Below are 144,179 nucleotides of genomic sequence, written 5' to 3' on the forward strand. Positions count from 1 at the left end.
GGAGCGTTCGTGCTTTCGCCCGCATCAGATAGCTGTCGTCGCCGATGCTAGGGGCTCCCCGACACCTCCCCTAACACTAGCAGCGCAGTTGAGATCTCGATGGTTGCTTGTGCGACTCGGTTCGTCAGCCAGATGGAGCAAAAACGCGCGCAATTTTCTCGCGCGGGAAAGCTCCCCTCAGGTCTGAATTGAGCGGGTAGATACCCAGCCGATGCTCGCAACGATGCCGCTTGCGCTGAGCTGTCACCTCTTCCGCCGTTCCGATGCATCGCCCCAAATGACTCTTTTTCGCGAGCACGCATGCCCTCGGAACGCACGCAGGAGTGCATATCACATATAGGCATGACCGCAGACACAAGGAGTGAAGCATGGTTGGTTCTAATGTCGTACGCACGTTCACTTACGCATGTGAGTGAAGTGGCATTTGTATTTCGGGTCAGCGTCTGCGTGAAAGTAACATTTATGCTTATGCAACTGCCTACATATTTGCATCTTTGCCGCATTATTTGATAACTGGAATGAACACTCAGTGAAGTGCTGACTCAGAATTTGAACAAGAGACTTTAAAGAATAATCTGATTTGGAAAAGTATTGTTCTAGACAGTTTAGTTTACTGGGGCGTAAGAACATTACTGAAAAACCTCTGCTCAAGTCTACTTCGTTCTCACCCATATAGGTACGTCCAACAAACCGTAGTTTAGTACTGACTGAGAATACCAGCATCGCCAGCACTTTCATGAGAGAGGCAGCATTGGCTCGTGTGCGGAAATAGTTTTATTATGATATGTAATTATAGGGTATTACATTCAAACAAACCTACAAAATGCCCAATTTGCCAAATTCCATTCCTTTTCTGTACATTCTACGCCAGCGACGATGCCCATAGGTTCCCCACATTCCTGAGCCGTCGCAGAAGAAAAAGGCATGAGAGAGAAGGAAAGCCAGGGAGGATAACCAGAAAGTATTGGTTTGCTATGCTGCACTAGGAGAAAGCGAAGGAGGATATAGTTAGGCTGGAGAATAGAGAGTTGAGTAAAAAATGAAGGGTGGTTAGGAAGCATCTCCAGATCCCTCCAATATGAAAGTGAGAAACCAGTTTGTACAAAATTCTCCCTCATTTTTCAATTAAAGATGAAAATGACTTTTGCGTATTATACGCCAAGCAGCCAAGTGGATAGAAAGCGGGCGCAAAGTGAGCTTGTCACATTTAACTGCAGAATAAGCACTGAATGAATGCTCAGAATTAGTTGTCCATCATACTCTGCGTGCAGCAAACTCATAGCCTCACGCAAGCGCAATGCTGTCGAGGAACGGAGCAGTGCCTGACAGGATTTCGGAGCCGATAATTGCTGCAATCACCGTCGGGGTACCTTCGGCTTCTTCACCGGCTCATCATCAAGACGAACTGTTTATCTAGACTGTAGCGTGATCTAGTGGTTCTTTGAAGGACGTACATCAGCACTGGCCACTGTCAGGCACCCGGTGTAATTTAAAACGGCGGCGCAAAACATTTAAAGACAATGCCACCTGAATAAACCCGGATGATATGTGCTTCAGCTGCATCTTTGAGTCTTTGTGAGTTACCGTCGGCGGTTCTTTCTCTAGATAACGAATATCTCATTAATCGTCTAATGCTGTACATAGCGCATATATCCCACCATCTGCCAGTGAAATTCACTGTATTCCCATTCGGCTGCTGTGCTAGACAGCGGCACACACGTGCATGTATGAATTTTGCTAGAGAGCTCGTTCCCTGTTACACTGCACGCGCTCTGAAGCTATTTCAACGATAAAAGTAACGCAGCTATACACGTGTGCCTAATGAGTTTTCTAGCAGAATATATGACTCGCCTTCACAGAATTAAGGGTGATTGTTAACGTCTGTCTCAATGGAAGACACGACAAAAAAAGAAAACACAACTTGCTTGTGACGCCTGTCGGTGCAAGAAGAGTAATAAGTGTGGGTCATTATGGAAGGCAATCCGGACGAAAGACTCAGACATAAGTCGGCCGCAGGCGGAATGCACAGAGAGAAGCAGCATATTTCCCTTTCAAACCAGCGGGGAAGGCTGAGCTTTACGTGTACATACGAGTCTGGTAACACAATTGGAGGCTGGAGTAATCGTACAAAGACGTTGGATTTTCTCTCCCATAAGACTCGGAAAATTGTCACGCTGGTTTACGCTACAGTTCCTTTAATTCTTTATTTGTACTTGATTTCAAAGATTATTGCGAGAGGAAAGAAAGCAACAGCTCTCAATTAGAAATAATCCTCAAGGGGTCAGCACCCTTCAGTCTAATGACTTGCGCTTTTTTTTTTTGCGACTCCTCGCTTATCTGGGTACGTATTCTCGAGCAAATACCGCTAGTTGGAATAAGGAAAGTCTTGTTATGCTTGTAACGCGAAAAAAAGTGCTTAATGTGACCAAAAGCAGGGGCTTAAAAGAGAAGTGTTCTCCCGAGCATGCGTCTTAATGCCGACGGAGCGTTGACCCTATCGCCAGGCAGCGCTCTATGCAGCGTGCCTGCCCGCATTTAGAAAGTCGAATGGCGGATTCGCGTCCTTTCCCATTTCCCTTTTTCTGAACATGTCTCTTGCACATATATCGCTCTTTTTCATGTTGATCCTTAGATTACGGGTGCATAGTGTATGGTTCAGCAAGACTGTCATTCCTGAAAAAAAAAAAACAAAAAACATTACAGGGTTTCAACTAGGGTTGAACCGTGTTAGACGTGCAAAATCACGATTTGACTTGGTATTCCAAACTATGAGGCGAAACTTTCAGCATCTCGCCAGTGTCCACCGGACAGTTGATTATTCCCTTTATTCCGAAGTGTCCGTGGCTCGAGTACACCAATCAACGTATATGCATACACAAATGGCATGCGGGGGAAGCCTGCGTACTGCCACATTATTTAGCGGAGACAAATCGGGAAGCATCGGCGGATACTTGTAGAAGTTGCTCACGCTATACAGGGGTACCTACTATTTACATAGGGAAGCTTCATACGCTCTGCACACCTTCACGTTGGCTACGTCTATCTCGGAGAAAGCAGCAATGTCGGATTCATGACTTCGCTTACCGTTTCTAAATGTTTGAGATGCCACAGTCTATATTGTGCACAAACTCTCGCTGAAACTTGGCGGCAGCAGACGCGGCAGCGGCCATCTGCATTCCATAGTTTACCTGGCGTTCAGTTCCGCGGTGCGGCGTTGGCGGCACTGTTCACGTAGTAACATTGTCCGACCCATTTTCGATTTCGCTTTTCTTCAAGGCGAACGGCTCGCTGATCCGGTGCCCCGCTTCCGTCGCTTGTTCGCAAGTTCTTCATTGAGTTTAGCGACGTCCTCGGGATCTGTAGACTCACGTTGACGCCGTCTTCTTTCTCGCTGCACATCATTGCGGCGTAGTCGGCGCAACTCCTTCTCCGATAGGTTAGACGAAGCCGGCTCGCTTTTCAACAGGGTGTACTTTGCTGGGTCGTCGGCACGTCTGGCGACGATGTCAGACTCAAGTTAAGCTGTTGTCTATTTTCTTCGCTCTGCAGGTGGAGGATGATGAAAACTTATTTGTAAAATGCACAACGCGAGAGCGGCCAAGCTTCACACAGGCTCAATCAGCCCGTTAGAACTCGACAAGTTGTGCTTTGGTACTAAAATTAGATCCACTACATAACTCCGGCCTGCGCCTCGCTCGCGGCGCATGCAGAACATCTTTCATAGTCAGCCTCTGTGTAGAAACAAATGAAGCCCCGTTAGAAAGTGTGGCCTCTAAGACCTCTATCGAAACAGATACAGTACCCAGTTGTAACGAATTGTCGTTCTAGAATAATAATCTACAACAAACCTAAAGCTACTAGGCCACAGCTGTTGCGATTTATAGACTTTCAAAAACCCCGTGTACTAGACATTATTTGGCTTTGCCCACAGACGTGACGAACTATCTCCATGGTACAAATTTTCCTGCGACCTGAGCCCGCACTCTTACACAGTTCTGAAGAAAAACAGGCTCCATAACAAGGTATCATTCTAGAACTCCTTGCACTGGAGTAAAAACATGGCGGCTGCAAGGACGTTTATGCTAATAGTTCAAAAAAAAGGCTGTTTATGTCCGGAGCGCAGTGGTACAAGCAAACTGGAGGAAACAATAAGACTTCGACGGTGTGCATCCATCTGCACTGCTGAATATTAAACCGTCTCTGCAGTAAATGTAGTAAATGAGAACATCACAAAGAGTTAATGAGAACATCGCCAGCAGTATTATTTACACAGGCTCCCTCAGCATACTCACAGTTCTTCACTCTAGAATGCAGTCGCACTGCTACATGGGGCCATCAGAGAAGATATACCAGCCACAGATTGAAGACATAACGAAAATTCTTCTGGGTCCCGGGTTATGTCACAATTTAAGCCAACGAGGGAGCAGACGTGTACGCTGTTCGAGCTCACGTCAGGCAGATCAAAAAAGTAAATAGGCCTCTTAAAAACCGCATAACACTCGTGCATTATGAACGTAAGGAAAAATGGCAGTCTGCGTGAAAGAACGAAATTAACAAACTACACTTGGTAAAGCCCGTGTTAGAAGAATTGAAGCCATGCGCACAGCATGAACTTTTCAAGGAAGTCATTTCTCTTGCTGGATTCTACCTTCAAAGCTCGTAGAGGTAGGTTAGCGCTCAACCGCTCGGACCGATGCTTGATAACATGCCCGCCGTAATGCGCGTAAACTTTTGAGGTAGGCAGTACGAGGAAGACGGGCCATGTGTAAGAAATAATAGTAAAACTCATCAACGCTATAGCTTTCAGGTTATCAACATTCTTAACGAAGCGTCAATTTTTTGACAGGTATCTAGGTTTCGAGGATGCATTATTTTGGTACATTGTTCCTATATCAGCTCTAGGACAACAAGTTTACCAACAACCTTCGTGTATTCAGAGCTGATTCGTTGATGAGCTTGTCGCAGAAAACTATCTAACGTAAACAACATTAGTCACAGGGTCCTTATGGGAAAGTATTTAGATTTTTCTTATTGGTTTTAGGTATGAGTTATGAAGAGAACGCTGCAGTTGAAAATGTCATGTTCGCTTTGAGCAATCACGGTTATTTCTTCTCCTGGAGGTTCTTTAAATTTGAAAAAAAGGCAGGTATGCACTTTAGGATATTTTCAAGAGATGATGAAACACGAAAATTTCGACTTTGAATTACTTAAATCACTTTAGGCACTTTTCTCACCTCGAAACATTCCCGCAAACCATTTTCTTCCCACAGGAATATTCTAGGAAGGAACAAAATGCTTACATTAATCCAGAAGCTATCTTTAAGCGCTAATTGACTGAAAACTTGGTGGCTAACAATATAGAAATATTTTGTTAACTTCGAGTGCAGCTGTCTAAATTGTAATTAAATTGAAAGAGCAGTAGTTCGCTTTTTTGCCATTCCAGCTTCATCTCAGTCACTGGCAGAGATTTTCTATACGAGAATACTATTCACATCAAACCTGATATTAAAAATAGGTTCTGTGGCCGTCACAAGGTCTTTATCGCGGCGTAGGTAACTTTTGTGAAAAATCTTGCATAGCGCACGCTACAAACTTATTTTATGGCTGGAATGAGCTATACTTGGAAGAGCCCTTATAGCATAACCTTTTCAATATGCTTCCTTCGCTTCTATTGGACGTTGTCGTTTTCAGAGGCTTCTAATAAGCACCGCAGGGGTGGTGTCAAATTATGTTTTGCGTTATGTCATGGAGTGTATGAAGAGCACTTCTTTTATCAATGGTTGTTGACAAGCACACAGAAAATTACTTCAGCCTACGCGTGCTCCCATTCTGCAACAAACTCAAGTTACCCTCCTTTCATCAAAACCATCGCTTGTTGACACTGAAAGACAGGAGAGCCTCTGATGTTTACGAGTCAATAATGAACTACGCGCCCTACTCGATGCCCGTGGCTTGGAACAGTTGGTGGGGCTGGTGAGAGCGCTTGAGTTTGACGGTTCTGTGCGATAAGCTTCAAAGATTGTGTTCGTTAATTAACGGGAAAAATTCGGCGCGTGCTGCCACTCACAGCTGTGCTCTTCGCGAAAGGGGACCGTGCAGTATTTGCGCACTTTAAAGCTTTCTGAGCAGCGCGCTCCGGAGCGCTTCTGTTCTTTTGCACAGGCACTGTTTTAATTAGCTGCAAAAACGGTCTCGCTATCCCTGAGTATATAGCAGACTGGTGCAGAGTTGCTTTGAGCAAACTGCCTGGCGTTTTCTAGGATTTATGCTCGAAAAGAATGCTACGCGAATAACTGCCACATGTTGGGCTTCACTGTTGTGAAGTTCCAAAAGAATGTGCAGAAACGGAAAAGATTTTGTCATCGTGAGCGCTAAGAAAAAACATCATGAGCGTCTGCTTTGCCACAAACTTCGTACTTCATTAAACTGTTGTTCGTAAACAGCGCTAGCAACATTGCGCGAACACCGAACAACGCATTCTAAGGCTTACGGTTTAAATATGTGCAACTACTCGCCTTCTGCTACTTTCTAAATCGATATACTCAAAACGGCATATTCACTTGTAGCAAGAAATCTAATGCTGTAGAAAGAACTCATCCAGTACTGATGCATACTCACACTCTTTCCAACATGTACTTTGCTATCAGTATACCCATCTTTCTTGAGGGTAGGTAACTCACCTGTTAAGCAATTGTATAGATATCTTTTTCGAATTAAAGTGCAATGACCAGAAGAGGTAGCTCTCGCCATTTAATAAAAAAATGGTTTTAAGACCTCTTTCACAGTTAATCTTTCTTTAATAACAATTAGATTCAAAATACTCTAAAGTGACAAACGAATTTGAGCTCGTTTTATTTTAAATCTTAGCAATTTCCTTTTATTTGGCTGGATGGAGTCAGAAAAACGTATATGTGAATCTCCTGTGTCCTTATCTTTCTGTCTAGACTTGGGCCTATGCAACAGGATCAGAGAAATCGCGAGGAACACTCAGATTGCATTTTTTCTAACAGAAATTATACAGTTACATCTACACGAAAAAAAATGAAGGAGAAAAGCACAACAAACAATATTGATATATTTTCATGCTGCATACAGCCAAAATTGTACAATAGTTACGCACATAATGAGAAATGAAAAAAAAAGTCAAATGCGCATAAAATAACAATGATTTGTAATGGCGCCTCATACTAGTCACAACGGTAGAACCTTTTTAGTACGGCGTTAGAAATATGTCCTGATTTTAGTTTAATGGCAGCTTATTCGAAATTATGGCAGCTGCACAAATCATGGTTCTTTTACCATGCACGTTGTGAATAATTTTCCAATGTTTCGTTTTTCGCCTTCCCGAATTGTACATAAGCCAAATACAAATTTATCCAAGCCACGAACTAAGAAATTGCCGCATGCAGTTCCACTCTCTGCACTACACTGAAATTTATTTAATGCTTCCGCGAAAAGTACCCGTTGCTGATTGCTTGGTACCACTTCGCTACTGCTAGTTAACCGGGCCGTTTTGGGAGGTGAATGCTTCTCAAGGATATTTGAATTCGTAAATGCTAGCGGCTTATAAAAACTCAAAAGATATATCAGAACATGTGGGAGCGCTAGCGATGCCACTTTTCAATCCCATTTATTCCACAGTTTCTTTATCAAACGACCATTTCCCGCTAGTCCAAGTTCGCGCCTCAACAGTTCTCCACGAGAACCATGGGTTGTATCGGAATGCAACACAGAACAAAAATTAAGGCATAAAATACCTACGAGGCAGGCTAATGTCATCGCGCGATGTCTTTCTGTTTTATTTGAGTCCTTTCATTTTGTGTAAACACCTTTGCTAAGAAGAGCAGCACGAGGGGAGTGAATCAGACATCGAGGGGTGGAATTCTGAGGGAAAAAAGGAGTATTCTAAAAACCTTAATTCCGCAACGATGGCTCAGTGGTTATGACGCTCGGCTGCTGACCCGAAAGACGTGGGTTCGATGCCGGCCGCGGTGGTCGAATTTCGATGGAGCGAAATTCTAGAGACCCGTGTACTGGGCGATGTCAATGCACGTTAAAGGTCCCCAGGTGGTCGATATTTCCGGAGCCCTTAACTACGGCGTCGCTCATAGCCTGAGTCGCTTTGGGACGTTAAACCCCAGTAAACTTAAACCTTAAAACCTTAATGCTCATCGTAGGAGAGAAATGATAATAATAACTCCGAAGGTTTTGCAAGCAGAAAAGAGAGACGCGCAGATTCAAGCTGAATAAATACATAAAGAAAAGTGCTGCCAATCTCATACTTACTTTTTGCAGCATATATGGAGCTGGTTATATGAGTACTGCTAAAGCGCGGGCCACGTATAACATCAGCAACCATGCTTTCTGGGTCTTGAAAATCCGAATTTTGGGATTATGTCTGCCTTAAGGGCGCCCAGTAGCGAGACATTCATCGGAGAAAAGAAGACTGGAGCCGTCACGGATTATATTGAAGATGGATCTTTTTATTTGACGAGAAGCACACTTCGCTTACCCCACATACTTGGCGGGTATATTTTAAAATTTTGTGCTTTGTGGTATCGGCTGCAAGAACGACCTTTTAAAATGAATAACACAAAGATTTGAAAAGAGTACTATAATTCTAAGAAATTCATGACACCAAAAACAAAATTCGAATTTCAAAAGATGAAAGTGGCACAGAACTGCCATTTGAGGCACATATTGTTTTTTGAACAGATACGAGAACTTCATTTCAGTGATCTTGGAAACACCCGCTGGGCCCTCTTTGCGTTGGCACATATCCAAGAGCACCGTATTTGACCCAGGCGATCGACGACACCGCGCAAATTGAGCCATCGAAAATGATGTGACCTACTTCGGTTAGAAATTGAGAACAGGCACAAAACGAAAGAAGAAAACGTCATGACTGATTTGTTTTCAGCGCCAGGAACCTTATTGTCGCTGCTTGAATGGTGCCCTCCCTGAAGTTATGATATTTGTGTACGCATATACTTTTTTTTGGCCTCTCTGTTATTTTGTTTTTGAGGCTTCATACTCATCGCATTGACGTGAATTACACTTCGGCTGTCTACCGCAATGATCTGCGAAACAGCGTCATTCTTCTATTTCTGCTTATTTTTTTTTTACAAGCGGAGTGGATGAACGACTGACTATTCGTGGCAAAAAGCAGGGATCAATGAAGCTTTTTTTTTTTTTGCTCTGATTGATGATCGCTTTATATCTGAGTAAAAGTGAGCTCCGCTGTGTGTCTGGCGAATTGGGTTGCTCGAGGAAAGCAACCTGGGTCGCACAAGAACCATCGGTGGCAGAAGCGCTATGAGGACTCCCACCAATCTATGAATGCAAATTACAAAATAACCAATTCCCCATATACAGACATTAACACGTTATTGGTATTGCGTCATACCGTTAAGGCGGAGCTTAAGTTTCCCCTCCAGCTTTAGTGCGCCAAGACTAAGGTCACCCCTCACCGATTTCGCCTTTGTGTGAAGCGTGCTTGACTTTGAAAACCGAGCCTATAACCGAAACCAAAGCCGTTGTAAAACCAAAGTGCTATTCACCTAGTGCGCATTTGGCCTTATAGCGTTAAATTGTCCGCCATATTTTCTATTCGCTCATTACATTTCTTCAACTCTGCAGCACTTGCCTTAGCACAAACGAATGCCATGTGTTTGTAGATCACAGTTTCAGGTGTTGTTCAGTTCCACCCCAACGACTTTAACTGCTCTCTGATTTGATACGGAAGGGAGGGACACCGTAGCCAGCAGACTAATATGTTGTGCGGAGTGATTATTCTTCCGCAACTATTTTTTTTTTACCTGCGAAAGCTTCCCTTTATAGACACCGTGCTTCTGCCTGGATTCAGGGTCAAGCAGAAAGGCCGCCTATGAAACAAGTACGTTCCACCACTCGCTATTTTGCAGTGAAGAAACTGTGAACAAATAAGGCACTCTGCGGTCACAGTACGGGCCATTTACACCTTTGCTGTGCTTCATGCGCATGCACGTCGAAGGGGTAGTATGCCGTGACCTTTATTCAGGACGAAAGATGCTGTCGTATCCTGGAGACTACATTCACGTTGGAAGACGGGGAATTTTAAAGTGACACCTTAAGCCGCCACGGCTGCTCCGTGGTTATCGCGTTCGGCTGCTTGCCAGAAAGACGCGGTCTCTATCCCGGTCGCGGTGGTCGCATTTTAATGGAGGCGAAATGCTAGAGGTTTAGTACTGTGCGATTTCAGTGCATGTTAAAGAACCCCAGGTGGTTGAAATTTCCGGAGCCCTTCACTACGGCGTCCCTCATAGCATCAGTCCCTTTGAGACGTTAAAAGCTCGTTAATCATTAACCATAAAGTGACACCGCGCCTTCAACCGAAGAAAGTAATTCATGGCAGCAGCAGTGGCACGCACAGTCTACGCTCATCGTCGGCACTCTATCTAAACACGACTGCGAACGAGCTATACCATACCTATAGATCTTCCCGAACTGTGCCGACCACTGAAGAGTTGCCCATGAATGAGCGTAACTATTTGCGAATTATCTGGTCCCGTTTAGCTGAAGTGTGTAACAGAGTTCGCCCGGTCGATTGCAAGAAAGGTTCGCAATAATTTTTCTATTTGGGAATTTGGGTGTTCACGTTCGTATAAATACGGCACAAGATCTGAGTCGTCTTATGGTATCCGCTCAAAATGAAGCAATTAAAATCTGGTAGGATGAAGGAAAATAGGTGGCATTTCAGTGAGTTGTTTTCGTCATGAAGTCATCAGAGCCATTCTCGGATCTGTCTTTTTCGATAGCCGGAAGAGAACCAGGGCCACGAACACTGCTTCACATTTCTCTTCAAGGTAGTGAGCATGCCGCTGAGTATTTTGCTGTCAGTTGTCCTCGTCGTACGCTTTCCGTAACAACTTTATATATTTGCATCCTCGAATTCACTTTCCGTACTTGCCTCATCCCTCACAAAGAGGTAAAAGGTTGAGAATCTGGGCCGGAAAACCGCATTGCGCGGCTATGATGTAGTACTGCAGCCGTCGTTGTACACGTCGAGTGAATATTCCTGACGTTTTTTTTGTTTTTTAAACGTAGTCGGCGGAATGGCCGAGGAAGGAAAATAGAAGCGAGTGCTCATCAGGCGTAGATGCCTCAGCTGCTTTCGAAGGATGGATGCTTCCTCGAAAAAGATCAAATTAGCGTCCTTCATGGTGCGATAGTCAGAAGGCGGTAGAGCGAGTACTATTATTAGATAGACTCTGTCAGGGTATAAGTTGTTAAGTTTTCTATTTTTGCAAACAGGCTTTTGCTGTGGAGCGCTTTGAGGTAATGGTAACTTGATGAAAGAATTAATTTATTGGATCAATCTGTTTTCATTGCGCTATCTGAAAGAGCCGCAACCATTTTGATTGTTTAGACTTGTGGCAATGTTTACTGGAAGGTCTGGGAATTTTTCGCTTTTTTGACACGCTGTAGCCGAAAATAAATGCTATCAGATAGTATTGGTTGTAATGAAAATGGAGTAAAGAATGACTAGCCACTACGATATTAATTGGGTCAGATGGAGTATATTACGTTTTGTGGAAAAGATAAATGCGGCCGCAACACCCACGTGAAATTTCTGGCAGCGAAACTTCGGAAGCTGCGAGGTTTGCAGGCTGGGTTTGCAGAAGGAATAGCATGCGAGAGCAACACCAAAAGACATTGTTTACCTTAATTAGCTCGTGCGAAAGGTGAAGGCTCAGAACAAATTTTCTGGACAATGTTATATTGACTCATGGTTTTAACAGCTCTCCATGCTCCTTATTTACCGGGGCAACACTGAAAAAAACACCTGATAGCGCTGCTTTCTACACTGATAGGAAAAAATTAATTGATTTTGAATTTCAAATAATGGTGTTATTGCGTATTCTTTACTAGATGAACAACTGCCGTTAAAATTTTTGAGCAAAGCGAATTGCATCGGCTCCGACTGAAAGGTTGGCGGAAGCAGGAGAAAGCAGAGCGGGGAGGTGGCGAGACGAATGCTTTCTGATGTAATCATACTTGCTTTTTGGAATGCAGCCCTCGAGTCATTTGATGCTGATCTCGCCGACCATTGCTCGCGTAAACCCAACACGCAATTCTGAGCGCCGCCGCGGCAGTGCTCTGGAGTGCAGTGGCATTACGGGAAAACCATGGCTCGAGGTTCGGCGCTGAACTTTAAAAACTTTTTCTCGCTTAAAAACGCGAGGCTACAACAAAATACGCTGAACAAAATTACAATAAAACTAGCTATCAATCGGACTACATTTCATATTTTTATTAGGAGCGTCCCTGTAGAAAATTCATGGCCGAAAACGCCTCACAGCAGTTTTTTTAGTTCGACATTTTTTTCTGAAATATATTACGTTGTAATACAGTTTCAACCATTTAATGAGATAGTACATGCAATAAAGATCCGTCGAAATATACGATGTTTCTCACTAATCTCGCAAAGCAGTTTAAAGAAAGAAGTAAGAACAATGCTTCTTAAGGTAAACTAATGAATTAAATCAACGCAAAAACATTGTGCTCAAAAAACCTTGGTGTGCGATAAAAAAGTGCAAGGCATATGAATATCTATAAAAACTTTTCGTGTGAAAAATAAACTACTTTATTGTCTGCAAATTTTTTACTGAGTCCAACTCTTCCACTCGTCTGAGAAATTCAGAGGGCAGTCACATGACCAGAAAACTTTTCCCGAAAGTTATGAAGGGTAATTACATTGTGCGGTTCAGTAAAAAGACACAATTTTCATTGAATAGATCAGAGTGGTCGAGCGCAAAGCCTAGTTCGTTTCGCACGGAATAACCATATATTATTAACAAATGTAACAATGGTATAGAATGGTACCGAAAGGTTCGGTACATAACTGTATTGTTTGGTATGACATAGTATGGTATTACACGGCATGGGTTGGTACGGTATTGTCTGGTGTGGTACTGTAGGGTGTGGTATGCCAAGGTATGATATGGTAGGGTATGGTATGGTTTGGTACAGTACGGTATGCTATTGCTGGAAAGATATATACAAGAGACGGAAATAGATTAACCGCTTGGTCTGATATTTCCTTGCCCTGCGCTTTTGGTCTAATTGTGAATGCATTTTGCAAGGTTCTAAAGAAGTAAGTTGCAGCTCATCATTTTTCAATGTTTCGAAATAAACTTTTTACGATGTTTTGTAGCCTGCAGAGGGAATTTATTGATAACTCCTTCATTCCAGATAGCTTTGTATGTCGGGAACTTATACTTAATTGGCTCCTAAAAATTCGTTCAAAGCTCTAACATTCTCAAATGAATTGTATAAGTGACGCCTCGTTCTCTTTTTCTCGTAAGGTACGGCGTTAATCGCAAGGACGAGAATCCGACATTTAATATATAGTTGCACACAACATTGCTTCAAGAGCAGGATCTTCAATCCAGCTTTCTAGTGCATTAAAGGGAAATCAGGAGTTCAGTGTACTAAGCACTAATTGTATGACCGGCGCGGATCACAAAAAGAAAGAGAAAAGGGCAACTAACTGTTAGCGCCTCTTAGTAATGTCTGCGGAAAGCTTCTTCCGTAAGAGTCCAGGCGCACTTCTTTTCGTTGCGGAAGAGACACTGGCGTGACCTTTGCTTATCAGGGACAGTAGCACCCATGAGATGCCCGAAATGAATGGCGCAGAAGCTTTTCGGAAATCTTGCGGAAAGCCGCCGCCGAATAAAGCAAGCAAGTCACGACCTTGAGGATCGGCGAAGAGGATTCCTAATGCTCTGGCGCCCTCGGGGCCTGCTGCAATTTTGTGCCATTGTTTGTCAGTAGCCGGGTCCGCACTTTCGTGTTGTTCCACACTGCGGGAATAAATAGTATCGTATCCAAGGTGTCTTTCCTAAGCCTAGAACGGTATGTGTTTATTAAAGGATTTAAAGATATAGTACCTGTAATATTCACATGACATTTTTCTATTGAGGCCGCTAAAAAATCTAACTCAATCATGTAATTTGTTTATTACAATCATCCCGAAGAACTTCCTGCAATGCGTTCTGTGCGGATAAATGCTGCAGAGCATCGCTGCTTCCCTGACAGTAATGGCTTTCACTCCCTGTAATTGCGGGGTTTCGAGCAAGCACTGTGCTCTGGCAAACATACCTCTTCAATTTGTTCTGTATTCCTGACTGAAATGACATTTTTAACGTTATAGAAATTTATATAGTCAAAACAAACCTAAAACGCAAATAGTTAAGAGCATATTACTACTTACGCTGCCGGTAGTTCACTTCAGGCTGCTTTTGTCATGCCATGTAGAAATATAAAATTAACGATTGCTCATGAATAGAACTGGCCTATAAAATTTTATCGTATAAGGTGGTAGCAGCAACACCACATTTAAACTTTGATGCCCAAATTATAATAGACCTCAAAAAGAAACTGGGATGTTGGAAAAGTATCGCGGAAAGGCCGTTTCAGGATTTCTTATTGACCTTTGAATACGTGCAAAGCTTAAAGGCTTAAACAGTTTGATTCAGAGGGAACAAAGTGTCACTCTATTCGTGCTGGAATCAGGCACACGCTAACAGAAAGATTAACGCTGAAGCGTTGGTACAAAAACTACTGGCGCTAGCTGGTGGCTGTCGCACAAATTTTCTTCACTTATTGACCTATCTCGCGTAGTTTACAGACAAGTGCTTTCAGTGTAGTCGCTAAGCGATCTTTCTGTAGAACTAAGGAGGAGTGAACGTGGACACTTGCAATGCGAAGCACGTTTCTGGTTTGAACAGGAGGCCGACCGAAAGCTGATTTAGCAGTCGGCGCACGTTCAAAAGAGGTGCCCAGCTTACTGAGTAGGATATGCAAAACATACGCCTGCAAAGTGAAGAAAGCTTCAACTGTGCCAGATGTAGTTGCACTACTGCTGCAGGCGTCGATAGAAGTTGTATGAGAAACGAGAGAGAAAGAAGGGTTTCATAAAGCGTAGAGGACCGGACAATGATTGGAGTGGCTTCCATGAAAGTCATGATGGATTTCAACACGAAAGCTCTGGTTGGGTGTTCTTCGCGTTCTTTCTTTCTTTCTTTCTTTCTTTCTTTCTTTCTTTCTTTCTTTCTTTCTTTCTTTCTTTCTTTCTTTCTTTCTTTCTTTCTTTCTTTCTTTCTTTCTTTCTTTCTTTCTTTCTTTCTTTCTTTTTTCTTTCTTTCTTTCTTTCTTTCTTTCTTGCTTTCTCTCTCTCTTTCTTTCTTTCTTTCTTTCCTTCTTTCTTTCTTCCTTTCTTTCTTTCTTTCTTTCCTTCCTTCCTTCCTTCCTTCCTTCTTTCTTCCTTTCTTTCTTTCTCTCTTTCTTTCTCTCTTTCTTTCTTCCTTTCTTCCTTCCTTTCTTTCTTTCTTTCCTTCCATCTTTCTCTTTTTCTTTCTTCCCCTGTTTCTCTCTTTTTTTCTTTGATCCATGCTTAAAGTATTTGTCTTTATAAAGCATACAATGTCGAAAAGATACACAAGAACTCTCTGGGCCCTTAGCTAGAAGGCTAATGTGTCCAATACAGACTGTGCTCCCAGTATTGCAGTAGCCCGTGCCGTAATCTGTCGTGGGGTGTAGAGGCTAATAGGTAATGGATGTGGTGGGTGAGCGAGAAGGAATGAACTTCATTAATAAAAAAATAAATAGCTCTTTCACCCTGGAAGGCCTCCTAAAAGTCCAGGAGCCCTATGGACTCCGCCTTCCCAAGCAGCGGTGGTGATTGGCGCAATATTGGAAATGGATGGTTTTACTCTGCTCCTTTGTAGGTCCAGCTTTGGGGAATACATTTCCAATATTGAGCCGATTAAGGCATAATTATGCCTCGCCCTAGTGACCGGTCTTCGCTGGTTCATCAGGTCGGGTGTTTAGGCGTACAAAATAGCCGCGCGTCACGCGTGTGACCGTGCGTTACGTACTGTCACGTATTGATCCATCCCTCTTCATCCATAAAACACGGGCGTGCTTCGTGGCTGTGAGAGAGGTGAATAGAGATGAGGGGGGAGCTCGTGATTTCACCAGTGTCGTCTTAGTGTTCGGGCCAATCAGTGATTGTCATTCCGAACAATCAGCGTGCCGCGTTGTCATACATCATGTGATAAAACGTAAATAATGACACTACAAGAACAAAAAGTGGTCTTAAATAAATCTCAACAGCTGTTGCTATAAAACTAGATGCTATTGCTGCATTCGGCGCCCGTTTGCCGGGCGCTAGTCAATAGCCGCTTCAGTGGTCGTAACTAACTTTTCGCAATGATCACCAAGGTTTTGTAGAATACACTGAAATCCCAACGTACTCTATCTTTGTTGCTTAAGGGTAGTCTAAAACGGTGTTTATTTATCATTATACCTCAAACGTCATGCTGTAAACCAGACATTCATGCGTGTTTGGAATGCGCAAAGCCGTGTTTATGCTGTAAATAAATTGTTGTGAAGATCAATAGTAGCCTTTTCAGAACTTCTCGTAGAGCGAATTTCAGCGAAGGGATCTCTGAAAACAGAAAACTGTAAGCAAACAACAAATACAACCATGCCTAGTACGGTTTTCATTGTCGTTCGCAAAAGTCTGGCTCTACATTACAAAAAAAAAACCGTTTCTAAAGACGTCATCTCCTCCATAACGGTTTCTTTTAAACGTGTTTTATTCAACTGTCACCAACAGGACGTTGTAAGAAGGCGATGCCTAGCGAAACACGATTTTAGAAGCACGGCTGCATGAGTTGCGACATTGTGCATCCAACTGTGCCTGAAGCGACAGCATGATAATTTTATCAGCCATCTAAGGTTGCGCTGTCTTTCTTCCTGTCGCGAAGACGTCTGAGAAGAGCGCCGTGAAGAGAGACAAAACTAAAGAGAAGTGAGACGAAAAAGAGAGAGGGGCACCAAAAGATACTCTCCAACAATAACGCGTGCATTGATATGATGTTCCGCGGCGGAGAATATCGTGGCGTCCCATAAATAACTTAAGCGGAGAGAAAACATTGATCAAGTAAAAACAACCAAGTGTGCGTTGAAATCACTTCGTCGTTTCGGCGCGGCTCCATAACTCTCGATCGCTTCCACGCCGGCGATCTTCGGTACACTCCCCTCGACGGGCCCTGATCGCGCGCTGCCTTCATGCCAGCTGTGGCTACAGACCATCAGATTGTAATCTAAGATGGCTGGATGGTGGTATCTTCCTGGGGAAGGGAGGTCTTCCACTCTCGTCTCTTATGGTTCAGCGTGATCCGCAAGGCGCGTCTTTCTCGCAAGTAGTTGCGTGCACTGTTGTTGCTCTGTTTAGTTATTGCGAGTGCGTCCATTGCAATCGCTGCACGGGAACGACCCAGAGTCTTGAATCTCTCTCTTCTTTGGCTCTGCAGCTTTCAGTTTCCTATTGATCTATTTCTACTGCAAAATACACTTGCTAAAGCCAAGGTTTCTGCGATGTTTGCCACTCGTTAGCTACGATGGCGGTGCACAGTCGTCTCCGCCACTGGGGAGCTTCGTACTAAGGCAGATTCGTTCTGCGCAGGATGGAATGTGCCTCGGTTGCAGTGCAGTCTCCATGGTTCCGTAGGAATTCATCGGACCTAGCGGAGCGAAGTTGATCACTTCCCGGCATTAGGACTCTCGCGTGGCTTCCGCATTGTGAGGATCAGAGCGTAATGTGGCAGGTTTTCAGACTCAACCCTCGGTGTATTCTCGGTTTCTTGTGCTTGAATCAGTTATGTCTGAGCATGGCAGTTTTTGAAGTAGTTTTGACTCCTGTTTGGCTGCTGTAATTTCGACGGCTTAGAACAGGCAGTTAATGCGGAGACTTCAACGCAATAATTTCCCGCTCCCATGTGCCTCTGGAACGAAATGAAGCTTCAACGTAGGTCTCATACATTCTTCTTTCGCGGATGACTACTGCTTGTCACGTTCGAAGTGTATCTGCAAAGAATTGTATCAGCATATTTATGCAGGCACAACTCTTTCGAAAACACCTGGAACTCTCGAGCGCATATTACACGTTCGAGAACCAACTTTTTAAAGCACGCTTGAGGCCTTGAAAGGTAGCCTTGTCTGAAAGACCAGGGCCTTAAAAAGACGGTTTTTCCTCCTGTGTACAAGAACCAGTAGTCAATGACAGCACCGCAGGATATAGTTTTCCTATACCACTTCGTACTGCGTGACTGATACAGTTCAGATGACATGCAGAAGACCCGTACCTTTACTTTTAAGAGGCACTATTGGGTCGAATTTGCCGTCTCCTATTGACAGCGTGATGCATCGTGTTAAACTGAACGCCTTTGTTTTTTTTTTGTTCAGCGATGGAGAAAATGTCTATGGCGGTCAGTCTAGACATAATCTCAGGTGGTAAAAGTTATATATTTTTTGCTGTTATGGTTTTTCTTGTAGAACGCTCTGTGATAATGCAACCAGGCAGTGTGCGTCCTTTTAGATGCAGTTCATTTTTTTTTTTTGCCCCAGAAATCTCGAGCTTGCGCCATGATTGGTCCGAAGCTAGCAAAAGAGATCTAAAATTGGCTTGCTAAGATTTGCTCTTCATAGGTATCTACCGGAAGCACTGCAAGAGTAAGTGCGAGGGACTCGTCAGATAATCTGAAACCTCGAGCTCATAGTTGTACAACTTTCATCAAGAGTCACCTGGACAAAAGGTTCGCGTTCCAGCCATTTTCAAAGCATTTGCCGTGGTTACGAAAAAAGGTCTCATGAGTATCCAGAGATTTTATTTCTTTATTTATTTATGCATTTATTCAAACTTACCCCTTGGCTCATGCAGAGGCGTGTTACGAAATGGTACTTAAGAACTAATTCAGAACAAAACTTTTCAGTGAGAACTTACGCGTGCAGATGAAAATAATGGATCATCATTACACAGGATTACGGGGTAGAGGAAATACAGATTACGCAATATTATAAAAAATATGCGGCATGCAATTAGATTTTAGGGTAAGCAAGAAAAGTTTACAAGGCGTTATTGCAAGGTTCAAGTTATTTAGATGTAGTCACTACAGCAGCCATGATACCAATACCAACGAACGAACAATTACCAAGAACAATCTGTAAACAACAGTAAGCACAACTATCACGCGCATACAGGGACAATCCGTACCATCACTATGCGGGATTACAACGAGAAGAAAAATAAAAAGATTGTATTCAAATGTGCAGCAAAATGTTCCCGTAACCCCCTTTTGAATTCTTCAATGATTTTAGAAGCAAGTAAGGTTGCAGGTAGGTGGTTCCACGCCGATGTTGTCCTGGGGATGAAAGATGCCAAGCAAGCAGGAGTGCGGCAAAGTGGGATACCGACCTTGTGCGGATGATCAATGCTTAATGAAATGTAGATAGATGGGATGAACAGGGCTTTATATAGGTCTTTGTTAGTGTGGTAAATTTTAAAGAAAAACCCAGTCATGACACCTTCGGGAGATCTAAGGAGAACACTATTGCCCCACTTCTTCTTCATGACTCAAAAGTAAGCGCGAATTAAAGAAAACATAAAATGCAGATGGAATATAATGCTTTTAGTATCTGTTCTTTGTTCAAAAGATGAGCCGTTCTTTTCGCATATTCCAAAGGACATGCACATTCGAGAGAAATCGCATATGCCGAGGTGCCTATAAAATAAATAGTTTTCTTGGTAGTGGGAAATGCCTGATGGCCTTCCTCGTAAGCCACAAAAGAACGTGATGGCTCCGAGCACGTTCCAGGGCTAACTAGGTCCTCATAGAAAGGATAAAGATGTCTTAAAAGTGTAAAATAGTGCTGGTGCTCTAACCTGAGTTACGTTTTATGCCATGGATTAGAGTCCATCAGCCGTGGAAATGTCATTGTGTCGTTACTAATCCGAAGCACGCTTTTTGCGTTGAGTAATTCTTCAGTAATGCTCAATATATGGCATACATGTCAATCTTTGTTATTAGAAACTAGCAATTAGTGTTCGATTCTTATTATAAAATTTTCGCAATCTCACGTACCTACTCAAAAGCGAATCATGACGAATACGCCCATTTGGGTAAAAGTGTACATTCTACAAAATCAAGTTACACGTTATTCCCTATTAAAAGCCATCGACACCTGCTCACTCCAACATTCGTTGTCTTGCTGAATTTGCGGATAGGCTTTTTCTGCCGTTAATTGGTAGCATTTTATTTCCTACCACGGACACACTAGAGGCTATTTTATACGACAACGTCTAAGAGTTGCAATATTGCAAAAGCAGGAACAAAAGCCCTAACCACACATTCAAGCGGCGGAAAGAACGGCCGAAAAGAATTACGCCGCTTTGCTCTTTCTTGATTTATTGAACGACACTTGTATTGCAAGATCGGTTGCCAACATTTGTATCTCGTTTCCCCGCTGTCCGCTGCGTCGGCGAAAATACACCCCTCCCACAGCTGGGCAATATATTCCCGATATAGGTTTTCTTTTTTTTTTTTTCAGGTGCACAACCTTCGCCATATATCTTTCTTCCTTTCTGTGTTCTGTAGCTCACGGCGCTCAGGTCATTATTTATAGAAGATCAATAATTTCGCTGCAGTGGCCTTGGCGATGTTGCATTCAAGGTCACAGCGTTCTACGCCTTCGAACTGAAGAAAAAGTGAGAGGAATTCATTCCGCGCCTACACTTGTGCAAAAAGCCAATATTCAGAGAGTTTTGCTCTCTCGTCAGCTTATAACGAGCCAATGGGAGGATGTGAGGAAAGAGTGCGAATACGGTGAATTCTTCTGAATTTTTTTTTTCTGAGACCTTGCGTATATTTACAAGTTGTGTTTCTGGTACACCAAGCTTCCTACGCCAGGTAATGAAAACTGAAGACTGTGCATGCCAACAAAATCAGTGCCTGTACGAATGAATGCTATATTTGTTAGTGTTGTGTCAATGACTCTGAGAGGAAGGAAGAAAAAATATTGCTCCTTACGTCACCAGTTTCATGAAAAACGCGCAAATATCTGTCATTAGAGAGCTAACGGATTCGCGCTCTCAGCCGGTGCTGGATGGGAAAACTGCTTGCGATTGTTCTAACATACTGAGGTCCTCTGCCGGCTCGCAAAGAGGGTGCCTCACTTTCAGCCGCTTTCAATAGAATATTTTAGGAGCGAAGCAGCAGAAGCGACCATTCGTAAAAAAATGTTTCCACGGAATAAATCTGAATTAAGATTCAAGACGAACGTTCACAGAAAACGGTGAAATTTGCCTTGTTGCATATAGTTACTTTCTTTCTCTGTTGCTTACTTTATTATTACTTTACTTTACTTTATTATTTACTTTACTTTAGCTTACTTTATTATTTTCCCGATTTATTCTTCAGTTTCAGTATTTCGACTTGGTTTCATGGTTATTTTATTGGCCACATTTAGAAGTTTTGCTAAGATTACTCAGGGTTACGTTTTATTTAAGTATAATACTAAACGACCGCCACAGGCATGAGCTTGCTGGCTCATTCCTTGTCTGTTTCTGTGGGGATTTCAAGAGGTGGAATGAGCGTGCAGTGCACCGTCATGTTTTAATTGGGGAGCTGCTTTCCTGCTGTCGTCGAAACGAAAACTAGCCCGTGTTCTCTGTAGCGACGCATTGCGCGCCAGAAAGAGACTTATCTTTCTTGCAGCCAACGAGGGGAAATTTTTCTTTCCTAATGTAGGAAATGGAACAGGCATGTTTATAAAGCCGAATCCTGAGCACTTTTGCTAACCTTTATTTTATCGTTGCCGAACATTCATACGTTTAAAAAACACAAGCTTTATCACCTGAGTTACGAAAAGTTCCTGCGTCAAGAATAACGAAATCAAATCGTATAAAAGCTCAAGAAACAAGCAGAGAATCTCATCGCCACCGTATTCCCTACAACTGCCTTTCCGGAGAAGCAACAAAAAAAAAAACCTTGCCTACCCGCTTGTTTCCGCAAGGAGAACATGGCACGTGGACAGATTTTTACTGGCATTTGTACTTGCTACAACAAATGTCTAGAAGCAAAGGTTATTACTCAGAGAACTAGGAGAGACAAACCATCTTCCTCGCTGAAATTGCTCCCCCCTGGAGTTCGGTAATAATTTGGTTTGCTCGCTCTTTTATTCGCGCTCCCTTTTCCGTGTGGAATTGGCTTTACTGTCTCAACTGCGTTATTTTCTGCTGTTGGAGCGCTTCCCGCTTGCCTCTCTGATGTCAACCATGTTTACATGCTGTCCGGGATGGACGAATGTGTTTGCATTATTGTGGGGCATTTTAGAATCTTATAGCTCTGCGAAAAAAGCGTCAAAAAATAACCACGCTGCATTTTGGACGAATACGAGACGCTCACTTGTACGACAGACAAGAAGCAAAAAAGCGGACGTTTGCACATAACACGAGCTTAAATTGTGTAGAACGAGTTTCGTATTTTTCAGGCAGGAAAGCGGTGCAGCTCACTGTTGTTTCCGACGGGAAGTATTGCCCTTTGGAGGACATTTCGGCATAAGCTACTGAAACGCATGTATGTGTTATTGGGTGCGCTTTTATTTTTCGGCTTCCTGCACAGCGTTCTTTTAAGGATGAGGTAACATGATCTGGAGGTTGAAGAGAACAGATGGTTGAAATTTCATTGGATACCTCTTTATAGAAACAGCGGAAATGTAATCACGGCATGCAAAATACATTACCTGATATTGTTTTTTTACTCTGCATTCTCGGATTTTCCGCATGGGATGAAAGTTATGCTGGCTTACAGATTTTCATTGGTGCTTGGGAGCTCGCGTTCCCATTTCAAGGACTTGCATTTTCATCTTGTGTTGCGCCATTGCTTCCTTGGACGTTTTCACGAACACGATGCAGAATAAAATCACTCACAAAATTTCTGACAAGGTAGGGTTCCTATGAGATTTTTAAATTTAGTGTTTTGCTTCTGGACTAAAGGGTGCACTTAAAATGAGTTCTCCCTTTTCAAAAGAAGGACTTACAGATTATCTTACTCTGAACTCGTCGCAGTGTCATGCGCAAGGCTGTATCGTAGTTGTTAAACAAGCAGTGTAACTCGGAAGTCATAGGAACTAATTACACGGGCAAAGTTTTTTCTGGGAACGGCTTCAGTTTGGTAAATTCATTGTACGACAATAAAGCCAAGGAACTATAAATCTTACTGGTCTTGTTTAATGCGTGTCCTAAAAGGAAAGCTAGCATTATTTCCATGAACGGGAGTGCAGAATTATAAGTTTGCATTCTCGAACAGCGCTAAGCCTGCCTAAGCAGGCACACGGCAGTATAAATTCACAGTGAGAATCAAAGAATTACGTTGAAGGAATTGCTTCACAGCAGTTTTTTTTGTTTTTGTTTTGCCGACAACCCTGGCAGACTACACAGAGGCAACATGGTTTCACGATTTTTGCTTGTTTAAATGGAATACATTTTTTCGAATGATTGTCACAAGAGAGAGTAAGCTCGAAGGAAAGGTAGGAGAAAAACTGTTTCCATGACTGATTCAAGCTAACTATGAAAATGCACCTGCATTGCACTTTTTGATATTTTTTCTTAAATTTATCTCCAGATATATTGAGGTGCTTCAGCATATGAGCATATACTTAATTTTGGTGGTATAATGCTGTTTGTAGTTCTAATTTTTATTGATTGCTCCGTTCGTTCTGAAAAGAAGGCGAACATTAATATACTTACAACACGTGACCTTCCTGCAGGAAAGGCTTTTGCGATAAAGGGGGGGGGGGGGGGGGGCAGTGCTGCCCGTTTGGCGACGTAACCTAGAACCCAGTCCGCGATTCCCAGTGGGATCCTTCCGTGCGGCTGTAGACATTGGTTCCGTGACCGGGCGCTCGTTAGTCGGTGATCGATTAGGCTAGGAACCGTGGCACTGACCAACGAATGGAAATCGCACGTCAGCCGCATTAGGCGGAACACGCCCGTTTCCGCAAGGCCGCCCCTCACTAAACGGCCCGTCTTTCCGGCACGGAAGTGTTGAGGTCAGCCTCACCCGGGGGATCAATTTAGACGGACGAGGCTCACCTGTGCAAACGGCTATTGGCAATGGACAGGGCGCAGGGCGGCCGTCTCGGAGCCGCGCTCGCGGCCAAGCGTGGCTATAGCTGTGACCGGGTGGGAAACTAGAATCAGTGGCGTAAAAATACATTCGGCGCAAGCATTCTTTTCCTGAATCTTGTTTGAAGAACGAAGGGAAAGAGCTTAGCTCAAAGAAAGCGTCGAAATGAACAGGATTTTGTCAATGACGCAGAAATTAGCATTTGAAGTCGACGCTTTGAATTGTCACTGTTTTGACCTTTGCATATTTTAAATCTTGTTTTGTGTTTATAACTTCTTGGTGTGCGCAGTAGGTTGCTCACTTTGAAACATTAAGAGGCGCAGAGGAACGAGGACTACGCCTAAACAGGATTTTGAAACACGCTTTAAACGCATACTAATATGAGTCGCACAGCGATTTAACATAAGCTTTGAGTTCTTGTGTGTACATTTACCGGAATATGATGACTGTCGTTATTTTCGCCCACAAAGCTGTGAAATAGAACTTCTAACGTTTTCGAGTTTTGAGATATTGGCACTCCTTCAATGAGAAACACCTAACCATGGCTTAGAAACGTTACACGTTCCCATGCTTAGCTATAGTCTTGGCTCGCACCGCAGTACTTATTGCACCTGCGGCGTTGCAGCTATCTCTTCACAGTTCCTTCTTGAGGAGACACCAAAGGGTGGATTACTAACGGGGTCGGGTGTGACGTGCAAGCAAAGATAGATAGAAAGGCTTCAACGCAATCACCAGTGCTTTGCGCCTAGGTCGTGTCGGGATGGAGAGTAGCAAAGGGCCGGCGCGAAAGGACGAACACATGTAGCCAGTGATACCCCTGCTTCACACCGGAGTTGCTGTGGGAGACAAAGTGCATGAAAGGCTGCTGTAATAAAGAAAGAAGATGTACTACTCAAGGGTGTGTGCGCAAAAGAACAAAGTGCTAAAAGCGGTGAAGGATTTCTCTGAGAAAGTGCGCCTACGACCTTTCGGTCTCCTTTCTGCCTGCTGTGACGCTGGTACACATAGCGAAGCTTTTGCTTTCCTCAGCCATGACCTACGATGCGTGTGACAAGGATTTACTGGCCTTAGCTTCGTCGGCGCCCAGAAGACAAAAATGGTTCTTGCTTGGCAGGCTGCCTTTCGTCAGATTGCGGACGGCACCGGTGCTCTTGCTTCGTTTTGTTGTTTCTTTTGTATATGGTTTCATTTCGCAAGCTGCCTTCCGCGAGCCCGTAATGGATGAAAGCAGTTTTCTTTCTTGTTGTAACAGCGTCGAAGGGCGTAGGATAAAGACTGCCTTGCCACTACTTTCACCCTTCTTCTGACAATCCTCTCCGTCTTCTGAACACCTTCTCCTGGAGATCTTGTGCCTTAGAACTCTAGCACCGCAGCTTGCTTTTCTGTTGGCTGTATTTTTTTTTACTCACAATTTATAGATTTTTTTTATTGTTAATACCGAGTTTGCTGCCTGAAAATGTGCAAGTCTATCCAAAAGTGTACCGTCATCGATACATACTGCTGTTTAAAACGTCGTTCGGTACTTCGGTAGTGCAGTAGTGTAAGGCAGACAGTTAGGGTTTCATGCCCCAGCGGCCAGCGCCGACGAAGGAGAGAAAGAAGGAAGACGAAGCTGACCAAGCTCAGTTTTGCGTTCACGAACGCTGGACTACTGAGCTGCACCGTGCTAACAAAGATTGTGGCTGTCCACATTGTAAAGAGGAGAATCAAACAATAAATGTGGACGGCCACGATCTTTGTTAGCACGGTGCAGCTCAGTAGTCCAGCGGTCGTGAACGCAAAACTGAGCTTGGTCAGCTTCATCCTCCTTCTTCTTTCTCTCCTTCGTTGGCGCTGGCCGCTAAGGCATCAAACCTAAACTGTCCGTCTTACAAGACTAATAGCATCTATAAAATCATTCACTTGTGCTCTCCCTACAGTAAATACGCATTTGTGGGAATATTACTAGGAATATCCTGATTGTTTCGTAGGAATGTCACTTTGAAAGTTGTCTTGGTGCTCACCGGCACATTGTGGTAGCAGAGCCCATCGCTAAAATGGTGCTAATTGTACATTAAGTGAGCTGTCGAACACGGGGCGAAATTTTTTTCCATCTCTGCTTGTTATACTATGTTGCACATCATGCGCCTTTCGACTCTAGTGGTGGACGTATAAGTATCCATTTTCTTAAAATATCGCTTCTTCTCCGGTACATCGCTACGTCACCTTGAAAGTCAAGAAATATTTGAAAGAAGAACGTAGCGTTAAGACTGCACACATAAAAGGTGAGGAGAGGATGGGCTTTTTTTTGTGTGGTGTCTTGAGGAGATATTTTTCGTTCGAACGTTAGGAGTGACCAACTGGCCCCTCAGTATATTTTTTGAACGAGCAATCTTTGCCTGTCGTATCCCTTTCAGGCTACCATAAGTAGACGATGTGAGCCTGTTCAATACAACTGGATTCAGCATTACATTACGTTTTTCAGTCCGCTAGGACAAAGCTGCACCATACAGTTGAATAGCTAGCTGACTGCAAAAGTAGAGCTTCTTAAGCACGACGGCACTTCGTTGCTGTCGTCAGGGAGCTGCAAAGGAGCTCTGTTTATTAAATCTATAACCACGCATGTCTGCCATTGTTAACTGTCACGTGCGCGTGGAGTGTAGAATGTGGAACGCCTGCATGCGTATGCCATGCTTGTAATCCTAACGGATTATAGAAGCTTCGTCCTGCCCTGTTGCAGTTTACCCAAACTGACGGGGCATCAAAATAAACTCGCCGTGGTTCATGAGTCTTGTATGGAGCCTAAGTACCAGAGCTGCATTTGTTTTACTGGGATATTTCTCAAGCTACAGACACAAAACGCCCAATCGGTGTGCTTCTCTTCAGATCCCTTCAGGGTGTTTCCCTTCAGCAGATCAAGAACGTTTGCTATGAATGAAAGAAAATGACCAACTCGTCCAGATTGGGCAAATAGGTGGAGACTAAGGTTTCAAACCCCTGGAAAACGAATCATTAAGAGTATCATCTTCACGTGTCTGCAGTTATGACGTCATACTTATGTCCGTATGTATTTGCTTACTGTAACATTTTTATGTCCCCCACTTATTGCAACGCTCTTGTTTGCTTGCTTATTGCTACGTTATTAAGCCCCAGTCTATTCTGCGTTGTTTCTTTCACATGTTTTTTGATTACTAGCATTTAAGTGTGATTATGCTGGCTCATCGCTTCGTGTTGATTTGGCACTTTCAGTAATGTTAACAATTCTGATGTCTCCACTGTATCCTTTTTGTTGTGTATTGCGTTTTGGTGCGCTTTAAGTCATCAATGCTAATGAGCTCTTCCCATAGGTAGAATGGAGTAGCAGCCGCAGCCAACCTTTCAATATCCATGAGTGTAAAAAAAATAGTTTCAACAATTTGTGAGTTCAATATCTTCAAGTAGAGGAAGTTTTACATTGACCCGAAGAATGTCGTGAGCATATAGTAGAGGCGCTGGTTTTACAGAAGGCGTTGCACGAGCTATGGTATATTAATCTTTTTGCTTTTACATCTGGAATCTGGCGCGCTGTTGTTACAGGCAATGATGACAAGTTTCGCGTTAATAACAGGTCTGTCCAATAATCCATCTTCATGGGGTATGTACACACGTGCCACTGTTTGTGAAAGCTGGTCGACCGTAACTTGGTGTCGACGAGCAAACCTGTGAAGATGCGCTAATTAAACAGTGTTCGCAGCGCCAACTGCGGCTCCCGCCATATGGTGCATCAAAAATGCAGTGTGCTATGGTTATTATGACAACGTGGGCTTCTGGAAACGGGAATAAATTAGGAAACTATGCCGAACATAGCTGTCTATGGCGAGAAATAGCTGTTGCCTCGAGGTGAGACAGTGCAATATTTCTGCCGAGAAAATGCGGCTAACTCGTTGTTGTTGTTGAAGCTGAAACTTTCTCACAAAGCATTGCCGCTCTCAGACACTAGGAAAACAAAAATAACTGCTCATAACAGCACGCCCGTTTGCTAGTAGCTTTAACCGCTGCATTACAGCTACCGAAGGTTAAGAAAGTAATATAACTAACGTAACTTTACTTTGGCATGCGATATTGCCAGCCGAGAATTTAGCACAAAAGCTGCGTCAGTACGTGTCCTTTCTGAGCGTGTTACTATGCGAGCGTTGTTACATGGCAGGTCTGCTTGTCATGTAGCCGTCGAAGAACTATCCAAAGGCACCTAAGAGTATTTTGTTAGCAGTTGTGGAGCTTCTCTGCTGCAGGTTAGGCTGCAAGATCTGGAGGTTGTTTTTTAACTGTCTAGGGCAAATCTGAATGGCATAATACTAAGAAGCCTGAAACGCTATGGCTTCGTGTCATCACATGCTGTAGACAGAACATTAGAGGACACAAGACAATAACACCTACTGTGATGTATTCTGCTAAGCACAAAGCAGGCTGAGGCGGCCGCATCTGAATGGGGACAATACGAAGAAGACACGTGTTCTGTTCGTTGTGAAAGAGTGGTAGAGAATCCTGAATAGTCTAATTTAGTTGGGAGGAACCGGTTGGGAGAAATCTCAATATTGTGCCACGCGTAGCCCAGCGGCGTTTCTTCGATGTTAAATCCTATATACAATAAGACAATGGCAACTCACTTGCATATCCGTGACGAACAAAAGCGGGTAACCCAATATCACAGGGAAGTGAGGTTCCGTATTTGCTTCAGGTAAATATTCGAATGCATACCAGGGAAGGTAGATGTATAGTCATGTGTAGAGTGGTAGCGCTGCTTGCATAGAAGCCAGCACGTTCAAAACATGGCAGCTCGTGGTGCGGACCCAGCGCCATCTTCGAATGAAGCTTACCAGTAAACAATAATGTCGTAATTAAACAAAAATACAAAATGACGTCATAGCCACGTGATTTTTGAAGGGAGAAATGAAGAAATAAATCCTGGAATTTCTATAGGTTCAGCGCAACACACGAGGCAAAGCGGAACACAGAACACAAGACAAGCGCAGACTGCCGACGCTATAATCAGTAGTCCATGCCCTGTCTACTTCCATCGTCTTCGCCTATTGTGTCGCACTGATATTAAAAGCGTAACGAATATCGTGTAGACAATATGCGTTATTGACCCTTCCGAAATTCAAAGCAGTGTTGACACAGGCAAATTGGCTAGCGAAAGAGCTTAAGATCCGCGTTTATTCTCAAGAAGACGAGTGCATATGTGTTTATCTATATACTTAGAAGATTTTCATTTAAGCGATGTTTATTCTCTTGAAATGGATGTACGCTGCCGTCCTTCACACGCCGTGTGCTGAAATACAAGACGCACGCGTAACCCACATGCCGTTCATAATTCAGCGATGTTTGTTTTCGGGCAGTTTTCGGCGGAGAAAAGTTAGGCTGTAGTTGTTACACTTCACGGACCCCTCTCTGATGAAAGCATTGAACTGCTCACTTTGTCGGAAAAATGGAGCATGGAATAAGAGCCCGGTACAGCCCTGCCTGAAGCGATGTGTTGACAGCTGCCTCTGCTTGGGCATGGAGTTCGGGACAAATCCAAGGGACGCAAAGAATGAAACAATAAACGAAGGGTGTTTTGCTTAGCCGTAACGAAAAGTGCACTCTTTGTCAAAAATGTACAGCCCAAAGGGCTTGCTTCCAAGCCGTGTAGCGGGGCTCTTTAGCCCATTTGAAAGTCCTAAGCTTGGGAGGGTTGAGGACTTAAGTTCCTACTGAGATTAGGCTCCCTGAGTATGCAAGAGGAACCGCACCTCAGAGATCAGAAGCAAACCCCTTGGGCTGTATACTTTTGACAAAGACTGTAGCTATCGGCCGTGGCAATCAAGAAAGGTTCACATTTCCTGGACGTACTATGATTTCTCCGAGATGATTTGTCACTTTGACGGTAAACTTTATTTCTAACGAAGCTGCGTTGCACAACAAAATGAGTACATATGTATGACTAATATGTGTTCGGTTCATTTGTCTATCATGTGCGCTTTTTTTGTTCAGCTTGCATTCAGAAGATGTGATATTGGTATGCAGCCGTCGTGGATGGTCCACGTGGGAGTCATACTCTCGCAGAACCTTAGCTTGTTACAAGACTAGGAATGATAAAGAGCGGAGTATAGGGCAGAACCGAACTAGCACGCAAAGTGCTCTGCTTCTTTCCTTTTGGTTTTCTCAACCTTTTTGCGGTGTCTTATTCTGAAGGATGATGTCGCACTGCGGATGTTCAGGAAAGGGTAGAAGAAAATGAAAGCCTTGCGACTGCGATGAATGTGGTGATGAGACGAATTCTTGGCCCTGAAGTCAGCGGTCGCCAAGATTCTGAAGCCCGCGGCTTATGAATTCGACGGATGGTTTGGTTGGGGGCGCCGTCTTTGTTCGTGTGGTTGTCTGCACAGTACTTCATCATCAGGTTGAGTCATACCGCGTAATCTCCAGGTCGTCCAGTCTGGTGGTCGGGGTAGCGGAAGGGGCTGGGGTGGGCGGCAGGTCGTGTCGGGTCGTGTCGGGTCTAGTCGAGCTAGGGCTGAGACGGGCGGCGGAGTCCGGGTGCTCTTTGCCTATGATAAATGCGAGCGGAAGGCGTCGACACTCCAGGGAAAGAATGATATGGCTGCCAGCACCTCCACACAGGTGTTATGCGGTGGCCAGCGAAAGGCCAGGCCGACATGAGGACAGAATGAGATGGATTTTCTTAACCAGCGGGCTTAGCGAAAGTGTTCTGGCCCGCGTCACTGCCCCCTTCCTTGATATCGTCTTTGCAGTGATATTTTCACAGCAAAAAATGTTGCAAAGACACCTTTTTTCTTGCTATTGCGGCTTTGATCAAGCTTGTCTTAATTCAATAAAAGATTTTGTTCTTAGACCCAATACACTAGAGTGCTGTAGTGAAAACTTCCTCCATACCGCTTTTTGTAGCCCGTTTCTTTGTTTTTTCTTTTTTCCTGTTCTTCTTTTTTATCTAAATTGCCCGTAGGTTGACATATTTGCAATGTGCAATTATTGACTGAATACAAAACATATAGGTGTCATGTTTTGTGCACCTCTCTATGCTCCATTCATCTAAGAATATATTCTCTACAATACGTAAGGTTCATCACACCATCATTTTCAATCTTCACTCTCCTACAGTAAACGAAAACAACCAGGTGACGAGGCAAATAAATTAATAAGTTCCACGTTCTTGTTTCCTTAACCAGTATTTTTTAAATGTCTTACTAACCGTAGCAAGGCGTGAATTTTGGGGATAATTACCCATTAGGACCGGAATTGATTGCTTTTGTGGTACCACTTAAGGTATGCAGCGTCCCTTATTGCCCTTCACCATTGAAGAGGACGAAAAGAATGGTAAAAAAAAAACGCGCACATTTTCCCGTCTACTATGGCAACTGCGCTTTTAGAAAACACCACGGAAGGGAAGGCAGCCTGGGAGCAGAAAGCGAAAGACAGCTCTCGCAAGCCAGACTGTGGAGGATAGAGTGTCAAGTTTCAACGTGTCGCCGCACTCCACCCCGTGGGCTTGGAAAAGTGTTCCTACCTAGGCTAAAGCCACTTTACGCGTCCCCTGAAACGGCTTTCTGCAGCACATTGTGAAAATAGATTGCGCTAGCGATGCCACCCATAACCTCTCTTGCCGGGCGACGGGAGTAAGCTTTGAGAAAGTGTAATGGAGCGAGTTAACAGCGGGGTTAGTGGGGCAACTCAACGCGTCACCGCGGTTACGCTGTGCTTTAACTGCCCAACTCTGGGTCGGTGTTTTCCGAGCTATGAGTGTAGCTTAGAAAACACAGTAGTGGAATTCAACAGTTGAGAGCTTGAAGGACGTTAACATGGCGTGGGCAGTATACGCGAGGCTACAAATGCGAGATTTCACACAGCTCAGTGTTCAAACCTTCTGTGGTGCTTTAAATTTCAAAAAGTAAAGGAATTGACATTTCCGTACATCGAAACGAAAATAGATAGCAATATATTAAAAATGAAGTAACATAACATTTAGAACGTAAACGTCACTTCGCCCATCCCGCACTGAAAAAGTAAGCTGTTTTTGATTTTAGAGTGCAATGTCATGGCCTTCCTATAATTATGTATGGTCTGCAGACAGGCAGTTTTCTTTGAGCGATTTTCAACTGGTACCAAACTAACCCAAATACTTCTGCCGTCGCGGTGGCTCAGGGGTTATGGCGCTTGGCTGCTGACCTGAAAGACGCGGGTTCGATCCCGGTCGCGGCGGTTGAATTTCGATGGAGGAAAAATTCTAGAGGCCCGTGTACTGTGCGATGTCAGTGAACGTAAAAGAACCGCAGGTGGTCGAAATTTCCGGAGCCCTTCACTACAGCGTCCCTCATAACCTGAGTCGCTTTGGGACGTTAACCCAATGAACCAAACTAAACCAAACCAAATACTTCTGCGTTACATAACCTTGGAACCTGCTTCTACATTTTACTGAATTTCACCACGGCGTAAAAAAAACGAGATAAGTTCGATTTCTATATATCTGACCATAATGGCACTGGCATTTAAAAGCACTGCTTTTATATGTTTGCTTCTGATTCAAGCAAAGGATAAAAAAGTCTGCGCATTTTCTAAATGCACGTTACCTAGGGAACATTTACCACAACAATGTCGCTTTTTCGCCCTAACTACGCGCAGGTGGCTTATGCAGGGCACTTGCACAGCTATGTACAGCCGGCCAAATATTTAGCTGGCGTGCGCGACGGCCGATTTTTCTGTGCTCCTGCGCTTTGGGATGAAGCAACCTTGCGGAAAGCTCAGTATTAAGAACGGGCTTAGTGAGCCTGTGCTTAAATTTTATATTTTCGGAATTGCTTCGTCATAAGCAGCAGGAGCACAGAAAATGCGGCCGTCACGCACGCCAGCCAAAGATTTGGCAGGCTGTACGTTCTTTATAGCTTAGGAGCGTTTGCATGTCATGTTCCAACGCATGCCCTGCCCGCAGCCGATACGCTGCTATTAACTCTTCGTGTATCGATTGACAGTTGAGTCAGTACTGTATAAGTCTCCTTGGGGTGTAAACACAGAAAACCACTTTGCATGTATTACAGATAGCAGCATGCAGTGATGATCAGGTAATTAGAGGTCACTGATATTTAAGTGGTTTGTTCTTGCAACCTTTTTTTAATGTGTTTGTCGTGCTTTACTCTTATTCTGATAACAATCGATGCATGCTCCACAAGAGATTGGTTAAGCGCTGCTCTTTGATATTTAGCAGCAGTTTAGAAAGATGTGATTTCCCCCTCACTTTGAAAAGGAAAAATGATGGCTAAAATTTCATTTTTTCTTCATGCCTCTTAGTTTTTTTGGGCCCCCAAAAAAACTTGCACATTATACATGTACTCTTCTAAAGTGCATAGCCGAATAAGCCAATCTATAGACGCAGCTTTTGTTTGATTTGTTCATGGCACTGCTCTCCTATATTACAACAAAATGCTTTAGAAGGTGTCAACTGCGGGCGACAGAGCGCGTGTGGTGCTTCTGCGATCTGGGCACTCATATATAGGTAGACTTAAGCTGTACCATTGAACATTGGAAACCTCTGTGATAAAAAAAAAACAGCACACTATTGAAAGAAAGGCTCTTCTTTAGAAGCAACCAAACACAAACTTGAACAAGTGGCTTTTTTTGCAATTTTAAATTGCTAAAAACTTGTACGGGTTCATTTTTTTATTCCACGAATCTGCCACAACTGATAGGTTTCGAAATAGGCACGGGGAATAGAGGTGAATTTTAGGAGTACATGCCAATTTTGCTAAGAATGCCTCAATATTTGACAAAGTGCCAATTTTCCGCAGTCCACTTTTGATATTCACCTTTGCGGTTCTGCCGCAAGCCCGCCTTGCTGAGGAAATGTGTGCTAACAGGCACGAGCAAAAATTTCTGTACTACTAGGCACCTTGTAGCGATAGTTAGAAAGCTAGCTAACAGAATATAACCTGCTTCTTAAAACTATTCAAATGGTTTTCGATATCCGTCATCTTTAGTATTGGTCAAATGCTTAGGGGAATCCCCCAAGGTGGAGTAAATTTGTAATAAGGGAGTAATTACTCATTGGCATCCACCCAAGCGCAGCCATACGGCTACAAAGGAAAGCTATACAGCTTTCTCAGAAACTTCGTAGTTAAAGAAAATTCGTCCTGGTCCGGGGTTCGAACCCGGGACCACCGTTTCACCGGAGCAGTCACTCTACAAATTGAGCTAACCGGGACGGCAAGCTTTTGGTAGGGCGAGTATTGGTAAGCCGCTAAAGACGTCGTTATACAAAAAAAGCACTAGTTTTAAATGTTACTGAAAGTTCTCGCTGGTAGATTACGGTTCAGATGTCATAATTTCTAGCGAATCATGCGGTAGGCGAACAAATAAATTATGAAACAAATAATTGCTGTACGCGGCCTTCATTGGTTTTTGTCATTCTTATTTGCCATTAGACACTGTCCAGTGTCTCAGGGGCTGCGTCATTCTCTGTCTTATCGTTGTAGCAAAAAAAGGTAATGGACAACGCCAGTTCATCACCGGTTATGCGGTCAGGCAAAAGAACTGCGCAATCATCAGAGCTTCCCAGAAGAGCAGGCTTAATGTGCGGCAGTCATTAAGACTCTCGTCTAGTTCGTGTCTCAGAAGAGTCGCTTGGAACTTTCGCAAAAGAAATGCCAAACACTCCGAGTGAAACGCACTGTGGCAATGGAAGCAGCACTGCTACGACGGCCAGCCATGAGTCCTAATTACCCCGTCCCGTAGCTCGTCACTTTAGGGAATGCCGTCGCTTTCTTCCGAGGTCCTTGAGAGAAGCGCAGTTTCAACGACGTCGTTACCGCGGTAGCTTGGGACACTTTTACAGCGTCGTTCTGGAACGTCGTTCAGCCCGCTCTTCCTCTTTGGCGTTTGCGCAAGGCTCGCTATCGTCTCTTGCTATTCCAACCACCCATTGTTGACTTTGTAGTCGGTATTCCTTAAGCGGAATAAAGACCTTAAAGCATAATGGGCGTGGACGCCGTTATGCCTGTTGCCTGCTTTCTTGTAGGCAGTTCAACTTTGAATGGAGCACTTGTGCAGGTTTTGAGAGAACGAGTAATGCGATGGTGAATAATGGGGAAATCTAACTTCGCAAAGCATTTCCTTGAACCGCATGATGAGATAACGCAGTTTTCTCACGCTAAGCGGCATTGACGCCTCCTATTTTTCTTGGGTCATAAACTAAAGTGGCATTAATTGCAATAAGAAAAATGCTCTACAAGAGCGCATTGACACATAGTGGAGAAAATTTATATAAACCAGTCGTTTTTGTGCGCAAAAAGAAAGTAAAAAAATAAACTGGAGTTTTTATGCCATTTGTAAGATTGAGTGCTAAAAGCGGGGAAATTGACAGGGGATCAGAATATAAGTTAAAAAGTTCTGTTGGCTGGTGTGAATAAGTGTTTGTGCAATCGCACACGCGATGTTAAGGTCAGGTCAGAAAATATAGTAAGTACGCCGCTTCCATACGAACAAGAATGTTTGAAATGAATCTCAACATAACAATTATACTAATATCTTCAAACATGCCGCAGAGAAGGCTGAAACCAGAAGTGAATTTTGATTGCGTTCTAACCCTTTTCGCAAAGCATACCACATATGCGATTTAATTTACAAGATCATATTTAGGAATGATATGCACTTTTACTATTTGCAAAAACAAACAGAAGAGCCTGAAATATAAAGAGCCAAGTATTAAATAACAGTTTTCCGCAATTAAACGATTCTTTCAAATCCAAGGAAATAGACAAGAACTAAAACAAAAATGTATTAAAAATAGAATTGTAAGGAACGGGTATTACATCCAAGGGTAGCATGGGAAACGCGGGATAAAAACCTACACATGATTATTTAGGCATTCGGTCTAACCGAGAAACAGCAAAATAATTTCGAGTGAAGATAGGTTCAGCTCGCTTTCGCTTATTGAAGTAAATGTTTTAAGATCGGAGATCCCGGTGTGAGCATCTTCATTTTGGCTGTGTTGAAGTTAATTCAATAATTTTCGCTGAGTGGGACGCAATGCTTCTTTTCCTAAGTTTATTCGGGAATACAGTACTTTCGAATGAGCTTAAAACAGCTGGGAGCAAAATGGATACTAACCTAGTTACTTGGGCTGTGCATTAAAAGTCTATCTGAATGTTGCTAACTTCCTGCTGGTATATATTTGCCAAAGTGTATAAATGTGTATTCTGTTCATTTGGTAATTCAAACAGAGCAAACCACGGAGGCCCCTTCAGACTACTTATGTACTGCGAATGCGAAGGCACGCATGTTGGGAGTTCGGCTGGGGCGATGGCGTACTACGCTAACACAATGGCAGCTAAGTTGATCTGTTCACGCCGGCCGAATGGAAGGTGATGAAGACAAGGAGGCCCAACCCAACTCGAGAGACTGGCAGTTACTTTTCAAAGGCTAACAACAACAAGGACTGGCAGTTAAACGTGTGGAATAATGTGATGTGGTATTGGTGGGGGTGAAAACATTTATTACGAAGGGACAGGAGGTATGTTTGGATCAGCCCGTTAGAGACCGATCCTTATAAGCAGTAGGTGTAGGTCCCTAGTTTGGGACCCCAGTGGCGGTGGCCGCCGCCCAGGCGCGCCCGACCGTGCTACTCCAGAAGCTGATCTTTTCGCGCCGCTGGAATGGAAGTTGATGAAGACGACGGTCCCCCGTACTAAGCGCAAGAGGCTGTTGCTGTTAGCCTTTCAAAAGATGAAAGGCTAACAAATGGTTATGGCCCTGTAGGCCAAAATTTGGCCCACCCTCGAATTTGACCCTCTCAGATTTGGACCAAAATTTATACCCAGGCTAACTTTAACATGCTTAATACAACAATGACCTCCAAATTTCGCCTCTGCCACTCAGAAAACAGCAAACATATAGTAGTAGCAAGAATAACCAAGGATCGACCATTTGGTCTAACAGAGTTAAACCACTCTCATTTTTTAAATGTTAATCTCCAGTGAGGTCACTGCACTCTATTGGTATGTGTCTTGCAGGACTTTAATAATGTCAGCGTCTTCCACAGCGCAGTGCAAGTTGTACGCAAAAAGCTACGATTTTTGCAGCCGAAGCGAAGCCTTGTCGCAATGCTCGCAGAGCATGCGGGAAAGTTCTTGCACAGCTGCAGCTTGTGACCTTTCTTGTTGGAGTAGGGTGCCGAACGCACAACAGTGCGTTTTGCTGCATTTCTGAGATTTAAAATGTGTTCCAGCCCAAATATAATCCTATCGTTCACATCCACATGAGAATTCATAAGGATGTGAATGGGAATTAGTTGGGACGACCTAGTAGCTTTTTTTTTCTAGTCTTGTTCAAAATATACTCCAGCTTGTCAGACTTATCTCATGTCAGTGTTTTCATAGGTACTATTCAAGTGCTTTCAGCTAACAACATGTCCGCATCATAGGACTGAAGTAGTTTCTGGGCCGCTGCATGCATGACTAAAAAAAAACAACCTAAAGTGAAACTTACTGTTGTACGAGTTAGTTTGTTTCCATGTTTCAGCGCTCAGTTCTGTCCTCCTAGTTCTTGTTGTGTTCCAAGCCTTAAACGGCCTTAACAACCTGAAAACAGGTTCCTATATCCCAATAACGACGTGGACGGTGATGCTCAAAGGAAGAAATAATGCTCAACAAAATAGGTGTCTGTGATTTTATCCAGTGCACGATGCGGAAATACGAAGCGTAAAGGATCAGTTCACGCCTAGAGAAAGGATTAGTCCTTGCCGACAGAGTCTTTCATTGTTGAGACCAACTTCATGCTTATTACTTGTATACCCATACCATAACTACAGTGCACCCAGCGGCACGGTTCCACATGTGGCGGTGGTGGAGCATGAACAGTAGTCCTTTTGTGTACACTGGCCGTAATTATGGCGGGAGTCACGCGTGACGGAGTCACACAGCCCTGCGAGCTGGGCAGCGTCCCCAGATAGAGAAAAAAACTGCTAAATATTGGCATAAAAAAAAACGTGCTGCCGCACTAGCACCCATGTCCCGGCTAATTAGCTTTAATGGGTCGACGAAAGAAAGAGCGCTGCCACCTTCATCGGCTTACGCAGATGGTCAGCATAGGCGGGAGATATGGGCTAACTCGGGCGCGCAGGGAGTGAAAAGAAAACACAGAAATCAATGTGGCACGATCGGGCTTTTTTTAGGCCCGCCACGTTTTTTCCACTACCCCCAAAACGAATTGATACGGTCGAATGAGACTCCGTCTGGAATGACTGAGCGACAAATCAAAGGAATGCTTTTGATTTGCACACTTCATTTAAAAACCGCAATGCCGATCACTGGTTGAAATGTGTCTTCCGTTGTTCTTTGTATTTAGTTTCGTGGCCAAGATATATGAGTTTATGAAGCTATAAAGGTTCTGACAGCCGGGAATTGCCGGTCGAGCTTTTGTTTGGCTTTTACTTACCCGCAAAGACTAACGAAGCAGCTCCCTATCCTCCGTGAAGTGGTTCTCACAATTTCTTGTCAGCTGGCCAGCATCGTCGTATGAGATGCCTAAAAGGAAGCGTTCATTTACGAATTGAAGCGGTGATTTGCTTTCCGGCCACAGAACAAAGACTAAAGCACACAAAAAATAATGGGAGTGGGCTCACTCCAACTTGCTATGTTTGAAACATAAAAGGCGCGAATGGAATGAGGGCAAGAAGGAACGTAAAGCAACAGGACAGACGTTTCTTTTTCTGTTTCGAACATGGCTATGAACCAAATAGCCCAAAGTACTTCTAGCCCAACTTGCTAAGCTATGTTGTTTTGGCCCTCTTTGGTCAATTCGCGCGCCATCGAATCAGGTTGCACCACTTTGGTTCATTTACACTTTTTATTTCATTTTTTATAAGTTGGCGAACCTTCCCAGCGCACACCAGCAGTGTCTACTTTAACACTAGGTTTTCAATTCGCTTGCAAGCTGCTCTCGTAACCATGAAAACTGTCATCATTTTCTTTTTGCACCTCCTGTGCGCTCTGCGGTGCAGTCTGTACTGAAGCAGTGACATGCCACAATGGACCAGTGTTGCATTTTGTTCCTGTCATTGACGGTGGAGAGTCCCTGCGAATCAGTGAAAACAGGCACGATTGGTCCGAACACTAACCATCCAGTGCCAAGGAATTTAAAATGTTCCTGAATTGTAAGTGTTTGTAACTATGGTGTTGTGCCTATTGTAATTATGTTAAACGTTTTGGGCGCTTGGATTACACAAGCGGCATATGAAACTAAATGTTAATTTCGAGGATTGTACTTGAGTTCCATTTTTTCTTCGCAGATTCTCGTTGACCAGGTTTTAGTAAACTGTAATTGAAGCGTAGAGGTTACAAGCACTTCAAATTTACTGCAGAAGTATACGGACTCCAGCTAATTAAATGCGGCAAATAAAGTTTCAGCTCTTTGCTATTCGAGCTCTTAAACGGTCTTTTTCTAACGTTATAATTCGCACCATTTTGATGACCTGTATTTAATGCCCTTACGAAGAATTCTTTTCGCGCATTATAACACTGCTAGAGTGGAAAATAATCATCTTCATCTATTAGGAAAAAGAGGTATTGGCTTCCTGTAGCTTTTCTGCGATAACACACATAAAACGTGCATGGTCTGAGTGAAACTAGCTGCGAAGCGAGGTTTGTTTACTCACAGTGAATTTTCGTTCACAGGTGCTAAAAGATTGACTCAACTTGGCTATGGTTTCTCTTCTGACTGGAAACTTAACACCGTAATTGAAAACAAAAACGTGAGTGCCACAGAATGTTGTTGCTAGTGGTGCTGCCGTAATGCATTAAAAAAAAATTAGCTCTCCGGATATTTATTCCCGGATGATACGAGAGTACAGCTCATACGTATGAGATGAGGTGCCTATTTTGGGGAAGAAGCTGCGGTGATGTCAGCCATCTCCTAAAGAGCGCACACTTTCCTGAGTGAAAACGCTGCAGACACACTCTAGCAAATTGGGTGCTCTGCAGCATACGCTTGTTATCTTGCAGAACATCGCTACTCATGCATATAAAAGGTGGCGGTGAAGCCAGTGGCGGTGCCTCGGCTGCGGCACTTCATGTGGCATGCGACTACGGGATGTACAGTCTATGTCAAAAGTAACCAGGCTGCACGTTTTTCTTCTCAGTCGTATATTAAAGACATTATGCCAGCCCTCAAGCTCTAAATCTCTGTATGGTAAAAAGAACCCCTGTTCTCACATTCAAAGAGCTTTTTGATCTTTAGGGAAGCCGTGAAGGCTCTATAATACGAATGAGAAACAAACCATGGAGTCTGGTTACTTTTGACAAAGACTACTGTTCGAGTGCCTCGGCGCAGTCAGTCCAGTGCGAAACACTATTCAAGCGAAAAAGGTGTAAATTAAAAAAATTAAATGGCTTTAGAGTGTATGTATCCCCCCCTATCAGATGAGCGTGGGAGTTGTAGCTGGAGTAGCCCGCGCCGACGAAGAAATATTGACAATACCAGGAACATAAAAGAACAGATCGAATGCTTTGAAAAACGCGGCCTCGCTTCAGATAGCCTATCTTTTCTTTCTACGAAACGTCCTAAATGATAAGCTTCTGTGTCTCACTTGATTAAAATGATCGGCAGGGCGCAATTTTCTGCATTCTTCTTTTTAGCGCACTTCTTACTTAGAGCCAAACACAAAGGGATTGCGAGAAGGTAGTCAGTGTGATAGAGCTCAGACGAAAATATGTTTTGTCCGAAAGTCGAGAAAAATTTCCTGCTAAATTCAGAAAAATACTCTACAAAACCTAAATGCCAATTTCACTAAAATATCCAAGTAGCAGTGTCATATGCAGGTGTTCAAGTTTCATTAAAAGGCAGACTGTAAGCTCAGGCTCTAGTTTCTACCGAGGGCGTTCTCTTTTACAAAACAAAGTAGTGTCATCGTTTTGTTCTCTCGGCATAAGGGTTGGTGCTCCTTAATGTAACAGCTGGCCGAAGGGGGCTGTCATAGATAAGCACTGTAAAAAAAGAAAAAAACCATTACAGCAGGAGACAACTGACTTAAATAAGTTACCTTATCAACTGGCCATAACGTGCTAAATAAGGCGTGCAGGGATTTGAAATCTTCGGAGTATTTGTTTTTTTTTTACTTTTCATTCTTCCCCGGCGACAGTTTAACAGATCTTGCTGAGGCGAATAATGCTTAAACATTTCAATGGCTGTACGCTTTAAGGTATTAAGGCATACAGTTTTTTTTTTATGCATGAAAAACCAGCGGCACAATCTGGTGTGCTTCGTAGGCATAACCTTGACTGTAAAGGCCGGCAACGCAACAAAGCTTGGCAATGTCGACCGGATGATCAGATTCGGCCCGACTTCTGCGGGTACCCACTCTCGAGAGGAAGTCGGCTCCGGCTGTCTTTCTTCGTTCATAGCGTGCAGGCGCTGCGAAATCGGCGCTAGAAAAGCATTCTCTTTAAAAACGCAGCAGAAAGGTGGAAAATTACATAGTGCTATAATATACCAGTAGCTGAGGCGGCTAGAATATTTGAACACAACTGTTTTCGCTTCGTCTCTTTTTTTAAAGGAAATAAACAGGAGCTACATGAGAAAGAACACATATTCAGAGACGGTAAACGCATGAGATTTTCAATGAAAACATGAGCGTGACATGAAGACATGAAGTGTTGTGGATGACTGAACCCGAAAAAAACAATTCGCGTGCGCATTGTTCAAAAAACATGCACAAGTGATAGCCGACAATAAACACGGCCACACGAACAAAACAGAATGATGAAAAGAAGGTGACATTGAATGAGAAGTCTACAAGAGGCAAAAAACGAAAAGTAGAAAACGCATGTAAAATATGTGAATAAGCTGTCGTGTTGGCTCAGTGGTTATGACTCCCGGCTTCTGACCCGAAAGACGGGGGTTTGATCCCGGACGCGGCACTCGAATTTCGATGGACGCGAAATTTTAGAGGCCCGTGTACTGTGCGATGTCAGTGCACGCTAAAGAACCCCTAGGGTCGAAATCTCCTATGTCGTCTTATGGCGTCATGGGGGATTTTAACCCCTATGAACCCATAAACCTAAAACGCGTCAATAACAACAATGTTGAAACAACAAAAAACTAGAGCGGAAAGCAATATCTTTGTCCGACAGAGAAACAGAAGCCGTGTGACGCACTGGTCTTTAAGCTTTGCAATTTTGGCAGCTTCCACTATTTCGCGTGTCAGCTTATTGTAGAATTTCGTCAAAACTGATGTTTCTTCGAATAGAGGACAGCATTGTTGTTTACTGTCACATTTTCGACAATGAAAAGACAATGAGCTAGCAAGTTTCTCAAATATAAACATATCTAATTGCGATGCTCCATTACCTTTTCATTGATATGCATCGTCCTGTGAGATAGTGTAATAAAGCAGAATACATGTTTTGCGCATGCGAATAAGGGGTTTCTATTCCGAATGATACAACCAGTGTTTCTTTTCGTCTTGTCATTTACTTTACGACAAAGTCAAGATAGGCACTGAAGGGTCGAAAAGACCACGTCAGCATCCCCTTTCTTTCTACTTTTTCTGCTTATGAAAACCCTGGTGCAGGTAAAAAACAATGGCTATCCTTTTGTTTTGCTGGCGCATTTCAACTTGGGGGGGCGGCTCCGGTCTGCTTGGCATTTAACATTTTTTCTCCTACGAGAGAAAAGAAGGCCTTGCAGGTATCCAGACTGTGTAAACCTGCACACTTGGGCTGAAAAGTTTTGCGGCAGTTTGTGCTCACATGGCTTTGTCAAGGCGTTGTTGAAAGTTGGCTGTGCAATATTTGTTTTCAGTAGTTGTGATTGTGCGGAGTCATATGCCAAAATGGGTTTTTTGCTCTTGGCTCGAATGCCCAGCACACGCGGTTTGGGGTGAAACAATCTCAGCTCGATAAAGCTCATGGAATTATTGTCTGGCATTTCGTGGGTTGACTCGATCGGTGCAACTGTCGCCGTAAAGACTCAGAAAACTTGAAGTGCTTTTAGTAAAAATACTTCGTTATTACTCTCTATGAGAATTAGAAAATCATGCACGCATCGGAAATTATTTAAAACACGTGAATGTTAAAGGTGGTCAATCAGAGTTTCCTCATGCATGGAAACTAAATGTCGCTGGGCACAGGATCATACATGACCCTATATAGTTGCCCGATATTCTTCCGGTTAACTTCCCTGCCTTTCCTCTTATCCTAATTTCGAGCGTCGCAATGGTATATCAGGTTCCTCTTTGAAAGATTTGCCAGATCACTGTCTAGAATGTGAGAGTAAAGAGCAATGCTCCCATGTATTCGAAGAAACAACAGTTTTCGAACAATGACACAATACGCTGACGCACAAAATACTAGAAGCCGCCAAGATTGCAAAGCTCAAAGTCGAATGCGTCAGCACGCCCTCTGCTTCCCTCTCGGCCGAAGAGATTGCATTGCTGTCTGGCTTTCTCTTGGTTTAACATTTATTCTATTGGCATGTTCTACATGCCCCTATTTTCTTTTCACAGCTGTCTTTCATTATTCTGTTTCTAGTCGTGCTGCCGTGGTAATTGTTGGCTGTCACTTTTGCATGTTTCTGGAGGTAGGCTCACGCACATCGTTTTTTTTTTTGGATTCAATCGTTCTTCATGCCCCGCTCGCTTTTTTTTCATTAAGTATTCCATATCTTCATGTCATACCTTTGAATTTTTTTTCTCATGTTGCTCCTCGTGATTCTATTTAGAAAGAAAAAAAGAGAAAGTGCAAAAAGTTTCTTTAAGTACGCTCGCAGTCTCAGCTCGTTAAAGATAGTGGCTTGGCTGCTCACCTTAACGGTACAGAATCTTGACAAAATCATTCATACCATTTCTCGATGTTTCTATTTTGCTTGTGACACCTCTATTTTAAACCTGTTTATGTTTTTGCAACGTTAGTGGGGGTCTTGTTTCTGCGGTGGCATACGCGATGCTTTGACGATTCTCCTACTAAAATTCGAATTTCAGCTTCTTGTTTTTATTCGCGTCTTGGTGCACTGTCTTCGTCGTGCTACACGCTGCTGAAATACAATGCGACCCCAATCAGGACGACAGCTTGTCCAATTAAACGCAATATACTTTCACTTTCTTGGTTCCTGCAGAGTAGCACGTGTTAGTGTGGGCTGTTGCACAATAAAAAGAAAATGCCTGATTGATTGCTAGTTTTGTAACTGCCGGAGGAGGCAGTTTGCTTTGTACTTTTTTCCAAGCAAGATGGTTTGCTAGCGAAGGTGTCGTGGCGTCTTACGGTCAGTTATAATGCACAACTCTGCACAAGCATGCACAGTTCTACTTAATCATTTCAACATGAAAGTCACCTTAATTATCTGCCCTACAGCGCAAGCAGCTTCCTGCGTGCCCTCCGAACGTTCTGGGTTCATGAAGCGCAAATTGCTTGAGCTGGAAGCCGGAGCCAGAGAAGCGTGCATAGCCCTTAAGTGAGACAATTTAAAGTAATTGCACTCCTCGGTCGCTGTTGAGTTGTACGTGGTTGTATGCTATTATGCAATGCTATGCAAATGAACTAAAATGTATGGTTCGACTGCCAGTTTTCCAACTGTTGCTGGCTGAATTACTATTTTTAACTTGCCCCTTCAAGCAAAACGATTCGCGGGAGAGGGAGTCGGGGCTTTTTTTCGGCCACTAAAAAGCCACAGCCATGCACACGAATCCCGGCCTCTATTTAACCATTAGCAAACGAAACTCAGCCTCGTTATTTGCCCCACACCACAAGTAGTTTCCAGCGTGCATTTATAACTCCCTTGGTTCACGAAGCGCAAATTGCCTGCGCTGAAGGCCAGAACCAGAAGAGCTTGAGAACTGTGCTATTGCGGCAGTGGAGGGCTTCCGTGTGCGGCCCATTTACCCTGTCAACACTTCCTGCCTTGCAGGGGGCGATGGGGGAGGTGAACAAGTGAGTATTTTTCACCGTTACTTGTGGCGGCAGAGGACAGAGGACAGCGGTGCGCTGATCCGATTAGGCCTTCTCCCAGAGCCGCGAAGCACGGTTTGCTCTAGCGCGCCCCGAAACAGCTCTCTGTCTTCCCTAATGCACGCAAGGAATGCCATGAACTGCAGAAAACGAAACATGGGGACGGGAATGTTAGTAGGCGCTCATAATGGTGGCATCGTCAACTCTGTAGCTAGGCAACACGTCCACAGGCGAACAGCACTGCACTGCGCGTCAAAGAAAGCGACGACGTTATTCATGTTGCTGACAGGGAGGTCAGAGGGACAGAAGGGCTATTAAATAGGACTGGCAGTCGCAGAGTCATCAGTTTTCGGTGAAAAAAAAAAGCAGGTGAAAGCGCTGGCCTAAGCGCCTTCTGGTATCTGTAACGAAAGCCGTGTCTACGGACGCGCTAGGGTTATGTACAGTGCTCATGAGTAATGGACCCAATCCTATACGTTATACTCCCGTATAGTCGCTTGGTGGCAACGGATCGGGAACGCAGAGGGCACGAAGATCCATAAATAAGAACAAACGTTCATTGCAGGATAGTGTGGCGATGAAAATAACGTGCTCTATGTGGTGTAGCCGACTGGTGCAATGATCGGCCATCGATCAGTCGCCTGTCTGGCTCACTGCTTGTATTTTTGTGACTGAGTCTTTGGTTCTAGTTCATAGGATGCCCTTTGTCTCACTCCTGGAAAATGTTACAACTAACACAAAAGAACAAACAAAATTTTGATGTACCCGGCCTGACGGATAAAAGGAAGGAAAAAAATGTCTAATATTTGTCGCACTATTCTACGGAAATAATAAACGAGGGTAGTTGATGCGGCAGTGGCTGATGCGGCTTAATTGCTTGCATTTCGGGTGCCAACTACACTTAGGCAGTTCACATGGTGCTTCCTGTTAAAATCGCCTTTGGGCTGTGGCAAACTTAACATCGTGACTATGAGAGGTAACAAACACATATCTATTGGCGGAAATTCTTACGGAAATAAATAACAAATTTAACTGCGAAGATGCATTCTGAAATGTACAGGCGTCGTCTGCCCAAATAAATTTAGCCTCATTGACAAGATGCATTGATACGATGTTGTTTCAACGACCGTTTACAAATAGCGACATCATTTGTTCAGATGACTGAGTTCAGTGCTGACACCGAAACATTACAATTACTGTGGATATGCGCTTTATTCAGAAAGCTGAAAACATTAGTAGTTTTTGTGCGGGCTAAAGTGAGATAGCTGTACGAACTTTATTGCTTCAATCTAAATTCAAAATCTTGTATCTGAGATGAATTCAGCCGCTCAGATTTCACGTGACCACGAATAATCACTATGGAAATAAGGTTCAACCAAATGGCCTTTATTATATAGCCTCTGAAATGCTCGCAGTTGCCTAAAACGTCGTCAAGCATTCTCGCGTAAATGGCACCTTCGTGCGCTCTTTACGAAACGACACCTCGCCGTACAATGGGCCTCGGAGTTCCCAAATTTTACGAGCGCTCATTTCTGCAACGAAACGATGTGGCTTCACAATCATTGGCGTGCTGTGCGGTGCGCTTCTCCGCATCGTTCCTGTTTATAAAAATCAGAACGTGCTAGAAGTCGTCGGAAGCCATCGACGCAAAGGAACGCATACAGTCGCTCCACGAAGGCACCGAGAGTTCGTACATCGGCCCGCTCGCATCTCGGCCAGGGTAATGAACCTTGCCGCAATCCGGGCCGTGCCCTGAGGCGGGGGTGCCGGGGCGCTGGAGCGCCTAAATAGCCTCGTATAACGTTGCAACCTTCAGGAGGCAGCCAGAGCCTGCAGGCCTACGATTCCGCCCTTCACTTTGTAGCTGCTTTTGCCAAGCTACGCAGCTCCGTGCACGCGTACCTAAGGATCTTTCTTGCAGCAACATCAACGCGTTGCCCAAACACCAACGCAATTTTCCTTGCAGCTCGCCTAACCCGCGGCTCACGGGAACACTGTAACTACTGTAAACGGCCGTGTTGTTTATCACCGTTGCTTGGCTTTCGCCGAGAAGACATTTCAGCAATGCGATTCGGTCGCGGCACAGCTGTCCCGTAATGCAGCGCTGTTTAGCGTGCGACATGTCAGTGTTATATATGTGAAACAGGCTCCCATACGAGGTGAAATGTTGTGGCAACATGTACACGTTGCCCAAGGAAGTATCTAATCGCCCGTCGCACGCAACCATGAGGTGCTATTTTGTCCTTTTCTCAACAGATTCAGGGCGAACAGTATGCGCAGGCAAGCGTTAAGTACTGTTTTTTTTCCCTGGTGACAATATGGCGAAGATCACGAATGATTAACAAAAGTAATTTAGAATTGGCATCCGGAACTAAGACACCTGATATGAGCGTATTCAAATAAGTTTTGCCGCGGCTTCGAAAAAAAGGCCATTTAAAAACAGTTCCAAAGTTCTTGCAATTATGTTCTGATCGCAACAGAGGAACTTCGTTCTGTGAAATGTATTTCGCTTTTTTATTATTATACAAATATAAACTTTAAAATCCCTTGAATTACAGGGTCCAAAAATGTTTCCTTCCCGAATGGTGCGCTCACTACACTATCGCATGTTTATCTGATTTGGTACATTCAAAGCTGTTCGCAGCGCGGAATGAGAACACTCAGACTGGAGAGGAGAAGCTCTTGTTTGGGTGTTCCCATTTCTGTAGAACAGTTTAATGTGTTTCGCTGCTTCGAATACCAGAAATGGCCAAAAATTCGATTTCTTTGAAAATTGTTGTATCCGCTTGTATGCCTCGATTTTTATATTGTCCCCAAGTTGCATTACTGAATTCTAAACGAAAGTAGTGTAAAAAAAAAAATTAGGCACCGCGCCGGCTGTGCGTCGCGGAACAATGTTCCATCAGTGAAGCTTTTCAGCGTTATGGTTTTCTGCTTAAGTACTGGCCTTGCGGAACAAAATTAATGCTCGCAGTCGCTCCATCTATTTTGAGCCCATTTCTTTTGTTGCTCAGCGAGGACCATGCTGCAGGTTAAGATATCTTCGTTTTTCAAATTTATGAATTTTCGTCTAATTTTTGATATGTTATCAGGCATATATTGAAAAATTCAAGTCCAAAATTTGAGCTTTGCGAAGAAAGATCTTAACTCTTAGTATTTCTTGACCTTCAGCAGCCCAGTAGGAACGCAGCGAATCTTGAACAAGCATTGTACCACATTTTCTTAAGGGCAACCTTTCACAAAATTATGAAAGAAAAATACATTATAAAATAATTTTATAAAGAAACAACACTAAATATTCGTAAGAGTAGTAAAAATATGTTTTTAATATCGATCAATAATTTCTATGGAAGTGCACGAAGAAACAAATAAATTTGCGGTAAAGACAAATCACGTTTAACGGGTATGCGCTATCTGGAACAGCAACGCGCCCTTCGTGTCGTGTCTTCACAGCCTTCATTTTCCATATTTTATTTCCACTTGTTTTCACTGGCCCCATCCCGTAATTTAGCACTATTGCTATAGAGCACAAATGCATTTCCGGTCGATTGTAATGACTCAAAAAGTAACGCCGCAGCCAGATGTTTAGACATGATCACATTGTTTAAAGGCTTTTCTCCGCGAAGTGTGAGATTCAAAACGAAGTTACCACTGCTACAGCAGCACTTTACAGAAGGGTAGTATAAACTACCATGTGCTCCTTTCTCTGGATATCAGAAATGTTGAAGCTCCAAACTTTCGCGCATTAAAAGAAAGTATTCACTTCGGTCAGGGGCTGACTTCTGTTTATTTAATATTTATTTGTCGCAGATCGGGCCGCAATGTTAGAAATTTCTCTACTCTTAAATCATAGCACCCACAAGCCCTTGGCGCAGTTTTGGTTGCCCTCATCTGCGCCCAATCTTAAATGTAGGAATAAAAAAATGCCCAGGCTTAGCTTGGTTAAGCCAAGAATGCGTTGCATATTGCGCAGTCTTTTTGCGCGAGGTATTGCTTGGAGGCACTCGATTTTCTCAGCAGCTTTTCCTCCGTGACGTATGGATGGATGGATGGATGGATGGATAGGAGCGCCCCCTTTGAAACGGGGCGGTGGCAAGCGCCACCATGCTCAGCCGTCCTTCCTTTTTCTTTCTTTTTTTGATTTTTTTTATTTTTTTTTCTTTTTACGTGGTTTGGTGACGTCACGTCAAGTGGTTTGGTGGCTGCCCGGCCGCGCCCAAGGGCTGAACTGAGTGATTGCAATATGCTACGCATAAAATATTTCATGACGTCATGTCTTGCCTGTGCCGACGAGGACGTGGCGAACTGAAAGGCAAGTCAAGCATCAAAGCCAGCCCAAGGCTACTGTATACTAAAAGCTTATTGCGAAACAGAGAATCCTGTTTTCACATTTTTAAAGCGGCTTAGCAAGACAGATGAGCAGCTACAAAGCAGGCACGACAAAGGGAGATCCCAGGCGTGAACTCCAGAATAAACGCTTAACAATGGCTCACCCTTTTTTTTTGTCAGTGGTTGGGTGACGTGCAAAGCATTCTTGCCTCCCCTTCCGTCTCCAAAAGAATGAGGAGAAACTAGGAAGAAATTTAAGGAGCGCTTTCGCTACGTTGTCCCAGCTGCTTCTGCTTAGCGCCTTCGTGATGCTGTCGGCGCAGGAGCTGTCACCAACTGCCAAAAGTGGCTGCGGGGGCTGCTAGAGTTAAACACTGCTCTTTTTTGTTTTGTCTGAAGTCATTAGAATGGATCTTCAACACTCCACGAAACGATAGAGAACAAGCGCCGGGCAGTAACAAAACAATATTCCTCTCCAAAACGCTGTACGAGATTATGTGGCAGCTGCGTTCATAGATCAAAAAGAAAGCACTCCAGCATGAATATGGAAAATCATATCCGCAAGGATGGTGGGCTCAGTCGGCGTCATGCCAAGAAAAGTGAGGGGTATGGGATGCCATGGTAAAGAATCCTCATGCCTGAATGCGCTCACGAAGCGGCGAACAACCAACGAGAGCGGAAACGACATCAGTTCGAATGAGTGCGTGGACGATGGTAGAGACAGGCAGTTGCTGGTGACGAAGTTTCCCCTGATGTAACTCGCACTGCTGCCTTTTCCTTTCTTTTTCACAGCTTCATCAGGCGCTTCGAACTTCATGATTTTCCACTTCATGTATACGCAGCGCCCTTCGATTTCGGGTTTTGGTTTTTCTGAAATTCGGGGGATAAAAATCGGGTCTATACTTCATGTTAAAATTTGCGGACAAATCCGGTTATTCGACAGAGCTTCATTACAAGGATTGTTTGCGGATATTATTTCCAGGAAATAAAATTCACTATTAGCCCTCGTTTTTACGCGTTGCGTGACAATGTGTTGCTGCTAATTTGCTCAGCAAATAAAGGAATAAAGGGCTCGAGCAAGAATGTGTTTGCCAATAAGATGTGGTTTGGTGGTTTGGTTTATGGGGTTTAACGTACCAGAGCAACTAAGGCTATTAGAGAAGCCGTAGTGGAGGGCTCAAGAAATTTCGACCACCTGGGGTTCTTTAAAGTGCGCTGACATCGCGCAGTACATGGGCCTCTAGAATTTCGGTGCCATCGGAATTCGACCGCCGCGGCCGGGACCGAAACCGCCTATTTTGGCCTCTTGCCTCTTAAAGGTACTTTTTGAACTTGTCGTCAGATTAAGGCAACTCATGAATAAGAGTTTCAGCGTTACAATGATTACAGTAACGATTAACTGAGAATACCGCTCTATTAGAAGTACAAGACATCCGCTAGTTGCCGTGTGGTACCATATACTTCGCGCTCTGGCGAATCGAATTTTACTAAAAGGGCATTTTTCGGGCGGCTAGAAGTTGCATTTATGCCAATTTTTCAGAAACCCTCGGGGGTGTAAGTGTCGGGATAATCTTTTTCAAGTGAAAAAGATTAGCCTAAGCGCACTGTTTAGTTGTACGCTTCCATTTGGATGAAATGAACATTCACCTTGATCATACATCTGCCGAATGGAAATGTAAGAATATAGGCTGTTGTACAATCGTATTCATGAAAACATTAGCTCTAGAAACTAAACTTTCAGGCCACAGACTGAACTTGCAAAGAGTGAAACAAAAATTAGGCAAACTTTGCAATTCAACAAACACGCTTTTCTCCACTCCCTGAATAGCTTCGTCAATACTAAAACGCAAACCTGATAAAATTCGCAAGTGCGGTTCTGCTCAAGAGCACCTGCCACGTAGAGTGCAATGACAGTAAGAAGGACCTACAAGTAGCAGAGCTCCCGGATCGAACGGACAGAGACGAGCAGCCATCGCACGGAGGACCGAGGGAGCGCGAACGGGAAGGGCGTGTGTTGAGCGACAGGAAATCAATGCGGACGGGGCCCCGACCGCGCCTGCCTGCTGCGGGTCCGCTCAGCGCGCGGTGTCGATCGTTTCTGACCTCAGACGCCGCATAGACGGGCAGCCAGGTGCTTGGCTGTGGATAGCATAACCGAGGAGTTGTATTTCCCTGGTCTTGCTTGGTCGGCACTGATTGGTATGCTACCGTTATCTGTCAGAGCAGAGTGAGCGTATCTTGGATGACATGTTTTTTACTGAACATGTTTGGCAAAAGACTTCACACCTGTACCTTGGTCAGCAGGAAACGAGGTCAATGTTTCTAGTGACCTGAAATAAAGTAAACCAATTAAGATCGACAGCGCTTCCATAGGTGGACAAATGGTTGCGATTGTGGTTGTTAGTGACAGAACATTCTGGTTTGGTTTGGTTTGGTTTATGGGGTTTAGCGTCCCAAAGCGACTAAGGCTATGGGAGACGCCGTAGTGGAGGGCTCCGGAAATTTCGACCACCTGGGATTCTTTGACGTGCACTGAAATCGCAGAGCACACGGACCTCTAGAATTTCTCCTCCAAAGAAATTCAACCTCCGCGGCCGGGATCGAACCCGCGTCTTTCGGGTCAACAGCCGAGCACCATAACCACTGAGCCACCGCGGCGGCAGAAGAACATTCTGGGTTTTTGTACGTAGTACAAACACCGAAGGAAACTCAACGGCTAAGTTTTTCAGCAAGAAATTCCTATTTCAAGCCGGCCACAGTGCAAGGCTAGTAATAATGTCTCTGCAATGTTCCGCTTATTTTCTGAAATGAATAAGAATACAAAGCAATGAGCAAACTGTCTGAAAAATGAGCTGAATTTTCGGCAGGGAAAGACTGCAAACAGGAAACGGTTGAAAGCTTGCGAGCGCTTTACGGGGATTTTCGAGCAACAAAACTGCAAATTAAATATATCTCACGCTCTGGACGGGGCAGAACGAAAGAAAGAAAACAAAAGAAAATTTTTTGCAACAACAAAAAAAGCATATTGATGAATGCCTGCCACGGTTTCATTATCTTGTCAGCCATCGAGTTCCTTGCGCGGCTGCCCGAGTGAGTTTACTGCCAGCTACAGCGATTCGGGAACAAAGTGTGATTATACAGGGCCATTTAGAAGTACTGCCAGTGGTCAACAGAAAACGGTTCCGTGATCATTAGTGTGCGGTCTTCAATACAACATCGGCCCTTGGATTCGCCACTGAGGCGCTCGCACAACAAAGGTAAGCCTGCTCAATTCCTTGTCTACGTCAATGCTTATTTCAGTTTGGTCTTAGAACCGTGTACCATTTGCTTACGAGGCGACATGCGCATTTCGTTATCGACAAGGGGTGCTTTGAGCGAGAGGGGCATGGCTATTTTCGAACGCATGGTGCTAAAGTGTGCACACGCATAAAAAAAAAGGGAAGCCTCCTATGCCTGGTGCCGAGCGGCTGCTCATGATTAATGGCACCGCGTTGCACATGTAGAGTGGCCGTATAAACGCCGCCAGGGCTTGGCCTCGGCAGGCGGTCGGCCGGTACAGCACAAGTGAGATAGCACAAACGTCCCCGTCCCGTCGCTGCGGAGAACACCTGAGGGAGCCGGGAAATGCAGACTTTTTGGAACGGTCGGAGCTCCACACTCAATTCCCCGAGGCCCAGGGTCGAGACGAGATAGCCACGTGACAAACGATGTGCCGGCTAGGCGGTTGTCAACACCTGCCCCGCAGAGTATTTGCATTTCGCCTCGCTCTGTCGTTTGCTGCGGAGGTGCGCATCCTGATACATTTATCATTCGCACTCGAAACATGCGGTAATAATGTTTCCGTATGAGGTGTAATGCACAAAGGAATATTTTGTGCCTAAAAGCCGGGAAGGATGTTCCTGGTGTGAGATGCAATGTGCGCAGCCACATTTTATGCTTTCCTTAAAGATGTTATGCGATATCACCGTTGCCATAACAACGATACAATGCTACAGTTGGCTATCCTCCGGCCGCTATGGGAGGAAATGACGCTGATATCAGGATTCACTGGACATTGGTATACGTAGGAAATTTACTATCCCACGCTTAGGCACTACCTTTGGGGCTGCTTTCCTGGACTGCAAAACTCCCAAAAGAAATGATATAACACATTCTCTCATTCCCTATCAATCTCTCATTCCCTATCATTCTCTCGTTCCCTATCATTCCCTACCAACGAAGAACCCGTTCAGGCAATGAGGCTAAGCCATAGCTAATCTGGGGCATGACATAATTCAACTAACGTTTTATTGGGTTCATGGTGGCGCAGACCACCATGTGCCTGCAGACATTAATAACTCGTCTAAAAATGTTTTAAACGTGTCTTTTAGTGCTCTCAGTAGCGTAAAAGTGGCAATGTAGAAGTCAAGTTCATTTTACTTCATGTAATACATTTCTTTCTGCTCATGTGAAGCTGTCAAATGTATTCTTCTTTTGACAGCTTCATTTACTTTTATTTCCTATTTTATGAATGACACTTTTGACGTTTTGCCTCTGCTGTTGTCATGAGTTTGGGAAGTTGCTTGATTAAGCTGTGGGTAGCAGCAGCTTTTTGCAGCTGCGCTATGCGTGCCCCTTCTGTAAAAGAAAAACTGAAATTTGTGTTTGTTTAATCTGAAACTAGAGATGCCTCTCGGGTGACAAAAGTCTTAAGTGGAGTTTCGGCGAAATTCGCCAGATGTGGCATGTGTAACTCAACAAATCACTGGATATTCACTCTTTCAATCAAAACCGACCCTAGCTTATCCTCGAACACTTAGATCAACCCGTGATTGTGCTGGCACCTAAGCGCCATGCACGAGTAAGCGTGATCACTTTGAGTGAGGCCTTTAATAAGTGCCCTTGCTTGTCGCTGTGGCTAATTTCAGGAGAGGTGTTGAGTGATGAAGACGGAGTTCTCGAGGTACGACGACTGATTTTTATTAAGTTTTAATAGTTTAATTACCACAGCATGGAGAATCGACCACTAACACCCTGACAACAGAATGCCTGAGAAGATAGATCAATTTAGGCATCAACTACTGATTACGGTGCACGGGTGCGCTACCATCCATGGAGGTGCAAAATATAACCACACAGCTTTGTCAAAACTCCCGCAGTTGAAGCCCTCTTCTTCTTGTTTCAGAACTTGAGTGCAGGACCACTTCCGGTCTAGGGCAGTCGCTTTACTTGGTCAGCTATCCAGTACAAATAGCAGATGGCAGGTTGTGTTGAATCAGTGAACTCGAATCGGGAATGGGGTTATTGCATTGTATTTAGGTGAATTGGGCGATGTGAGGTCGGCTTCATTTACCGGAATGACTACTACTTTGGACAAAGAGGAATAGAGTCCATAAGTTTCCATTTGTAGATTCTTTTTCCGGCCAGTAAACCTGAGATTGCCACTTGTAGAAAAGCACTATTTATTTCATTTTGTTTACTCAATTATCCATCGGAGCTAAAACAGAATCCGAAGGCTTCAAAACTCTGTTCCCTAAGTGAAGCTGTGTTCTCTGAATGCTTGAATAAAAACAAGTTTTAGAAAACAACCTTTGCTAGAATAAAAACAACTTTTCTCTTGTTATGAAGGGGATATAGAGGTAATGTTTGCAGAAAGTAAGGGAAACGACGACGCCAAGCTGAAACATAATCGAGGAAAGAAGATAACAGTACAAGAGCCTTGTCTTCTTCCGAGGCATCATTAAGAGCTTGAATATGACATTTATTTTCTCTAACGCCGTTTCAAGAACTGACATGCTGTACGTCTCATAAAGCCGGCAAACAACTGATTTAAGAACAGATTACTAAAGATTAGCAGCATCTAAGACGGGACACAGAGCAGACTGCCACGTTGTTGCCCTTTCTCTTTGAAGCCAATCAGGCCTGCCTTCTTTTTTAAGATCGTTCTTTCATTTTCCACGTGATCTTAATCCTTTCCTTTTATCCCTTGAATATTTTGTTGGGGGTGGTCGTCTTTTCTAAGACACCGATGGGTAAACATTCTGTAGGATTTTACCTTTTCCTCAACAATTGCCTTCCGTTCGTTGCTCGTATGGAACCTTCAGATTTTCAGAGCGTTGTCCTGCTTGTGCACATCTTGGCTTTCCTGTTCTGTGATCTTTCTTACGTGCGCTGAGAAAACTGAAGTACTTAAATTCGAGGTTGCAGGTCGCATTGAGTGGGAGGAATACAAATACTAATACAGTCTCAAATACCTCTCGGCTGAACGGTTGTTATCTATAAAAGAAACACTGTTCTCCATTAAATTTGACAACCACCTCGTTGAGGAAAGTGCACAACAATACTCGGCTTAAGAACTCTCGTGCCCAGTTTTGGTATATGGACACGTTTCCAAAATGTCAAAATATGACATGGTTTTTGCATAAATCAAGTTTCGAATAACTTTTTTATGTTCTGTTTCATTTCCAATCAAAACATTGGCACAAGAAAAAATCATTCTTGTCACGTTATTAAAATAACGCGTCAAGAATAAAACAAACATCTCAAATTTTACTTAAGGAATATCGGATTATGAAGTCGTAAGGTTTCTTTAATTGGCTAAAACACTTCAGCCACGCTAACATCAGAGCCTTTCAAACACATTTTAAAAATCTATTAAGAAATGGCTGGTACACATAAGGAAGCCAGGCTGCATAAATAAGTCTAGGCTTTATCATGGAAGATAGTTTTGCCACGCTAAGAATTGCGTAATGTCCGTTCAGAATGCGTAACTTCGAGGCCTTCGGAATTCGTTTCGGTGCAGCGCGTGGCCCTAATGACACCATGTGCTCTCAAGGCAGTGCACTGGACAAGCGCGGCGGGTGCAAAATCCGAGCCCCCGGTCTAAGCACCCCGGGTCCGGAACCGGCCGGCTGGAGATTGCGTGCCGAGCCGTGGAGAATCTATATCGCTTCGGCAAACAGCTAACGCTAGGCCTGGGCGGCCGTGTAATTACGACGGCCGGGCGAGCTGCGATCCGGGTTCGCACAGGGAGGTACGAGGCATAGGCATCGCTCTTCCAATCTAGCCGCTCTGATCATTACAGATTAGCCAATCTCCTTTATAACCTGCCGCAAGATCACGTCGGCGGCGGAGACCAGACCGGACTAGCAACCCGTGGTGTTGGTGATGAAACCTGTAGGCACTCCGAATCGTTGCCACTCTTTGCATTAAAACTTACAAAGGCCATTGAAGGCATGCTCTCGAGAGATTGCTCTCCTCTTTCGCAACGAATATGTTGTGAAATGTTTTGTACTGGCTTAGACGTTGAAGGGTAGACATTGCACTTTGCTTGAAGTGAGTAGCGTAGTTTACCTTATCCGGGAATTCATCATACTAGCGACGCCTGAAAAGTAAAAATTATCTGCGAGCCGGCTGTTGCTAGCCGATGGGGTTGCAAAATTTAAAAGCACATTGAGCCTAAGATCCCTTAGTAACAGGTCCGCACCCGTGATTTTGGCAGCGTGACATATGAATCCTAGGCTGTTTTAACGTTTCAAGTTTTTTCTAGCACTCGGCCTGGATTTCTGGGGTAATCTGTACCTTTCACTGTAGTTCAGCAATTCGTCAGGCAAACGGTTATCTCTAGCTTTGTTATCGACCCAACGACTCGGAAAAATCCTAGCTGTGTCGAGACCTCTTCTTTTTTTTTTGCTTTAATGCCACAATTGTCTATAGTTTAATAAGAAAAAAAACGCATTCTCTTACTAATAACAGTGACTGTCCATTCGCATTCCCACGCTGTTAGGTTATCGCGCGAAAAATATTAAGAAAAACTAGGGTTAGAATTCTGTTAGAATTCCTGCGGCTACTCTCACTCGGTGGTCTGCTCTTAAAATAATAAAAAAGGCAGTATATCTTCTGAAAGAATAAATCAGTGTCACGAAAACGGTCTTCCTTCAAGAATTGCGAACAAGATCTCCGTCTGGTGGGCGTGTCTATTGTCCTGCTTTCTGTTCGAGAAGAACCAAAAGGAAATGATTTGATTTCGTTCATACGCAGCTGACGTTTCTGTCATAAAGGCTTGCGAAATTCTTGAATTTAAGTTACTGACTTTGACGGCGATGGTATCGTGAGCTGTGGGCTGCACTGCCAGAGAAAGGGAATATTTTCTCTTAACTGTGGAGAGCGTTCGGTATAAGGAGTAATAGTTCCCTTTACTATAGGCCATATGTTTTTCGCGAAATATTTTCGTCTATGTTAGTCAGAAAAAGACAAAGTCAATTCTCCAAGTTGTTCAATTTCGTATGTCGCTGAATCCATTGTTCTCTGTGTCATAGCTGACGCCATTTTTGACCAGCCACTAAGTTTTCTACCTAAACGCAGTCGGAAGTCCTGAAAAATTTGTCAAGTACAACTCCTTCAAACAGTAAGTGGATAACTGTACAAACTAGAAGAAAGTAAATGGCATTCGCCTGCGGCTACTCTCATCAAGTTTGTGGCAATCCTTCCTGCATAATCGAGTAGCAAGGAATGAAAATTTTAAAATGTACCTCAATTCAGATAACGGTTATGAAACAGCAAGACATTGCTGCGTCAACGGCATATACCTCATGAAGATAGATGCATGTATTGATAATAAATCTATTCATGAGTTCCGTCTTCTCCCTCATTGAGCGAAACATCACTTTCAAATGCGTAAGAGAAGGCACACGGTTCAGCTCTGTGCTTTTAACACGCGTAGTTCAGCCTAATGCATTCAAGGTTTGTTTTCTATGAGCTAAAGAGGTACGACGGGACCACAGCGAGTGGTATGAGCATGCGCCAAGTGCAGGGTTCGATCCGTAGTGTCACCCGGATACCCACCGGTGATACAATGGGTACAGGCTTTCTCTTGTTTCAGTTGCTTGGGGTAAAACGATCGCGCAATGGGTGTTTTACCCCTACTTGCGTAGACGTAAATTCGTCGTGCAATGACGATCTTTGGCCGTGGCTAACCTTGCGCCATAATAATTCGTCATCATGGGGAAGCATTAGAGGGAAATCTTTTACAGCCCATTGAAGCAATATCGACGCTGCTTTCTTCTTCAAAAAGGAAGGAAAGCCGTTTTCGCTAAACTCAGATTACATAAGCTATTTAAAGTAAGCAAAAATTATGCGGTGGCAAATAACCTACAACTAAGACTCTTCTTTTATGATGCATCCGTGAAAAATGATCCCGTTTGCACGTAGGACCGAAACAGTTTAAATGTTGCTGACCGGAGCTCAGCGCTGCTGGAATACGAAGGTTTTCAAGAATTTCCGTACCCACTTCAATTATCAAACAGAGCATAACAATATATTTTTTGCGAAAAGTTCTTGAACGCCCGAGTAGCCATCCCCTTTACCTTTTTGCTCACTGAATTTACCTTACCTGAGACATTTTTCACAGTTCAATTTTGGAGCAGGCGAGAGTAATTATAGACACAAACATCTAAACGGGGTGATCTCTCATCAAAGGGATTCTACATACATTTAGCTAATAGGCGTCAGTATGTCACTTTGGTTTTGAGCACAATTTTATCGTGTAGTTTTACTTACATCATCTCAGCATTCTTTTTACTGATTATAAGTCTTTGTTGCAATTATTTTCTTGAGCTTTAAAATAAGGTACGGGAGAACGATGCAGGCAGGTGACAGCAAGACATGTGTCCTCTGCAGACATGAAGAGAGAAACTTGTTCCTAAGAAGGTTTTTACAAATGGAGTAAAAAAAAAACGCTTTTAAAAGGATGAAGCAATTGCCGGCTTCCGAGGGAAGTCCAGTAAAACACCTGCGGGCATTTCCTTGGTTGTCTGGTTGTGCGGGGATTGCAACCGACAGCAGAGAACATTTTTCGAAAAGCGTTGGTTTTGACACCCTCGGCGGTACGTTTTCTTTGCGCGGACAAATCGGATTTGCGGTGTTTGAAAAAATAATTTCGAGGCGTAATTGAAATACGCGCGCAGCCGGTGGTCGCGCCACAAAAGTGAGAACTTTGAGTGAGAAAGTGAGAAAGCACGGGACGACGGCGAGACTGTGCTTTGTTCGTGTATTCCTTTGAGAAAGGCAGATAAAGTGAAACTGCATCGGTGCTGAACGTGTTGAAGGATGAAGGGGGCGACATAAATTCATTGGTGAGGGTGTATTAGGGACAGTCGGTTCAATATTTTTCACCGGTTTGACTGAACGGCATTTTTTTTTGCACACCGACCTGGTTTTTGCACCGGGCAACACCAAATTTTCGCCTTCTGATGGTTTAAGTTACCATAGTGATTAAGGTCTTGTTCCTTATCACAGCAAGTACATGTTGAAATTGTAATCTGTTCTGAAAATAACCAAAACTCCTTGATATAGGAGAACCGTTGTTCGCAGTTATTCCGGTCCTTTCGGCTGTCGTAAAGCTGCGATGAGCTGTCCTTGGCAGCTTTTTCTTGAAAAAACAAACAGAATGATAACTAACGACGTCATAGTTGGGACCGTGGCTCGGGAAGTTTAGTACATCTTTACAGATTTGAAAGCACAGGACTAAAAAGACGTGGGCGACAGACCACATTCAGTGTTAACTGCTTCGTTTGTTCAGCCATCCAAGAATAAATGTATAAGAAGGAGAGGAACAAAGGAAGAAAAATATAACCCATGATAACGCAATATTACAAGCGTTGCTGGGAGCATCGTGAAGTAAGCAATGCGGTCCAAGAAGCCATTGCTTTTTCAAGAAGGCTGCTAGACGGCAAGCTTACGCTCTGTGGTCCTCGCTGATGAAAAAACAGCGTTTCAAAGATTCCCCCTCTCTTGGAAGCGCTTTGTAAAAATATCTTTGGAGCGCTTATTCTTCATCAGAGACGACCATAGAGTGTCTGTCAGCTTTTTCGAAAAAGAAATAGCTTCTTTGACTGCACTACTTGATCCACGATACGCTTAGGAATGGCTGCAATGTTGCGTCATTCGGGTTACTTTATTCTAGCTTTATTTGTCTTCCTTTTTTGTGCATATATTCGCAGCCGGAGACATAAGAGAACAAGTTGATAGCGCGGTGTGTCGTCCACTTTTTCTTGTCTAGCGTGTTTCTGGGTGTTTCGTAACAGCGACAACTTGATACGGGCTATGTACCATCTGCTACAAAAGTTTACTGTCCACTGCACAGTTGGGATGAATGGCGCAAGGGACTGTAAAGTTATGCAACAGGCGGTACGTCGGCTTCTCCTCTGGCAGCGCGCATGGCGTGAGCTATCTGTAGGCGTTATGTTTCCAAAGTTGATCGTCATTTACAACATTGACGTCACAAGGCTTCAGGCGAGGGAGTTCTATAGTTACGAAGCGCTTTAAGCGCGGTGCATATGTACATTTATGGAGAAGAGTTTGCGGAAGGCGGTTTGGAGAAAAAAAAATTGGAGGCGTCATACCCTTAAGCTTCGCTTTAAGGGTATGACGCGATATTGTAATTAGTTAATTCTTATATATGCAGAAGTCCATTCTCTACATTAGTAGATCCCTGGGAGTTCTTATACCGGTCTTGCGTAGTGCCGCCCCCCTGGGGACACCGGACATCGCACGGTAGTTACGTGATGGCCGGTATTCCCAGCGGTGGGAATTGTGCGACCAAGGTTGCTCTTCCCGAGTGAGCGATCGTAAATATAACTGCCCCCTGCTACGGTAGGCAGTTTGCTTACTATCTGGTCGGCAGTTTTTGATGACGGTACAAGGTAACGTCACCTTGAATGGTACGACAAAACAGCGCTGACGGACGGGACGGAAGAAGAAGAGACAAACACATGCGCCAGACACAACGTCACCGAGGTGACACATCTGCGTTCTAGGTTGCTCTCTGGGGACCACCTGCCAGAGCCATGCCGGTGATTTATCATTCTCAACTCTCACAACGCTGACGCTGACAACGCCAACACCGGATATGGGACTTTAATATTATCGCGTTAAAAATTGAGCGTGGTTAGGCAAGACAAGTAAAAATGAAAGGCACGGAGAGATGAGGAGACTTGTGCGCTCTATCTTCTGGAACAATAACCTGGTGACTGGTTAGCGAGGAAACACGGAAATCAATTTTTTTTTTCTTAACTTCATGTCCTGTAATGTTGTGTCCGGGACTGTACAGGCCGACATCATTTTTTGCTGAAGGCAATAATAGAAAAATGCGATGCCTCTGCAAGAAAAAAAAACCTTGAAAATTATTTTTTGTTCTGGCGCAGGGTACGCTTCTATTCCTGTAACGGCAGCAGTCTTGGCGTAACCAAATTAGGTCTCAAAAAACATCGCCTGAACAGACTTTCCAATTCAGCTCCGGTAAGTATACTGTGCAGAGAATGAAGTTAACTTGAAAATATATACAGCGTTCTAATTTGATCTAGTCGTTGCTCTTTGAAAGCGCCGAAAAAAAAAAACCTTTTGTTAGCCACAGTTACTGGGGTAACGGGAAGCCAGTCCGAACAGTTCTAAGATTTTCTCGAAACAGCATCATGCACTGCCAAAAGCAATGAAGTCTCATTGACCGAATAAACCCCAGAACTCTTTTACTACCAGCTTTGCATAAGAGCTTTCCATCCTTCTGCGTAGTTGTAGTGATTGCGCCTGGGAAGTTTCTTAACCTGAGCTAAGGGGTTAATTAGATCAACATCTGAGCGTGCATTCTCGACTATTAGTTTATCCTGGATAGCGTACAATTTTATCCGTCTTGATGGGAGCCTTCACACCGAATCGCTTGATCTGGTTTCTTGAATTAGCGCCGATACGCTTGCGTGCAGGTGCCACAAAGGCAATGTCGAAACTTACTGCTGCACAGCATTTTACTGAAAAATAAAGCGCAGTAGAAGTGTACGCCAAGCTTGAATTCTTTTTTTAACCTGTCTTTGTGCGATTGGGCCTACCAAGACAGCAACATACTGGTCAGCTATTGCACCACGTTATAGCTTTAATGAAACTCTTCTTAACCATCCGTCATCAACTCCGCTTAAGCATTGTTCACTGAAAAAAAAAATCTGAAGCCTTTGCATAAAGCGCTGCTGACCCACATATAAAGAGTACAACAATTTCACCTCGGATATCTTAGCTCGCTCTTTTAAGAAAACCTTGAAGAACAAAAACACGTCTGCCCCTAGCCCTATGTACAAAGGAAATTTCGTTTTTGGATTTTATGGTTAAAGGCCTATTTTAGATGTGTTTTATTTCGCTCCATATTTTTGTAGACACTTAGGAGAGCAGAAAGTTGGGCAAGTTGGTTGATATGCATACTTAAAAAATTGCGCAGAAAAAACGAGGACGAAGACACACAGACGTCGTGTGTGTTTTATAGACACACATGACGTCTGTAGCCCCGACTTCACCAATCTTCCTTCCTGCCACTGAAACGCACAGCAGCGCAGTGCATCTGCCGGTTTTGATAAGAGCCAGGCTAAGCGCATGCCATATGAACTCAGCGACGACGCTCAGGAGTGCGCTTTGTTTTTAAATTATGTTCTCTTTAGAACACGAAGACTGTGTCTGATTGGAGATAGCTTCTAGTGCCGGTAATCAGCACAGAACCAGTAATCAGTGCCATGACAGGGAATCTAATCATTGCTCTAGTACGACGGCAAATAAGGTGGTGAAATCTGCAATGGACGTGGCACGTTATAATAGGTGACAAGCCAGTCTATATGAACAAGCGTTTCTAGTTTTTGCGCGTGCCACAACGTTCTGCAGAGTGCTGGGCATAAAAAATTTCTGCGAAAATTTACAGTATTTGGTACTTTGCATTGATATCTTAAAGCCGTGAGAACTCTTGGGTTAGCCAGCGCAGGAAAAATTTCATAAGTCAGATTCTGCTGCGCGTAAGAATCGTAAGCCGTCAGTATCAATTTGTTCGCTCACCGTTTCGCCGGAGGCATTAGTTTTCTCTGAATTACAAATAAAAATATTGAAATTCAGTTTCGCACTGTTGCCTCTTGGCGACCGACAAACCACACCGGTTGTTGATTTCCAGGAAAGCTGAGGTTTCATTGGAAACAAAACTACTGCATAGTACTGCATTTGTAGATATTGTGCACAGCGCGAAATTTTAACATTTAAGCATGTACATTCCTCAGACTGCGTACCAAGAATTAGTGTTTGCTCCAGTTCATTGAACGGGATTGTTCAGCTTTCGCTTTGGTTTCGAGCATTGCATTAGATAACGTTGGTGCGACCTCTTTATAGCTGTGCATCTGTTACAAGCCGTCATTCAACGTGACTGTAATGATTTCTGAGTGGCTCTGGTTCATTTCTTGACAGCAAAATGCATCTTATCATTTTTTTTCTGCGCGATTTAGCCGTGTTAGTAACGAAGTAGAACAGCGGCTGCGCCACGCATCAATGAAATAAATATTAGTAAAAAGTTTCAAGACAGGTTTAATGGCACTAATGGCGGTTTAGTTCGGAAGGATCACATAAGAGACATGATGGCAAGCCTGGAAGCGACGCTGAAGGAGTCTAGGCTCCATTGGTTTAGTAATTTGATCAGAAGGGATGAACAGTATGCTGGAAGTAGGGATTTAGGTACTGTCATCGAAGGGAAGACGACACTAGATCATAGAGGAAGTGGCGAGAATAGGTGGAGATATATCTTTGGGAGAAGAAGATGTCACTCTTTAGAGCCGAAGACAGGAAGAGAACTCATCGGAAACAGTGACCCCACATAAACAAGTGAGATAGGCTGAAGTAAGAAGGAAGAGAATTATAGTGACCGATATCTCAACCGTTGTTATTTTTCTGCGCTCTGACAGCAAAGGCTTTCTAAACTGCAAATTAGAAACGTTGTTGCCTATTGGTCCAGTGAAAAGAACGCCCTAAGCTTTCCCGACCTTTCGGCGCGATTTTTCACGAACCCCTCCCTGAACCGCGCATGGCTGGCCAAGAACGTGGTCACGCCGTAGGAGCTCGCTTCCTTTTCCGCCCTCTTTCGCCAGCTTCCCTTTTACATATATACTTCCCTTTCGATTCGCGTTCCCCTTTCCCCAGGTTGTTCCTCTCTCGTAGGGGAGAATAAGGGCGGCTTCGGTGGGCGCCGCCACCTCTCGCAAGGGTCGCCAGATGGGGCTGGTATCATCGATTCGGCAAGCGCCAGTCATTTCGGCCTCTCCTCCTCCTCCCCAGAACCTGTCCCTCGCTTCCTCCCTCCTTTCCTCCGTGACCGCTCAGCGAGATCTCCCAGTCGCTTGCCGCATTCGCGTCGGTCCCGGCCTTGCAACGCGACGGCCGCCGACTCCGAAGCTGCGACGCTGGGCTGCAACCGCTGTGGCATCATTAGAACTGATTCGACCTGCCGTCGCTCGACTCACCGTATCGCTTGTTTTAACCTTTGCCAACTAAATTTGGCAGTACAGTTACGATTCCGTACTTTCGCTAAAGTTTTTTCTGTGGCAAAACACTTTGCAAAAGTTTTCATTTTTACATTCGGATGCTCCTAAAATTCTCAGTTGCAAGATCCTTCGCTCTAAAAGTTCAGAGCTTATTTTTTCCCTTTCTCAGATAAGACGCTAACAGAGTAACACCCGCTGGTATAGGTACCGGAAGTGGTTCCATCTAGGACGTCGTCAGCCTTCGCTCTTCGTCGTCCGAGTCCTTCTACAAGCGGCAAGTTTCAGCCCTCGCATCGATGGTTATGTGCTGTGCGAAGCAGTGTGATTTCCGGGGAGACGCAAAATTGAAAGTATTCAGAACGCTGCTGCCTCCTTCGAACGAAATTAGGAAGAAAAGACTTCACTGGATTAAGCCCGCACGAGATTCACTTGCCTGCATAGCGCTGATTTGGACTTTTTTCCTGGTAACACTTCCAGAGATTGTAGCAGGTAAGGTTTGTTCCACCCCACTTTTTTTTTTCATACGTTCATTTTGATTGTTTCCACCTGCATGTCTTAAAAAACAGTTATTTGCTTACTTCAGTGTTCATGTGCTACCGTAGGAGCTCAAAAGTGCACATTTACAGATTTTCACAGTTTTTTTTATGTGTAGAACAGCGGGTCAGTTCATGCATTGCTACCTGCACTGCCTTCTGGCGTTCACGTAAAAAAAACCTTCAAAATGAACGTTCGGTGTTCCGTGACCGAGTTGTACAAGGAAGGAGAGTAGGTAGAACTGAGTATCTGAGTGCATTGCATCTTTCTTAAAGTAATGTATTGCAATGATTTTAATATTCTATGACTGAAGGAAAAGTTTGATGGAAGCGCAAGTCCTCAAATGTGAAGCAGTCATGCTGTAATTGCGCTTGGTTTTGATTTAGAATTTTTTTCCAGAAGTATAGCATTTTGCTACGATGTGTCAAGTTTCTTTGTACAAGGTGGTTCATTTACTATATGTGAAAATTCCAGATACTAGCGTTTAACTTAAACTTTGCGATGGTACACGCATAGCTTTTCGCTACCTATGTAGTTGACCTTAAGAATCACATAAAAATGCTGACCTCTCCTTACGGCACAAGCATTAAAATTGGAGTGAGCATTTTTACTAAAGCATAAAATTCAATTAACAAAACCTTCAAATCATTCAATAGAATTCCCAGCCATGCGATCCGCATCGAGATTTGTTTCAGGGCGGTTTTTGGGAGTTGGCTTAAATATCAAAAATTATAAAAGCAAAAATGTATTCGTATTTAATCTGTAATTACTCCATACCTGTCACCAAAATGTACACTTTTTTTTCTCAATAATTCTCCTTGGAGCGGATAATGCCGTTGAGATATTTTGAACTTCGCAGTTTAAATAAACAGAATTCGTTCTTTTGGGCAAAAACTATTCCCTTTCATAAAGAGCTACCTGTGCCTGCAAATCTTTAAAACTTGGGCTTTACAGCTTATTTTTGTTTGAAGGATAAAGTGCACCCACGTTCTAAATTAAATATACTCTGTGTTTCACCTAAAAAAATATATAGTTTAGTTTTCCAGATGTTTTGCCGTATTCGCCCTAAAGAGATTCATCGTATCTCCGTTATCTCCAAATTCACAATCTTCTTACAGCATTTATTTGCATATCCCAGGTTCAACGAACGGTTGCTGTGGCTTCATGAATTACTAATGCGCAGAAAATGTAGGCACAAAGGAGCCAGCCACATTGCGAACCATTGAAACAGGGACAGAGCCTTTGATTTCATTCCCGAAAAGCGGGAACTACCCCGCCGACCAGCAAGGAATAGCAAATTGAGGACATGCTACTCCATTCGGCGATCTCCCGATGGAGGCGAGGCCAACGCGCAGAGATTAAGCTGCTGTTTCCGCATATTCCAATCTTATTATACTGCTCGTTTATTCCGTCTTCGAAATGTATTTCTTTTTATTTCGCGAAGAACGGGAACACTTTCAACACGTGCCAGCTGGAGCGAAATCTCTGCTTGCTAAAACCGTCGTCTCATTGGGCTCTGCTCGGGGAAGGTGAACTTACGGATGGCGCGAAAAGTGCATTACCCGGCCTGAGGCTGAGCTGGAGCTAACTTTTATAGTTGATAGAGCGAGGCACCGGATGGATGCTATAAAAAGTCGAATAAAGTGTCGGATTTAGTTCTCGCAGCCTGATTCCGTTTAGGTGCACTCTTAATAATTTGCTTCATAACGCAACTCATAGATGTTAAAATAATCTGGCTGAAATAATTGTTGCGTTAAAGTAACTAAAAAAATAGCGGTTCACGAGCGGTTTGGAAATCTATATTGTTGTATATTTATTTTCTTTCAGTATATATAAAAAATGCCGAATCATGAAATTTCTCAATTGCTAAATAGGCAGACTGCGATGTTTGCAGTCTGAGATGAGAAGTTAAATAGTAGCTTGTTTTAACACTGCAGCATAGCCTTTATGTTCGCTTACTGATGATCTAACGAGGCATGCAGGTGTAGAGATAGCTGTTAAAATTGACACTTGGAAGTGCAAGAAAATTGGCGACAAGGAAGGTACTCTGCCACATGCTCGCAGACTCTGACCTTCAACTTATTTTGATGAAAAAAAAGACGCAGTTAATTCGACATCAAAAAATAAGACAAGCCCCAAAAAGGGAAACTTAATTTATTTCAAACAGTACAGTGAGAAATTCTCAGTACAGAAAAGTTCGTTCACCAACTTTCGGGAAATTATGGCATTGGTGACAGTAGCGATGCAAGAAAGGAGGGGTTACAGTAACTATTTCGAGCGTGAAGTAAGAGAATGAAAGTTGAGATTTCTGCTGCATGTAGCGACTCCCTGCTGTAAATGGCGATCTTTTCTGTGGGATGTAATGGTAGCGGAAGCAATGTGATTAATGGAGCAAATATTCTGAAAAGCACAGAAGGGAAAGTACTTGCTATGTAAAGTTGTATTTAGGCAAGCCAAGTGCTAGGTGAGTGGGTGGAGTACTAACGTTGCGGAAACATTCTCAGCGGATAGAAAAAAATGCGGCACCAGCTCTGAATCTCTCTCGATGATGTTGATGAGTAACGCAGGAACTGGCTCCTGAATAAAACTTGCATAATAAGGTCTAGATATCGTGAAGTTTTTGGCCAGAACACATTCATTTGCGCATATTTGCGAACCTTTTATTTTTCCGTACCAGATTTAGGTTTAGTGAGTAAAAAAAAACGCGTATAAGTAGGACTGCGGCGCTAAAGTTTTGCACTGCAAAAAATTAGGGTGCGCTTTCTGGGTTGCACAGTACGCTAGAACTGTGATGCTTCGTGATGCTTCTCACAGAATGTAGGAAGAAGGCTGCGAGTAGTGCTCGCATGCGGCTTTATCATGCGGCTTTATCATCTTAAGCTATAATACGTAAAGCCGCACAACAGAGTTCCAGAAAAATGAAGCTAAAGACGAGGCATTTTTCTTTTTCTGAACAATCATTTCAAAAAATTTTTCCTTAAGATTGAGAAGCTTTGGTTTTGCCTAATGTTTTGCTAATTTTTCTACGGTCGTTATCTTGCTGGTATTGTTGCGAAAAGCATCCTGAGCGCTCGATATCCTTTGGACATGTCATGAAACAAACTTACTTATATTGATCAGCATCAATTGATAGATTGTTTAGAGAACTTTAGAAACCATAGGGGAGTAGGCTCAAAATTGTCCCACATTGTCTTACCTGTGTACGTCTAGGTTGCGCGAACAGTCTTGCTCTTTTCTATTGAATGTACGCTGGCACTAACACAAGACACGTATGTTTTTGGATAATTGCTACTTTCAGTTCGACAAAACAGCCTAAAACGTAAAACATTTCTACCACAAGAGACAAATCGTACATCGCATATGCTTTTAATTTCATTTTCTTTTAAATATGCCTATAAACCTACGGAAGTTTAGTAAAAGTAGTCAGTGGTGTTGAGCTTCTTTTTTTTTCCAGGAACTAAAAAGTTGGCCCTGCAAATTTGATTTCCCCCTCTAATGACTTAAGCGCATTTTGAGCACGAACACTTTTTATACTGCACATTCAACAGGATCTCCTATAACGGGCTCGGCTTACAGATGTTTTAACGCGATATTTTACTCTTTTCTCATTTGAGCTGTTTGGTGCAGAACGCCAAGATTTGTAAATGCTGTTTTTTGCAAATTTTATCAACTCAGCGCATGCTGAGGAAGTATTCTTAGATTTATTACTTTATATGAGTCTGTAATATCAAAATATCAAAGAACATAAAATTCGGTGACACTGCGAATACAGCACCCCTAGTCGAAAATTGTGCAGGCTAAAAGCTTTCATTCACCGCTTGTGCATTATCTTGTATTTTCTGTGTTTCGTAAATAAATATTCCGAAGGCAGCATTTGCGTTATTGATAACAAGGACTTAAATAAGATTGTAATATTTTAATAATGAGTCTAATAAAGATGCCTGGTAGTAAAAAAAGAAAGCGACACGCAAGCTGCATGCTTTGTGATTTTCCGTTCGAAGTAATGCCCCCTCCGCCGGCTTCAAACCCGTGTCTTCTTGCGCAGTATGTGAACGGCGAAGCCACGAAGATACCGTGACTGCTGAAACTACATTTTATATCCTCACGTATTTCTGCGCTTCACTCCATGGCCCGAAGCAACCCTTTTTTATTATTATTACAAGCTCCTACACACTTCCGGAGACAAAAACACTATTTACTACTTGCACGAGAATATTATCTCTTTGCGGCACGGCGTCTACGATTCTGCGCGCAACTTTTCAAATTACTTTTCAATTTTCGAAGCACCCAGAGTTGTTTTCGCGAAATCATTGAAGCCGGCTGCATGTGAAATCTCTGCTGGACGTACTTAAAGAGGTAAGATTGAACGTCGTTGAAATAAAGATGAGCGTCGTGAAGTTCTATGGTGCGCCCAGGAAGCCTTGCCCAGTGCTGTAACTTTTTTTTCTGTAAGGCTTTGGAACGTTGTACTAAAAGCCGCTATAAATATTTTTTCACGCGCAAACAACTTCCCACGGCATAAAAAATAGGTAATTGGTCATAAATGTGTGTTTGTTTGAAGAATAAGGCTGCCAATTGTGTGGATGTAGGAGTGGGCCCCATGCGTCAATTGCTAACATTTCTGAGCCATTCATTTTTTTTTGCGAGGTAGAGGGTTCGAAATATACGCACACAAAATTTTTAATTGTTCTCCATAGCACCGCATAATGTTTTTCGGAGAGAATTATAGTTTTTATCCTACGGCCTAGACGCAATCCTAACTTTAAATAAACACTATAATGTGCACTCTTGACTACGGGAATGCGGCGCAAAATTCAACACCTGGTGCATAGCTAGAGTGAGCACCTTTGCGCGTAAGAGCCCGCGCTGGAGATAGGAAAGTTGAGAACACCGGGCACTACGTTGCTTGTACGTGTGGTGTGTGCTTAAAGTTTTAACTAACCAGCAGTTTTGGTCAGGTAAAATTTAAACAGAGCAAATTTTTGCTTGCCCTGATGGCGCTGCATATTGTTTCTCCCCTTCCGCTACTTAAACTGCCACAACAATGGGTGAAGTGAGTAAATTTAATAAACACTGGTTGAGAGGAGGATAAAGTAATGACATCTTTCCAGGGCAATGTTCTGACGAAAAGGTTTGTGAGGGAAGAGAAAATCAGAACTAAATCAGGCTGTTTCAGAAAAGTGGTTACCTTTACGCTAGGTGGTGCATTTGCGTCGTCTCTATTTTGTTGTCAATAAACAGTAGTGCCTGTTAACAAGGGGCTAATGTTCATTTTTCATTTTCTGTTACCGTTAGAGTATAGGACGTCAGTCGTTTTCTTTTTTTGTCTTGCGTAATTGAACGCATATTTTATTTGACAAAGCATGAAGCGCTCTTTTTTGTTTTCGCTTTTGGTTCATCTTCACCTAGTTCGCTATAAAAGACCCCCATTCCATTTTGATCGCTGTTTGCTAAGCAAAAGACGACGTTAGCCACGACCGGAATGTTTTCTCACACAACCAAAGCTCTGTGCGATAACCAAAGTGACTCAGGCTATGCGGTACACGGTAGTGGTGGCCTCCGGATAATTTAGATTATGTCGGGTTCTTTAACGTGCACTGACACTGCACAGTGTGCGGGCATGTATTATTTCGCCTTCATCCACATGCGACCGCCGCGGCCGGGATCGAACCCGCGTTTTTCAGGTCAGCAGCCGAGAATCATAACCACTGAGCCAACGCTGCGGCTGCGTCATAAAAAGAAATTCGTTTATCACCAAAACAGGGGGTACACTGGGGTCTGCCCATTATAGGAAAAAAGTTTTAGACAGCCTATAGAGTGTCTATAGATTCTGTCTGCGAAGTCTATAGACTCTCTATAGACAAAAGTCTATAGGCAATACAAATGCCATAGACAGTCTATAGACAATCTATAGATTTATGGCCATACACTTTCAGTAGACTTTTCTCTATAGACATTTTATATACTATGAATAGACAAAAAGCAATATCTATAGGAAGTGAATAGAGTCAATAATAAGTCTATAGACTGTCTATAGACCATTTTTATAAGAGTATGAAGGATCAGATAGGCAAATGAGGCTAAGACCTAATTTGGAGCACGATGAAAATACAGCCACATGAGCCTAGACACTGTGCGAATAAAACAGCAGAAATAAAGGAAAAGCCAGCCAGTTATATTGCGACGTAATTAAATATCCACTCCTTGCATTTTACATCACTGAAATTTAGATAAATGCCTAGTAGATAGATAAATATAAAGTATCAGATAGTAGGTAGATAAATGCGTGTTTAGGTGTTAATGCCTGTTGCAGTGTAAGCTTTCCTGCCCCGGAGACTTGGTAGCTGCAACACCCTGCGTTTCTTCCACCGGTTCTGCAGTAGATACAAGCTTTCCCCTGGCTCTGCGCTCGGTTTCTTCCCGGTGAAATACTTGAAAAATAGATCTTCGACACTACCTTGGCTCGCGTGCTTGGTGAGCCTAGGTTTTGAAAAGCTGGCCTTGAGCTATAAAAATTCACCATCATCATCAATTCATCCGGGCCCGTAAGAGTTAACGGCTACTGGAGACTTTCCCCTTCTGGTGCTGTTAATCGTTGCTCATCAGATAGGTGGCGCACTGCTAAGTGCGAGCACATGCGACAGAAAAACCTGAGAGCTCTGTAGTGTATGACATTCTCGACTGTACCGCCGCGGTGGCTCAGTGGTTATGGCACTCGGCTGCTAACCTAAAAGATGCGGGTTCGATCACGGCCGCGGCGGTCGAATTTCGATGGAAGCGAAATTCTAGAGGCCCGTGTACTGTGCGATATCTGTGCACGTTAATCAAGCCTCGGTGGTCGAAATTTCCGCAGCCCTTCACTACGGCGTCCCTCATAGGCTGTGTCACTTTGGAATGTTAAATCCCATAAAAATAACATTCTCAACTGTAAGGAAGTAAAAAGGTGGGAATTATTTTTTATTAAGTCTATCAGCTTCAGTGGAAGCGCAGAGTTTCTTAAGTTTGTTATTTTTTGTGTGTGAGAAGAATTTATGCACCCGCCGCTAGATTGAATCTGTGTTGCTGCGGCTACAGCAATAACGACGTTCTTAAGTCGGCTTCATCAAAGCGAATGGGAACAGTCACCGTTAGATCGTGAATCGGTTTAAGGCGTTAAGTGCGGCGCTTACCACGCCACTGAGCAGTGGTCGCGTGGGTTCTGCAGTGGACACGGAAACGGAGTAAAACTACAAATACAAGCTACATCTCTAAACACGCCATGGTTGCCTCGTTACAGATTCCGCACTGCACAGAAAACAGGAGCGCCGTACGGACGGAACCATTCGCTGGCAAAAGTAGGGCCATTTATGAGAGCCAGGAAGAACAGAACAAGGAAAGAAGGAAGGCAGGCTGCCACGCTTTGAGATAATGGCGCGCGCGTCCATTGGCGGGGAGCGCAGTCGGAATCTGCTTAGTGGTTGCGTTGATGGGCGTCACGTCGGCTTCCGGCAGGAACGCGCGTGGGAGAGAAGCTGTTGGACGTTTTCTTTTTTCTTTGTCTTTGAGTGCTTCTTTGGCACTGCGGTTCTTCTGCGCTTTTCTCTTAGAATCTTGATATCCTCTCCTTTGCTGGTCACACAGTTCAATGATGGCGTTTTTCTTTTGTTCTGCTCTTGAAGGAACAAAAGTATACCCAGCTAGAGGTTAGCGAAGACTAAGGTAGGACCGTTGGTACTGCAGCTGATGTGGAAATCAGGTACACAACAGCACCTCGCAAAACGAAAGATATCAATGAGTGAACGAAATGCAGGTTATCTCCGGAGCGAAGTGAGGTCGGCAGCGCCTCATTTGTAGGGAGCGTGTACTGGGACCAAACGATCTCAAGGAAGTAGAAAAATGGTTAATAAAGCGCGTGACGGGTGGACTGTGCATGAAAAATTACGGGACGATCAGACGTCTTATGCGACAGTTCTGCGAAAACATTTAGAATTTTTTTCGTAGGATTGCTTCGATGGTTTTACTGTAATGAATACTTTTACTCGAAGCTGCACACACGCGACAAAATTTTCCTGGGAGGCGAACGTGAGCGAAGATGGCTGAGTGCGTGGTGGGCGATGTTTCTGTGGGGTGAAAGTGGGTTGAAGGTGGTGTTGGGTGGATGTGCATCTCCCAGTGTACAATCTAAACAGGAACTCTCTTTTTGCTCACGTAGAGGCGTATTCGTGTTTAAAGTATAGAGGATTCGGGTGGGAAAGTGGCTGGCGGGTGATGCTTGTAGGTGGCAGCTGGCTTCAATGCTGCGTCTTTCAATTCGGTTCCGCCGCCGCCTTTTCCTTCTGCTGTTGGGTGAGATCGTAGTGAGCGGCGGCATTGTGAATGGTGGAGATAGGTGACTTGAGGGTGGATAGCGTTTCTGGAGGGTAGGGTTGGGTAAGTGCGATATAGAAGGCGCATTTAGAAGATGAAGGCGTGCAGGGGCTGCGTTGGGTGTTGAATCGACGTTGGTGGTGGGTAAGCATGTAGGCCCCTACTTAGTGGATGTGCAGTGGGGAGGTGGCAGGTGAGTGGTGCTTTTATGGAACGATGGCTTAAGTCTCCCAGGCTAGAGATAGACGCTGCCATTTTAGCTTTGTTACGCTAGCACCGCTTGCACCTTAAAAGCAAAAAAAAAACCACTTTGTGGCCCTTCGATATCAAATTTTCCAGCACCAGTTCACTGGCTTCTTGGAATAACGGAGTGGCTACCGCAAACAGTAGTGAGAAAACTGCAGCAGGTGAACTAAATCCGCGCCATGCTTCGTCAACGAGAAAAGATTTGCGCCTGTTCTAATCGCCTGGAAACCCTATTGTTTCAATCGCTGCTTTGTTCGCACCGCATTCAAGGGCCGGCACATATACGCTGAGCGGGTCACCTGTTTCACGCAAGCGGCGGTCGTATCAAGTGCGACGAGCCGTACAAAGACCAATCCGTTGGAATCCCGTTAACTCTGGGCTCCTAATTTGGAGTCGTGTCACAACGGGTTTGTGTTTCGATCGCCCTCGAAAAAATACCACTTGCGCAGCCGACGATCCTGGGACGGTGTAATTAAATGAACACCGCTTCTAGGGTTTCTTTTCTAAATCATTGGATCTTACTGCGCCGGAGCTAGCATGCTGTCAAAGTATTGCCGCCGATTGATTCTTAGAACAGCCACTGGCGGCAGCGCTGACGCGTTTCGCCTGGGAGCGGAATAAAACGACCGTAATTTAAAGAGAGAGCAGCTGCCTGGAATAGAAGGTGGTGCTCACTGGATCACTCTTCAGTCCTTCCAATCTGCATTGATTACCGTTCTTATTGAGTATTCACTTATTCTGATTGCCATTGAGTAACCCGCTCGTATTTGTTTCGAAACAACCGCAATCGTTGTCTAATGGCAGAGAACGCTTTCGGCACAAACGACAGTCGCAGTATTGCACACGCATTGCTCTTCAAGTAAGCGCCTGTCTTGTGCTTCTTCCACTGGAGATAAAGCAAGCATTTCCCTGTCGCCACAAGGAAAATGTTTTTGTCGGTTTGTGGCCCTTGCAAACCATTACACCCCCTCCTCCCCCGCCCCCCGCTTACACGCACACGCCCACACGCTGGACTGTACTCACGCTGCAATGAGAGTTCCTTATCATTGATATATACAGCGCGTCTGACAGTAGCTGCTCTTGTGATTCCAAGGATTGTCGATTGTCAAGTGTGCATGTTGATACAAGATTCACCCAGGTGCTTTCTTTGTTTCTTGTTGGTAGGAGCAGTTTGCTAAGATAGACTGTCTACTTACGAAGCCATTACCCCCAGCGGTTTCCGTATTGCGTAGCTCTCATATGTGGCAGTGTTGCACTCATATCATCTTAGCCCTTCATCTTTGAACAAAAAAAAATGGCTGTGGTTTAGCTCTGGTTAAACCTGGAGGATTGCGAAAGCAAACCGGCGCGTAGCCATATATTGTTGCGTGAGCTACATTATCCACAGTCTCGCCGTTTCCCGTGCTCTTGCACGACCATACTGCGCATGCGCGAGGAGCAATTGACGTCACTACGCACAGCTGGCATGCCGGCAGCCCCGGCACGCTAGCTGTGCGCCCCTACTGCGCATCGAAGTGGAGAGCGAGAGAGGCGATGGAGAGCGCGCGGCAGCGGCCATGGCCCCGGCACGCTAGCTATGCGGCGCTACTGCGCATGCGCAACTGGCGAGCGCGGCGGCGGCACCTCTGAGTCATCCACGCATCGTCGGCGGCGGCGCGCCAGCTGTGCGCCGTGTGACGTCACTGCTCCTCGCGCATGCGCAGTATGACCTTTCCTCGGCTCCGCAAAATGGCTCGGCGACTAGCGTAGTGTTGCAACAAAATTCTGAATGGAGTTTCCGGTGTAGACGAAAAATGTATCACATGGCTCGTTATTATCTACGGTTCATGGCGTTACGATACTCCTAGAAGAGGATATTACCTAGGTATAGAGTTAATACTAGACTACTGTACTAGACCGTTGCTTTCTTGCTTTGTCTTGACTATTTGGAGTATAAAAGCGAAGAACGGATTGGCCGCAACGTGCTCTCCCAGATCATGTACCACAGATGTAGCTTCTTACAGCCTGCCTGGTGGATTTAGGGCCCGGTTGTCGAAGGAATAGTATAGCTGTAATAATAGCATGATGCCATCAGTTACATATAGCTTCAACGAAATGTTTACAGTTCAACACTGTAGGCAAATTCAACTTGCATCCGAAGCAAGTGTCCTCATCAGCTAGCGCTAAGGTTATCGGACATTCAGCAGGATGAAACCGGTTTCGCTTTGTGAACACTTTCTTCTACTCGGTTATTTTTCCTTCGCTGAATTCTAGAGCGTTCCCTGTTCTCCGGAGCGATCTTTACGACAGCGGTACGCTGCCTAAGTGTGACGCCGGCGTCTCTATACGTGTGTCGTAACTATTCCATTGCACGAAAGTTTCGCAAACTTATGCCAGCCCCCCTGTGCCCGTTGGGAAACAAGTGAGGGAGAGCGCCTTGCTCTGAGAATTACAACTGTAACAGCCTTAACATGAGCCTGGCTTAAGCATTCCGTCAAAGCGGGCCGCCAAACGGAGCGCCCGTGCCTTTGTTCTTAATGGCTGGTCTGCTGGAACAATAGCTAGAGTCGAAAACCTATTACCCCTATTGCTCCGCCGTTTCATTATATCTCTCGGCGACAACATGAAGGCGCCTTTGAACTTCCTGTTAGCATTATCAAGGTGAGCTTAATGCACGGGTGCAATTTCCTGCTGACGGTTCCGCGCTGCGAGCTGCTGAACGTTAACGGGTACGTACTGATTGCGTGTAAACCTATTCCAGCTTCTAGGCCGGTGAGCTTTCGTTAGTGATTCACTGTAAAATTGGCTGTGAGCTCTGCCAGATTACAATAAATATTAGGGGATGAAATCTACGGCTTGAACACGTGGAACCTTATGATTAAATTTGTTTTCCTGTGGTGATTCGCAGTTTCTTCGTAAATGCAAGCTGCCGGCATAAACTACCCGTATATTATTCTGTTCTGTGCACGAGAAGCTGTTTTATATCCACGCCTGGAGCGCCGTGCTCGATGATAAAATACATTTAAAAAACATTATCTGTTCTTCATTTCCACAGAACGCAGAGTGCTGTATCTGCACACTGCTGTATCTTCGAGGCAGTAATTTATAAAGCAGGCTGATTAATCTCGGCATCCCACTTGTTTACTCCGCATTCTTTTCTCTACCTCTCAAGAGGTTGCTTAGAAACTACCTCCAGCTAAAGAGATCAGGCGAAATCGAATCACCACACGCTCGGTACTGATGAAACCCTGGTGCACAAATATATCAGAACACTATTCCTCCCTTGTACAAAAGGGAGTGCACTATAGATGGCAGCTTACTCCATTTATAATCCCATATAGGCGTATTCGTGTTTAAAGTGTAAACCCCAGTGTGGACCAGGAACTTGGATCTACTCACCGCGCCGTAATATATGCAGCGGGAATGTTCATGTTTCGCGCAGATCCATTGAATGTCCCGAAAGACGTGTTTGGGTGTTACATGAAAAATCTTGGCACATACGGCTCACTGTAAGTCTAAATGAGTTGCAATGAAAGTACCAGTACTTTCACTCTACTCCTGGATGAAAAACTAAAGTGAAAGCTGCACAGCACATTTTGCTCTCGGGTCAAATAGTTTTACAGAAATCATTCTTGAAAGTGCTCGCTTCCAGGCTGACCTGTATAATATTCTCATACGTCAGCAGATGGTCACGTGAACATTTTTTTCACAACATACTTGAGCGGGAGACGGAAACGATGAGGCCGCTCGCGCACTAGAGATCCCATAACATATGACGCTGGTAGAGCCTTAGAAACATTAGCTAGTCCATTCGCTGAAATACGTTTACGCCTCTTGTATTTCCGTACTTCCTTCAGAGTGGTTAACATTTCAGATAAAGCTCGCGAAAAAATGCCTACAAATAGTTGAAAGGTGAAGAAGATGAAGAGATTGGTCACGTGTTGTGCTAAGTTTTGTAATAGAGAGCCGGTTATAGTAGCTAATCAGTACCGACTGTACAAAAGTGCGACACACCTCAAGAATGTTTTTGCCTGAATACGCTCATAAAGCGGATCTCAATGAGAACCCTGTAAAAGCTGACCAGGCAGCATCTTCCTTCTCTCAGGCACCAAAAATACGAAGAAGAGATGTAAATCGTCCGAAATCAGGCGATGGCTCCGAAAAGGGACGGACGTCTTCGCAACGAGGCTAAGATTATTTTTCTGTTTTCTGTTTCATCGGGGATTAGTTATTTTTCTCTTGTTTCTTCATTTTTTTATTGCTTTCGATTTCGCTGACTATCGCCGGATTTCGTTGTGTTCGCTGTGCCTGTACATTGCGTTGCCCGGGAGAAAGAAGTGCGTAACCAAAGGAAAATATTTTAATATAAGTGCATAACATGGTTATCTTAATATGACTGGGCGTATGTCTGTTGTCCCGTCCTGGATAATTTTTCAATAGATTTAGTAATTTGTTTCGGAGCGAATGAAAAAGGAAAACTTTGTGGACGAGCGAGAAATAATTAATATGCTTCACGACAGCTCCGGAAGCGAAGATAGTGTTTTGTTGAAAAGAAACTGAATTTGTTTTAGTGCGCTGCTAACTACCGATCGCAACGGAGAAAAAAGAGATCACAAGAATATATTATCTTGCAATCGAAGACCTCAGAATTTTTGTTCTCATTGCTCCTGATAACATAATAAATCTCACAGTTTAGCGCTTTTATGTAGTTTAATTTTGTTGAGCACAAAGCATTTGTTTTCTTAGTCTGATTCTCTGCTCATGCGTCACTCATATTTAATAAGGTGGCTCACGCTCGGGTGGGCACTCAGAAGAAAGCCCATCGTGGAGAGAAGTGCATCATTTGTCGGTCGCCTTTGGGAAGATCACAAGATTTCCCAGTATTCCATCCGCTGCCCGAATGAGTTAGTACGCTTTTAATGGTTGGTGATGGCTAGACGTCTAGACGGCTGGCAGTAGAACGGGCGCTCTAGTTTAAGCGTCTCAAAGAGCATTCTTTCATCGCCGGTAGTAAATTACATTTAAGACGAGGAGTATTCTTGCCATTTACTTGCGCTTGCATGAAACAACGCAAACGGCAGCTTTGAATAAAGTAAGAGAGTATGAAGAGCAAATATATGTACTGCTTTTTTTCAATGAAAAATATTGAGCAGGTAAGCTAGAAACTTAGAGGCAGTCTTTGCATTTACTGACTGTTTAATCGAAGACTATTTGATGAGTGTTCATGAAGCGCTATGCGGGAAAAAAGGGCAGCTGATGACAGCGTATCAAGGAAAAAAGTTGTTTATATTGTCCTTTTCTTTATCTGCAAACATATATTTTATCCAAGAAATCTATCCGCAAAGATATATTCTATGCAAGAAACACTACAAATGTTTATTCCCTTCATACGCTTGACGCGTTCAGTGATGCAATTCCTTTCTGATGCGTTTTTTTCGGCTCGTAAGTATTCGCAAACAGCATTGTCAGTTTTGCACTGTGACGGTGGTTCAAAAAGATTTTTGTCGGTTTATCAGGTCCCTCTCATTCTTGCGACAGAATATACACAGCTCTTGTGGATTCTCCAGCTGTTATGGACAGTCCATTCTTCGCCAGACCTACTCTTTCGCCGCCCATTTCTATTCTTGCCGCATAAAAAAAAATAATGAAGCTTAGACATGAAATTTTGAATGGTTCCAAGAAGCCGAAGCGCCTTTGCATGATTAATGGCTGTGCGCAGCATCACATTTATAATGCTGATTTTGGAGTTGTGAGGACAGCCTTTTTTCGGAACTGCGCGGTTCCAGCCCGGAGCAGTGTATACTGCGCTCGCCAAACTGTAGAACAACGCGAGGAAAAAACGCCCCCTTCACAGTTTATATCTGCTGTTTTTTTCTGGCGTGCTTTATGAGATGCAATTATTCTTGAATACATGGTGCTTTATTTTGATGTTTTCATTTTTTCTGCATCCATTCGTCAATTGACCACGGAAATGAAAGCTCGGTCTTTCTGCCTCAGCATAAAATGAGGGATAGGAATGTTTGATAATGCATTCACTTCGGCGCGAAGCACATATGCAACCCCGTTTTACTGACTCTATTTGTCTTCTCCCATGACTGTTTTTTCGTGACTGCACGTTTCGATAATACGCCCATTAAGCCTTGCTGTGTTCACTTCGCTTGCAGACTTATTTCTAGAGTCGCATCGTTATGGCGGTGTGCGTTTTGATGGACTGATTTATTTGATACAGGCAGTGCCTAGAGGTGGCAGCGTCATTTAGACGCCTAGCCGACATCTGTTCTGCACGTAAGATATCTGCCGGTTCTTTGTGTTTGACAAATTTGATTTCTTCTCTTGTCTCTCATTTTTGAAAGAGCCGTTTAGTTGTGTACGATGTCCCAAGGGGGATTAGCCAAATGAATTTGTTGTCTTGCCTTTTTGCTTATAGCCTGTGCTTTTGTGAGCGAGATTTTTTGAAATGCGTGAACCAGTAAACCTGCCCGTTTAGGCCAATTATGCTTAGTTACGATCGTTTGTGTCTTTTCTTGGTTCTCTCTGAGTCGTTGTTGAAGTCATCGGCTTGATGAGACTGGCTGAAAGGAAGCTCTCGAAATAAAGGCTGTTTCTGCTTCCAAGCCAGTTCTTGCTGGTTAATGCTTCTCCCTCAGAAGAGCTGCTATCTGCGGGAGCAGCGCGTTGAAATTTTCTCGGGATAGTGAAAGTGTACTTCACCTAGCATAACGGCGGGTGTTTAAGAAACATTGAATGGCCGCTCGCACTTTCAAATTAGCATAAAGCTTCAGAGAACGCGGCCTGACTCGGTAAGTCTGCTCTGCTTTTGCGGTTACTCGGTTCTCTCCAGTCTTTGTACATGCAGATGAATTTTAACTGCTAAAGAAACTCTGAATGTTCGGAAAAGAACTTGCAATTTAATGTAAAAAGCAGCAGTCAACAACCGGTAAAAAGAAGGGTCATTTAAACGCTGAGTGTTTTCCTGCGTGGTGCCCTTTATAGATGCTGCCGATTAATGAACAGTATGTTAATGTTTGCTCAGCATACGATTCCTATCTTGAAAAGGTCCGGCAAGGTTTATCACCTTGGAGAGCAATTCGTTTCTGTTATTTTTCTGCTCGTTGTTGCTTGTTAGCAGTTTGTTAGTCTTTATGCCAGACGGGGCATTGTGAGTATTATTCTACAGTTCTGCACTCTACGAGAAATGTTACAAGAAGAAAGAATAGTTGAAAAAAAAAAAAGACCTAGTTACTGGGGGCTCGACCACGGCGATGCAGGTGCCGAATTATCGCGTCTGGGCAGAGTCTTATGCCGAAGCACGGAGTTTAAATTCATCTGAACGCGCATTTGCAGTGTCTAACTTTAATTTTATTCTAGAAAAATATTCGAATTCCTGCCGTTGAATAATTAAGATTCTTCAGAACAAGCAGCTAGCGCGCCCAACATTCCCCGTAAAATAAGGCCTCCTTGGGTAACTTCGAGAACCACGAGGACCTCTGCACTCAGAGTGTGAGGTTCAAATGGCGGTGCTTTGAAAGGAGTAAGCAGCCATGGCCCGTAGACGACAACTTTAAAAAGAAAAAAAAAAACAGTAGTTGTGGGCGTTTCGTGTAGTGATCGCATGCAGCTGGCGGTAAAGTCGTTAGTGTTAATCTTTTTTTTTTTGTTCTTCAGAGGCCAGTTAAACTAAAAATCTTGCTTTTGTCTAAAGTGTTCGCGTGATTCAAGCAAAGACTGGTGAATACGCGCTCCCCTGAGCCAGAAGAATACATCTCCTCTGCTCTGCACGTGACCCATTATGGTACGCCGCTCCTCTGGGAGTTCAGCAGCACATTGCATTCTGTACACACTAAAGAGTCAGCTCTACATGCCTTCTAAGGAGGCTGTTATGGTCGCTCGCAGTTCCTGAAGTTTAGGAATCGCATCGCATTATAGAGAACATGAAGTGTCCGCACGGCTAGTCAGAAGCGTAGGCGTTGGCATTGCAAATGCTGATCGCTGTCTAAGGTGTGGCCTCCTTTCAAGTTTAGCCGCTGTGCACATCTAGATTGATTTAATCTCTGTTTTAGAGGCCAGCGCTTATCTAACTTGAGACTAAAATATCACCCTTTCTCTCGCTCGCTCATTCCATGCTACCGGAACGTCTACAGAGCTTTCTCAGTGATAACTATGCATTTTACTACTGGAAATGGGACATAGATTCCAGAAGTGGATTAAATTAAAACGTAAAACTTACAACGAAAAGCTCGGAACAATGAAACATAATTAAGACGGAAATTGTTTGCATCGGCATAGGCTACAGGCACATTCCTTGCACATGAAGTATAATTTTTCAGAAAAAAAAAACAATAGAAAAAAGGGCACCACTGCTTTTTCTTTCAAGAAAACATGAAACAAGCGTAAAAAGGTTTTGCTTTTTTTATAAGAATTCCTGGTCGTTTATCTGTATAAGCAGAAGATATCTGTGTGGCATGTAAACTGAATGTAACTCTATGACCTAGTCGCAGCACTGAATTTTTCATGCGAGCATCAGATATCTGAGTACTTTACTGAAAGTTTTGTTACAACACATTTTCTCACTCGGTGCTAGAGCTTTTTCGAACATCGTCGTGTCTTTTCTTTTTTTTTTTACTGGGAGTTTTTCTATCCTTGTTTTTAATGTCAATAAGAGCGAAAGTTTAGAACTTTTGGAGGGCCGTATAAAGGGATAAAAACCAACCATCTGAGCTCGTACTCGCAGTTAATCGATCAAGAAAAAAAAAACATCCAGCTCGCACAAATTGTACGACCTGCTGAACGTGACAATAGCTACCATGTGAACAACGAAGTCCTAAAAAAGAAAGACGAGTTAGAAACACCTCGCTGTGGTCTCCTGAAATGTGTTCAGAGGCTTCCATTTTTTAGCTCAGCTTACTTCAGCCTAAGTGCGTGATTTAAATCTCAGCTTATATTATGTATTATTGCCCCAGAATCGGTAAGTATTGACAGCGCATGTACGCTGAAGAAAAGTGCACAAAACCTCTTGTTTCGATCGGGTGTATAGTGGTCACAGGCACATGCACTGAACGATGCTAGTGTTCTAGCCACTGCCAGCACGAAACCGTGTTCAATAAACCTCAGTTGTGACCTCAGTTGTGACCTCAATAGACCTCAGTTGTGAATGTGCGCTCGCTGACAAGTGCATTAATACCTTCTGAACCCAGCAATTTTGAATGAGGTGTACCATGTGCAGGATTCCTAGACATCAATTTTCATTGTGTGGCAAGTGCACAATATTGTAAGATACGGTTATGGAAATATCGAACGTAATTGCGCAATCGGCCAAGAGGTGAAAAATCTTTCTCTTTTTTAAGTTTGTCCTTCGCTCGGATCGAATAGTGCAGTAGACTGCAGTAGAAAACCAAAGTGGAATGTTTTTGACAATAGTGAAAACGTTAACAGCAAAAAAACTACAAGCATGCCGAGGGGAGATCAGCGGACATATTGCTTGTTAAAATCTAATATTGGGGTATTTGAAAAATGGCGTTCATAGACATTGTCCGTTGAAAAATGAGGTTGTCCAGAATTTTGGGGCATGAGTGGAAAAAGTGCAAGTAGGAACATTGCGTACTAAAAATGAGCAGCACCTGAATAGCTGGCGCGAAAAGTGCATTAATTTTTTTTCTTAGTAATTTTTTCTAGAGCATAAGCTTTGATACTGCTTCAATAGTACCGAAAAAACTAAATCAATTTCAAGTTTGGTTGAAGTGATTGTTTTCTTTAGTAGTTCTTGTACTCACCCGCGGAACTCCGAACACGCGAATATATGAGGCTGTGCTGTGACGAGCATTGCTGAAATGATGCCCTTAGAGCTTTTCATATTACTACGCAGTGCGAGTCTTCTTTCTTTATAACATGTGCTAACAGAACAGAACGTCATTTAACTTTAATTAAGACGGCGAGTACAAGTGCCTCTAAACTGGAGTTCTAAATTTGCAACCGTGGAGCCTTTATTGTGTACGGGATTAATTTCTTGTTTCGAAATCGTAAAAGTAATTGAACAATGGCGCGATGAGGTGCCCATTAGATTGAACCTGTGGAAGCAATGGTGTCTTTGCACTTTAAACACTTGTTCCTATAGCACGACAGCGGTGCTTCCCTGTGGGTTGAAATGGACTATAGTGTAAAAAGCACTCGGTTGAAAAATCGGTACTCCAAACGGCATTGTGAATTTCACTGACGACACCAGATTTTCTACCCTGCACGAGAATACGACCTCTTTCTATAGTGAAGGCACGAAAGCCTAGCACACTTGGTCTAACTTTTGCTTGACTCTATATGATTCTTCTTGCGTGCTTCAAATGCGCCTGGCATCAAATGTAGTTTTCTTCATGGGTAGCTCTAATAAGCGGGCTTTTACGGCTGCCAGTGCTCATTTCAGCCTGCAGCGGTCAACCTCCTTTTTTAAGACTTGCAGCGCATTGCTTGCAGATATATTAATAGTTAGGGCGTGTAATGATCTGCACACAAAGGGTTGTTAGGTTTTGTATTTCTCCGGGCACGTCTGAGTTACACGTGCATGACCTCTATTGCTCTGCTGCTACAGTTATGGTTTAGTGCAATGTGTCACCACTTCCGCATCCCTCTCCACCTTTTCCCCTCGTCGTTCTTTGCTTCCTGTGGCGACGCGTATTCATTATACACCTCGTCCGCGCTGCGCGGCTGTGTGTCGCCTGATAACAGCCAGGTGCGGTCCAGACCACACGACACTGTGGCTCTGAAAAGCACTTTTCATGTACCTCTGCTTGGATGCGCCGCATTGCTTTCACCGCCAGACGAGTAAACAACCGGAAGTTCAGAAAACTAATTACCTGCTTCCGCATGATTAGAATGCGAGTTGCCAGCGCAGTCTAGCATGTTGTTGTTTCATTAGCGTCGGTAACCACCAATTGCAGCATTGAAGAAAACACGGCATAAAAACTGGAAAGGCTTCCACTGACCATACCGACAATTAGGCATGATCACAAGATGAACATTCCTGATATATCCTTGTGCACCCTCATATTTTATGCCTTAAAGGCAAGATTGACCTGGGTAGCTTATGTCAATACTCTAGACTACGAAGCGTAATTATAACGCCACTATTTACTATTTTTATAGCGCTAATCGGGCATTTGATTGCACAAGCAATAAGCAATCGCTTTAATGTTAAGTGATGGTTATGAACATCATGTGCATTGTTTAACAATATATTTTTAGTTCTTTTTGTTCTTAATGGTCGATGCATGTTCGAATGCAGAACCTGCGAGTAGTAATGGCTGAAATTTTTTCTGCATTTGCCTCAGTATCATTCACAATAATGTAAATTGACATGGAAAATAAAATGTGCTCAGGCTCTGCTTAGTTCAAAGTTTCCCTAGTTTTCACGAGAACCTAACTTGTGTGCTTCATGGTTATATCTAAGCTAGAGCAGAAATGTCGGGCTCAGATGTGAAAAGAAACAGTGAACACATACGGTTACCTTAGCTCCGGGGAGGTATCAGCAGCTAATGAAATACCTATTCCCTCTAATTGTGGGAATGAGCATGATACCGCGAGGTCTTCTCTAGGCTTCTTTGGCTTAAAGATGAAGATAAAATGTTGTTTCTGGTTGGGCCATCGCGATAGGAAAAAATATGTACTTCGACGTGATCTGTCTACATATTGTTTTCCACACTATTCTCAATTCTTCTTGTCGTAAGTAATTAATGAATAAACACTCTTCCGACACATATCCTGCGCTATACAGCACAGTACGCCATGCTCTTTCTACATGGATGGTTCAGAGCATCTATGAAATGCCCTTTTTAATCTCCTTTTGTTCGTTGCTTTCAGTTTTATTCAACTTTTTCTGCAGTGGTATGTTTTTGAGGCATGTTTAATTTACTTATGATGCAAGTTTTATTAAGGCAATTCTACTGCTTATATAAGACGATAGTACTGCGTTGGGAAAAAAATGGACACGTAGGATTTGCAAACAGTGGAAAGTATTGCTACCTGAAGAAAAATGCATACATTGTATCTATGTTGCCGGAAAAACCGCGAATATAATATTTTATTTTTAGCAATTAATGGACCATTCTAAAATAACAATTTTCATAGCTTCTGCGTTTGGTAATGCAATGCCTGCAGAAAGAAAAACTAGCGCAATAAAAGCCACTTAAGTACACTTTATTGAGAAGCTTTAAAAAAAGTTAAGTAGTGCGCTACGATGTCGACATTACACACAGCTAGTAGCACTTCAGGCTACATACCACATAACCAGGAGCAAAAATTTCGTTTTTCGTACCAGACGCGCATAGGCTGAAGTAAGCTGCAGAGGTTTTCTATAGCGAAATGCGTCAGACCGGCCATAATTCTCTTAGAACTTCCTAGATTGGCCAGAATATGTCTCAGAGAAGGGATCCCTGCACTGTGTTCAGCCATTCTAGTGAAAGAAAAATGAAGTTGAGATATCAATTTTGAAAATTGTTTACTCTCTGGCAGAGTACAAAGTGGATAGAGATTAATGATTTTAGGAGCGCATAATACCCTTTTGGCACTAAGAAACCAACCGCATATCGCTTCCGCGCTTTCTTTACGTTACGTTACTCCTAATGTAGAGCTGCTTAGGGGAAAAATTTTAAACACGTCAAACGAAAACCATCTAAGTGCTAAAATACGGTATATTTTAGTTGTGCTTCACATCTTAAAGGTTGCCGTAAATATGTTTCATCCCTCTAAAGAGAACTTCAGCTTAGCTATATATTTAAAGAGCTACATTGGGGTATCTGAAGAGACATAAGTTCTCCTTTATTTGTTTGGTGACCATGAACGGACACAACTTCATGCGGCTGAAAATGTCCTCGCTATGAATACTCGCAAAAGACTATATGGCAAAGCAGAAAAGAAATTTGGCTTTGTGGCTCTGTGACAGCGAGAAAAGAAACAGGAATACTTTAAATGATATGACAACCCAACTGACAGCTCGTTGTAGGGCCGGTGCCTCGGCGACAGTTTTATGATTCAGTCGCCCACTTTAGTGTCACCAAGTCTATATTTGTGCGCAACAGACTATATGAGCCGTGCATGTTTCCGTGTGAAAGAATGACAATCCGTGAATTCTTAACAAAAAAATTCTTTCCCCTGATACAAATAAGCAGCTTATCTTAGCCCGAAGATCTTTGGATGAAATCAGCAAACGCTTTGTATTTGCGGCTTAATAATCACGCGCTAATATTTGTTTTACTTCTGCCTGTAGGATTTAGATGTGTTCTGATTTTGGGGCTGGGTTCATAGAAAGTTCAGAATGGTACATAGAAGTCGAATAGGTTTCCGTAGTGGACCAATTGTTTGATCGTAGTATTGGTAATGAATAAGCCAGGAAATAGATAGTATATTTTTTTCAGAACATAAAATGTCTTCCAAAAGAACTACTGCCAACAAATGCACTAAACATAGGGAAGAGCACGTGTGCCCGAGGCTGACTAACAACTGAATTTAATTCAAGCAAACAAGCGCACACACAAAAAGAAACACAAGGAGGGGAGCGTAACAGAGATGGAGGTATGTGCGTATGGTTGGCGATCAGAATTGGTCATGGCAGAGGGTAAATTTACAAAATGATAAAAAGGATAGATAAAACCGCCGGATCACAATTCTCAGCAGTAATAAGGTAAAAAATGTTGATTAGCATATTACTGCTCTGTATTACCACAAACACTGCATTTTACACTGCCGAGTTATAGTATTTTTATCTTTGCAATTTCACCCCGTGATGTGATTACTCCTGACTGCCCGCCTTTTCACTGCATACCTCCCCCCTGTTACCCTCCTATCTCTCATCAGCGCTATGTATGTACTTGGTTGCTTGAGAAAAACTGCGCGGTTGCGTGGCGTTGATTTGCTGGCCGTAGTTCTTTTGCATCATGCACCAACAAGCTCAGAAACAAATTCTTCTCTAAAATGTGTGTTCCACAATACCTATTTATGTAAGCGGAACAGGAGGAGCATTGCGTTATGAAACTCAAGATGGAGGAAACAATAAAAGATATAGAGTCTACTTATTAGGCATATGTGCCTGATATGAAGGCTTTAGTCGTGGTTCACCACAAGAGAAGGAGATTGTTCCTTCAAGCTGTATGTCCTGTCTATATTAGCTAAGCCTATAGCTGCGAGATATTCTATGAATAAAAATATCGTGTTAGCTAGGGTCCGAGATGTATTGAATAAAATCATTGATAAATTTCTTTGTCTAAGACAGCTGCCGCATTTTCAATAATGAGTGCTTGAGCCAACTCTCGGTACGGTCCGTATATGTGGTAGGCCGTGGCGCCTAGAAATATCTTTAGTAAGCAGAGACTGCTCATTAAAGCTCATTTTTATGTATATTTATGTATCGACATCTCCCGCGTAGTTATATGTATATATCAGTGGTGCTTGCTCGGCGGCTGGTCATTAGTTAAGACAGGCACCGGCATAAATTTTAACAAGGCTTAATAGAATGCTTCAATAAGAGAAACGTTTCAAGAAGCAGAAGAACTTCAACAAGGCCTGTCCATCGGACGGATCGTTGCGCGATACCTTTGTGTTTCTTGTGATGCTCATTGTCTTAATGATCGACAAACTTCATGTGGAGACAGTTAAAAACTTTTTCATTTCCAGTGCAAGAACTACAGTTTCATGGCATCTTTTTTTTTTCTAGAAAACATGAACAAAACGAAATGTCTGGAGTGGCTTTAAAAATAGAGTTGTGGGAAGCCCTAAGTGTGACAGAATTGAGAGAGTGTGCACCGTCAAGCATAGCTTACAGGGCAGGGCAAAATAATCTTTTTTGATTCCGCAGGGAGCAACGTCTCCTTAGAAGTCACCGCTGTTGTCGGAGGCGACGCCTGGTTGCCATGCAACGTGGCTGCTGACAGCGACGAAGAGCGAACTGTGGGCCTCGTACTGTGGTATAAGGACAACTCTTCCACTCCTGTGTACACTGTGGACGCGCGTTGGGGCAGCCTCCTCAAGGGGGCGCGACACTTCCCTGGAGAGGAGGAAGTAGAGCTGGCGGCAAGACTTAGCTTCGACGCCAGGCGCCAGCCGGCGCTGCTTCGAGTGGCACGTGTGGAAGCAGAGGACGCAGGTGTGTACCGCTGCCGTGTGGACTACCGCCAGGCCCGCACCGAAGTCACGCTGTCTGCACTGCGCGTTATAGGTGAGTGATGTGCGATAAGTGAACAGAAGTGCCTAATGCACGTAGCTTCTAAAACTTGCGCAAGTTAGAAAGCACTTGACACACACCCCAAATGTTCAAACGAAATGCACTAAACTACTTACGGGTGCAAAGACTGGCTAGAGGTTTAGTATTATACGCCAGAAAACCTGGAGCAATAACATCTCGAAGTACGGATTTCTCTTTCGACGAACACACGGTCTTTCTTTGATAGCTTAAAGACATGGGCTTTGCGGTTGTGTCAGCATTTGGATTGGAAAGGGCCAACTTGAGAGCTCCCGTTTTTTTTTTTTTTGAAATATTGCCCTATTGCAGAGCCATTTTCACCCTTTCTTGATTGACGACTTGGGAAGCGGAAGGCATTACGAAGGTTTAAGAAAGTTCGTTGCGAATATTAAGGACGTCGAAAGCATCAGAAAGAAATGTGGAACGGCTGGCGAAGGCACAAAATACGGGTTCTAGTCTATGCCCTTACGCCCAGTAATGTTATATGAAGAAGCTTTTCGTCATCTGCAGCTGTAAGAAAGTGCGAATTGCAACCGATTGTTTCAGCTGCCTCTTCCACTTCCCTGTAACAAGTTTCTCATCTGCGGCGCATATTGCATGCCTTGCTATCCTAGGCATCAGAATCTAGCGCCATCTTTTGGGTGCCTGTAGCGACCACTGTGTAACTAAATCGGGACATTTTAAGTTGGTAGCTTTTAGCAAATCTTAGTACCGAAAAATTCTGCGTTAACATGGTGATTTTAACGACCAATTCTTAATCTTCACCGCAAAATCTCACCTATCAAATACTTTCTACTTTCACACCGGATATTTACCACGGCCATGAAGTATCATTGGTATGAACCGAAGACTCGAAATCCCGATAGTGATTCTGAATCTACAGTGCCACTCGGTACATGGTGGCAGCCGGGCAAACTCGAAGCATTTGTCCGGATTTCTGCGCTTCATAATGGCCAGGCTTTTGTAAGCACTGTATAAAAAGGAAAAGTTATATGCCCAGTAGCTGCTCTGTCTTTGCACGTCGCAGTACCTCCACGGGAGCTCATCGTTCTGGACGAGTACGGCCAGCGGCAAGTGGACGTCCTGGGGCCTTACAATGAAGGCGCCACAGTGCTTCTCGTGTGCGAAGTGGAAGGAGGTGAGCATTGTCATTTCGAGATGGCCGAGTAGATAAGTTTGTATTGATGAGATTCACTGGTCACTGACCATGGTCAAACAAAAACAAAAATGACGTTTCCGGAGCGCTACGGCTCCCTTGTTCACAAGGGAGCCGTAGCGCTCCCTTAGCGCTCCCTTAGCGCTCCCTTAGCGCTCCCTTAGCTCCCGTAGCGCTCCCGTAGCCATAGGGAGCCAGTGAATCTCATCAAGCCATGATTCCTGACCAGACGGTATGCCGTCGAACCCTTGACTAGATAAGTTTGTAGTTTTAATGCACTGACAGTGCTAGCATCTCTAAGCACTCTAGACAAGAAGTGCTGGCAATTGCACTCTTCGCACTAATGACGAAGATACAGTGTAGGGGTGTCGAAACCTGGATGAATTTTTTTCTATTCAGTTGGAATAGCTGGCAACGATTGCCGTAGGGTTCTGCACGCACTGAATATTTTCATGAATAATTAAATAAGGAGGTGGTGGGAAAGTAGAATTCCTTGGCAGTCATATATAAACCGGGAAAGTGAGCAAATGGCCCGGAGACAGCTGTGATGCAAAGACTTAGCTGAGATGTGACCACTACACATATGCAACCATACAAATACGATATCCATCCTCAGAACTTACCCTTCTCAACAAGTGCGCAAAAGAACAAAACGCTGAGTTTCTCTTTATGCCTTGTGTTCTGGTGTTGGAAATTAAGTGACAAATACAGAGAATTCCTTCTGTCTAAAATCTCAAAGTGCCAGAAGAACAGCAGTCGTGCAGCGAATAGAACAACCTACTGCAAACATGTGAACGCGAAATCTGGATAGCTTTCATCATCTAAGCTCAGTGCACTGAAAAAGCAAAGGGCTCTTTTATTGATCTTCCATCGACCCTACCCTGTACCAGCTGCGCCCAGCCTATCTACGCAAATTTGTTAACTTCATCTGCACAGAGGACTCTGCCGCCCGCTGCTGCGCTAACCTTCACTTTGAATCAATTTCGTTAACCTAAGGCATCTGCTTTTCAAAGAAAATAAATTTTCACATTTCATGGGCAAGCCACTTTAAAAATATCTACTTTAAAATACCCACTTTAAAACATAGGAAACCACCTCTATGTCTTAAATATGATGCCGCCTCTCCGCCTTGTGCCATCGCTCAAATTATGAGCTGATTACAGCCCATTGCAGCGTTTATTGATTGAGCGCACTACTTTGTACTTCGCAGTAGTATGCTATTATGGTAAACGAAGAGACTGAACAAACAGTGAAAGAGATAAATGAAAAACGGCAAGTAACTCAACACACTGCGGTGCCGCGTGCTGTTTTCTACTCTCCTTGTCTCTTTGGCACTGTCTTTGTTTTTGTTCGTCATGAGCCACCAACTAGCCCAAACCTTAACTCTATCACGATGTAGGCATATAAATTCTTGCTCGCGGGCTTCTGGTCAAAATGCCTCTTTTTATTCAGCATTATGAAAAAATCCTTCTTAATCAGGAGACCACAGTAACGAAACTGTTGTGCATAGTTTGAAAATGCAGCAACCAAATATGCTCGCTTTCCCAGTTTCTCTTTTGCACTTTCTTCGTGCTTTTAAAGATGGTGCTGAAACAGCGCTTTTCAAAGCGAAGCGTAATACGTTTCGGCTAGCAGCACCACAAGGAACGGCTGGATAAGCAGAAAGGAAAATAAGAATCATGACAAGAACAGAAAAAAACAACAACTTTTCTTTGCCACGATTGAAAGTTCAGAATGGAACCTTTTTCTTTCGGTTTTGTAGGAATCGTGCAATAACTTTGCATGATGGCGAAAACGTTTTATGCTCTCTAAGCGCTTAGGAGCGTGGCCGCAATGTCTAGAGGAAAAAACAAAGGCTGAAGGCGTTTGCAGCGTTCTGGCGTCTGGATTCCTCCGAAGTGGGTTGTGTTTCTTCCGGGAAGCGAATTAGTGTGTCCCGCACTGCGGTCGATCGAACGCGGCAAAAGCGTACAGGCAGTCGCTGAAGGCCCGTCCTGCTAGCCATTGTGAAATAACTGGCCGTTTCTTCTTTTCTCTCGTACCGACAGCTATTCTTAAAGTGCTGACGGTAGTGTTGGCTCTCGCTTTTTTTTCATGGCGGAGCGTCTGGTATTGTCTTTATCTTTTGTATCCGCACTCATTTCCTTTTCCTCAGCTCATTTTCTGTAACCATATACCTCATAAGGATAGCGCTTTGACGAGTCCTGCGGGGCATAGTGGACAAATGCTGTAGGCTTGTGAGAGTGTGCAAGGAGATACGTAGTGGCCTCTGGCGGTTGAGTGTCTTATGTTAGCGTCTTACTTGCAGCAGTTCCTTTATCCCCTTGCCCCTTATTACTTATTATTTACTGCAAGTCATGCTTTCTTTCAATAAAAGAAAACTGAACGGGAAGCAATCATAAGGGTCTGAGCAGTGCCAAGGAACATGGGGACGAAGACGAGGACGGCACAAGAACCGAACGAAGACGTCGTTGTTGTGGTGCTTGGCGCTGCTCAAAATCGTTACCAAACCAACTTCATTCCGCGCACTTGCATAATAGGACTGAATTTCCTATCTCTTCTCAAACGCGGCCATGCTGTTTGTAATCTTGTGCTATCTTGCTCTTGAGTATCGCCACCTTGAAGTTGGGGGCACTGCCTCACGAACGAGTGCGCTGGTCTGCTTCCACCAGAAAGACAAGATGCCTTTTATGTTTGGAAATCCTGCAGCAGTGATTGCATTAGCACTGTGGCGAAAAATAACAATGGTTTAACTATGTTAAACCAATGTTCGAGCGGCAGCTCTTTCTTGCTCCGCTATGATTTTGCTTGGTTTATTTACTATGATTTGCTGGTTCCTACATCTTGCTCCATATTGGATTAAGCACTCGGTTGGAAGGTTTTTAACCATTTATTCAGTCATGCATTGTTCTTCTCTATTTAGGCCTATTCTAGCAAACACTATTTCATGGTCTGTGAAGCAGTTGGCTATGGTTTGCAGTTCTACTGTGGTCATCTTTGCAGAGCGCACTCGTTCGAAGGCGAGATCTATTGCGATTCCCCATTGCATGGTGGAAACGTCCGGATCCGAAATGAGCGGCACACTAAGTTCTCTGATCCGTTTGTGAAATTGGTGACACACTTGGCATTCTAGTTGAAGTCCCCGACCAGGATGAGCGATGACTTAATGTAATCGATCCTCGGTTGACTGTGCTTCACCACCTTCAAAGCATTGTCGTCCGACGTGTTGGGCGCTGTGTAGACTACCATGATTACGAGGTCGCTGGGTAGCAGCACCAAGCGAGACTCTCCGTCGCTGTGCCGCAGGGTTGCCGTTGGGAATTTTTCAAAAAGAGCCAGAACTGAAGCTAAAAGTAGCCAAAAGTAGCCACGCCACCTGATCTTGGCGCCAAATTTGTAGCCAAGTAGAAAAGAACCATCATTATAAGCCACTTTTATTAATGAACAATAAATAATACCATTTTGAATCAATACAAAAACACGGAGTAAATAAAGAACACAGAATTTGGGGCCTCTTGCTCGGCCTTTTTCCATTGTTCTCGAAACGTGCGCTTTGCTCTTGCGTCTTATCCCATGGTAGACGCCGGTGTCGGCAAGCCGAAGGCACGAAAACAGGAGATTTGTCGCCTTGCGGTACACAAGTGCTATTTCACTGGTACCGTGCTGCTCGTTCCTCTCAAGGTGTCATGCCGTTCACACGGCTGCACCTAAACGCATGGTTTCGGATGCATGATCCTAACGGAGAAAGTACTCTAGATGAGCGTTATTTTCTCCAGATGCCGCGCAACGTCCTTGGAAATAATTGTTCTTCTTTGTTCTTGCTTACTATTGTATATGCAATTGCAAAAAAAAAAATGACTAGTAAATGCGCCAAAATAGAAGTTCAAAGTAGCCAGAAAGTAGCCAAGGAGCCAACGTGAAATTTTCACCGCCAGACGGGGTCGAAAAGTAGCCAATTTGGCGCAAAGTAGCCACCAACGGCAACCCTGCTATGCCGTACGGGAGACAACACTTATACGGTTTTAGCTGGCAAGCCTTCTTTTACGTAAACGGCTGCGCCCACATTGCGTTCCACCACCCGTGCTTCTCCAACGAGCTGTCTGCCGGATGATCTGATTCTGCAGCACGTTTACGGCGCATTCCGCAACCTCAACCGCATTCCGAACCTCAGGAGACGACGTGCTCGCCTCCTAGCGTTTTGCTGACGAGCGTCGATGCTCGGCAGTGTTTTTTATACACGATAGCACGTGACCACCCCGCGGTATATCATACGATCGCTGACGTCTGCACAAGATTGATAGCCATCCTTTTTTCTCATATTCCCACATACGGAAACACATGATGCGGTTATCTTATGAGTGCGTATGAGTACGTCATAGGAGATTGATAACCGCCCATTGTTTTCCATCTTCCATGCCACTAAGGTCTAATCAAGGTCACGTACAAGTGGAAATTGAAGGCCAGCGTTGTGCTGGCCATGGTCGAATCAGCCTTGACAGCAATTTTTGTCCTAATCGTTGAAGATCAAAATTTTGAGGGTGGGCCAGATTTTGGGAGTGGCCAAGGTCAAATTTGAAGGCCATCTTTGTGTTGACCACGGCAAACTAGTCTGGACATCGATTGTGGTCCAAAATGATGAAGGAAAAGTTTCGGATGTAGGATTCGACCAAATTTGGTGGTCACCGTTGTGTTGCGTGCGGTAAAGTTAGCCTGGGCATTGATTTTGGTTCAAATAAATAAAGGTCAAATGTCGGGGGTGGGGTGAGCCAATGTGGGCCAATTTGGGGCCAATTTGGGGCACCATCTCATCGGCTATAGTGAAAGCATGCGTCTGCATCTGACTTAAGGTCCTAAGTGCGAAGGTCATCGCAGTGTCTTATCCAGACTATAACTGCAATTAGTTTTACATAGTGTAGAGCTACCGCTCTAAATATAATCGCATATTCGATTACAGGAAAAACTGCGCGTGTTGCAAACAGGTGAAAACTGGTCCTATGTTTACTCGACCTCCCTCAGCGTATTTCTCAGATTTCCCCAGCTCGCAACAGCTTTTCTACATAGCCCTGAACCTAGGACCTCCCTTGTGGCAAACTGTTAATCTTAGTTTTCTTGTTCTTTATTCATTAACGAATGTTTTCACTGCACGTGAAGAAATGAACGTAAAAATTAAAGAACCGCGTTGGTTCTTCTATAATTGAGAAGTCTCTGTGTAGGTTTGTTAATTTTAAGCAGGGCCCACTCATAATATTTTGTAACTTGAGCTTCGAGATATTCAGTGTGACATATTTTCACCTGCGCATGTTCACTTCAGCTAAGTTCGAATCGATTAATGAGATGTATATACCCTAAAGTTTCACCTGACTACCGCTGACAGAAGGCGAGTCAGGAATACTGGGAAGAAGGAAACTTGTTATACTGGATATGCTTCAGTTACGTACCAATGAAAAATATTTTGTAACGCACCATATGAAACTACACTGGGAGAGCGAAGACAATGTTTACAAGGATTATAACGATTACGTAGTTTTATAACATTCTGCTAAGAACGTTTGCTGTTACCATAAAAATAGACAAAGAAAACAAGAACTGTTGGTAAACTTCTCTGGGTTGACTAGCAGCAGTTGTGCACTTAACGGTCGGTTCCGTCCAATTATTTTCATATATTTTTTCTCTACTTACGATGTTACTGATCGTTACGATTACTTCGAAGGTGGAGTTGAGGGCATATTTTGATACCCGGAAGTAAATGTTATTGATCGACTTGTCATTTGGAGCCTTCTAATGGTGAAATTCTATGTGTGTGTCTCACGCAGTGCGTTCAGAGCATTCTCCACCAAAGTTATACTAGACGATTGGCCTATTTGGTTGAACATGTCGACATGAAACACCGCAGCATACGAGAACGGAGCTGTAGACGAGGCGCACATTCTCGTCGACTTCGATAGGTGTTGAATGAAAGAATGCGTGCGAGATACACGCAGACCACAAAATGAATTAGCAAAATGAATTAGCGAACCAGGACGAATTTTTCTTTAATTGCGAAGTTTCTGAGAAAGCTGTATAGCTTTCCTTTGTAGCCGCATGGCTGCGCTTGGGTGGGTGTCAATGAGTAATTACTCCCTTATTACGAATTAGCAAAAAGTAAGAACCGATATCGACGCCCAATAGCCGCGCCTTAACCATTACGCCTACAGGCGCACATTCAAGAAAACCACTTACTTTTCAGCTTTGGGAAACTTATGAACCTGACTGATGACTGTTTGAGCAGCCCCTGGGTGGAACTAAAACAAAAAGAAGTTAATTTCTTGATTGTATGCAATTGAATGTGTAGGTGAATGTCTGGTTATTGTGCGATGGTATCACCGTTGATTTTTTTTTCTGCATTCATATTGTGTTCCGTATATATTCGCAAGCACTCTTTTGTCAACCTCAAGTTGAAAGTCAGCGCCTACAAGAACCTCGGCTTCGTCTCAGTTCCCTTGTACAACGCGGTTTCAGTCGGCGGCATAGTTGGCATTACTTTTCGAATACACGATGTCACGCTGTATGTAACGTAATTCTTTCTAACTCCCAAAAATAATGACCGTCGTGTGTGTAGAGTTTTTATGTAGTACTTAAGGCGTTTGTTTTCCACTCCTACTATAGGGGATCCTCCTCCTGAGGTGCTCTGGTTCAAGGATGGCGAGTTGTTGGACTCCACCTTCTCGGTGCTGTGGCCTCAAGGCGTCGTGCGCAACGAAGTGCAGCTAGGGCCACTGCGGCGAAGAGACCTTCTCGTGGCACTCCAGTGCCGGGCTTCAAACAACAATGTAACAGAAGCACTTGCGGCCCACTTCACACTGGATCTCACACGTGAGTGGTCGCGAAGACGCGCGAGTAGAATTGTTGCCTCTGCGCCTCTTGAGAAACTTACCATTCATCTAGGATGACATAAGAGACAAGTGGACGCAGCGCGAATAGAACTACGAGGGAGGACGGAATTGATGTGCGCTTGCGGCAAATGAGGACATCCTCGCTGTTTTAAAATTCAAAACCATTTCTTAACACAAGAGGATTGCATATTACATAATAATAATCATGTTGACCCGCTAGCCGCAACAGACGGAGGTTGTTGCTCTTTTTTTCGTGCTGTGTTCGGCTGTTTTCTTTTTGTTTTTGGCGAGATGACTTTCTAAGTAAAGCTGGGTAACAAACATCTTTAGCCCTTTATTAACACTTTTTGCGCTTCCCAAGTTATTGCTCGAAGTGATTTGCTGTTTTACAACGTTAGGAAGCTTGCTGATATAAGGCGGCTATAGCTAGCTCAGACCAGCGAGGATTAGACAGATATGGAAGAAGTCTTTGTCCTGCATGACGATTAATTAGGCTGTGTTGTTAATGATGATGATGATTCTGTTCACAAAGGACAGTGCAGCCAGAGCCTAATTGTTGACCTAAATGTTACCCGAATACTGTGCGATGTCAGTGCACGTTAAAGAACCCCAGGTGGTCGAAATTTCCGGATCCCTTCACTACGGCGTCTCTCATAGCCTTAGTCGCTTTGGGACGTTAAACCCCATAAACCAAACCAAACCAAATGTTACCAATGGAAAATAAAGTAGACTTGTAGAACTTTCAACAATCAGTAGTTCAGATATTTTATGGTTTTTTTTTTTGCCGTCGCCTATAGTAAACCCGAAATAAAGATTTAAGAGCTAAAATCGAGAGACTGAAGCATTGTTTTGTTTTGGTTTTATGTTTTATTGCTTAAGCACTGCCTTTCTTGGTAAATTGCCTAACAAGAAGTAAAAACAGCGCTAAATTTAACACAAACCACACAGAAAGACAGGATATACGGGCGCTGTCCTGTCCGTCTTTCTGTTTGGTTTGTGTTAAATTTAGCGCTCTTTTTACCTTTTGTTAGAAAATGCTGCACCAACTAGCTCACATTTTGCGACATGCGCTTACATTTTTTGAGTCACCTTTTAGTTCCATCAATCGACACAAAGACATCGCACAGAGAGGCACCGTTCAACGCAAGCTGACGTTTAAATCTCTGTCATGGGTGCAGTGAAGCCTACCGAGGTGAAGGTTTCGTTGCCGGCGCTTTCCCATTCGTCGGCTGAAGGCGCCACCCTGGTAGCAGGAGAGATGGCGGAAGCTCGCTGCCTGGCCAAGGGTGCTCGGCCAATGGCCCAGGTTGCGTGGTTCAAGGGTGGCCACAGGCTGCAGCACGATCGCTTCCTGTCCCGCGAACCCGGATCGACGCTGAGCGCCGTCAGCTTCGTGGTGCGCGCAGAGGACCACGGTGCCCAGCTGACTTGCCGCGCCGACAACCCCAGCCTGCCTGGCAGCGAGATCAGCGACTTCCTTGTTCTAGAGGTCCACTGTGAGTTGCTTCCGCCATCGTTTGCGCTTTCCCACAATTTATTTATCCTCTGGCAGATACATCCAGTGAGTGTTTTGGAAAATGCAACACATTCTTTCCATGGTTCTCTGGCACAAAACTCTCTCGGTAGGATCAACTGAAAGCAACCAAGCACTTTTTCGCGTTTACGACACTACCAAAGACCTAGAAACAAAATTCTGGGAAGGATATAATATAGTAATTAATCAGTTTTCACGCTGTAAAGCCAAGGCAGCAGATATTCGGTATTTAACTGAGGACGGGCACAAGAGGTTTCATGTGTAACGAAATCTCATTAGGCAGGTGTTTTCATATTTCGGCTTGAAGTTGTTGTTAGTGGCCATTTATTAATAAAAATTACAAACACAAGATAAAGATGTTGCTAGCCGCGGCATCTGCCATTGAAACCTGATGTACCTGAAATGCGGCAAGTGGGAATGAAAGGACAGGCAGAACACAAGGAGAGGGAGACAAAGGTGGGAACGGCTTGATCGGAACTTACAGTTTAGGGCTGTAATGAATAGTCCTCCGTGGCGCCTGTTTCATGACACCTGCAGATCCTCCGCAGTTGTCTCTGACGGCTTCCGAGCAGCGTCCTCGTGAAGGAGACAATGCCACGCTGCGGTGCGACTGGAGCGCCAACCCAGTCGTCAACGCCGTCTGGTGGAGGCGCGATGGCCAACTGCTTGAGTGGCGAAACGAAGTGCTGCACCTCGTTAACGTAACCAGAGCGCAGTCCGGCCTTTACGAGTGCCTCGCCTCCAATCGATTCGGCGAGAGCTTCAGCAACCAGCTGCGACTCTCCGTCCAGTGTAAGCTGTGTTCCTGACCTTCACAGTAAGGGTATGCGCTCGAATGCAATTCTTTGTTCCAAGTCGACAATCCAGTCGAGTGCAGAAATTCATTTCACAGCGAGTATGTGAACATGACTATTGCCTATTATCAGATAATTTTCAGTCGAGAAGAAAAATGGTTATCATAACAAAGAAATGCCAAAATTAACAGTGGTTCAAAAGTAGCCAAGGAAGGTGATCCTCAATGCGTCGTAATTATCACTGCCTTCAGCATTAATGGCCATTAATGGCCTGCCCAGGCCTGTACATATTCTTATAAGTTGCCATGTGTAATTCGCATCTCGTTACTCCAGAGGATAAGGTTGCTTGCAGTTAACGGGTGTTTGTCACCTGCCGCGGTGGGCAGGTTGTGATGACGTCAGGAGGTCACATGGCTAAGGTGGCAAGTGGGCCACCTGATTGTGCACCTCGCAAACCCATCGACGACGATGTCGAATTTTCAGCAGAACGGGAGCCGCGACTGAGGCACGCAGAGAATTGCAATAAACATTGGGTCTTGTTCTACAGTGCGTCATCCATGTCATGCAAACAGACGCAACACACAATTGATATGCCATTTTGACTATGTAGCACTATCAAGATTGAGAAATCATAACCGCGATAAACAATGTAAAACCAAGGTCAGCATTGCAAACCAATGGACTGACAGTGCTCGGGCACCTAATTCTCATTTGGCTCAGCTGCGCAAATCGACCTCCATTACTTCTTGCTTATTATCATTTTTTTCTTTCCCTCGCCATGAACAGACGCACCTGAGTGTGCGGAAGGTCAGAGGGAAGAGTATGCGTCATCGCCGGAGCTGCGCATAGCCTGCGAGGTGCGCGCCAACCCAAGCGACGAGCTCCATTTCGAGTGGCTCGCCAACACCACGAGACGCGTGGGCCGCATCAACAGCCTGGCAGTGAACGGCACCAGGGCGCTGGCTCGTGCCGTGGCCGACAGGGAACTGGAGTACGGCTCGCTCCTCTGTTGGGCTTCCAACCGAGTGGGCAAGCAGCGCCAGCCGTGCATCTTCCGCATCGTGCCTCCCGGTGGGTGGCATTGAAAACACAGCCAGAATATGCAAAATGCCGCTCAGAACGAAAAAAACACAGAAACAGCGACATCATCAGGTCCGCTATATGATTTACTGACGCATTGAGGGAGTTTTTATTTTGCTCATGCATTTCACAGCCCCTCCTGGACGTCCACACAGTTGCAACGTAACAGCGCACAGCCAAGACGGCATTGCGGTCACATGTGCAGCTGGTTCTACCGGCGGGCTTCCGGTCACCTTCATCGCAGAGCTACTCGCCGAAGAGACCGCGTCGCCCCCTGCGTTGCTGCGCAACGCTTCCGACGCCCGGAGGCCCCGCTTCGTTTTCGAAGAGCTACCACGGGAGGGCGCTCTTCTTGTCCGTGTCTACGCCGTCAACTCGCAGGGTCGAAGCGCTGCCGCAGAAGTGCGTCTTCCGGCCGGCCTGTCTCTGCTGCACGAGCCTTCGCCCGCTATTGGTGAGCAGCGCATACGCTGGGCACTAGTGGGTTGATAAAATCACGTGACGCTCGTATTTGCCGAAGACCTGGAATACAATAACAGCGCCAGTACGAGACATAGGAAGTTCAGCATCGTAGTGCTAGTTTTGCACTGCGAAACTAAAACGCCTAGCTGTTTTCCTATGGGAAAGCACAGCTAACTTGAGAAAGTTGGCAGTCTTGGTGCTCAGAATAGAGCGACGCCAGCTCAAGAGAGAGTATCTGTCCTCGCTTCGGCGAGCGCGGCTTCGGCCGCTTATCTGTTTGTTCAGCAGCGTCCGCTCCAGCGGACGCAGTTGTTGCTGCGACGCGCGTCTTTTCTTTACTTTTTCTCTTTACTCTGATATCTTAAATCTCCTATATGTGCACGTGGCAGCGGTGGTGGCTTGGCTCGAGCCAGTAGGCAGGCCCGTGCAATTTCCTTTTCATCCTTCTCTCAGTCACAACAACAACAACAACAACGAACATAAACACTGGTGGCGAAGTGACCGCTATTACACTGACCTCCTGGAAGTGAGAAAAATAATCTTTACAAATTTTCTTCGTTCAGAGCAGAAGGGTAGCTTGTTCTAGACGGGTTCAGCGACAGACGTTGAGTTCGCTCTGGACATTCGCGTCCGCGTAGTTCTCGTGGAAACAATAGTTCTTTGTGTGCTACCACGATGTTTCCGCTATGCGGAATATGCGAGAATAAAACAAGGAGCAAATGATCAGAAATCACGTGATTATGTTGAGGGCATCTAAGCAGCACATGTTAATTATGCGGAATATGCTCGAAGAAATTATTCGTTTTTATTTCGGTTCTCAACGCATCAGCAGTTTTCCTTTTCTCGTCGCCTACACCTTCTGCGATATGGGTCTTTCGTACAAACAACAGGATGCGGGCAAATAATTAATATGTCAGTATAAGGTACTTCATGCAGGTCACGCTCATTGTAAGTTACCTTAAATATGTCTTAAAGTAGTAATTTCTAAACTACCGCCTCAGCGTCGGAAACTCAGACTCCTTTTTGTCTGGTCTAGTCCGCAGCAGTATATGCGGTGACCAGAAACGCAATCTGAATTTATAGCGAGTGTTTTTAATATTCGCGCCGCTATTCCTTAGGTGGTGCGTTGGTTTAGATTTTGAACACAATCGAATATTCCGCGACGTCAACGAGGTCCACAATAGGCACAGCACTCCAGAAGAGTGACAAGGAGCACTAGGGTCTTTGACGTTAGCCCTCCTCATATTGTGTGACACTAAATCAAAGCTGTCAGGTTATGTATGAAGCAAACCGGCTTCATAACGATGGCGTCCTCGTCGAGGTACCCTGGGTGTTTAGTCGACCATGCACGCAATCATCACTAATCGCCCACAGCTGAGGTAGTTGTTGTGTTTCAACGGGATGAGATATGTTACCAGTGCGAATAGACAAGGGAAAAAATTCAAGCATTTAGTGGTATGTTTTCGCCCTTTGTCGCTACTCTATTGGCACTGATACTATGTCTCATAGCGCATTATCAAATCGTCACTGACCGTTTTAGGCCCACTCGCTTTTGGGCACTTAATAGAAAAGAATTTAATAGAAAAGTTATACGAGTTAGCTCGCGCATTTATTATTAAATTACTATTTTATTGTTTGCTCACAGCAGTTTTGCTCACCTTTAACGGAAATACGAAGGTAGAATTTTTGTGCATTTTATTCAAAATTTGGTAAGCTGTCAATTTCAACTTGCACTTGCATTGTTTTCTTGGTACGCAGACGCTAACTCATTGAGGCTGCCTGGCCACGTAATAGGATTTCTGATCACAGCAGTGGTTGCACTCGCCATCGTCATCGTATCCCTCACTGTGACGAGACACTGGAAGCGCAGGCGAAGGCGGAAAGGTACGAAGAAAATTCTGAGTCCAATCCGAATTTTCATTGCACATGATTCGCGTAGGAGTTTATGATAAGTCTTTCGTTTAGTCTTCTCAGATAAACAAAAGAGTGCTTAAGCTTGTCAGCTCTTCAAAGAAAGAATTCGCTAGCGTGCATATGCTTACAGAATGATATGGACAACCAGGTTCAGGCCTGTTGTACCAATGGGCGAAGGAAATCTGCCCAAGCATAGGAATGGGGCATTTTTTTCTTCACATAGACTAATGTCCATGACCTTATTTTATTGTCACGTTGTAGTGACGGCAGTCCAGCGGTCAGGAAGACACCAGAAATACTTGCAAACGAAGCTCTTTATTTGGGCTGACTTGCGCCCTCAAAAGAACTGAATCACTCGGCGGCGGCGTAAGCAACAGGCGTGCTCGGCGGTCGTCGAACTACGAATGTCCGCCGCTCGCGGCATCGCTCAATTTAAAGGCGGCAAGGAAACTTCCAGATAACAGGACAAGATCATCTACAGTAATCTAGAAAAACCTAGATGCAGCCCTTCATGGCTGCGATCAATCGAGATTAGTCTGGTCGCTTCTCGCGCCACGAACAAAAGTGATAACAACCCTTTCCTGCAGCCTTGAGCGTGAACGAACAAACACTACAATGATACGTGGCATTACCCCCCTTCCAAAGAAGCATCGTCTCGATGCTTTAAAATGAAAATAAACACGGAGAATGAAATTTCGAGTCCTTCAGCGTTCATAATATGGCTTCAGGCGTACGACATGTACGACTTCCGGGCGTGGGCGGCGTCGCTGAGATGCTGTCGTGCCGTCGGGGATGACTTCAGTCGAGGTCACCGATGCGACGGAGAACCCTGTACGGGCCAAAGTAGCGTCGCAGCAACTTTTCGCTCAATCCGCGGCGGCGAACTGGCGTCCATATCCAAACCCGATCACCTGGCTTGTAATGCGTGTCTCGTCGGCGCAGATTGTAGCGTCGGGCGTCGGTGTGCTGCTGGTCTTGAATGCGAAGCCGTGCAAGTCTTCGGGCTTCCTCGGCGCGATGAAGGTAGGCGGCGACGTCGAGGTTGTCTTCGTCGGAAACGTGCGGGAGCATTGCGTCGAGTGTTGTTGTGGGCTTCCTGCCGTATACCAGCTGGAATGGAGTAAACCTGGTCGTCTCCTGGGTGGCAGTATTATAGGCGAAGATCACGTAGGGCAGAATAGAGTCCTACGTCTTGTGTTCGGCGTCGATGAACATGGAGAGCATGTCTGCGATGGTCTTGTTCAGACGCTCTGTGAGTCCGTTGGTTTGCGGATGATAGGCAGTTGTCCTCCGATGACTTGTCTGGCTGTACTTTAAAATGGCTTGCGTCAGTTCCGCTGTAAATGCTGTTCCTCTGTCTGTGATTAGTACTTCGGGTGCGCCGTGTCGGAGGAGAATTTGTTCGACAAAAAATTTTGCAACTTCTGTTGCGGTACCACTAGGCAACGCTTTTGCTTCGGCGTAGCGGGTCATGTAGTCGGTGGCCACGATGATCCACTTGTTACCTGATGATGAAGTAGGAAAGGGGCCGAGTAGGTCCATCCCGATTTGCTGAAAGGGTTTAGTTGGCGGTGGTATGGGGTTCAGGAGTCCGGCTGGTCTAGTCGGAGGCGTTTTGCGTCGTTGACACTCACGGCACGTTTTCACGTAATGCGAAACGTCGGTAGCTAGCCGCGGCCAATAGTACTTCTCCTGGATGCGGTGCAATGTGCGAGCAATCCCGAGATGCCCTGCAGTCGGCTCATCATGACATGCCTGCATAATTTCTTGCCTGAGATTTTTGGGCACGACAAGAAGATGCACTGTCCTGTTGGGCGCGAAGTTCTTCTTCAGAAGGACATTATTGTGAAGGACGAAGGACGACAGTTGGCGCTTGAACCCTCGGGGAGGCGATGCGGTCTTGCCTTGCAGATAATCAACCAGGCTTTGCAACTCAGGATCCGAGCGCTGCTGCTGCGCGAAACTGCTCGCGCTTACCGGTCCTAAGAAAGCGTCGTCGTCTTCCTCTTCCGGTGCTGCGTCGACGGGGGCTCGCGACAAGCAGTCTGCGTCGGAATGCTTGCGGCCAGATTTGTAGACTACAGTTATGTCGAATTCTTGAAGGCGCAGGCTCCAACGAGCAAGGCGGCCGGAGGGATCTTTCAAATTGGCTAGCCAGCACAGAGCATGGTGATCGCTCACAACCTTGAATGGTCGTCCGTACAGGTAGGGGCGAAATTTCGACGTGGCCCAAATAATGGCGAGACATTCTTTCTCGGTGGTCGAGTAGTTGGCCTCGGCTTTCGACAGTGAACGGCTAGCGTACGCGATAACCTTCTCTTGTCTGCCATTTTTCTGAACGAGGACCGCTCCTAAGCCCACACTGCTTGCATCGGTATGAACTTCGGTTTCGGCGTTTTCATCAAAGTGCCCGAGCACAGGAGGGGACTGTAAGCGGCGCTTCAGTTCGTTGAAAGCTTCCTCTTGCGGCCTTTCCCATTTAAAAGGCACGTCAGCCTTGGTAAGTTGGGTCAAAGGTTCAGCGATGCGCGAAAAGTTCTTGACGAATCGCCGGTAATAAGCGCATAATCCAAGGAATCTGCGTATAGCCTTCTTGTCATTAGGCTGTGGAAACTCTGCGATCGCAGCCGTCTTCTTGGGGTCTGGGCGAACTCCATCCTTGCTTACGACGTGACCAAGGAACAGCAGCTCCTCGTAAGCGAAGTGGCACTTCTCTCGTTTCAGTGTCAGGCCTGAAGACTTGATCGTTTCCAGCACTATCCGAAGCCTTCTGAGGTGGTCTTCAAAGCTTGAGGAGAAGACAACAACGTCATCTAAGTAGACTAGGCAAATCTGCCATTTCAAGCCTGCGAGCACCGTATCCATTACTCGCTGGAACGTCGCTGGGGCAGAGCAGAGGCCGAATGGCATCACCTTGAACTCGAAGAGTCCGTCTGGCGTGATGAACGCAGTCTTCTCGCGATCTCTTTCGTCGACTTCAGTTTGCCAGTAGCCGCTCTTCAGGTCCATCGATGAGAAGTACTTAGCGTTGCACAGCCGGTCCAGTGTATCGTCGATGCGGGGGAGGGGGTAGACATCCTTCTTCGTAATGTTGTTCAGGCGGCGGTAATCGACGCAAAAGCGAAGGGTGCCGTCTTTCTTTTTCACAAGGACGACCGGTGCTGCCCAGGGGCTCCTTGATGGCTGGATGACGTCGTCACGAAGCATTTCCTCAACTTGCTTGCGGATAGCTTGGCGTTCTAACGGCGATACGCGGTAGGGGCTCTGTCGCAGTGGTCGTGCGTGTTTGTCTGTGACAATGCGGTGCTTGGCAAGCCGGGTTCGTCGCACATTCGATGCTGATGAGAAGCAATCGGTGTACTTTTGAAGAAGACTGCGTATTTGGTCTTGTCTGCTCCGGGGTAATGCTGGGTTGATGTCGAACGTGGGTTGATGGCCTTGTTCAGATAGTTCTGCAGGTTGGTCGGGTAGGGCAAATACGTCTCTGATGTCTGCCAGCTCGTCGAGGAAAGCGATCGTCGTACCTTTGTTTAGATGCCGGTATTCTTCGGTGAAGTTGGTTAGCAACACCTGGGCTCGGCCATTTCGGATTTCGGCGACTCCCATCGCGACGCCCAATTCTCGATCCAGGAGTAACTGGGTGTTCCCCTCGATAACACCTTCGGCATTTTCGATGTCTCCAGTACCTATGCCGACGAGAACACTTGATCGGGGCGGCACGCTCAATGCTTCATCGAGGACGTTTAAGGCAACGTGATGAGTCGCGCTCGTCGCAACAGGTATGGCTTTTTCCGTGGAAAGCTTGATCGACTTAGATCGAAGGTCGATGATCGCCCGATGTTCGTTCAGGAAGTCCATTCCCAAAATCACGTCTCTCGAGCATTGCTGTAGGATCAGGAAGGTTGTCGCATAGGTTCTCCCATTTACAGTAACTCTCGCGGTGCAGCGTCCTGACGGCGTAATCAGGTTGCCACCTGCCGTGCGGATCAGCGGGCCATCCCAGGTTGTTGTCACCTTCCTGAGTCGGACAGCGAGTGGGCCACTCATGACAGAGTAGTCAGCTCCCGTGTCCACCAAGGCAGTAACCGCGTGACCGTCGACCGTAACTTCAAGGTCACTTGTTCGCGGTCTGGTATTGTACGTTGTCTTCGGTGTCCGATCTCGGCTTCGTCGAGTAGTGAGGCTGCGGTGGGCGTACTGCGACGTTACTTCACTGGGCAGCGGTAAAAGCTTCAAGTCTGGCCGCGTCGTCGTCGGTGTCGTCGTCGTCGGTGTCGTCGTCGTCGGTGTCGTCGTCGTCGGTGTCGTCGTCGTCGGCGTTGTCGTCGTCGGTGTTGTCGTCGTCGGTGTTGTCGTCGTCGGTATTGTCGTCGTCGGTGTTGTCGTCGTCGGTGTTGTCGTCGTAGTTGAGGCATGGTCTTGAGTACTCGTCGATGGAGGATCTTTGTCATTGCGCTTAGAAGCAACCTCACCTCCAGAGGCTGCTTTATTTAGTTTAACCTTCGTGGGCTGGGGGAGCGTCCACGCACGGCGTTACCTCGGCTAGGAGAAACAAAGCGCGGGGACGATGGCGACGGGGAACGTGATAGGCGGCTCGGCGATGAGTATTCTTCCCGACGTAAAAACTCCTCGATTTCGGCTGGTCGCTGGCCGGGTCGGGGTCGTGGAGCGTCGTAAGAGAACCCTCGGATGCCCAGTCTTCTGTATGGGCAGTGCCGGAGGACGTGACCGGCTTCGCCACAGTGGAAGCATAGTGGGCGGCGCTGGTCGGGAGTTCTCCACTCGTCGCATTTCCTCGGCTGCGCGCGTCGCTCGTAGGACGGGCGGGTTGGGGCGAGTGGGCGGCGGTCCAACGCAGCTGGCTGAGGGCGATAGGGGCTTGGGTGCCGTCGTCGAGGTGCAGGACGGCGCACAGCTGCGGCGTAAGTCATGGCTGGGGGCTGCAGAGGCTGCGTGGGTGTCGGCGTCACACCCAAGGCCTGTTGAACCTCGTCCCGGATGACGTCAGTGAGCGATGAAAGTTGCGGCTGCGTTCCCGTTGGCAGCAACCGTCGGAGCTCCTCTCGCACAACTTCACGTATAACCTCCCGCAGGTTATCATTGTTAGCGGTGTCCATGCAGCTTGCTGACAAAAAGCGCTGCTGGCGGTCATACTGGCGGGCTCGGGCGTCGAGAGTTTTCTCCATTGTGGATGCCTCTTCTACGAATTCAGCGACGGTTTTCGGTGGGTTGCGAACGAGGCCGGCAAATAGTTGCTCTTTAACTCCTCGCATAAGCAACTTCACCTTCTCTTCTTCCTTCATGTTCATGTCGGCACGCCGGAAGAGACGCTTCATCTCCTCAGTATACACTGCAACGGTCTCGTTTGGGTGTTGTATGCGAGACTGTAGCAGCTGCTGGGCTCTCTCCTTTCGCACGACGTTTGTGAAAGTCTTCAGAAGCTGTTCCTTGAAGGTTTCCCAGTTGGCAAGGCTGGCTTCCTCATTCTCGAACCAGACTCTTGCTGGTCCCTCCAGGGCGAAGAAGACGTACCTAAATTTCATGGCGTCGTCCCAGTTGTTGAAGACAGCCACACGGTCGAACTGCTCCAGCCATTCCTCGGGGTCGGCGCCAGGCGAAGCGTCGAAGGTTGGTGGCACCCGGGGATGCTGCAGAATGATTGGAGTGGTCGTCTGGGGCAAGGTCATGATGGACGTTGGTACTTGCTTTCGCTTCCGGGTAGGGTCCGGCAGGGTCCCGAACTCAGGTGCGTCCCCTTGCAGGCGTCGGCTTGCGCGGTGGACTGGACTCAGGTCCTGCGGTAGATGACTCAAAGGGCTGGCGTCTCGACTTGTAGGGGGTGTCCGGAACATGGGAGGCTACCCCGCACCTCCACCAGATGTCACGTTGTAGTGACGGCAGTCCAGCGGTCAGGAAGACACCAGAAATACTTGCAAACGAAGCTCTTTATTTGGGCTGACTTGCGCCCTCAAAAGAACTGAATCACTCGGCGGCGGCGTAAGCAACAGGCGTGCTCGGCGGTCGTCGAACTACGAATGTCCGCCGCTCGCGGCATCGCTCAATTTAAAGGCGGCAAGGAAACTTCCAGATAACAGGACAAGATCATCTACAGTAATCTAGAAAAACCTAGATGCAGCCCTTCATGGCTGCGATCAATCGAGATTAGTCTGGTCGCTTCTCGCGCCACGAACAAAAGTGATAACAACCCTTTCCTGCAGCCTTGAGCGTGAACGAACAAACACTACAATGATACGTGGCAATCGTAACCTATTAATTTAGTATTAAATTTATTCACAGCTTAGGAATCTTTAGGTGACAAAGGTTAAAAGATATTTAGAAATAGTATTCAGCTAAATGTGCTGTGATGCTGAAACTATGTAAAAATATTCTTACCCCTTAAACATATTTGTGCACTAAGATTCTTTGGGTTAAGTCAAGGATGCACAATTAAACTGTTTGCATTGTAGCAGGGTATTTGCTTCTAAACTAATGGAATTTCAATGCTTTCGATATTTAATTGACCGTCAGAAAATCAGCTGATTTAGAAGCTAGATAGTTTTCCAGATAGGTAGCAATTAAAATGTTACGTTTACAGAAGAATAAATACTACATCCGGCGGTAAGTTACAGTGATAAAATTTTCACATTGGCCGATTCTGTTTTTCCGCAGATCCAAAGCATCTTGTGGAACTGCAGAAGCTCCAAAAGTAAGTGGCCGTGTGTCTTTCAGCCGCGAAACTTTTAACGTTTGAGTGGAGTGCAGATTTCTTGTAAATAATTTATTGTTATTGATGGAGAAATTATTTAGGCAATTCCCGTAAAAAGTGGTGGTTCATTTATGATCGGTAATAAGCGCAAGCGCTATCCTATTCCTTCCGCTCATACGCATGATGCCCTTTGATGCCTTGCATTAGCGCGCACCTTAATTACTTCCGCCAGCCAACCCAGGACGTGCTCGCTGGAAGGCGTATCAATCGATGGCAAAGCGTGCGCCTCGACGAACTTGACATGAGTCGAGGTGTTCCTGCTTCCGCCACCGTGCATCAGCTAGCCCGATTTCCCCGAAGTAATAATACACGTGAAAGAGCTTCCCGACGATGCGTAACTGCAGGCGTGTAATCTGTGATACAGTTGCCCGTACCTTAAAGTCTCAGCGACGGCGAGGCCCGCTTTTTCTGGCTTACATTTTTCCCTGCCCGCTCATGAGCACGGTCTTCCATCGTAGTCGCCATCGATCGCACCCCGAACACCATCGCTCTAATGCATCCTACGCAGGCTGGTCGTTCGGTCAGTGCAACGTTCCTCTTGAAATCACGCACTGCCGGTGGAATGATCGAGTGGGCGCTGCGTTACGTGCAACAGACGGCGCGGCGCTTTCATGTGCCACAACGCTGAATCAATCCTCGAATGGAAAGGCAACTTTCGTGGATCAGATGACGTTCATTATTATATTGATTTGGCGCCGCCACGTTTGCTAAGGGCGTCGTAAACCGAACCAACCGGGTTGGGAGGCGGGCTGAAGGTTACTTGAGCGAACCAGAACTTCTCTACACCTGCCTCAACTTGAGAGCCGCTTACACGACAAAGCTGGAAAAGATTAACGCGGTTCCAGGTCTTAGTTCATTGAACAAAGAATGTTTTCTTTCAACGCCTTTGTAACGAAATGCTAGACGTCGTTTATCGGGCAGTTGCTGCCCTGTCCTAACGTTGGGCATTTCTAAAACGGCATATATAATGATTACTTTACCGCACACCTTAAAATGGAACATGGCGTTGTTGGAAGATCATTATGCTCTAATAACGAAGGTAAAGCAATCTGCCTGCGCAACGTGCAATGTTGCAGCAAAAACAAAAGAGCGAAAACTTGAAGCAGCACGATAGATTCCAGGCCATGGTGGCAGCGCTGACTACAAACCCATTTTGTGTTGCAGCGCAGCTTTTGCATATCTGTGTAGCAAAAATATGCCATCTAAGTTAGGTTTATACTAATTATCGGTGAAGTCAACTGAGAGAAAGCTTCTTTTTTTAGTATTAGTAGCAAGTGAATAAACAATTTATTGTCGCTTACTGCGATGAAATCTGACGAGTAAAACTCTCGCTCTTTGCGCAGACATTCTCCGCAGAAAAGCTTCTGCGAGTGTGCGTCCGATGACGTTGTCTTCCAGTCGCCAGACCTCATCACAAGCAAGTACGGTGTGCCAGGCGAGTAAGCCACATTTGCAGCCACTGTCCCATCCTTGCGCGCAGACCTTACAACACGAACAGCGTTATTACATTATCAGCGGGAAGAGGGGAGGCTGAGATGGGCGCAAACGCTGCCGCTGATCACCAAGCATCTAGGGTAGGCATGGCGTTTAGACAAGGGCCATGAAATCACTTTCTATTTCATGTTGTCTTTCACTACAGCATAGAAATTTGAACTTAAAGCAAAAACTGCGTCATTCTCTTTTTTTTCTGCCAGTAGAAACGAATGCGGTGTAAATGAAAAACGGAAACAGTGTTATTGTAGGAAGGGAAGATTGGGCACATACCATACTAAAGCCTAATGTTTACTCCCGGGATTCATTGACAGCAAAGTACCTGCAACCTAATCTAACGTTGCAGACAACAAAGGTGGCAAATCCAAAGCAGCTGAGCGTGCCACGAGGTTCACATAAAATTTTAAAGCAAGTCGAACCTCTGAAGGCATCCCTACGCGCTAAATAAGGAATTAAAGGCGTCTAGCTTTATTTGGTAACGAGTGTTTGTCGGACGATTACATTTGCCGTTTTTCATTTAGCCAGAACCACCTTTTTTTTAGCGATGCCGGCGAAAATTACCGCCTGCTGGCTTTCAGTACGGACGTCATTAGCGGCAGTGACCAGGAAAAGCGTGAAAAAGCATGAATGCGGAAAAGAAACATCCTAAAATCTTTCTGTAGTTTTCAGTTCATTCTACATATAACTGTAGTACTGTTACAGTTAGCTATGTCTCCGGAAGTTGTTTGTTGTGGCTTATAACCAATCTATAGTAGGAATCAATAAAAAAATGTTTGTGTTTTCTCGAGGTAAACAATATTTTATTTGCAACCGACGCTCATCTGCATTGGTTATTTAGTGAATACAGTTTCATCCAGAAGAAGCACCAGGCCTAAAGTTGATAATTATTCTGGAGGTGTTAAATGGAAAAATTAAGTATCGTGCATTAAAGGTGCACTGAAGAGGATTCTGAACATGTCTTTTTGCCGCGGGAACTCGATCCACACGTTCCTAGCATTCTTAGAAACAGTGACTTATTGCCCTGTGTGGATGATTTCCCCAATTAAAACGAATTAACGTCCGGCTCCCGCCTTTTTTTTTTAATTCTGCCTCGTACGGTGGGCGGAGTCGACCAACGCGTGGAGCGCCTTTCACCCAGTCCCGTGGAGGCTTTGCTTTCGCTTTATTTTGTTTTTTAGGTTTCCATGAATAAATAGTTTCATTCGCAGATAATATAGCCGCAAAATAAGCCCCAAGAAATAAAAATACCCGCGGACTATTTGCTACTACGCACTACTACGTATTACTCCGCCGATGGCAGAGCGGCAAGCCGCCACGGGACTGGGTGAAAGGCGCTCCACGCGTTGGTCGACTCCGCCCACCGTACGAGGCAGAATTAAAAAAAAAAGGCGGGAGCCGGACGTTAATTCGATTTAATTGGGGAAATCGGCCACACAGGGCAGCAAATCGCAGTTTCTAAGAAAGCTCGGAGCGTATAGATCGAGTTCCCGCGGCAAAAAGACAAGTACAGATTCCTCTTCAGTGCACCTTTAATAGATTCCGCAGTTGCATCATAGTACGCTTCTGCACCAACTATAATTCATCGCTTCCTTTCATTTAAGCCGTGCAGACCAAGCCATGACAGTGCCAGCTCTGCCACGCGATGTGGTCGGGAGCCCGGCACTTGATGTGTGCTACCGGGGCACAGCCGGGGTGGATTCTTGCCGATCTCCATCAGTACAGCTTAAGGTATGGAACGCATGACACCCCCCCCCCCCCCCCCCCCCCCATTCGCTTTAGCATTGTTCAGCGTGTGCTCCGAAACCTGGTGATGGTGAGGGTGGTAGCTTGGACGAGAAGGGAACTCGCTGCGCCAACTTGATTTTTGGAAAGATGACGTTCACATATGTCGCTCAAAGCTGCAGAAATCTATATGGTGCGCATATGCAGGTCAGCTCTCGATGAGTTTAGAGCGTTAGGCTACAAAGCGTGGAATTTGCCAGTTTTTCTTTTCAACGTGGGCTGCGTGCACTCTTGAAAGGCAGCGCTCTGAGCAGTTTCATATCAGGCGACGCGATTAGAGTAGCTAAATCAAAAGCACAGGTTTTCTTCTCATATTTTCACAACGTTGTCATTAAAGGCCAAACTGTGGCCGCTGGCTTCCCGTGGAGAAATTAAAGAATATTTTGTCGACAGTAACTCTTTTGAACGGATAATGTAGTTTCAGACAAATTAGCGCATGTGGAAGACTATGTGGTGTATATTACGCATTTCAAATTGTACACGCGAAGCCAGTGCCCAGCAAATAAAAGTGCGCGTTCCTAGCTACATGCTTTTTTTTTTTCAACAGCTCACGACGTTCGTCGGCAGCCCGAGCACCGAGGTTCGGAAGCCAGCGTCACCTCCATGCGTCTGCGTTCAGGCGCCGAGTCGTTTAGCGGCGGGAAGGCCAGCCCACTCGAATGACCAGCACGGCACACTCGTTTCAAGGCAGCTCGGAGAAGAAGAGGTGGGTGCACACCTATGACATAAACCGTGGCTGTCAAGCATCACAGTATCAGTTAACCTTGGTCCTACATATTACTGCCTGCGGAATTGCGGTAATAGCTTCGAATAACCCTCAGTGTGCAGTACTGGGATAAGCGGACATTTCTCTTGTTGTGTTCTTATTGCTCCCTAATTTTTGGTCTGTCTTTTTCTTTTTCAGGCTCATAATAAATTTCAGTAACAGGTAGAAGGCCGTGCGCCGATTGGTGAAGACGCTGCGGTGTTAGAACTGGTACCTGTGCCTTAAACGACACGAGAATGAAGCTGCCTGTCTACCAACGACCGAAGTGATGTGCAGCGCGGCTGGAACAGTTCGACTGCCCCATAATAGGTTTGTTTTGTGACGCGTTTAGTAAGCCTCTGCTAAGAAAGGCTGTCTGTCGACATTTTTTAAACTCTAGTGCTTGCTCTTCTTCAATGGCGCTCTGTAGGTGACTGCCCATCCGTGAAATTGTGCGCGGAAAAATTGGTCGTGTGAAGGTAGACGTGTATGATTTGTTCGTACGAAGTTGCAAAGAAAGGTGTGCGTTGTACTTAAGGGTGAGGGATTTGAGATATTTCTGTGACAGAAAAGAATGTAATAACAACCGATTAGATAAAAACTTGTTTGTGATGTTAATGCGGATTTTTCTGTTTTATTTCTTCTGACGCGTCCTTGAAGAAACCTCTGGAAAAATATTTTTAAAATGGTCTGGCGAATGAAGAATAATGCGCCTTAACAAATATCACATCGCTACCCTTTTACCGACTATTTGGCATTGACCACTTTCTATTCTCTTCGAAAGTGGGGTGTTTTCAGAGGTACCAAATATACCACGTCTTCCAAACGCAAAGCCTGAAGACATGTCAACGGATCGCGCACGGGCTTTGTAAAGTAGACGCAGGCAATACCGTGTAGTGACGCAGACAAATAAAGAAAGACTGCTGAAAAGACGCAGCGACAAAACTGGAGCAGTCGCTTCCACTGTGTCACCCAGTGAGGAGTGGCTTCATAACTCTCGATTACTTCCAGCCGGGCGCGCTTCCGGGCCTTCGTCCCACGGTCTCTAGCGGCAAGCTCTTTAGAAACGCCTTAGTGCTAGACTCGTCGCCTCGTAAATATGGAAGGCTGAAACGGCAATTCTGGCCGCCTGTGGCCCACGTCGGCCACCACTGTGCGTGGGGGCGCAGTCTCTTTGTGTACGCGACACCCTTCAGGTGTTCGGATCAAAGAAATAGCAGGCATTATTACCACTGCGGTACTTGTTGCCACTTCTTTCAAACGACCCTTCCCGCATTTCAAAAGAGGTCTCATACCTTTATTCCTTTATGTGTTCCCGAATTCAAGGGCTGAATCCGCCGGTTTAATAAAATTTAAAGGTCCCTTTGAAGCAGAAGTTGCTTGCTTGAAACTTCGTAAAGGGGCTTACTTTAATCAATAAAGAAAGTTTAGAAGGGATTGCTTTTTACACTGAAGAAATAAAATTACAGAAACAAACTGCGAATATTGATAATTTAAAATAATCCAATATGTTTAAAATGAGCAAGAATAACAAATACACGTAATAGACTCTCGGCTGACCAGATATATAACCGAAATAAGCTTTGCACTGTAGCTCTTTTGCCAGTTTTTTCCGAAAAATAAAACAAATGTTGAATTGAATTTAACATCTTGTATGGCAACAGCGAGGAAACCACGACTGCCGAAAAGTTCTGGCTGTCCGCAATAGCTAGATGAGTTATAGGTTTCCAGGTCTCGCCTGAGAGAGGACAATCCCAAACGCGCTGTTACAGTGAGCAGAGAGTACTTGTTTATACATACATAGTGCTGTCGTTTATACTCAGCTGTATGGTTCTTTCAGTTTTTAGCCATTTACGCATGGTTCGAAGATTCTGCTCTTATATCGAATAATTTCGTCTGGACCCTAGTTCTACCCCCACTTCGTTCATTTACTATTGTTTGTTTGCTGGAAATGCGATCTCAATGCTAATGTTATTCACTTTCTTCCCTTCGTATACTCAGGACTGTCGCTTGGATAGGTGCAAGGGCTCGGTGCTTTCAGGAGAGCTTCTACTTCATTTTTCATCCTGCAAGGACCATTGAGAAGAAATGCGGTGTGTTCTGATCTGAATATAAATCTGAAAGTAATAAAACCCAATGAAATTATGTTCCCTGACCATCGATTGCGCTTTGTTCTTTCTCGTACTCTATGGAGCTTCCATAGGTTGACCACAGTACAACAACGTGTTTAGTTGCCAACACGTATGTATGTTTTGTATCCGTGTGCTGCTAATATTGTATAAGTTTATTCTTTTGGTATCCGTGCGCTGCTAACATTGTATAAGTTTATTCTTTTGGTTTTATTCTTTTGGTATCCGTGTGCTGCTAATATTGAATAATTTTATTCTTTTTTGTTATGTAACAATGTAAGTTCACTCCTACTTGGGCCAAGCATTGGCCTGCAGTATTATGAAATAAATAAATAAATAAATGTGAGGGGTCGGGGTGTTTTTTTTATTTTTAGCCAGTTAGTTGCCTCAGGATAAAAAAAAAAGGTAGCACTTACGTGAATGAAACGGGTGGGGTGGTTACATAAATAAAAGAGGTTGGCTGATGTTATGAAGTCTAGGAGAGACCAATGATGTGGTCCCTTAGTCCAAAGATCAAAGGATGTGTCGCATTCTTGTCGGTTTTAAAGCAGTGCAGACATAGAGTAGATGGTGAATGTCGGAATCCACTTCATGAGATTGCCATATTGCGCACCTGGGGTGCGGAAGCAAGCTTCGGAGGTGATGGGCCTAAGAAGCGCAGCTTCTTGTGCGTGTGGAAGACTTCTGTGGAGGGGTACTGTACACAGAAATAGACTAAAACAAGTGTGAGGCGCTGAAGGTACCCCTTTCTCGTCAAGAGGAAAATGGTGGCAGCTAGTCTGAGGAGTCCAGGTGGCGAGGAGACAAATACCTCTCTGCGTAATATTTATTTAAGATACAAAGCTGTAGCAAGCCCCGTGCTCACATCACAAGATGAGGGCTGCTTTGTCTATAACAATAAACGGACTGTCCTTGTAGTGAGAGTGCGATTACAAAAGGAATGCGTTTTTTCCCTTATGGCATTTATACACTGCAGAGAAGTATCAACTGAATGCCTTAGTGGAATCCTTAGGCCAATTTTGAACACCAATTGCTTTACAGAAAGTGAATATAGCACCATTTACAGCGTGAAACTTTGATGCTCATATTGGGCATATAAAGGGCCTCAAACATCGTGTCAAAAAAAAATCTCCATGAGAACTAAGACCGTTTATTCGTGTTACAAGGATGATTGCTTAGCTGGTGTATGTCGCATTAAGGGTAACAACATGTTTCTTCAGACAATGGTTTTTCCTTGTTGGTAACTAGCCAGTATTACAGGAATGAAAATGATTACGGTGCAATGTTAAGGAATTCCAGGCGTAGATATCCTCTTTGTACAGGGAACACTGTTCATCTTCGAATGTTTCGCTTTATTGTCATTCCGCCGTGGGCAAATTATTAAACTCTTATATTGTAAGCTACGTATCGAGAAACGGGACCTTACGGTGCATTTCTGAGCATCTGAATTGCTTTATCCAAGCTTAAGACAGTGCCCCTTATTATACACAATGACCTCTGCTTGAGGACACTTAGAAGCGGAGTGGAAACGAGGCTAAAGTGAAATAAACGAACACTCTGACCAGAGCTCATTCGTGGAGGTCAACTTCAAGACTATGAATGCTGTTAATAAATTACGAAGTGTCGGACCTAGCGGCTGCTGTTTGAAATAGCTCTACAAAAGAGTACCGAGGGTTTTTGGAAAAAAAAAAAATACACGGCCTTTTTAGGGTCATTGGAAAGGCACAAGTGCACTCTATTTAATGCGATTGTGTGGCCCGCGTAATGATGTCGCTGTTACGTCGCCTAACGAAAAGCTGGAGCATACGCAGTGAGAGCCTCCAGAAGTGCGCACCACTCTGCGAAGTAATTAAGACCTACGCCTAACGTCTTACTGTTTTCCGTTGTTGCTGTCGGCAGCCGCGTCGCAAGTGGCAGTCCTCGGTGTTTTTTGTGATACTCTTGGGGCATGTGCCAGATGACCGTCCTAATCAGCAGCCAAGCACACTTGGAAGATTTTTTTTCTTCTCTGAGATAGGCTACCGTACCGGCCTCTTTACGGCCTTAATTATAAGGCACAACCAGTCTCTTTCCTCCTCCTCGTTATATGTAGAAGAACAAGGCGCGGAATGAAGCAAGGGCACGGAAGTTCTAGGCAACGAAGTCTAGCGAGAGATATATAAAAAAAGGAGCGCACTGAAATTCAGTGGCTCATCCTCTGGCGAGTACGGCGTAGTTAGGTGGTGGTGGAGGTTGGAACATTGTGCAGGCGAATACTTGGTATCAGGGCGGAATGCTAGCTTTAATGAACAGAAGACATCCACTGGAAATACGCATTTATTTTTATTTCCTGAGTAAGGTGGCATCTTAATCTTTCAACGGATCATGCTTGCTGTCTTGACAGCTCATAAGGAGGAGGAGGAGGAGGATAGGAGGAGGAATAAGAGCTAATAAGAGGAATAAGCTCATAAGGACATGTCTAACTAAACACTATAAGTTGCTTACGGTACTGTAAAAAAAGATGTGGCAGGCACTAATGAATGAAAAGCAGCAGCTCGGCATGTTTGTTGTTAACACGTTTACATGCTTCACATATCAAATTTCTATTCTTCCCGCGCATGCCAACACATCTCTGGATGTGTCGCACGACGCTACCGTGGAAGTTCGCCTGAATTCACGCGTAGGTAATATAACCGAGGGTTCCAATTTATGGCAGCACCTATGCTGTTATTCCTTATTCCTTGCATAATTTCTCTGTGGTCGATTTTTTCCTTTGTTTCTTTTTCTCTTTCTTTCTTTCTTTCTTTCTTTCTTTCTTTCTTTCTTTCTTTCTTTCTTTCTTTCTTTCTTTCTTTCTTTCTTTCTTTCTTTCTTTCTTTCTTTCTTTCTTTCTTTCTTTCTTTCTTTCTCTTCTTTCTTTCTTTCTTTCTTTCTTCCTTTCCTTCTTTCTTTCTTTCTTTCTTTCTTTCATTCATTCAATCTAACTTTCTTACTTTATAACTTCTATCATTCTTACGTACCTGCAATCTAACCTCCTTTCTTTCCTCCTTTCTTTGTTTCTTTCGTTCTTTCTCGCTTTCTATCTATCTTTCTTTCTTTCTTTCTTTTCTTCCTTTCTTTCCTTCTTTCTTTTTATCCTTATTTTTTTCTTTCTTTCTCTCTTTTGTTCTTTCCTTCCTTCTTCCTTCCTTTCCTTCCTTCTTCCTTTCTTTCCTTCTTTATTTCGTTCTTTCCTTCTTTACCCCGCCGCGGTGGCTCAGTGGTTACGGCACTCGGCTGCTGACCCGAAAGACGCGGGTTCGATCCCGGCCGTGGCTGCTGAATTTCGATGGAGGCGAAATTCCAGAGGGCCGTGTACTGGGCGATGTCAGTGCACGTTAAAGATCCCCAGGTGGTCGAAATTTCCGGAGCCCTTCACTACGGCATCTCTCATAGCCTGAGTAGCTTTGGGACGTTAAACCCCAATAAACTAAACTAACTAAACTAAACGTTCTTTCTTTCGTTCTTTCTTTCTTTCTTTCTTTCCTTCTTTTTTGTTTTCACCTTTCTTTCCTTCTTTGTTTACCCTTCCTTTCTAGCTTTATTTTCAATTTCTTTGTTTCACTTTTTTCCTGGTTTGATTCCTTCTTTCTTTCTCGTTCGTTGGTGATTGTTTTCTCTACCTGGAAACACTACAGTACGTAATAATGGCTGCCTGCAAGCAACTTGGTATGAAAAAGCCCGCTATGCGATCTCAAAAAAAAGTTAACAGTATTGTTTCTCCCTCTTTCTGGATATACAGTATCCGTGGACTCACATCACCTGTTATTAGAGGAAAATAAGAAATAAAACGTCGTAACTGGTAGCCGACGTTGTATTTGTTTGATTTCCTGAAGCTTTTACGGATGCAAAAAGAATCTGTGGTAGCCGGTCATTGACCAAATTGGCCCCCTTCTTTCGGGAGACGAAGTTGGGCGCTGCATGGAAGAATAGCACAATGCAGACCAACCAGACTTATAGAGTGAAAAGGCAGCAGCGGCACTTCTGTGGGCTCTCAGTGCACCCCTGTCGATGCGCCGACGGCGGTTTGGCGCACCTTCCTCATTCCTCCGTTATTATATCTAGTGCACGTGAAAGTAGCTATTCTAATTTATGTTTACTATGCTTGAACATGGTATACAGTCTACGTATTCGGAGCATGTGTCTTCAGTAAAACAATTGCGTGTATGCTTCTCTGCGTCCCAAGAAAGCGATGCATGCATCATCAGTTCCTTAGTCCTCAGTTCGTTTAGCTTTATGCGAAACAAGACTACACATTCTCCCTGAGAAAAGTCTTGTTTTACATAAGTTCAAAAAAGTAAGTTACGAAACAAAAAATGAATGAGATAGACGAAAAATAATAAAACCTCCCTATGTGATACAAAGAGCTGACGAGCTTGTGGAATAATGCTCTCTAATCCCCTAGTCAAATCCGAAATCAGTGTGGGCTTTGTTCTGTCTAAGGGTAATAAGCCTGAACTCATTACTTCTGTGTTCGGTTACGCAGTGGAAAAGAGAAACGTGCAAGAACAGCCGAAGTGCTGACCGGATAGGGAGATGTCAGCGTCGTTTGTTGCCGCATGCGTCCGGATTATGGCCCCAATTAGCTGGCGTGGCGGGCTTCGCCTTCTGAAGCCAATCGATGCATCAGCTTTTGCAGCCCGCTGGCGTTTCCACGTGCTGGAAAGAACTCGGTCTTCCTCGGACGATGAGAATGCGTCGAGAATGCAATGTGCTTCCACACCGCTCTGTCTCTTGGGCGGAATGAACAAAGAAGCAGCTAGCTTCGTTCGCATCAATGCAGTACTTACTGCCGGCAACGGAGTATTAATTTTATGCAGGTTCTTGAGACGTCCGTTAAAGCCTGTCCACCATACGACCTTATATGGGCTTCTAATCAGCAAGCGTGCCCACTGGCAGTCAGTACTTGTCTGTCAAATTACGTCTCAGGAAACGGAATGAAAGCCTGCGGATTGCTTTTATTGAATCTTTGATCTATAGGCAAAGAGATGAGAAAAAGAAATGCGATGTACAGAAAATGGCTTATGGTTTGTGGGGTTTAACGTCCCAAAGCGACTCAGGCTATGAGTCACGCCGATGTACAGAAAAGGTGCAGATATTAGTTGACCTATCTGTATGCAGGAAAAGTCATGAATTGCAGGAACACGAATATTCTAAATGCCGGCATGCTAGATATAAGGTTAAGAGTAAAAAAAATTGTAGATTTTGAAAAATAAATGAATGAGGAACTTTGCTGAATGTTAAGGAGCCCAAAGCGACTTTTAGAAAGTGCAAATATGTTCCCAGAGAATCAGGCTGGATGTTTGGGCTAGTTGGTTGCTCATGATGAAAAACTGTAGCGTTCGAGACAAGGACACAACAAAGACAACAACACATATGTTGACGACAGCGACGACACTTGGTGAAGACGACAGCGCATGTGCGGTCGTCTTCGTTGTGTCCTTGTCTCGAGCGCTACAGTTTTTCCCAGAGAATGATTTGAGCAGACAATTTATGCAGAAACAAAACAACAGCGAACAATAACAAAATACGAGAACATGCAATTCGACCTTTCTTAATCTATCCGAACATATTCTTCAGAAGTATAAATTTGTCCTGAAAAGTGATTATCACTGTACTGTCACTCATTAGTGATTTGCCTTAATGTACTCCCAACCCCATATTCTCTATTCTTAACAATCCCACATCACATAAACTGCTTAAAACATAAAGCAGGAGGTATGATTTTGTAAAAGTCCAGGTAAAGAAAGGAAAGGATTTGCAGATCCATTGCAAGACAAACTTCTCGAGAAAACTGAAGTTCCTGCCTGAATTTTCAGGGATTATGCCAAGCTATAATCTTTTCATCATTTTCTCCACAGGACGCGGAGATGGTCGAGTGGAGCGAAACAAGCCGCTATGACCGTATGACAGCATCTGAGACGCAGCCTTACTTAAAACTTAAAATGCGTGTCCCCGAGGCTGCATATTTTCTCTTCAAATCGTATAGGGCAAAGGATATCACCAGCCACTAAACCTTTAAACAGCCTACATCCTGATCTCATGAATGCTCCTTCTGCCTATGATTAGAATGCCAAAGCCCATAGTATAAACTGCAGCTTTGCGCACCACTGTAATTTTGACTCTATTATATTTTGAAAGCATGATAATCTCGTGTCAATTCTTACTCGTGGGTGATAGATACTTCATCTTACAAGTCGTTTGCAGCGTGGCGAAGGCTGTGTCAATCTCAGCCAATCAATAAGCCAAGCGCTGCAAAACGTGTTTTTCCGCGCCTCTCACCGAGCGATTAGTGGCTGCATTTCTGGGAAAGAAAGACTACCAGCGTCGAGCTGGGGCGCGCAGGAGACTCGGACAACTTAGCGGACGCCACGAATAGTGGCGAACCGCTTCGATGCAAGCCTCTGCACTGCTGCGTTCGTGCGGACTTTCTCTGCTAATTTCAGCAGTGAATGAAACGCTCGCTATTCTTTTAAAACGCAGACCCAAACTATGTTTTCATCTACTTCAATAATTGTTTGAGAAACAGCCACAACACTGACCAAATACTCCAAGGACTATTTCTTGTCTTCTTTGGCCTTTACTGGACGAGAGCTCTACCTTTAACAGAGCTGCAAAAAACTTGTGACATTAAGTATAAGTCGTGCTTACGAGTGCGATGTCTGTGCGGTAAACTACAGGCAAACAGTAATATCGACAGTAGACATTTCACGTCTTCACTGTGTCGCTGTGACAAAATCACTTTTGTAACTGCGCTCGTCACAAGGACGGCTTAACAGCATTTCTTAACCGAACAAAAGTAAGGTCCCGGATGGCGAGACTGGACGAAAAAATGGCATTTTCACCTCCCTTAATAAAGTTTCAGACGGTGTTGAAAATAGCTTTTTTATACGCAGTGTAATCGGCCTACCGGAAGTGCCTGACTGCAATAAGTTCCCAGAACTTCAATAACATTGTTTCTCTGGCGACAGCTTTGTACGCACTGTACTACCCCCGTTCGAAGGCTCTTTACAAGAAATCAAAATCGATTTAAGTTTGTCGGTCCCTCCATGTCCATTAAAAACTACTCAGGCACTCTACACTGTTTCAGAACTCCATCATGGAACTTTTTTTTTACTGAAAGTTGTATTGTATAATCTTTTTTTTTTTTCAAGCCTTGAGGAACAATGATTCCCAGATGACCACCAGCCTTTTTCTTTTCTATATTTTTAAAGGAAGGCACAACCAGCCAGTTTCTTTCTATTGTAAAGCAATAAAGCTCTTATTTCGCGTCTGCGTGTCGAGAAGCTGATGCGAAGTAGAATCCAAAATGTCTAATCGAAATCGACGTGCACTGACAAGTTTTTTGGTTGACTATTTAACATAGCTGCACCTTTTACTATATACCTTGAACAGCGTCAGTTCACGCGGCAGAAGAAACCACATTTATTAGTAATGATGGTATATGGTTGTTTCCCGACTACACTGTAGCGTTACTAACACTTTTAGCAATTATTACGTGCAGATCTTTTGACTCAGGGTTTCTCTAATCATTTATTGGAGAGAACTCGGACAAAAACCAGGTCAACTTCAAGCGTTCCAACTTTTCTACTAAGCTGCAACATGACTACATTTCAGCGGCCAGGAATGGCAAATTTTATTTTCCCTAGTCTATTTCGCCCTCGCAACTGTTTCAATCAACGTTTCTTATAAAGTTTAACAAACGATTTGAGATTTGAAGAACCAGAGATAGATTACCGCATGTGGCACTCGAGAAAATTTCAACACGACGCTCTTTTCTGAGCATGTTTAAGTCCTTCTTTTTGTACACGCAAGGTAGCGAGCGGAACGCGTCCACAGTTTTCGCTTGCTACTGTCGTGTTTGCAAAATGGCTCATAAAGCACATGCGAGCAATGTCTTTAACACCTACCCGCTATCGGCTATCCGTCTTACGCTCAGTAAGTGCAGTGCTATAGACATGAGATGCTTTTTTACCAGAAAATTTTTCAACGGTCGCTTGCAGCAGGAGGAAAGCGGGAAGTGTGCCGCGCCTACTATTGATCTTCTACTCGGTCTGAACCTTACTCGCCTGCCCTTTTGCAGGTACCCTGGGGCGATTATATCGCTCTGAATTCAGAACGTACTGGTACCCTACTGGTGGTTTCGTGCTGCCACAATGAAACTTTTTCAGCGCAGATATGCCTTGATTTTATCTATCACGCAAAGTAGAATAATTTTTTTTGGTACTGAAATTTATTTTTATGGGAGGTCCCACCAACGGTCTTGCACCATGGGACCTCTCGCTGTATACGCTTGTAACTTTATTTGAATTCCTTAATAAACTTTCAACTTCAACTTCAACCTTTCCGGGTAAACCTTGGCTCATCTCGCGTCTTCGAGCGCAAGCTTAATGTTCTCAGCCTCAGGTAGCTAAAAGACTTGTAGGTCCTTGTGCCGAACCTCTAGTTCGGCGCAAGGACACGCATTATATAGTAATGGCACGCCTTATATAGTAAAGACGCGTCATTAACTACAGTTTAATTAACATCTTACCCTCATTCTTCAATCAACTTCTCATTCGATGGCGCCTCTTTTCGCCGGCGTGGTTGTTTCGTTCTGTCCCAATGAAACTTTTTCAGCACAGATATGCCTTGATTCTATCTATGAGGCAAAGCAGAATAATTTTTTTTTTTTCAGTTCTTAACTTTTTCTGCCTTTCAGCGTGCTTGCTTACCGTTAAATGCTGGCGTAGCGGCGTTCTGTTATACCGCTGGCATCAATTTCCTTTTCACAGAACAACCATACCGTGGCTTACTCAGAAATTATGTGCAATTTGTCGCGAGCCCGAGCATAACAATAGAAATTTGGCCGACATTGTTTTATTTTACTTTTCGCGGTTACGTTGATGACGCGAATTCCACGCGTAATTTAGCCCTTTGGTTTTCGTGCTAGCGCAAAAGGGCAAAAAAAGTCCATTTTATAATATTGTTTAAGTTAATTATCTCTTTTACACTGGGCCTTATGCGCGAAGTAGCGTGGAAACAATAGCTCCCACATCCGCAGAATTCGGTCCAATACGAGCGCGTCTCTGTGTCTGGAGCAATTAATTTTAGCAGCAGTTCAGAAGGGTTGCTTTGCTCGCTTTTCTTTATAAACCTTTAAAATTGGATGCTATTCAGAACAGTTGAATGAAACACTTGCGTTTATAGCTGGTCCATTTATTTCATTATGAAATCGTCTTGTTTTGCTTGCTTGTTCTTAATTCTGCAGAGCAGAAAGTGTATATAGTTTGTGGAGGAAGAAACTTAATACACGAACACGAATTTGTTCAAAAGAAAATAGAAAAACAAGACAGGGCCTTGATTTTATACTACCGCTGCTGGATCTGTATCTAAGAATAAAAGTTCTCGTATCTCGAATATTCATTCAAGTTTCACTTGTGATCCTGTTAAAATGGGATTCACTGCTGGAAAAGCATGCAATTGCATTATACGACTCTCATGTTGATTTGTAGTGTACTCCTTTGCAATCTCTTTCTTCCTGCCTTATATGAAGTTTTCAGCCAAAGCTGAGGCTTTTGTTCTCGGTTGCGATGGAAAAGCATTAGCTGCATGTATTTTTTTTTAAATGCATCCTGCAATTATTACAAACTTTAAGGTGGTGTTGTCCACGATAACCACATTTCAAGGCGGTTCATGTATTTCTAGTGTTAACCAAGCAATTCTTACTTTCCAGTGAAATGTTTGTGCTGAGAGGTCAGTGGTATTAGTTCGGGTGGGATTCATCTTTACGAGCGTTCCCTACCGCTTGATTATGGGGTCTTCGACAAACTGACAAAGCAAAATTTACGTTCTTTGATTTTATACGCATTTTGGAGCAGGCGTATGTATCCAAAGAACTTTGGGAAGAGAACAAATACTGAGGAATAAAAAAAATGCGAACATGGGGCCGCATTAACAATTTGCTAAAATAGTCAAACTTAAACAGCACTGACGCTTCTGCCGCGAACAAACCGAAGCAAGGGCAGAGTGGCACTAGATTTCCTACTCTTCTGTTGCAAAAGCTTTTCGAGCGTCCAAAACGACGATAGCTGAATGTTAAATTTTAAAGGCCATCAGGACTTGCATTTGTCGTCCGAACAATCTGCGTTTGTCAGAATAAATATGTTGTGTTATTTGTGGGTGACGGCTCTCAAAATGGCAACTTTTTATCTTTGAAATAAAACAAAACTCTCATTTCTTTTCTTCATTTTGTCGTAGACGAATATTATTGTCTCTTTGTTTGTCGATTAATATAGTGTTTGTATTTCTTGAGCAATATTTTCTTCCAAAACAGCGCACTGGAATGTTAAAACATAAGGTTCTCTTAGAGCCTGGAAGGCAAAAATATGACATATTTACAGTGCACTCCGGCATCTCTAGGCTCCCTCAGGCTTCTGGTCTTGCTATCCTTACCTTTGTCCGGTGGCAATGCCAAACACGCCGTTTACTCTGTAACGAAGCAACCGGAGACGGAAAGGAGCCCTTCCTGTGCTCTACCCCATTGTGCTGAAGAGCAGCTACGCAGTCCACTCTTGTCTCCTCGCTATAATCTCTGCTTTGTCCGAGTCTCTACAACGAAGCGCATAACACCCGTGGTGCACTCCAGTCTTTGTTCTGGGAGCGGAGAAGACAAAAGCAGAGAAGATACGAGAGTTAGGCAGCGTTTATGGGGGAGGAAGACTGATCCGGATTAACACTTTAATTATGCAGCGGGGTGGCAACTCACACTGAATACGCGCGGTTGGTTCCCTTTGGCAGCTCGTGCGTGGTCTCCCTCATTGAGCATGGGGCCGAGAGAATGAACGAGTAGTTTAACGTTCGCCCAAGGAACTTTCGGCCCCTGAAAGAGAGCTGAGGCAGTAAAACATGCATGAAGCTTTGGTAGGGCTCCATCCGGAGTTTGTCCGGGGAAAACTACGAAATAAAGGTAGGGAAGTTAACGTGTGCAATAATATAGGGGAAGAAAGTAGCGAAGTAGCGAAGGGGTAAACATTGCTTACCATATGTACCGTGTTTCCCGTATTATAAGCAACGCCAGTTTCAAAACCAGACTCAGACAAAGAACACGAAAAATGCATGACAGTGGAATATATAAGAGTGACGTCAAGCCCCAGCTCCTTCATTTATTTTTCCTCCCCTCTCGCTGCTTGGTATGTCTGGTGCTCTTGAGCGTGTAACAGGAATATTGAGCATCCAATTACGCCGTCGTCCACGTACATGGAAGCTAGTTGCAGTTACATTTAAATTGCCTATTATAATATATCCTGCATGACCACGTGACTAAATGAGGGCGCAATCTAGCATACATTTAGCCTACATTTTGGCACCGCCAATTCGCACAATGTTTAGGCGTTTCGAAAAGTTCTAATTAAATATAAACCGGCCGCCAACAAAAAGCGTTCATAGAACCGATATTGCAGTTTGAACGCCGCAAGCGATGCGCTCCTTCGCAATACGCGCTGTGCATGCTACGTAAAGCCTCTAATGCGGCTCCCTCATGCAAACAACACGGCAATATTAAAGCATAGCCAGAGGCGCCGGCTACTCGAGTGCACGTGTAGACTAAGGAGATTGCGTCTAATGATACTTTGCTCACTGCGGCAATAAGATGTTTGCATAAGCTGATGAAAGGGCTTCTTCTTGTTGAAGCGCAGCTTAAGTGAGCGCAGCACTTACGGCTATAAGAACTGGAGGGAGCATCGCATGAGAGGCAACTAAAGCCTTGCGTGGAACAGAACGGTTGTTACTTACTATGACAATAATATTGAAGGATATACCAGGGTGATACAATTTTTCTACATACATTTAATAATCACAAGGATACCCAGGGTGATACAATTTTGTTATATACGTGTAGTAATCACAATGAGATCTGTTCTGGCATTAAATATGCAGTTCAGAACGATTGCTTCAAGGATGCATTAAAGGTTTGTCATGGTATGAGCTGCACACCTTTGCTCTCTGTGGAACACACCGCATGTCGTACAAGTTCTGTTTATACCTTGCGCTGATGCAGCCTTCATACAAAGCGAGCGTTTAGACGATCATAGGTGGCATGAGGACTCGATGCTGTGCGTTCTTGATCAATATGGAAGGCAACATACTTTTGGCACACAAGTCCAGATTTTCTGGTTATTTCGCCTAATAACTTGAGATTAACATTCGGATATTACACGGTAGCAGGGAAGCTAGGTACAAAAAAAAAATTGTGCTTGTCACACAAAGTTACTGTGTTACCAGTAAACGAATGCTGAAACTGTGTTCCCACTTATATAACTCACAACTGTACGTGAGTCAGTACGAAACAGGCAATGAGGTCGCATCTGACTACAGAGTTTTAAATCTGAACATTGAATCACTTTTGTCAAAACCATGGCATTCCTTTTTTGGCGTCATTTATGACCACTCTCAAGTTCTGCGAATTTTAGAGTATTCTCGAATCAAAGCTAGAAAAACGTTTTGCATTGAAACTACTAGTTATAATTATTACGCTGTTTGAAAAAAAAATAATTGATTCTACATTATCGTATTTCCCGCCACACAAATAAAGAAGAACAATAGGGCTAGGAATTCTTGGGTTACACGCGAATTAGTAAAGAGAATCACAGCGCTAAATGCTTTTTTTCTTCTCTTGCTATCCAGAGATGAAAGTCAAAAAGTTGGAGGAATATGAAAAAGTCCTCTAAAAGTTGTACACCGACATAAAGAAGGCACGCTTCCGCAATACACGAACAGATTTTCTGATACTTATTATTATCCTGAAAAGACGTGGCGCTTTGTAAAATGCCTATTCAGTGCACGTCGCAACATCGTACTCGCTGAGCTAAAGAGAGATAATTAAATTTTTAGCAGTAGGCAGAGCTGCAATCAGTTTAATCGACATTTTTTACCTTTTTGAGCGTTTACTGCCACTACTTCGTTAGATTTCGAAAAATATATTCGGTGTAATATATCTAACTCCACGTTCCTTTATCCAGCTACAAAAACGAAAATCATTCCCCTGATCAATGGCCTTTTTTATTTTGCGTTTTGATGGTGTTACCATGAAACCAATCAGAGCTGCATCCCATAATCTATCCGTGGTTTCATGCCGCCATATACAAATCTGGTATTAACTACAGGAGTATATCCAGATACAATGAAAATAGTAAAAGCCACAACTGTGCTCAAAGGCAGCACCGTCTATTGTATTAGTAACTGCCACCCAATGACTGTACTTCCGCTGTTGTCAAAGGTAGTTCAACAAATAATTAATCTGAGGCTAGCTAAGCATATAAGTTAACATGCGTTGCTTTCCGCAGACCAGTACGGTTTTCAGAAGGGTAAATGAACTAACTCTGCATTTTTAGGCCTTAAAAACAAGTTAGCACAGAATATTGCCACGGATCATTGCAGTGTGTGTTCGTTCACGCTCAAGGCAGCAGGAAAGGGTCGTTATCACTTTTGTTCGTGGCGCGAGAAGCGACCAGACTAATCTCGATTGTTCGCAGCCATGAAAGGCTGCATCTAGGTTTTTCCAGATTACCGTAGATGATCTTGACCTGTTATCTGGAAGTTTCTTTGCCGGCTTTAAATTGAGCGATGCCGCGAGCGGCGGACATTCGTAGTTCGACGATTGACGAGCACGCCTGTTGCTTACGCCGCCGCCGATTGATTCAGTTCTTTTGAGGGCGCAAGTCAGCCCAAATAAAGAGCTTCGTTTACAAGTCTTTCTGGTGTCTTCCTGGCCGCTGGACTGCCGTCACTACAACGTGACATCTGGTGGAGGTGCGGGGTAGCCTTTCATGTTCCGGACACCCCCAACAAGTCGTGACGCCAGCCCTCTGAGTCATCTACCGCAGGACCTGAGTCCAGTCCACCGCGCAAGCCGACGCCTGCAAGGGGACGCACCTGAGTTCGGGACCCTGCCGGACCCTACCCGGAAGCGAAAGCAAGTACCAACGTCCATCATGACCTTGCCCCAGACGACCGCTCCAATCATTCTGCAGCAGCCCCGGGTGCCACCAACCTTCGACGCTTCGCCTGGCGCCGACCCCGAGGAATGGCTGGAGCAGTTCGACCGTGTGGCTGTCTTCAACAACTGGGACGATGCCATGAAATTTAGGTACATCTTCTTCGCCCTGGAGGGACCAGCAAGAGTCTGGTTCGAGAATGAGGAAGCCAGCCTTGCCAACTGGGAAATCTTCAAGGAACAGCTTCTGAAGACCTTCACAAACGTCGTGCGAAAGGAGAGAGCCCAGCAGCTGCTACAGTCTCGCATACAACACCCAAACGAGACCGTTGCAGTGTATACTGAGGAGATGAAGCGTCTCTTCCGGCGTGCCGACATGAACATGAAGGAAGAAGAGAAGGTGAAGTTGCTTATGCGAGGAGTTAAAGAGCAACTCTTTGCCGGCCTCGTCCGCAACCCACCGAAAACCGTCGCGGAATTCGTAGAAGAGGCATCCACAATGGAAAAAACCCTTGACGCCCGAGCCCGCCAATATGACCGCCAGCAGCGCGTCTTCTCAGCAAACTGCCTGGACACCGTTAACAACGATAACTTGCGGGAGGTTATCCGTCAAGTTGTGCGAGAAGAGCTCCAACGATTGCTGCCAACGGGAACGCAGCCGCAAATTTCATCGCTCACTGACGTCATCCGGGACGAGGTTCAACAGGCCTTGGGTGTGACGCCGACACCCACGTAGCCACTGCAGCCCCCAGCCATGACTTACGCCCCAGCTGTGCGCCGCCCTGCCCCTCGACGCCAGGACCCAAGCCCCTATCGCCCTCAGCCAGCTGCGTTGGACCGCCGCCCACTCGCCCCAACCCGCCCGTCCTACGAGCGACGCGCGCAGCCGAGAAAATGCGACGAGTGGAGAACCCCCGACCAGCGCCGCCCACTATGCTTCCACTGTGGCGAAGCCGGTCACGTCCTCCGGCACTGCCCATACAGACGACTGGGCATCCGAGGGTTCTCTTACGACGCTCCACGACTCCGACCCGGGCAGCGACCAGCCGATATCGAGGAGTTTTTGCACCGGGAAGAATGCTCACCGCCCAGCCGCCTATCACGTTCCCCGTCGCCTTCGTCTCCGCGCTTTGTATCTCCTAGCCGAGGCTACGCAGTGCGTAGACGCTCCCCCAGCCCCCGAAGGTTAAACTGAATAAAGCAGCCTCTGGAGGTGAGGTTGCTTCCGAGCGCAAGCACAAAGATCCTCCATCGACGAAAACCCAAGTCCATGCCTCAACTACGACGACAACAACGACGACAACACCGACGACAGCACCGACAACGACGACGACGACGACGCGGCCAGACTTGAAACTTTTACCGCTGCCCAGTGAAGTAACGTCGGAGTACGCCCACCGCAGCCTTACTACTCGACGAAGCCGAGATCGGACACCGAAGACAACGTACAATACGAGAACGCGAACAAGTGACCTTGAAGTTACGGTCGACGGTCACGCGGTTACTGCCTTGGTCGACACTGGAGCTGACTACTCTGTCATGAGTGGTCCACTCGCTGTCCGACTCAGGAAGGTAACAACAACTTGGGATGGCCCGCTGATCCGGACCGCAGGTGGCAACCTGATTACGCCGTCAGGACGCTGCACCGCGAGAGTTAGTGTAAACGGGAGAACCTATGCGACAACCTTCCTGATCCTACAGCAATGCTCGCGAGACGTGATTTTGGGAATGGACTTCCTGAATGAACATCGAGCGATCATCGACCTTCGATCTAAGTCGATCAAGCTTTCCACGGACAAAGCCATATCTGCAGCGACGACAGCGACTCATCCCGTTGCCTTGAACGTCCTCGACGAAGCATTGAGCGTGCCGCCCCGATCAAGTGCCGTCGCCTGCATAGGTACTGGAGACATCGAAACTGCCGAAGGCGTCATCGAGGGGAACACCCAGCTACTCCTGGATCGAGGACTGGCCGTCGCAAGGGGAGTCGCCCAAATCCGAAATGGCCAAGCCCAGGTCTTGCTAACCAACTTCACCGAAGAATACCGGCATCTAAACAAAGTACGACGATCGCTTTCCTCGACGAGCTGGCAGACATCAGAGACATATTTGCCCTACCCGACCAACCCGTAGAACCATCTGACCAACGCCATCAACCAACGTTTGATATCAACCCAGCATTACCACGGAGCAGACAAGACCAAATACGCAGTCTTCTTCAAGAGTACAGCGATTGCTTCTCATCAGCATCGAATGTGCGACGAACGAGGCTTGCCAAGCACCGAATTGTCACAGACGAACACGCCCGACCACTGCGACAGAGCCCCTACCGCGTATCGCCGCTAGAGCGCCAAGCTATCCGTAAGCAAGTTGAGGAAATGCTTCGTGACGACGTTATCCAGCCATCAAGGAGCCCCTGGGCAGCACCAGTCGTCCTAGTGAAAAAGAAAGACGGCACCCTTCGCTTTTGCGTCGATTACCGCCGCTTGAACAGCATTACGAAGAAGGATGTCTACCCCCTCCCCCGCATCGACGATACATTGGACCGGCCGTGCAACGCTAAGTACTTCTCATCGATGGACCTGAAGAGCGGCTACTGGCAAATTGAAGCCGACGAAAGAGATCGCGAAAAGACTGCGTTCATCACGCCAGACGGACTCTTCGAGTTCAAGGTGATGCCATTCGGCCTCTGCTCTGCCCCAGCGACGTTCCAGCGAGTAATGGATACGGTGCTCGCAGGCTTGAAGTGGCAGATTTGCCTAGTCTACTTAGATGACGTTGCTGTCTTCTCCTCAAGCTTTGTAGACCACCTCAGAAGGCTTCGGATAGTGCTGGAAACGATCAAGTCTTCAGGCCTGACACTGAAACCAGAGAAGTGCCACTTCGCCTACGAGGAGCTGCTGTTCCTTGGTCACGTCGTAAGCAAGGATGGAGTTCGCCCCGACCCCCAGAAGACGGCCGCGATCGCAGAGTTTCCACAGCCTAATGACAAGCAGGCTATACGCAGATTCCTTGGATTGTGCGCTTATTACCGACGATTCGTCAAGAACTTTTCCCGCATCGCTGAACCTTTGACTCAACTTACCAAGGCTGACGTGCGTTTTAAACGGGAAAGGCCACAAGAGGAAGCTTTCAACGAGCTGAAGCGCCGCTTACAGTCCCCTCCTGTGCTCGGGTACTTTGATGAAAACGCCGAAACCGAAGTTCATACCGATGCAAGCGGGGTGGGCTTAGGAGCGGTCCTCGTTCAGAAAAATGGCAGACAGGAGAAAGTTATCGCGTACGCTAGCCGTTCACTGTCCAGATCCGAAGCCAACTATTCGACGACAGAGAAAGAATGTCTCGTCATTATTTGGGCCACGTCCAAATTTCGCCCCTACCTATACGGACGACCATTCAAGGTTGTGAGCGATCACCATGCTCTGTGCTGGCTGGCCAATTTGAAAGATCCCTCCGGCCGCCTTGCTCGTTGGAGCCTGCGTCTTCAAGAATTCGACATAACTGTAGTCTACAAATCTGGCCGCAAGCATTCCGATGCAGACTGCTTGTCACGAGCTCCTGTCGACGCAGCACCCGAAGAGGAGGACGACGACGCTTTCCTAGGACCGGTAAGCGCCAGCAGTTTCGCGCAGCAGCAGCACTCGGATCCTGACTTGCAAAGCCTAGTTGATTATCTGAAAGGCAAGACCGCATCGCCTCCCCGAGGGTTCAAGCGGCAACTGTCGTCCTTCGTCCTTCACAATAATGTCCTCCTGAAGAAGAACTTCGCGCCGAACAGGGCAGTTCATCTTCTTGTCGTGCCCAAAAATCTCAGGCAAGATATTATGCAGGCATGTCATGATGAGCCGACTGCAGGACATCTCGGGATTGCTCGCACGTTGCACCGCATCCAGGAGAAGTACTATTGGCCACGGCTAGCTACCGACGTTTCCCATTACGTGAAAACGTGCCGTGAGTGTCAGCTACGCAAAACGCCTCCGACTAGACCAGCCGGACTCCTGAACCCCATACCACCGCCAACTAAGCCCTTTCAGCAACTAGGGATGGACCTCCTCGGCCCCTTTCCGACCTCTTCATCAGGAAACAAGTGGATCATCGTGGCCACCGACTACATGACCCGCTACGCCGAAGCAAAAGCGTTGCCTAGTGGTACCGCAACAGAAGTCGCAAAATTTTTTGTCGAACAAATTCTGCTGCGACACGGCGCCCCGGAAGTGCTCATCACAGACAGAGGAACGGCGTTTACAGCGGAGCTGACGCAAGCCATTTTAAACTACAGCCAGACAAGCCATCGGAGGACCACTGCCTATCATCCACAAACCAACGGACTCACAGAGCGTCTGAACAAGACCATCGCAGACATGCTCTCCATGTACATCGACGTCGAACACAAGACGTGGGACTCCATTCTGCCCTACGTGATCTTCGCGTACAATACTGCCGTCCAGGAGACAACCAGGTTTACCCCATTCCAGCTGGTATACGGCAGGAAGCCCACGACAACACTCGACGCAATGCTCCCGCACGTTTCTGACGAAGACAACCTCGACGTCGCCGCCTACCTTCATCGCGCCGAGGAAGCCCGAAGACTTGCGCGGCTTCGCATTCAAGACCAGCAGGATACCGACGCCCGACGCTACCATCTGCGCCGACGAGACACGGATTACAAGCCAGGTGATCGTGTTTGGATATGGACGCCAGTTCGCCGCCGTGGATTGAGTGAAAAGTTGCTGCGACGCTACTTTGGCCCGTACAAGGTTCTCCGTCGCATCGGTGACCTCGACTACGAAGTCATCCCCGACGGCACGACAGCATCTCAGCGACGCCGCACACGCCCGGAAGTCGTACATGTCGTACGCCTGAAGCCATATTATGAACGCTAAGGGACTGGAAGTTTTCATTGTCCGTGTTTATTTTCATTTTAAAGCATCGAGACGATGCTTCTTTGGAAGGGAGGTAATGCCACGTATCATTGCAGTGTGTGTTCGTTCACGCTCAAGGCAGCAGGAAAGGGTCGTTATCACTTTTGTTCGTGGCGCGAGAAGCGACCAGACTAATCTCGATTGTTCGCAGCCATGAAAGGCTGCATCTAGGTTTTTCCAGATTACCGTAGATGATCTTGACCTGTTATCTGGAAGTTTCTTTGCCGGCTTTAAATTGAGCGATGCCGCGAGCGGCGGACATTCGTAGTTCGACGATTGACGAGCACGCCTGTTGCTTACGCCGCCGCCGATTGATTCAGTTCTTTTGAGGGCGCAAGTCAGCCCAAATAAAGAGCTTCGTTTACAAGTCTTTCTGGTGTCTTCCTGACCGCTGGACTGCCGTCACTACAACGTGACAATATATAAGGAAGTTATATACTATAGAATTTTCATAGATTGCGACAAAGCATTCTTCTGTATTCAGCATGAAATACTTCTCTGAAAATTACCACATTATGCAATAATTGGCGTCTTACATCAATTATAACGAAGCTACTTGTTCAACCGTTCGCAGTTTCATGTTATATTAAATATTGCATGGGATTCTGAATTCCTAAAGTACGGTGTCAGTAAGGGTTCTATATTAAGACCATTACTATATCAATATATTGATGACATCACTGCTATGCAATGCACTTTAAATATTATAATTTTCTGAGATAATACGGGTGCTTTCCATTCATTAAATACGTTGTCATCTCTAGGGTCAGTAAAAACTAATGGCTGGATAATCTCTCCAGTAGGCTCTGTGAAAACCATCTTAAGGTAAAAGTTAATGAAACGAAATTTATGATCGTTTCAGCTGTAAATAAGCCAATAAGCTTTACTAACCACTCTTTTTCTGGTTTTATTCCTGACAGCGCGTTTCAGTTCATAAATATTTAGGTGTTTTGATTCAAATAAATTTTCCCTGGACCCACTATGTCGAGTGCGTAACGATAAAACTTCCCAATAAATCTGTACACTAAATAAAGTTTGCCTCCTTATACCAGTACACCTGAGAAAGCATCTATGTTTCGCTACTGTCCAGTCACGTGCGCATTAATGTTTGGTGGCGTGTGGTACGGGTTCTAAAACAAGCATGAGAACCATTAATCTCTCACAAAGAGACTCCTTCGTTTCATCGACAAACTGCCAAAAAAATATATTTCACACTGCTACAAACTGTCAAGGAACAAAGTCAAATAATAAATATTACGGCCATCTAACACCAGCGCCTTTAAGAATTTTTATACCGACAATACGAAACAAACTTTCTAAGAATTTTAAATACATTTATTAACACAGATTCGCATTACGCCCTTAGGAACATGAACTTTATAAAACCTCGAAGAAAGGACTTGGCACGGAATTCAATCAGCTCAATTGCAAATTCTCAATTCTCCTTCCTTTGTACTCTTCCCGTGATACAGTTTATACAATAGATCAATACTCCTGTTTGATCACCTTACGAAAAAAAGTTAAACTATGCTTTCTGGACCATGAGTGATAATTCGTTCTTTTTATTGCTGCTCCGTTATTGTGTTTAGTTCACCACAAATTATTCTCTTATAGAAATCATCCCTGTCTTGCGTTGCTGCACATAGTTATTATTGTTTGTATATGTAACACATTCGAGATCTGTAACCGACCATGTTTTGCTGCTGCGGGTTTGCTTAATTGCTTTGACGTGTATACTGCGTTGCCAAAGCACCAGACAAATGACCTTTATGACACATTTCGCCTCAACTCCACAATACAACTGTATTTGCCGAAACTGAAAATAAAAAAACACGTTTTTACTTCAGTGCTTTGCACATAATAGAAACAACTGCCAACTCTATATTTTATCCCGGAAAGTAGATTTACTACGCCCAGCTTTACTTGGGAACAAATAATGCACTATTACGTTTCAGTTCCGGTCACCCAACGTACAAGTTGAAGCCTTTTTAAAGTGACAGTGAAAAAATATGAAAAACTGAGTGAAAGCCGTCGCACAATCAAGCACATTCAGCAATTGAGAAACAATGCGTTAACTGGCTATCCCGAGCTCCAGAATAACTGTATGCAAGAACTTACGAGAAGTCTACTCCTATTTCATTCGCTATCCGCCCTCGAAGCCCTTCATACAATGGTTGTTCAGCGGGCAGGGAATCGTTTCTTCCGAAGAAGTTCTCCAAAGCTGCCTAAATTGGCACTCATCGTCTTGCAGAAACGCTGCTTCTTGAATGAATTTCTGCCAGGCATTCTGTGGGAGAAAACAATTACCGAACAATGCCGAACTCATGCTCTATGGAAAGGAAACTGTTTTATTAATAAAAAAAAATGTCGAAACATGGAAGCTCTCGTTAAGTGATTCATGATGCATTCTAGATGTAAATGACTCGTGGGAAGGATGAGCGTTTCAAAGAATTAGTAAAAATATCATTTTAAAGAAACCATGCCAGTATGCAGTTTAAACAAATTGAGCTATGACAACAAGCTTCACCAGTTGTGGCGTTTTTGACCACTAAGGAAACAACATTTGTGGAAAGAGGTCTAAAATTGGTATCATTTATAGATTTTCACACATACGACCACCATAAAAACAAAGTGTAGTAACACGATGAGGATTTTAACTGGTCGACCAAATATTACTTGCTACTCAGATTGCAGAGGTTATAGTTTAAAACGCCCGGGACTCAGTGGGAAAAATATTTTTTTGGTGAACTAGTGCGCCATAAACACAACATGTTCTTGTAATCCTTCTTGTTTTGTACACTATCACTCTTGAGGGTGAGCTGTAAGGCAGTTATTGCTGTCAGGCGCAGTAATCTGAGCACTTTTGATTCGTAAATCGCTAAAAAATTGCATGGCCCTGCAATAAAAGAGAGCATCCAGTGACGCAAACGCATTTGTCAGATCTATGTGCGAAATGCTAAGAGGCGTTTTTATTCTTCCACAAACAAATTTATTCGAGCGATGAAAGAATTCTAGCTCCAACATTGCCTTAAGTGCGGCTGGAAACTTCTGCCTCCAAACTCCGCCAGGCCAGGTTCCTGCGGACGAAAAATTTTTTATACTCTTCCGATGTTTTTCACCTGGATTCAGGTGAGGCAGAGCTAAGTATGAAAATAAAGTGCCAGGCACAAAAAGGCTTTTGGCTCGACAAGCGCGTGCTTTTGTACTACTAGACCGCAACTGATGCACTATTTTTCCTTCAAATTGACTCTGTTGACACCGAAAAAGGCGTGAGAATGACGAAATTCTTTCGGAACCAATGTTTTTTTTCCCGCTACTGGACAGATAAAAAGACGTGTATTCTCACAGTCCGCAACCGGAGGTGTTTTGAGGAACAGCATGACACGGTACCCTTTCCGCCACCTCGACTCTTAGAAAATAAAAATATGCGAAAACACCCACTTCTTCGGTGGCTCGAGAGCTCTTCACTGCCATCTGTAGACTTGAAGCCCCTAGGTTATTCGGTAAGAGCTTCCTCTTCAAATACTTCGAGACCGTGTTTGCGACAGTCCCGCAAGTGTAAGAAGGGAAACGCGGTTAGAAAAACAAAAATCTGCCGGTGAAATTCTGTTTTTAAAAGGCTTACGCTATCCTGGCAAAGCGTTACAGGAAAACTACGTTTCTCGCAGGTGCCAGATGAAAGAAATCCGGTGAGTGGTCTCCCGTCCGCAAATATTTTTTGCCGTCACGCTGTTTACATTTTATATAAAATTATGAGGGTTTACAGGAAGAAATAAACTGAAAGATATAATCACGAGAGACGCAAACTTTTCATAAAATTATATTGGTTCGGAGCACAAAAATTTAGTGATGCCATTTAACCTGTATAGCAGCATGAATTTCGATAAAAATACATTTCAACAGTGAACTTTCATTTAGCATCATGGCGCTCATGTTACGAAAGGTGATACTTTATGATTAGAATTACGAATGCTATTTTTTAATATCTGCATTTTCACACATTTTATGTCTCCCTAGTTAATTTAGTCCATGCAGAAGCAGCGGAAATTGAGCACACAGGGATTATCCATCATTTAGATAAAATCAAATGATTACTAAACACGTCGTTAACACGCACGCCGGCCGACTCCCAGATTGTCAGTATATAGGGAAAAGGATTGCAATGAAAACAAATTAAACAATAAAATATGCTCACATGTATTACCCCAGGGCTGGTATAACAGTTCCTTCTCATTTTCATTTCTTTTAGTTTCACTGTTTTTAACGAAATATGAACAGTGCACACTTTGCCAACCTTTAACAGTGCAAAATTTTTCAACACTATGCACTACTGCAGTTTTTTGCCATAAGGCAAAAAACTGCATGTGTTCAGAGCATTTCTGCAGTGAACAAAGGCTATAAAGTGCAGTGTTTGGCTTGCAGCACTTCCTACGAAATATAATGTGGTTTAACTCTCCGCTGCATGGAATTTAGGTATAAACCTGACAAAGAAAAATCATAGGCCACGCCTTGTCCGGATTTTGGGAACCCCAACTAACAGGGGCACAATACTGAGACACCAAAATTAAATTTGGTGTCCCTCCGCATTTTGTGCCAGACTGTGGTGCGACGACGTCTGCATAGTAAAAAACAGAACCACAATGAGCTTTTATTTTCTTCTTTTAAGTAGCGAGTTTAGTTAAGCGCAACGAGGAAAGGAAAGACGCATTAAATTCACAAGACATGCAATTCAAATGCGTGCCCAACTGGTATTTAGAGTTCCCACTGTTTAGTTCTGTAAACCGCGTTAGTTCTGTAAGTTACTATTTACTTCTCGTTGCGGTGACCTTTGTAAAAAGGCTTCGCCAAGTTCAAGTTCATTTTCATCGCACTTTTCGACTTTTGCAGCAACGAGAGAGAACGTTGCTTCTGTGGTTTCTCTTCGTGCAGTTAACATTCTTGTTAGAAATAAAAATCAGGTAATAACAAGAAATCGTATTCAAAACTTTTTTACTCGAAGCACAAATATGTTAGAGTGCTGCCCTTTCATCAGACGCCATGAGTGATGTTTTCTGTCGCTAAAACGATCTTAAATTAATTCCTTGCCGGACGTTAAGCCAATAAGATAAGGCTTAATGACAAGTTAGGATTATTATGCGCGCTTATTCTGTGTGGGGCTACCTGGTTTCTAGTTAGGTTATCCGAGCGTTCTCGTTTCTGCGATAATCAAAACATGGGGAATTTCACTAAGAATAAAAAAAGACATATCCTTCGCCTTTGATGTGTAGTGCAGCCTTTGTTGACCTTTCATTAATCAGTTTATTGTGTTCACTTTTGCCAAGGACAATGTTCTTGGATGTGTCCTCCAAAAAGATTATAATATGAGTAACGTTGTTGTGCTTTGCTTGAATATTTATGGTAATTTCTTTTTATAAGAATGGTTTGCTCCCTTCCACGCCGCACTATCCTCGCTGTTATCACCCCTATTATAATCATAGCGTGACGGAAGTCGCCTTTTATTTTAGGAGAACGTGAAGCTTCCCGGTGCTTTTTTCTACGCCCTTTTAGTACTTTCTTAAAGACTAAAGTATCTTGTTGCTTAGCCAATCGCCTGTATTTTTGATGACATTTTCAAAGGGAGGCTCTCTATGCAGGCGGAAAGATGAACAGCATTTTTCATTACATGCCGCCCTATCCCGTTTCAGCACAACCTGTGGAGTGTTGACATGAAATGACATCGACAAGGCACACAGAATATACGAGCAAGTCTTAACAGGGATAACTTAGCTGATGAAATGTGGACGTATCCTCTCATGGGAGTGTTGTTTGGCTCGAAAGACATCAGACAGCATTATTCGATCTCTGACGCCGTCTGCATGTATTATACGTACAGACATGGGCTACAAAGTACTGACCATGTTTCGGTGGTAAAGCTTTAATGGAGCTTTATCTGGCGAACATTATTCAGTGCTTGCATCATTTATTGAAGGAAAAGAAGTAGAAGTAGTAGCAGTAGTAGTAGTGGCAGTAGTAGGAGCAATCGTAGTAGTACAGGTAGTAGTAGCAGTCATAGTTTTAGTTTGGTTGGTTTACTGGGGTGTAACGTCCCAAAGCGGATCAGGCTATGAGGGACGCCGTAGTGAAGGGCTTTGGAAATTTCTACCCCCTGGGCTTCTTTAACGTGCACTGACATCGCACAGTACACGGGCGTTTAGAATTTCGCCTCCATCGAAATTCGACCGCCGCGGCCGAGATCGAACCCGCGTTTTTCGGGTCAGCAGCCGAGCACCATAACCACTGAGCCACCGTGGCGGGCGTCTTAGTACTAGTGCAGTAGTAGCAGCAGTGCTGGTGGTATTGGTAGTAGTTGCAGTCACAGTATTAGTGTAGTAGTGGTAGTAGTGAAAGTAGAAGTAGTAGAAGTGTAGAAGTGTTGGTGGTATTGTTAGTAGTAGCAGTCGTAGCGTTAGTGTAGTAGTAGCAGCAGTGCTGGTGGTATGGGTAGTATTAGCAGCTCACGATAAAATTAAATTATAACTAGAAAAAAATTGTAGCGGAGCGTAGCAGATACTATATACTGCCTTGAGCGCCGGAGCTTTTGCAAGCGCAAATAAAAGGGACAGAGATGATAGGGAGCGGGGGTACATATGGAAGTGGTAGCGAGAAAGGATCGGGTAGACCTACATACACTTGGCATACAAAAATAATCGCACTAGAAAAGGTAAGGCACAGCCGCTCGCACAGGAGTGCTCCGGCACAGTTCGGCACAATTTTGCGTGCGAGTGACTCCTGAAATTATGGACGAACAAATATGCACTTTATTTACAAACCGCGCATATCTCGTGTCCTCTCATCGGAAGGAAATGACGCTTTTGCATTGGCGCATAAAGGTAGCCGTATTAACTGTTTATTTCTCTTACACGACGCCAAAAAAAGCGTTAACCCTGAAGAAAGGTCCGTATTCTGCTGTTGGCTGCTTTGCTTGAGTTTCCCATGAACCTGTCATAAAAATTACGAAAAGGTGACGAAGAGCGGCGCAGCCCAACTCCCATTTCTTATCATTTACACCCCCCCCCCCCCCCCCCACCTGTTCTCCTTCCTTCCTCGAAGCATGAAAACAATCACCCAGTTTAACTTGACGATTAGCAGAAGCACATCTTTTGTCTCTGGTTGTTTTGCTGCACAGAGTAATGTGCGTAGCATCAAACTGCGATGTTCTTGCTTGTTTAGGAAGAAATATTAGCAAAGTTGAGAGAATACTTGAATGCACGCCGGTCAACCTCAACCATATGGGAATGGCGTGCGGGGCGTGTTGATGGGGGTTCATTCGAGTGAGTAACGACCGCACAAAGAACGAGAAGAAAATTCGTAGTTGATCTCGCCATCGAAAGCAGGCGTAAGCATCACATGAATAACTGGAAAGGACGCCTCATACTTAGCAGCAGCGCTCAGGTATTCGCCGGGTCCTCTGGCTGCTGGAAGGACTGCCTCTCTCACTCGCCTCTTTTGTTCGACGGGGGATTCTGGCGTGAATTCTCTGGCTGTTTACGAAGCTGGAGCAGCTGCTGTCACCCATCGCTTGTCTGCCACGTGAACAGCTTACCGGTGGGGCTGGTATATTGAGGCACAAAATTAAGGAACGCCGGATGACGAAGCGAAACAAAACAGTACCGCGAGGGACAAACAGTTTAAAGAAAAAGAGCGGACGAGGCTTTGGCGATGCCCAAGTGGTCTCAAGCATCGGAAAACGAAGCTGCTTTGCTTGCGCCTGTGGGGGGGTTTGAATCTTCTAGGGGCTGAAATTTTGTAGTCAACCTCTTAGTGTCTCTCCTGGGACACGAACAGCGTCGTTAGCGCAACGCATCACGTGACCATTTCGTGGTCATCGGAAGGAAAGAGCCGGTTTAGGGGGTTCTGGACAGGTCTTGGTGGAGTCTCTTCATTTTATCGCAGATACCAAAAGCACAAATAACACAGGCATGAAGACGTCCGCTTGTCAAAAATTTCGAATGCCAAATTATAGAGGCGTTTTATTCCCTGTTGTACATCACACCCACGAAAAATTTTGCAAATTTTCGGACTTCACCTTCGTGTAGACATCAAATTCGGCTTCATGTTTGGCCTCCGGCTGGCCGCAGTTTCAGATTGTTATTCGACTGAATTCACCAAGGATTGGAGTTAGCAGCATTCTATGGTTAAACGAATGCGTACTTCACAACACTACGCTGTAGTCTCATAACAGAGATTATAATGAGAAATGGAAATTACAAAATAGCAATTGCCACGAATCTCAAGAGGAAGCAAAGAAAAAAAGATGAAAGAAACAACCGGAGCTGCAAGAGCAGACCCACGAAGTTTAAAGAAAAGCGTGCCTCTTCACGTGTAGTGACAGAAAACGTTATTCAGAAAGACGTTATTTGATTAGCAGATCTGCTTCTCCGAGTTCACCGTCCGCTGATACCGACTCAGGCATTGGACTTTATTAATAATCTTCAAATCTGAACAATTACCTCACGATGCGAACTCCAACGAAAACTATCGCAATGTTTTTTTTTTTTTTCAAGGGATAGTTAGAGCTTTATTAATGGTTGGTAGATGCATCTCCCTCTGGCTGTTATAGCACATGCTGCCAGAAAGTAGAATGCAATGGAACACTCCTATCCCACAGGCGACATACTTCTTTCAGACTTATAGCACAAATTGTGTGTGGTTTTTTTTTTTTTTTGCTCGCTGCCACCTCTTGTTCGGGTCACGCGCTAATACGACCAAGCTTAGCAAGCACTCAAAAATTGGCTCTTGCGCCACATCTTGATAACACAATTCTCAGGCGTTGTGACATAACATGGTCGTATGCGATGACCGCCATATTGCGTCGGTCGCCCAGTGCTTGCGTACGTACTATGTGCCTCTTGGTTTTAAACCAGTATAATCAGCACTTCTGTTATGGACACAAGCATGGAGGGCGGCAAGTGGGCTTCTTTAAGGCGAAACATCTGGGAAAGCTAATTCCTCTCTATGGAGGGAACGCCGGCTTTTGTCATAGATGGAGAAATTCAAAAATGCCTGTGTAAGCAAGAATGCTTTGTTATCACAATTGATTTGGAAGGTTTTAAGGCGGAAGCCTTTAATGTCTCATCGTTGTAAGCAGCAGTTGTCGACAGAAAATTTCACGCTTTTCAATTGGTGGAAACGGTCGTGACGTCACAGTGCTCGAATTTCAAACGGGGCCAATTGTACTTTGGCTAGTAACCATGCAACCAATTGAAGGGATCGTATAGTGATGCTCCAAGTAAGTGGGACTGAGCTTAGTTAATTGCTTAATTACCCAATTAGCCTAATTAGCTTTACTAGTCAGGCCATATAAATAAATAAAACCGATTAAGAAAATGGTCGAGCTCAAGAATCGAACCCCGGTCTTCGGCGTGAGAGACGAGCATGATATCCATTCCGCCATGCCAGCTTTTTTTTTAGAGCGCAGCTCTTTGGCGTCCGTTCCTGGGTTTCGCGTCGTCGTCGGCCTCGTAACCAGCTCCGCCCCCAATGTCACGCTTTTCAATTGGTCGAAATGCTCGTGACGTCACAGGGCGCGAATTTCAAATGGGGCCAATTGTACTTTGGCTAATAACCATGCAACCAATCAAAGGGATCGTA

General features: G+C 44.6%; 1 pseudogene across 1 annotated transcript; it reads left to right on the forward strand.

Annotated features, from left to right (window-relative positions):
• The first annotated feature begins 64,765 nt into the window (after positions 1–64,765).
• Positions 64,766–115,640, forward strand: LOC149340206 (neural cell adhesion molecule 2-like; annotated as a pseudogene). Its single transcript, XR_016283839.1, has 15 exons — positions 64,766–65,079; positions 88,529–88,888; positions 89,940–90,050; positions 96,714–96,920; positions 98,119–98,436; positions 99,012–99,266; positions 100,055–100,339; positions 100,482–100,802; positions 102,569–102,694; positions 109,394–109,430; positions 110,834–110,929; positions 112,583–112,709; positions 113,311–113,469; positions 113,668–113,838; positions 115,510–115,640. The product of XR_016283839.1 is annotated as a neural cell adhesion molecule 2-like (transcript).
• The last annotated feature ends 28,539 nt before the right edge of the window (positions 115,641–144,179 follow it).

This window comes from Amblyomma mixtum, chromosome 6 (assembly GCF_055824585.1).
Source record: "Amblyomma mixtum isolate Tamu chromosome 6, ASM5582458v1, whole genome shotgun sequence".
Taxonomy (NCBI): domain Eukaryota; kingdom Metazoa; phylum Arthropoda; class Arachnida; order Ixodida; family Ixodidae; genus Amblyomma; species Amblyomma mixtum.